A 114,176-nucleotide genomic window follows, 5' to 3' on the forward strand; every position below is an offset into this window, starting at 1 on the left:
CCAGGGAAGCCCTGAGTCAGCTATTTTTAATTGGTCTTCTATCATTCAGAGTTTGATCAGAAAAACAGAACCACTCTGAGTGATATAGCATATGGAATTTATTACAGGAATTAGACTTTATATAATTGTGGGAACCAATAGAGAAGTCTATGAAAAACTGCTTCTTCTTAGTTGTGCAGGGTTTGAAGTTGCTATAGGTCAGCTGAACCAGCAGTTGGGAATGGAATAGAAAACACTCCCGGGGAGCAAATCTAGGCCTTAACTAAGGAACATTCCCTGACCCCAAAGTAAAAGGAATTAGCAAATGCGCCTGGCAGGATTTCAGATTTGCCATGAACCAACAATTCCCATTGCTCCCCTTTTTGACTAGGAGTGTCCTTTGTGGTTATCCTGTCCCTGTCTCACCACTGCATATTGGGTGGGAGTACAGGGGTGATGTGGCAGATAACTTATTTCAGTTCACAAGTCTCTGAATCAAGAGAAGCCATAATAGAGGAGAACCTGAAAATCACACCCAAGGAGCCTCATCCTCACCTGAATATGATTTTGATGAGAAGCTCCTGTACTTCAAGCCAGAGCCTAATGCCATAATGGTAGGTGACTTTTGGGGGGAAAATTAAGTATACTCTGTATGTGGACAGAGTATAAATAATGTGGCCATACGGCTATGTGTATTGATTGAAACAGATGGCCATGGTATTTTTCTGCTCCTCTCAACGTGAGACGGACTCTGTTTCTTCACTTCTTGAATTTGGGCTCACCTTGTATCTTGCTCTGACCAATACAATGTGGCAGAAATGATATGTGAGTTCTGGGGCCTGCACCTCAAGAAGGCTTGCAGCTCCTGCCTTTGCCCTTGTAGAATGCTCCCTGAGACTGACATGCTGTGAAAATACTTGGAACCCAAACATCCCAGCTGTCTCAGCTGAGCTGCCCACCCCAACCCTGCTGACATATCACCAAAACTCAGTTATGTGAGTGAACCCAAGTAAGTCCAGAAGAAGGACCTCCCAATCAACCAAAAAACTGAAAAATGATAAATTGATGTTGTTTTAAGCCTGTGAGTTTTGGGCTGATGTGGCCAATTGTGTTTTCCAGTGATGGCCCCTCTGATATATCCCATCCCACACGCTCGTCTAACAAAGTGATATTGACACTCCCCCCATCTAGTAATGGAGTCTATGTCCCCTCCCCTTGAGCCTGGGTTTCAACCAACTGCGTTAAGCCGAAGTGATGCTACATGACTTCCTAGGCTGTCATAAAAGTATTCACTTCTGCCTTGTTCTCTTGGAACCAGCTGTCATGCTGTGAGAGGGTCCAGCCACATGGAGAGGCCAGGTATAGGGGTTGCAGGAGATGGTCCCATCTGAGGTCCCTGCAGACAGGTAGGATCAACAGCTAGAGGTGAATAAGTCTTCAGAGGATTCCAGCCTCCCCCTGACCCCCTGCCCTCAAACCCCCACAGAGGACACCACATGAGCCAAGATGAGCTGCCCTGCCAAGCCCTACCCAAACCCTTACAGATTTGTGAGCAAAAAGAAAAATAATGTTGCTGTTTGAAGCTCTTAAATTTGTGATGGCTTGTTATGCAGCAATTGATAACTGATATAAATTGTATCAGAGAGTGATATATATAAAGGCCTATACAAATGCTTCAAATCACAAGTACTAAGACTTCCTTAAACCTTTCACTTTCTCTCCACATCTACTACCAGCACTAGTATTTTCCACAGATAGGAAGACTGTGAGTTCATGAGAGTTGTTACCTAAATGAAGAACAATCAGGAACAACACCATACCACCCTGTGGAGTGACTATTGTAATTCATTTCCCAGCAAAGTTAGCAATTCCTATAAATCATGATCTCTCAAGGCCATTTAGAAATATTCTAATTACCAGAGGTCCAACATACGGGGCTTTGCAGTATAAAATACTTGTGTGTGATCCTCATGACTGCTCAATATTGAAACCCTGCAGTTAATTAACTTGTGAGAAGAAATGTCTAGCACGCACTTAACTTCCTCTACTCTTTTCTCCTCCAGGCCTCTTAATCTTGTTTCGTTGGTAGTTTGGGGAACTGAAGTAAGTGAATCTGGAATCTGGAAGTTGGTAACTGCTACTTAAAAGCAGAATAAATACCTCTTATGAGGTCGGTTCTTTTTCCTCCTTACCTGCAAGTTACCAGCGTCTCAAGTCTGCTGTGTCATCAGCACTGGGCTAGGGCGTGATTGTGAAATTGAACCCCAGAGAGCATGAATATTATTGTTTGCACCAGATGGGATGTGGAGCTGCACATTAAGGCCTAGAGTCCAGGAGGGCAAGTTAAAGAGGCATTGAAACTTCTCAGTTTAGCTTAACTTTCAGGGCTCATTTATTTCCAATCCTGGGCCGAAGGAATCTATTTTAATTCAGTGATTTCAGAAAGAAGACCCCTAATTTTGGAAAGGAGCTCAAAGGGATCTTCAAACCCCAGAAATGCAGTGAAATACTTTGAAAATGGAAGCCCAGCCTATCAATCATATCTCATTGAAATTAGCTAAGTCTAACCACTTGCTTTGTTTTTTAACATTCCTAATGTTGTCTCTATGACTATCCCCAATTAATTTTCCTTTTTTTTTTTTTTTTTTTTTGCGGTACGCGGGCCTCTCACTGCTGTGGCCTCTCCCGTTGCGGAGCACAGGCTCCGGACGCACAGGCTCAGCGGCCATGGCTCACAGGCCCAGCCGCTCCGCGGCATGTGGGATCTTCCCGGACCGGGGCACGAACCCGTGTCCCCTGCATTGGCAGGCGGACTCTCAACCACTGCGCCACCAGGGAAGCCCTAATTTTCCATTTTTGTTACACTTGACTTTTAGTAACATAGAATATGACATAAGGCACCTACCGATACAGAGTTCCCTTTTGTTTACAACTGCTGACAACAACTTGATGAGTATGATATCCATCCTCCTTCATGTGCAGGTGTGTGCATGCTCACACATATTATATGGGCATTTTTAATTGAGAAAAAAATTCACACACCATAAAAGGCATCATTTTATAATGTACAGTTCAGTGGTTATTAATATAGTCATCAATTGTGCAACCATCACCACTACCTAATTCCAGAACATTTTCATCAACCTGAAAAGAAACCCTGTACCAATTAGCATTCACTCCCCATTCCCCTCTACCTCCAACCCATGGCAACCACTAATCTACTTTCTGTCTCTGTGGATTTACCTGTCCTGGATATTTCATATAAATGGAATCATAATATATGGGCTTTTGTGTTTGGCTTCTTTTACATAGAATAAAGTTTTCACAGTCCTGTATGTTCTAGTATGTGTCAGCACAGATCTTCCTCGACTTACCATGGGGTTACATCCGGATAAACCCATCGTAATTTGAAAATATCATAAGTGGAAAATATATTCGATGCACTTAACCTACTGAAGATCACAGCTTAGCCTAGCCTGCCTTAAACATGCTCAGAACACTTATATTAGCCTACAATTGGGCAAAATCATCTAACACAAAACCTATTTTATAATAAAGTGTTGAGTATCTCATGTAATTTATTGACTACTGTACTGATGTAAGACTACAAGAGCTTCCAATCGAAGTTTACATTTCAGTTCCTTATTCCTTTATTAAACTATCTTTAAAATTACAAAAGTAATCTATGCTCACTATATCACAAAAAACACAAAATATGCAGATATATCATAAAAAAAAAGTAATTCCATCTCCCTAACCCACACAGTGACTATCAAAACAGACTAGTATCTATCTTTCCACACTTCCATTCACCATTCATCAATAAATGCTTGTTGACAACCTACAATGAAGCTTAGAGCAATGAACGAAACAAAGATTATTTCCCTTGTGGAACTTATATTACAGCAGAGGAGAAAGAAGCCATTTAAATATAATTGTTTAAAAAGATAGAATGGGGTCTCTCAGGTAAATATGAGTCACACGTTCAGGCTTTGAAGCCCTAAGGCCATGGAAAGGCAAAGGTTCAAGAATGAAAGGAATGAGAACTCTGATGAAAAACGCCAGGCCCCCTGGGGTCTGGACCAGTCACAGAACAGCAATAACAGGATGTAATAGTGTTTGAATGTTTGACATGTGGTAGCCCTTTACATGCTTTACCTAATCTAACCCTCACAAACACAAGTAGGTACTACTTTAATCCTTATTTTGCAGCTGAGAACATGGAGGTTGAGTAAAATGAATTTGCCCAAGAATACTCCAGACAGTGAGCAGCAAAAGTGGGCTCAAACCAAGACCTGCTAACATTGGAGTCTGCCATATTGGAAGGAAATATGCAATAAGGTTGAAAATAGTCTTAGTGAGAGCAAAACAGGGAACTAGCTAGATGGGATCTGGTCAGAAAGTGGTGCTGTGATTTTGAAAATGATGCACAGTTGAGACTGTAGGGTATGACCTGAGAAAGGCTTGTGTTTCTCCCAGACACATCTCTGAAGGGTGGCCACAGATGGTCGTGCATACTAGATTCTAGTGTCTGGTCCTCAGCTTTGCTGGATTGGAATTGAGAGTTTGGACACCAGCTATGATCAAATTCTAGGAGAAAAAAAATAACAAACTCAAAAAAGACTGGTGCATATAAAAGCAAGAAGTAAGGGACTTCCCTGGTGGCGCAGTGGTTAAGAATCCACCTGCCAAAGCAGGGGACACAGGTTCAGTCCCTGGTCCTGGAAGATCCCATATGCTGCAGGGAAACTAAGCCTGTGCACCACAACTACTGAGTCTGCGCTCTAGAGTCCGCGAGCCACAACTACTGAGCCCGTGTGCCACAACTACTGAAGCCTGAGTGCCTAGAGCCCGAACTCCGCAACGAGAAGCCACTGCAATGAGAAGCCTGTGCACCGCAACGAAGAGTAGCCCCTGCTCGCGGCAACTAGAGAAAGCCTACGTGCAACAGTGAAGACCCAACACAGCAAAAAATAAATTTTAAAAAAAGGAAGAAGTAATTTATTAATTTACAAAGAGAAGTAGAACCAGAAAGTATGAATACCTAGTTAGCGTGCTCTCATGAGAGTGGCTCATATAGGCTCATGAGAGCTGACTGTTAAATGTTCAGAAATTTTGGAAGGCAGTTGTTAAACACAGCCATTGTTAAAAATTAAATTACATAAACTCATCATTAAATAGATTATATTTTTAAAAGTAAGAAAGACTAAGAACTCATCACTTAAAACTTATTTTACTATATTATATTATTATCTATGCTCAGAGGTTATTTACATCTTTTATAGCTCTATGATGGAAATACTATATAATGTTGGAGCACATTTCTTCCCAACTCTGCATTCAGTGATGTCATATTGGTACCTTGAAGTTGGCCATGGTGGGAGTATTTACACTATAGAAAACAGCAAATGCTACAAATCAGGGCTTTGTTTAATGTTTTGTTGATTGTCTAGAGTTAATAAAGTGATGAAGAATGTTACTAACAATGCAAATTAAACTTAAAAGTCTTTCTTGACCTACATTAGAAATTGAGGAAATATTCTTCTAGTATTCAAAAATATTATTGGTTTCAGCATAGAAGATAACTTACAACCAATATATGTCTTTCTTGTTTCATTTTCATCTTAACTGTTAATATAAATGAAAATAATAACCACCTTTCATATCAAAACTACACTCATTCACCAGTTGCAACCATGGGTGGACCATGAACACAAGAGTATGGCAAAAATCAATGAATGCATACTGTGGGAATCAACTGGTTATATGGGATCTACAGTAAAGAATATTATACATGGACAAAGACTCTTACACAGAGAGGCAGTAGTCTCTAAATTCATTTGTTCAGATACTGTGTTGTGTTACAGGTGTTTTTCTCTGGGTTGAGTGTAGCTGAAGCATACAGTATATCAGGATATTTACAACTTGATGAGACCATGATGCCCCAATTTTTATCTCCTGTCTAGGCCTCTGCAGTGATTCTTCAAACCTTTATAGCCATCAGCCGACTTGATAGCTCCACTTGAACGTTTAACAGGTTCTGCAAACTTGTTGTTGTTTCACCATGCATCCAATTGCTAGAGACAAACCCAAGGCAGCAACCTTGATCCCTTACTTCACTTCCTCTTACCAGCTAATACCATTCATTCTATGTCTTAGTGGGCTTGCACTGCCCAAACAAAATACCATAGACTCAGGGGCTTAAACATCAGACATTTGTATCTTCACAATTCTAGTGAGAGCTCTCTTCCTGGCTTGCAGATGACTGCCTTCTCACCCTGTCCTCATGTGGCAGAGATCGAGAGAGAGCATGCTCTCCGGTGTCTCTTCTTATAAAGGCACTAATCCCATTATGAGGATAACACCCTCATAACCTCATCTAACCCTAACTATTTACCAAAGGCCCATCCCCAAAGGGGGTTAGGGCTTCAATACATGGATTAGGGTTTAGGACTTCAATATCTAGATTTGGTGGTGGTAGTTGGGGGGTGGAGTTGGGGGTACACAGTTCAGTCCATAGCCCTCTATTCCAAAGTATACTTCTGACTACTTAAGACCATCTCTATTCCTTGTCCTGTAGCGCAAGTCACTATTATTCCCCACATAGACTATTGCTAAAGTCTCCTAACCTGTCTCCTTGCTGCTCTTCTCTCTTCTTTTGATCCATTCTCCATATAATGGCCAGTGTGAGTTTTTAAAACTGTAGACTAGATTGTTACTCTCTTGCTTAGAATCCTCAGTGGTTTCCAAAAATGCCTTCCCATGACCCTCAAGCCCCAGCCTGTCTTAGTGGCGTCTTCGTAAACGCTCTCCCCTTTACTTACTACACTCCAGCCACACTGGCCCTCTTCCTGTTCCTTAAATACATCAAGCTAGTTCCTGCCTTGGGATGTTTTCCGTTGCTGTCTCTGTGCCATAGATCTTCACATAATTATCATTCAGTGTTAGATCACACATCACCTTTTCAAAGAGGCCATCTTTGGAGATCCATCTAAAATAACTCCCTTCCCTCTCCTGTCTTCCCCCTTACCCTATTACTCTCTATCATATTGGGGTGGCAATATTGCATAATGGTTAAGAAAATGAAATCTGTAGGCAAACTACTCTATGCCATTACCAGCTGTGTGACTTTGGTCAGCTTTCCGTGCATAAGTTTTCTCATGGGTAAAGTGGGATTTATGTACAGCTTAAATGAATTAACGCACAGTAAATACTCAACACGTGTTAGCTGCTATTATTACCTTGTTTTATTTTTTTCATGGAATTTGCCATTATCTAAATTTATCTTTATTCATTTATATATAGTCTATCTCCCCCCTTATGGCCTCCCCCACCCGCCACCTCCCCTCCAAGACGTGAGGTCTGTGAGGGCAGGAAATTTATCTTGTTTTGTTTGCTGTGATATTTCCCCAGTCTCTAGAGCAGAGGCTGGCATATAGTGAGCACTTCTAAAGTATATGCTGACTAACTAAATGAATAAGAAACAATTGTCAGAAAAGCCTCAGAGTAACCAGGGAAGTGTAGAGTCATTTAGCTCATACTCAGCTTCACACACAGTAGATTGAAACTTATTTGTTGGTGGTGACACAGGGCACTTCAAAAAATGAAAGTAACATTCCTAGCACTAAGCTACTAACACCTCCTCAATCACTTAAAAAGAAAAGTTTTATTTGGGCCCCTCAAAGAACCCACTTTTCTGAAATGACTGTTATCATTTTCCTCCTTCTTTTCTTAGTGGTCAGCACCGGGCATGGCTCAGAAAAGGTGTGTCAAATATCTGTGGAATAAACATAGTCTGTAACATAAGGTTGTAAGTTCTATAACATTTGTATAGTGTTTACAGTTTACAAAGCAGGCCAATATCCCTTACAACATGGGTATCATGATGTCTGTGGTCGACTTTAAATTTCTTCAGGACAGTGTAATATTCTGTGTGGGTCATTTGGTTGAAGCTATGCCCTAGAAGCTGCTGGCATTCTAGTATTAGGAATCCACACTCCAGGAGTAGTTAGCTAGCATCATACCAGAAAGGTCACATTCCAGAGATGGAGCTACAAATAGTTTAGTCACCTTGATCTCTGATGACACCAGATGTTTTGCTAATTATCAGAGTGAGTGCCAGAAATGACTGTTGATTGGCAAAAATAACAGCTTATTAATTATCATGATGAATACTAGAGATGAGCTCTCAAAAGAATGCTCTCCACTCCTGAATAAACAGGGTGAGCACTAAAAATCCGAGTCCTCAGCCTTTGGAGATGCCATCTGAGGCTTCATCGCTATTGGTCCTGGCTCTACCACAGGTCTGGAAGATTTCTTGTTGCCAGATGCTGGCAGTAACTATGATGACAACAGAATCCTGCCTCTGCAGCCCTGTACTTCTGTTTCCCAACTTTCTAGTGCAAGGTGGTGGTCAAACCATTTACAACAGCACCCTCCAATACTGTAATCTTTATCTACATGTGAATTTTGAGCATTGCCATATGGTCAGTTTAAATTGTAAAACATACATATCAGATTTTGAAGACAGTACAAAAAATGTAAAATATCTCATTAATAATTTTTTTATTTTGGGTATGTGTTTAACTGACAACCTTCTGGCTATGTGTTAAAATATAATACTAAAATTGACCCCACCTCATTCTTTTTACTGTTTGTTGTTGTTGTTGTCGTTTTTGTTTTTTTGGCTGTGCCAGGTGGCCTGCAGGATCTTAATTCCCCCACCAGGGATGGAAGCCATGCCCCCTTGCAGTGTGTGCTCAGAGCCTTAACCACTGGAACACCAGGGAAGCCCCTCTTTTTACTGTTTTAAATATGACTACCAGAAAATTTTAAATTACATTATGTGGCTCAAATTGTATTTCTATAGGAAAGTGCTGACCTAGGATGGAGAGCTCGACTTCCAACAAGCTAATAGGACAGATTAACTACTATTTGTGCCTGCTTTCTAATAAATATTCATTTCTGAATAAGGGACAAAATTGGGTTTGATATTTGCTTTCACTTAATCTAGTGAAGAAATTGTGGGATCCTTATCCATACTGTAACAGACCAGGAAGAATTTAAAACTTTTAGGTGATCAAATGATTTAGGTCAGCTGTGAACTGTGAGCTTGTAAAAGCATTAAATAGTAGCGATGACTACTACTAAGCTCATATACAAGATAACAGAGAAAATATACTGGGCTTGAGCCATGTAGTTTTAAAATTTTCACGTATATTCATTCTATTTGCACAACACCCTATTAAGTAGAAACCATCAACATTAATAATAAGTACTATTAATATTAATAGTCCCAATTTGAGTCTCCGCTGGTTTAAGCGTAACTTCAGATTCCCCATTTGAAAGGGGTTCAGCTGGAATCACTTCTACCTCTGCCAGCTTCAGCAGCGGATTCGTACGACTTCCGCCTATGCAGCGCAGCCAATCAGGGCTGCGGGGTGAGCGACGTCACGCTCCCAAAAGTCCTCGCCAATTCCCAGAGTACTCCTATTCTCCGTCCTGCCCCTTTTCTATTTGTCAGAGGCGACCGGCGGCCATTTTAGGTTCGGGCGGAAATCCAGTTAAGACCGTGCGGTTAAAAGCCTGAAAATTAAAATCAAGGCAAACTCGCACGTTCAACTCAGAGCCCAAGAAAAGAGATATCTTCACTGACCAACTAGGCGGCTGGGGACAGAGAGTGAACCGCTGGGCCGGCACCGCCGCCCATACTCAAGATGGCACCGGCCTGAGAATCACCGGCGAGGCCGCCCCATCTCAGTTCCGGGTTCTTTCGCCCCAGTGGTGGCGTTGTAGGGCTGAAGGCTGGCATCCTGTCCGGCTTCCGGACCCGTCTCTATGGTGCCGGAGAGACCGGACCTCAGAAGATTGTGGGTGTAGTGGCCAGAGTATCACTGGGGAGGCGAGGGTGGTTGGTGTCAACAGGGGGCGAAAAGGGGACCGAAGCTAAGCTCCTCGGCCGCCTCCCCCGCCGCCCTCCCGCAGGTAACAGAGAGCCCCGCGCTGCGTCCTCCGTCAGTGGGGGCCTGGGCCGGTGGGGAGGGGGCCGGGCCGGGAGCGAGGCGCCGGGGGGGCGCGGGTAGGGAACGCGCGCCCCGCTCGCGGGTCCGCGCTTGGGGCCCGCTCGGGGGCGAACTCGGCGTGGCGTCGCTGCCGGTTGAGCTCTGCTCCCCACCTCCGCGCAGTCTCCCTCAGCTTTTTGCGGGGCGCCCTGTTAACCTGTGCTTCGCGGGCGACCCCCGCTCGGGGCGGCGCTGGCGGCCGGAGCTGTCGAAGGAAGCCGCGGAGCCCGGCCTCGCGGGCAGGTGTGGAAGGTGAGGGGCTAGCTAAGCGGGAGCGCCGCCACCGCCCCTCAGAGACCCCAGGGAGTCGCGGTCGGACCCCCGCTGGCCCCCAACCCCCGCGCCCGGGCCGTCCTCCTCGCCGCGGGGAGGGCGAGTGTGTGCGGCGGGGCCGAGCCGCGGGGAGCCTGGGGTTGCGCCCGCGCTGGGCTGCTGCCTTCATTCTCGATCCGAGACCAGTGCCAGGCCCCCAGAGGCCCAGCTGGTTCCTGTCTTTGGGTAGTGCATTTTGTTTAGAATGAAGATGAAACAGTTCTGGGGAAATCGTATGTAGGAAGCCGTGTGAATACTCAGAGTTGGGTCCTGAATTTTGGAATCCCTGTTACTGCTCTTTTTAAGGACCCGTGTGCATACCCACATAAGATCCCATGTCTTAGCAGAAATCATACTTAGTTCTTTCGGTACGCAAACGCTTCATAATGTATTGCCAGACTGAGTTCAATATAGGGAATATATACGTGAAACAGATCAAACTAAAGGGCCCGAAGTCATGTTATCACTAGATAACGAAATACCAGTCAATACCGGGTGTCCTTTGAACTCACGGTGCAAGCCCTTATCGTCGGAACTTCCAAGCTGAGGGAGCTAGGATAATGATCATCTCGATTACTTGCTGGAAAAGAAGAGAGGAAGAGAGAGTTCCCCAGAGGACACTGATTTCTTAGTTTAGTGTATGAGTTGCCCAGTGACCTAGACGAGGGCTTTTAATCCCACAGGTGGCCCAGAAACTTGATGTGCTGCCCAAGGAAGCAAAAGGATGGAGGAAGATAGGTGAACAACATTTTAAAGACCATGATGCGTATTCAAGTCAGAAACTGTGTACCCCACATTTTATTATAGAGAGTGGAGATGGTAAATTCTGCAAAATACCCGTGCTAATATTAAAATATCCTTTTCTGCCTTTTTGTGACTTTTTAATTTCAAAGTTAAACGATTTGGTGTTTTCCCCTTTACTCCTTAAAACAAAAAAAGATAGTATTTTGGAAGTCCAGGTGTTACTGTTTATCAGTATTACATTTCAGTAAGTCCATTTAGCTGAATTATCATTTTTAAAGCACTGTTGATAGCAACTGTTTTTGTGCCTCTTAGGGTACAGTTTTGTGAAGTTAAGAATTACTGCTTTAAGACCATCAGATTGCAGTCAACAGCACATCTTTTTATTTCCCCCCTAATGAAGTTTGCACTGGACATAGGCTATAACCCAGCTACTCTGTAAGCGTTGCACGGATGGTATCAGTAGACTTCTGTCAACATTAATCATGCTTTCAAACCAATAAAATGTCGGTCTTTTGAGTTCTCACAAGGAAGGGGTTCATTCCTTTCAATTTTTAAGTGGCATTTCTTGGGGTCTTAGACCCAAATACATACTGCTAAGAAAAACTGCCAGTTTTAACCTCTTCCTAAAGCTTTTATAACCCTAATTTGTTAATGATCTTATAGTGGAATTCAGAATATTAAATGAAAGGTTAATAGGTGTTGTAAGGCCCAGTATTCCCACAAAAGGTATTTTGCTATTTGGAAGTGACTAAGTTCATTGAATGCCCATTGCTGTACCTCTGCTGACTGCCATTCATTCAGCCAGGGCCTGCCCCTGACTCTTGGGACCATTTTATCTCCTTTGGAGAGTAATATTAAAGCTAAGTGAATGGCATGATTTTCTGCCAATAAGATTATTTTCTTGCAGCAATTCCTTATGTGTGGATTTTGGAAAGCTGTATTTTGTGGCTAAGAGAGAAGGAAGTTAGACTAGCTTCAGATATACACTTTTCGAAGTAGCACTTCTCTAGCGCCTTCCTTTAGTCTGACTGGTTTTTCAGACAAGAGGAGTTAAAAAGAACTCCTGCTTGTGAAATGGCAGTTGGTTTCAAAGAACATGGACCCATTCAGGCTACCTCAGGTGTGCCTCTGGCTACCCATGATTGTAAGGATGGCAGTGAGGCAGTGGATTTGAAGCTGGGCTTCTTGTAGCCTGGAGGTGGAGTAGTAATGTGACGCTCTAAATCTAAGTTACTCTCCCAGTGTTTGCTTTTCCTTCTCCTGCTGCCAGCTGGCTTCCTCTGTACTTGCCAGGTTTCTGCTTTTACATGGCTTTGGCTTGCCATAGCCCTGACTCTACCTTATGGCATCCTTTTACCTTCAGCTGTGCTGCTAACAGACAAAAATATCTCACGTTCATTCAGATTCCTGGGGCAGACAGTGATTGTCCAGCTTAGCTCTTCATCCAGGTCATGGGTCCTAGAGATGACCAATGTGTGATTTGACTGCCCTTTGGCCCAGGGTAGGCACCTGACCCATAATGTGTGCCCAAGAAGAAGGCAGGTGGTAAACATGACCCTCCCGACTGGGGTGGGAGTGGGAGGTTGCTGCAAGCACCACACCATCTCCAGAATAGGGGAATTAATGGTAGTTGTTCTCCAAGATCCTACATAAATGCTAATTTTATTTGTAGTCCCAGTAGAAAGGTGAGTGTTACGTACACAGGTGACCCTTGAACGACATGGGTTTGAACCAAACACGTCCATTTATACGCAGATTTTTTTCAGTAAGTATGCACTGCAGTACTTCACGATCTGCATTTAGTTGAATCCCCTGCGTTGGTTGAATCCTTAGATGTGGAACTGCAGGTGTGGAGGATCAACTGTAAAGTTATACTCACATTTTTGACTGAGAGGGTGTTGGTGCCTTAACCCCTGCGTTTTTTAAGGGTCAACTGTAGTTGAGATACTTTTTAATACTGTTTTTCGTTTGTTTGGTTTTTTACTTCTATCATTCTTAAGAAAGAGAAATTGCTTGGTAGGTAGGAACTCAGTGAATTTGTTACAAATCCAGCTTAGTTCTTATCCTCAGAAACATTCTTGGGTTTAAAAAAAAAACACATCAATTTTAGGTAGTTTTAGCCCTTATACATGTTGTGTTCCTTATTCAGTGACTTTTTGTGACTTTTTAATTTCAAAGTTAAACGATTTGGTGTTTTCCCCTTTACTCCTTAAAACAAAAAAAAGATAGTATTTTGGAAGTCCAGGTGTTACTGTTTATCAGTATTACATTTCAGTAAGTCCATTTAGCTGAATTATCATTTTTAAAGCACTGTTGATAGCAACTGTTTTTGTGCCTCTTAGGGTACAGTTTTTTTTTGTGCCTCTTAGGGTACAGTATATGGGTCTGTAGGCCCTTGAAATTCTCTGTTTGGGGTATCTGTTTTGAGCAGCATTACATACTCCGGTAACCTAGTAAGCGTTGTATGGAACTTCACCAAAGTGGAAAAAAATCCAAATAGAAGGTCAGTATATAATGATTCTTGGGTTTATATTTACCCAAAGGATACAGATTTTAAACTGAATTTTTTAAAAGATCCACATAGAATTTTGGGCTGTTTTTTAGAACTAGCAACTTGTTTCCCACACTGCCAGAGTTGGTAAGAACTCTTTTTATCTTTTATTTTTTAAACAATGGTAAAGCCAGAACTGAAAACTGCCACGAACTTTTCAGATGTGTTGTCTGGCCTATACAGGTTTAAAAATATTTGAGCCAATGTTGGAAAATAGGAAATTTCCACATAACTATTCAGGCTCGTGGCTCTTTATGTTAAATGGTGTGACCTGCCAACTCTGAAATGGCAGTCCTGGTTGGAACCTTGTGATGGTGGCTCCCGTCAGAGTGCAAGCCCAGTCAGTAGGTGCCTGTGCACACAGTAGGCCTTTTGCTGTTCCACCAATACTGCTGCACTGCTGTGCATTGTCTTTTGTAATCATGTGAGTTTGTAACCCTGTTGTAAAGAAAGATATGCTCTTTTATGGAAGATTTGGGAGGTGCAGGCAAATGTATGTCTATGTTTGTGTATATATGTGAATCATCCATGATCTGATGCCCACAACAAACCTCTGTTAATACTTTACATATTTTTTCTAGTGTGTGTGTGTGTGTGTGTGTGTGTATGCATGTGTATGTATATATATAGATAGCTATAGCTATAGATCACTCATCACTATAATCATAATCCAAATACTGAATATATCCATTCTCCCCAAAGTTTCCTTATACTCCTTTGTAATCCTTTCCTCTCCTGTGGCCCCTCTAACTGCCCTCAACCCAGGCAACCACTGATCTATTTTCTGTCATTATATAGTAGTTTGCATTTTCTGGAATCTCATGTACGTGTGGGTTGTCTTTTTAACATTTGAGATTATGCAATTTTGCGTTTTCCCCTCTTTAGCCTAACTCTGAAGACAGTTAACGGGATTGTACTTTTTCTGATGTTTATTGTCATTTGCGTTCAATGAGTAGTCTGTTTCCTTTCCCATTAGTCCACAGGTGTTTTAGTGTTTTCTTGGTTTATATGCACTCTCCATTTGTTAACATGTTTTTCATCATTGTTAGAAATATTCTCCAGTTCGTATTGTTTTCCTTAGAATTGTAGGTTATTTTAGACATGCAGAAGCTCATCATCTTTGAGTGATCGAGTTTTGCAGCACTTTGCTCTGCGAGGCAGGACATGAGTGGCTTTACGGAGCAGGAGAGCTCTTACTCTGTATTTGATCGCGTTTCCACTGCGACGGTTCTGCGTGTGCGCAGTGGGGGGTTGGGAGCAGCGGCAACCGCGCGTGTCTGTTTGGTTAAGTGTATTTTCTCTAGAGCTGAAAGTTGTTAATTGACAAGCATTGCAGGTAACTTGCTGAACATTTACTGTTTCTGTTGTCAAACGGCCTACTTTATGAGGGTTGTAGGAACTAGTAGGTTTGAGTGCCTGGGTCTGGGTGCTCGGCTGTCTCTGCCTCATGTCTCAGATAGAGACTCAATGTTAGGAAATGTTTTCTTTCAGGTCTGCTTGGCTTTGAGGAGCTGCAGCACCCCTGCGTCACGGCCTAAGGGATGGGCTCAGAGAACAGCGCTTTGAAGAGCTATGCCCTGAAGGAACCACCGTTCACCTTACCCTCTGGACTTGCTGTTTACCCCGCTGTATTGCAGGATGGCAAACTGGCTTCGGTTTTTGTGTATAAGAGAGAAAACGAAGACAAGGTTAATAAAGCTGCCAAGGTACTGTAATAGGTGACTACCTAATAGTTAGTACTTTTTACTGTCGTCTTGTTTTCTATTAAAATATGAAATTAATAAACTTCAAAGGGGGTAGGTCATAAGGAATAATATTTTTATTCATGTCCTTTAAAAATATAGTTGCCCTTACTTCACGGGAATGTCTCCAACTTGCACGACAAAGTCAAGTACCATAGGTAAGCCAAAGGCTTTATGCAACTCAGCGTGATATCTCTTATCATCCTATTTTATTTTTTTTAGTGAGAAAGTTTGGGAGGTGATTTTACATGGCTCATAGAAGATAAAGGGACTTTAGCTTAGCAAAAATGCTCTTAAGTATGGATAACATATTAATTGGTGTATTGATGATGGACCTGGAAATGAAATATTTTAGGAACTGTAGCTACTGTTTTTTCTTTTCCTGAGGCATTGTGATGCTCCCAGAAAGAAGGTGAAACTGGAATGTGGGACTGGATGCCCCGGAAGGAATGTGACCTTGGCTAGAGCGTTAGCTTCTGGTGGCTTCAGTTTCCACCTGCCTCACACCTCCTAAGCGCTCCTCCCGGTAAAGGGTGCCAGTGCCATGCTGGCTGACCTGCTGTCAGGGGACCCTGGCCTCTTATTAGAAAAAGTGATTCCTCTTTGGAATATAATTCAAGAATACAGCCCTAGGTGTCTTTTCAAATTTAGTGAAAACAAAGGTATTAGGTGATATTTCCTTGGATAGCTAGCTGCTTCTTTGGGTATTCAGGCATTCAGATTATCTTCAGGAAGGTTCTAAAAAGGCACGCATTAATTAACTCTTCGTTGTTTACTATGGCAGGCATACTTTTCAGATTGATTTGGTATCTTTATTTTGTTAGAGTTATGATCTATATACCTTGAGTCACTTTGTACTATCAACAAGAATGAAACATTGATATCTATTTCATAGGTCTGTTTAAATGGTTTGTACCTTTTTTATGATTATAAAGGGCTATGTTATAATATGTAATATTAGTAATATAATTTTGGCATTTTGTTTGTCACACCGGTTCATTATTTGATGTCTCTGATGAGGCATGAAGTTAACCGTTGTAAGGTGGTTCCTGAGGAAAACGTTCCTCTCAGGATGCATTTTCCATTAATGGACTGTGATAAAAAGTGTAGCTGGCCGTTGTATTGCTAAGTAATTGTGCTTTTTGGTAAGACTACGTGTTTGTCTCTTTTCCATCCCAACTAGGAATTGTTAATAATTTTTTATTGTGATTTTGCAAAAGGTAAAATGCCTTGCCTCCCTGTCTTATTAACTGTATGTACAGTTAATATGTGACATACTTCCTGTTATTTTCATCTGATAAGATTGCACTTTTTTTAGTAATAATTTAGAGCAACTGTTACTCGTAAAGTACTAGTGATTTACAATTCTTAGGGTTTTTTTCATAAGACCATAAGATTATTGAAAATTACATTAATCTTTATGGTGCATGTACCAAGAAAGTAGAACAACACAGGTCAGAAAGGTTCTAAAGGAAAAAAACAAAGACCTGTGCTCAATGTTTGAGGACTTCCGTGCTGTAGGAATTGCAGAGCCTGAGAGGGAGGACTTTTTCCCCCTTGGTATCTGTGCATACTCTTCTGAGCCATGACTGAGCATTTTCAAGTAGTTCATACTTGTCTCTCATGTTCTTCAGGCCATTATGTGGCTTTGAATACCTGAGCCATGAATCTGAGAAATTTGAAATGGCAACAAAACGATAAGGAGTTTAGACGTAGGTTACAGTACTTGAGAAATGTATGGCGTTGCGTCAGGTTTTAGGAACTTGATTTCCGAGACACCTGAAGTATTAAGACACCATGGGTAGCTTGCCTCACTTTCTCTAGAGTTCAGGCTCCTAGTTCTACCACTGATAGTTCTAATGACCATTTCAAGCAGGTATGGCAGTGTTTTCCTTACCAAATATTGTTAGGTAGCGATTATAGTCTTCCTCCACTGTTGTAAATAAAAAATAACAATCACAGCACACTGTTCAACCTCTGAAAAAAGACGAAATGCAAGTATAACCTTTGGCCACAAAACAACATCAGAAATACTTCAAGTCCATCATATCTTCTCATCTTATCTTGAATTCATTCGCTACAATAGTATAACTTTCTCACTGGTGATTACGACTCATTTCTAACCAATAGCCTATAAGGAATGATAAATCCTGAGGCAGAACTTGGTTACTGTGGTTTGCTATAATATAATCTAAGTGCTTAGTTAGGGCTTCATGGTGGGTACAGGCTCAAAGAATGATTCCTGAGTGTCTTTATACCAAGCAGCCACATCGGAGTAGATATATGGATGCTATGTCAGGGCTCTGTTTAGTGCCGTAGGAGACATTATGCTCTTCTCCATGATGGGTTCAGGCTGCTTTGTGGAAAGGTTGGTCAACATATTTGAGAACCACATTGTGTGGGCACGAGAAAGAAATAGAAGGGATGAATGCTGTGCTTGCGTTCTGTTTGGAAAATGCTTTCCTGCTCTTCCTTAAGTTGACGTTTTCCTTCTGTTCCTCTCCCTCTCCAGCCCTTTTCTATGCTATTTACAACCCTCATTCCAGTAAATCAACTTCCCTACATCGTCAGCTTTTAAAAAAATGATTTCCTTCCCCTCATGATCAAAACCTGGTTCTCTTACAAGGCTTCTGAGCGTCAGCTGCTCAGAAGAACTTGGGAAGTATCCCTCCTCCCTCAGGTGTGATAGGGTCTCCAGGGGGAACTGGCCCTTTGCCAGCTCCCACCACAGTTTTCAGACTTCACAGTCTCATCCTTTTTTCTCTAAATATCTGTCAGAGCCTCTTGTCTGAACTCCAGATCTATATTTCCACCTGCCTATTGAATATCTCCACCTGGGTATTCCAGCAGCACCCAAATGCAGGCTTTCCCAACATAGAAATCTTTTTTTTTAACTTTTTATTTTATATCTAAGTATAGCCGATTATCAATGTTGCGATAATTTCAGGTGCACAGCAAAGGGACTCAGCCATACATATCCGTGTATCCATTCTCCCCCAAACTCCCCTCCCATCCAGGCTGCCACATAACACTGAGCAGAGTTCCCTGTGCTATACAGTAGGTCCTTGTTGGTTATTTATTTTAAATATAACAGTGTGTACATGTCATCCCAAACTCCCTAACTATCCCTTCCCACCACCCCGCCCCCGGTAACCATAAGTTCTCTTAAGTCTGTGAGTCTGTTGCTGTTTTGTAAATAAGTTCATTTGTATCATTTCTTTTCCGATTCCGCATATAAGGGATATCGTATTATATTTCTGTTTCTCTGTCTGACTTCACTCAGTATGACAATTTCTAGGTCCATCCATGTTGCTGCAAATGGCATTATTTCATTCTTTTTAATGGCTGAGTAATATTCCACTGTATATATGTACCACATCTTCTTTATCCATTCCTCTGTCGATGGACATTAAGGTTGCTTCCATGTCTTGGCTGTTGTAAACAGTGCTGCAATGAACATTGGGGTGCATGTATCCTTTTGGACCATGTTTTTCTCCAGATACATGTCCAGGAGTGGGATTGCAGGGCCATATGGTAGCTCTGTTTTTAGTTTTTTAAGGAACAACGTAGAATTCTTTATTCCTTTCCCTTTCTGCATTTTATTCCTAGTTTATGATCTAACCTACAGGCAGTGGGCATTTAAAGACAGAGCATACTTACCATCTTTATCTCAGATTTGCATCTTAGGGGTACAAGGAAGAATATTTCTCCCTGAAGATTCTTGCCCTCTAGTATAGGCATCTTGTTATTTTGTCATTATTTCTTTAATAGAGTAAAATTAAGGCTCTCTCCCTGTCTTAAAACTTGCAAGTGAATTTGAGCTATAGTTAAGAACTACTACTTTTTGTTGTTTTCAAAGTGAAGTAGCAAATTAGAGGTAGAATGGTGATGAAAAGTTAAGCCCCTAAGGCTTGAATTAGTTCTCTGGGTAGCTGAGTCATAACTGATTCCTGAAAAGTAGGGATAGTTTATTTTCAAGACTAGAGTCACACACTTAACATCTCTGTGTGGGCATAGATAAGTATACATATTGGCACATTATCTAGTACTACTCATATTTAATAATAAAAGTCCTTACTCAGAATCCTTTTTCAAAGACCAGCACCTAGTACAGTGAATGAGATGTGATAGGCATTCAGTAACTTTGGGACAAATGCTTTCAAGTCACTCTCATCTGACAACAGTCACCTTTCTCCACCAGAACAAGAGCCATTTATGTCTTTAATTGATGTTCATTGAGAAAATATCCTAGTTACAGTTAGCAAACACCTCTTGTTGTTCCCTCTGTTCTTTGGAGCAGCAGAAGCTTGGATCTGTTTGATTAGTAACTGCTAACCTTTCCTGTGAATCTGTGCATAATTTTTGCATAACATGGTGTGTGCCAAAGGGGAGTGACAAGTAAGGTTTTTGCTAAGTTAAGAGCTTTGTTCAGAATCATGCCAGAGTTATACCGTTCTTCATTCAACAAACAAAAAGTCACTTTGGATAAAGAATTTTGCTGGTCATGTAAGGTTAAAAGGATAAACAGAAGCAAAATGGAACATGTTATTTATTAATCAGGTGAACATTTATTGACTGTGTATTTTCATGCCAGCACTGAACCAGGTAGCATTCCTTCTGACTTACTAGTCTGCCCTGAGTATTAGAAGGAGAATAAAAGGTTTAAAACCAAAGGAGAATAATTAGTGCCCTAAGACACAAAAGCTGAATGAAGACTTTTTCCTGAACAGGCGAAAATGAAGTATTTCATGTTTGGCTTGCAAATTATTTGAAATGTTTCTTATAATGAAAATATGAAAGAGGCTGCATAATTTTACTTAGAAACCACAGCTCCAAAGATAGCTGTAGGAAGCTCTCTTCATTTAACACACATGCATTCAACCAACTTGCTAGCACAATTCTTGGCTTATCTGGACCTTTGCTGTATTTATATGGGTATGTATGGATTGTTTTAAAAGCTGATATACAAATTAATGGTTTATAATTGCTAGTTAAAAATTTTTTCTTAACTCTTTGTTGTTTATTAGAGTAAATCAGGGGAGGGTAACAGCTTCCTTCTTAAGAATAAACAAAAAATCCTATCGGGGCTATCCCCAGAGTTGGCAAAATTTGAGATAAGAAAATAAATTGGATGGGCTTCCCTGGTGGCGCAGTTGTTGAGAGTCCGCCTACCGATGCAGGGGACGTGGGTTCGTGCCCCAGTCTGGGAGGATCCCACATGCCGCAGAGCGGCTGGGCCCGTGAGCCATGGCCGCTGAGCCTGCGCGTCCGGAGCCTGTGCCCCGCGGCGGGAGAGGCCACAACAGTGAGAGGCCCGTGTAATGCGAAAAAAAAAAAAAAAAAAAGAAAATAAATTGGGCAAATCAATCCACTCAGAATATTCTCCTATGATCTTACCTGGGAGAAGTTTAATAGACAAGTGTGAGGTGACTGATATAAAACTTGTACCAGTGCTGGGTTATGGGCTCTTAAACTATCCTGTGTTCTTCTGAGAAGATGTTTTGGAACATTCCAAACTAAGTGCATATTTGTGAAAATGAAACCTGATATTATATTGGGGGCTGTTCTCCAAGTGAAATTTTCCATCAATCTACTCCCAATTTGATGATTGGTTTACAAGGCTTCCCCAACGTCCAGTGGATTGTACAGGGTAGAGCTCAGAGATTTAAAGTCATGTAATTTCTTTTAGAAAAACTGGGTGATTTGTAAGGAAAACCACCAATCCAGTATTTAAGTTTTGCTGTAAATACATGATAAGATTATTACCTGGGTTGGGAATTTTGGCTTATGGATGTCCTAAGTTACTCAGGTCAAATTTTAGGGGATAAACAGCATGGGTGGAGATTGGAAAAATCTGGATCTGGTAAGTCTGTTATAAAACCAACCAGGGAAGGAAAGCAACTCAACAGAATTAACCTCGTGTTCAGACACAAAATTGTTTTATATTTGTCATCCATCTGTGTATACTCTTTGCTAAGAAAATAAGACAAAGGAAAAAGATGTGTGTTTTGGGGGAGAATACTCCATATTAGGAGGTTCTAAAGTGGGTTATCCATACCCTAGGGATTGGGCAGTATGATTCATTGCCATTTGGGGAAAACATATCAAGAATGTCTATTTAAGTTTACCTTTAATCTTTTATTTTGGTACTTTATCTTTTTTTCCATTTATTTATTTTTGGCTGCGTTGGATCTTCGTTGCTGCACACGGGCTTTCTCTAGTTGCAGCAAGCAGGGGCTGCTCTTCGTTGCGGTGCGCAGGCTTCTCATTGTGGTGGCTTCTCTTTGTTGAGGAGCATGGGCTCTAGGTGTGCAGGCTTCAGTAGTTGTGGCATGAGGGCTCAGTAGTTGTGGCTTGCAGGCTCAGTAGTTGTGGCGCATGGGCTTAGTTGCTTTGTGGCATGTGGGATCTTCCCAGACCACGGCCTGAACCCGTGTCCCCTGCATTGGCAGGTGGATTCTCAACCACTGCGCCACCAGGGAAGTCCTGGTACTTTCTATTTTGTGGGTGTTTTATAGTAGTACATGTATTTTATATATATAACATATATACAAAATATATATTACACATTCATATAATATATATTATGCATAAGCTACATATTTCACCTTTTTACTGGTGTGAAGTGTGTGAACAAAAACCTTTGACGATCACTTTTCTAGGTGATAAAAAGATAGAAGTTTTAAAGATGGTTGAATATTTTAGTATTTTTTAGTATTCCATTTTAATTTATCTTGACTTGGGGTCTGTATTTCTTTGTTTTTTTTAAATGGTTGCACTAAGGACTTCAGTATACATAACTAACTTTTAATAGTCTACTCTTGGTCAGTATTGTACCACAGTCAAATAAAATGTAGAGGCCTTGGAATCATATAGGTGTCTCCAGCCCCCAGCCCTGCCGTTCTTTGGTTACATATATATCAACTGTATGTGCACACTAGCACACAGGCGTACATATACATCACACACATTGAAAACCTCACCAGGCAGTGTTACAGTATTTACGTAGGCATCTATATTTTAAATAAGAAGTAAAAAATAGCCTTCAAATTTATCCTGAGGTTTATTATTTCTGATTTCTGATGCTCTTCCTTCAATCCTAAAGATCTAAGTTTCCCTTTGATATTATTTCCTCTTAAGCTTGAAAGACTTTAACATTTTTGTAGAGCAAATCTTGTAGCAACAACTTTTCTATTTTCGATGATCAAAAATGCCTTTATTTTGCCTTCTTTCCTAAAGGATATTTTTGCTAGATACAGAATTCAGGGTTGATTTTTTTTTTCTTTCATTGCTTTAAAGATAGTTCCCCTTTGTCTTTTGGACTCTGTTTTCTTATGAGAAATTAGTATCATACAGTTCGTTATTTCTCTCCACCTGTGTTGTTTTTCTCTAGCTGCTTCCAACATTTTTTAATATATCTTTGATTTTCAGCAGTTTGATCATAATGTAGTTCTGTTTATCCTATTTGGTGTTCATTGAAGTTCTTAAATCTGTAAACTTAACTATTTGGCCAAATTTGGGAAGTTTTCAGCCATTATATTTTTTAGCCCCAATTCTCTCTTCTTTCTTTTTTGGAACTCCAATTATATGCATTAAATTTTTTGTTATTGTCACCCAGGTTTCTGAAGCTCTGATCTTTTTTTTTTTTTTAATACTTTTTCCTCTTTGTTCTTTAGATTGGTTAACATCTTCAGGTTTACTGACGCTTGCCTCTGTCATCATCATTCTGTTTTTCAGTCCATCCATTGAAGTTTTTATTTGTAATATTTTATTTTTATTTTCCAGAATTTCCATTTAGTTCTTTTATGTAACATTCATATCTCTTCTGAGAACTTCTATCTTACTACTTATCTCATAACTGTTTCCTTTACCTCCAATGGGAATTGTTATAGTAGCTGCTTCAAATTCTTTCTGATAATTCTCTCTCTGGTCTATCTGGTGGTCAATCTCGGGATTGATATTTGTTGGTTGTCTTTTCACATTTTCATGGTTCTTTGTCAGTTGAGTGACTTTGGATTGCATTCTGGACATGTTGAATGTCCTGTTGCATAGACCTTGGTTCTGCTGTAGTCCTCTGGAGAATATTGATGTTTTTTGTTTGCAGGCAGTCAATCCCCTTGGGTTCAAGCTTCTTCTTCTTCTTTTTTTTTTAACTACTCTCCTTCCACCCTTCCTGTGCATGGTAGTTCAAACCTTAGTTCATTTCTCAAAACTTTGCTGTGCTACTTTGGGTCTGTCCTATGCGTGTTTGGTTCAGGGGTTAGTCTGAGACCTGCGTAGGTATACAGATAACTAGGGCATCTCCTTTTCCCTCCCTTAGCTCTTTCTTCTCTGGGACAGCTTCCTCATACTCAGCCCTGCTTTGGTTCTCCTGGCCAGAAAGATGGCAAGGTTTCTCTCAGAGTTTTAGCCACCTTTGCTGCACTGCTCTGCACCTGGGGACTGCCTTCAGTGCACAGCTGTGAGAAGGGACATTCCCTGAACCAGGAAACTCCCCCCAATGGGTGACTCCCCTCCATAATCTACGTGTTTTTGTTTGCTTTTCAGAGTTCTTAGGTAGTTGTTTTTGGCACTTTGTTAAGAGTTTACAGCAGTAATCATTGGAGATCTAGGCTCTTGGGGGGCTTACCCTCCCATCATGGAACTGGAATTCTCTGTAGAGTAATGTAAATGTTAGTAAAGTGAATACTGTCAGAACAAGTCACGTACTCTTCTCTGCCTTTTTTGAAACTTGGTGGGTAGGTGGGAGCGGTAAGGAGCTGGAAAAGACCTTGAATGTAAGTATACATTTTCTGACTTGACTATGATGTTAATGAAACTATAGTTAATCTTGTTTTGAGTCATTAACTTCACCAACTCTTCTGTTTATATTTTTAAAGCACTTGAAGACACTTCGTCACCCGTGCTTGCTAAGATTTTTATCTTGCACCGTGGAAGCAGATGGTATTCATCTTGTCACTGAGCGAGTGCAGCCACTGGAAGTGGCTTTGGAAACATTGTCTTCTGCAGAGGTCTGTGCTGGGATCTATGATATATTGCTGGCTCTTATCTTCCTTCATGACAGAGTAAGTAACCTGGACACAGTCTGCCTCACAGGCTTTCATGTAGACCAGGGGTGGGGTGGTGGGAGGAGGCTGGTGTATGGGGTAGTGCTGGTGAATTACGGTATCTGTAGAAATTATAAGTTACTGTTCTTATCAGAAGGCTTCCTGAGGGAAAACAGCATATAAGATGCTACAGACAGACAAGTGGTTTGTGGAACAGGCAACAAGTTCTTTGTCCCTGGGCAGTTATTTATAGAACTTTATTTCAGTTTACTATAGTCTGTCTCTAGTTTTGGATAAGTCTTTACATAAAAATAGCTACAGCTGGTATTTGTTATTAAGTCAAGATAAAGGTTGAGTAACATCAGTGCTGCTGATGGACCAACGTTCCTATTTGTTTTCAGGAGTTGTTTTTTTTTTTTTTAGATTTTAAAGAAAGAAATGACCATTTCTTAGAAAGTGGCAGAGTTTTACACACCCCTTGCCATTCAAGTAGGTGGTACCAAAGAGAGATCGCCCCTAACACTGTGGCAGTGTTTGCTATGAAGGGGATAGAGTATTTTGTTTACTTCTTGTCTATTTCTTAACAGTATTATTGAGCTACTATTTGTTAATGGAATTTACATTCTGAAGTATTAAGGCCTTTGGCAGCCCCCCTCCCCCCCGAGGTTTAAAAACACCAGTTACAAGTTAGAAGCACTTGAATTTGACTCATCTTAATGTGCTTTTAAAACATTTTTCTGTTATTGGGAGACAGACTCTCCAGCTATCACCTTGGATTTATCATCTCTTGAAGTATGTCTAAGATTCACATAAGTAGAATTATTAATGCCCCACTGTGGAGGAATATTTTCTTTGTTGGAGAAATGCGTGAATGTGGTAAAAAGTTTGAATAGTATGAGAGTGCAGACAGGGAAAAACAAGTCCCTGCCTCATCCTTGAATCCAGCGCCCTACTTCTCTCCATCGACAACCATGATGATCTGTGTGTTAGTCCAGAGATATTCCTTGTGTGTATAAAGCAGACATCTCTGTGCTTATTCTCCTTCGCTTTTTCTCAAGCGGAAACACACCATGCATACTATTTTAAGCTTTCCTTTGAAAAATATATAACTTGGAGTGTTTTATATAAAAACGTGTACGTATTTGATCTGGTGGGTAGAATATTTAAAATGCACTTACCTACTGGAATAATTTCTGGTTTGGAGAAAAACATACTTCAACCCTGTTCTCGTTTTCTTCTTCCCTCTCACTTATTTGACTGTACTATTTTTATAGTTTTACATTTGGCTCTTCTGTGGTCTGTGGGATATTTCTGGTGGTCCTTATCATTCCATTTTCCTCTTCTTCAGGCAGAATTTTTTTAATGCCTACTGACAAGATTTCAGGTGAAGTGGATCTGGGTTCGTGATAGAATGTAGGTGAGAAAGAATTTAGAGGAGAAAATTAATACAATAACCTATGGGAGCAAAGATAAATTGTACCTTTCAAGGCATTTGAAGCATACAATGTAGGTTAAAAAGACTTGCAAATTTATGTTTAAGGACACTTGTATCTCCTGACTCCCATGGAGATGGGGTTGTGTAATATCTGTGCAGTGGCTTTTACGTCTTTATTAACCTGCCTCACCAGGCAGGGGGAGATAAGCCTTTCTACTGTGTTTTTTCCCTTTTTTCTAACCTCATAATGTTGAAGCAGCCTCATTCAATTTGTCATTCCTTGAAGTTGTAGTTCTGTTTATTATGCCACAAGTAGGAAGACTTGCCATAATTTTTTTTTTTTTTTGGTAATGAGTACTTAGTTTTTTAAAACTTGTACTCAGAAAATTGGAGTGGCAATCTTCTTCCTGTTCTTTTTTTCCAGGGACACCTCACACACAACAATGTCTGTTTATCGTCTGTGTTTGTGAGTGAAGATGGGCACTGGAAGCTGGGAGGAATGGAAACAGTCTGTAAAGTTCCTCAGGCCACACCAGAGGTAAGCCAGGTGACAGGCCCTCTTTGTTATTCAGAATTTGATAGCATTTTGGGGTGTGGTTCTCCCCTAGGGACTTTCCTTCAATGTTAGTGTGGTCTCAGATTCAGAGACTTGACTTTTTTGTCAATACTCATATCCATAGAATTGTGGGATTTTACTCTCCAGGGGGAGACTAGGAGTCATTTATTCTTTTCTCCTCATTCTATAGTTGAGGAATCAGACTGAAAGAGGTAGAGAGGCTTGGTCAAATTTTTAATTAAATGCCCGTCCTCTGTGTTCCTGTAGTAGCCTGTACTTAATTTTCCCACTGAATGTTTAATATTGGAATTACCTTCATGTGTCTGTCTTCTTTACCAGTGGTTGAGCTTCTTGAGGGTGATAGTCTCGTATACTTATCTTTATATATCCACCTAGAATAGTGCCTGGCACATATTAGGTACATTAGAAATGTTCACTGAACAGTCGTTCAAGTTGTCCAGAGTCATACGCTACGTCTTGAGAGCTGTGCATTGCAGCTGCTCCTAGTGGGCTGCGTTGTTGCTGCCTGTGGTACTTCTTGAACAGTAACTGTGTCTGACAGAGATCTACATATTTCCCTCCTGGGTTGAGCAGCCTTGCTATTCTCTGTTTTGTTTACTGTTTTCACCATCTTGCATGTTGCCACTAGACTTAACTCTTTTTAAAACAGAAAAACCACTCCCATCACAATTACCCTATTGACAGGGTGGCTCCCTGACTTACTGATGAGGTGGCCCTCTGACTTCCTGACTCGGCCTAATTTCCCTTGTTCCCTTGTGTGCAGCTTCCACATGGGGGCCTTGTTGCATGTGCACCTTCAGGGGCTCTAGCTCAATTCAAATGCTCCTTCCACCGCGAAGACATTCCTTTTTTATTTCTGCCCCTGTTGATCGCTTTCTTCTCAGAAGTCAGCTTACATCTAATTAGTATACCAGGACGTAATTCTTCCTGTGGGGTTCATCCCAGATTCTTTACCGTGGCATATAAGGCCCTTCACATTCTCCTCTCCAGCCTACCTTTAGCTCCGTATACCACTCAGTTATTGAGCTACACTCCGGTTGCATCCTGTTCCACGCAGCTCAGCTGTGTTCTCATGGGTGGTCCTCTTTCACCCTCTTCTTTGTGTGCCATTCTGTTGCTGGGATGCCTTTCTTCCCCTGGGTTCTCTGCAGGATGTAAGATCCGGCTGACGCCTAGCTGAAGTCTAGATCTGTCTAAGTCTCCTCTTTGTGAAGCCCTCCCCCAGGGGTTCCCTACCCAACAAGAGTTCGTTCCCTCCTAGGCTTCCATGGCACTCAGCCAGCACACATTATCAAAGTTCTTAGTTTATGTTCTAGGTTGTGAGCACCTGGCTGGGGACGGGGATTTATTGCATTCATTTTGTTTTCCTGGTGCCCTAAATGGCGCTTGGGACATATAAGCTCTTGAAAAATAGTCTTTGAATCAGTGAATGAATGTACTTGTTCTGTGGATGTTGGCTTTGTCTCTGTAGTTTATAAGATCCTCATATATCTCATGTGACAGCAAACTTTATGATTGACTTGACTCAGTGAGCAGATTAATGATAGATTTGTTCTCCGCTAGAGAAGCCTTTTATTTGTTAATATCTGTGCAGGATGAGAAAGAAGTATTTTTAATTTCCTTATAAGGAAATCAGTTACAGAGATGCCTCTGAACACCAGAGGGTTTCTGTTAAACCAGCTGAAGGGGAAAGGAAAGGGAACTGGTAACTTATTTTCCACTAAGCCTTGTGCCATGCCAGGCACCGTATCTACATTTTTTAGTTATCAGGATTTTAAATTTATGCATTTAATGTGTGGCATTGGTTTGAAGGTTTCATTGCTGCTGTTTCCATTGCTCTTTGCTTTTGTAACTTAATGTAAGAGATTGGTTCACCAAACATATGCTTGAATTACTTTCCTTAATTTATTTCTCTGTCTAGTTTCTGAGGAGTATTCGGTCAGTAAGAGACCCAGCATCTATCCCTCCTGAAGAGATGGTAAGAGGATACGCTTCAGATGTAATGAAGGCTTCTTTGTGTAACTGAGTATGAAACTTTAAAAACACCTTTCCTCTGCCCACCTCTTTCTTTGCTAAGTTTTAGATGCCTCATAATTCCTCTGGCCTTGAAGGCTTCTAAGACTTACTGTATCATCACAGCAGAAAGCCTTTTTTTTGACACTCAGCTTACATTTTTTGGTCTTATAGACACCCGTAATAGTGCTTAAAGATAAGAGGTACCTCAGTGTGAGCAGGGTTGGCGCTTCATAGCTATTTCATGGTAAGTCTTTGTACATTATTGGAAGCCATGAGAGCTGAGGAAGCAAGACCCTAGCCCTTTTCTGTGCTTCACCCAACCAGTCATCTGCCTATCTGGCCATTAGTTGGGATTCCAAGATGTAAGGAAGAGCAAGTATTAATATTATGGTGCTGGTAAAGAAAGAGTATATTTACCAGTAAATTCAAAAGCAGCTGCTCTCTCTAAATTTGTTCTTAACCACTATAGACAGTGACCCCCAAAGACATATTTAGTGTGCTTTACAGGAAATACAAACCCAACTATAAACTTAAGTATAAACCTAAGACTTGAAGTAACTCAGGTTTATTCAAATCAGTACTATGTATATATAGTAGTGTTTTTCAAACTGATGATTTGTGGGTTTTGAATCAATTTAGGGGTCCTGACCAGCATTTTAAGGGAGAAAAAGAAAGGAATAAAATAGAAAATGTCATTGCACATCTTGTGTAGTAAAGCTAAGTACTGTTTTATGAAACTTTTGTTTCTGATATGTATTTATACATGTATGTGCATATGTTGATAATGATAATTATTTTTTTTCTCTGGTTTGCAGTCAAAAATATTTTTGAAAGCCACAAATATATATTCTGACCTTTTTTTCTTTTTGCCCTTGTTTGATATTATTAGTATCTTTGATAAATTCTATTCACTAATAGTTTTAAGAGCCTATAAATTAGTGTGTGGTAATATGTAGTTAGCTTTGAGTATAATGAATGCAAAAATGGGGGAAAGTGCTTCAGAGAAAAGTAGAAATGGTTTGTAAAGCAGATCCTCTGGTTTTAATGGTCTTTACTGATTTTAGTTTCCAGAATTCACAACTCTGCCAGAGTCACACGGACATGCTCGGGATGCCTATTCTTTTGGGACATTGGTGGAAAGTTTGCTCACGATCTTAAGTGAACAGGGTGAGTTGGAGTTATGCTGCTGCATTCACAGAATAAGTAGGAAAATCATCCATGGCTTGTTCTGTGTGTATTCAGAGAACTGCAGTCTTTGATCGTGGTAAGGAGCTGTTGCTTACCAAGAAAGTTGTTTAGGGCAGATCCTAATAGCAGTGAGGGAAGAAGCACTATGGCTGTGAATATCATATGTTATTATCTTATTAATTGGTATTGGTATTTATGGTCTAAAGACGATTCTTTATCAAGCCAGCCAATAAGTAAGTGAATGCTGTTACTGATGTATATGTAATGATCTGAAGAATAGAGTAAGATTCAAAGTTTTTTCTTAACTTCTAAATCAAGATTAACATTTCTTTATCTTTATTTTTTCAAAGTCCTTTTTTTTTTTTTTTTGTGGTACACGGGCCTCTCACTGTTGTGGCCTCTCCCGTTGCGGAGCGCAGGCTCCGGATGCGCAGGCTCAATGGCCATGGCTCACGGGCCCAGCCGCTCCGCAGCATGTGGGATCTTCCCGGACCAGGGCATGAACCCATGTCCCCTGCATCGGCAGGCGGACTCTCAACCACTGCGCCACCAGGGAAGCCCTTCAAAGTCCTTTTGATTTTTTTCTTTGTGATTTCATTTACTCATTAGTTTTTTCTTTTGTTGGCCCTCAAAGCCCAGGCCACTGAACACATAGGTCTCTTCTGAGCTCTCTGGTGGCAGGCCTGGCAGCCTGCTTCACTCTCCTCCAGCCACTCCAGGCCTTCAGTTGTCCACCCTTTAAGTGTACTGGGGCCCATGTCCCCTTAGGCCCCTTACCGGCCTATGTCTCACATTGCTGCAGCTCTGATGCAATTTCTGCTTCCCGGCTCACGCAGTGCTGTGCAGTCACAAGCACCGTTCAGCTGTCGGCTCTGAGTTGTCCCAGCCTAAACACTTGAGAATTAAACCCTAAGGCATTCTTGGTGGATGATGAACTCAGTGTTCTTCACTGTGTCTAGAATGGTGGCAATTATGTACCACCGCCGAGAGAACTGAAAATATAGTCAGATAACTTCCTGTCTTCTGTGGGTGAGGAGACTTGGTTGAAAAGGCCCTCAAACCTGCCGCTTATTAAGCCTCCTCCTCTGGGCCTGAGCTGAGTTAAACTGACAGTCAGGAAATGAGAGGGCTTCCAAGGGGAGGCACGTGAGCTGGGGCTTGGATGTGTTGGTAGGACAATTCTCTACACCTGTCAAGGAGTTTGGCTTCAGGCAAGCAGGAAGCTGTTCAGCAACAGCCAGGGATTTGTTTGTTTGGGCTTTTACAGGTTGGTTTTTGCTCGCGTCAGTCTCCAGCTATAGAGGTCCTGAAAAGAGGGAGGCGGCATTGGAAACTAACTGTCGCTCTGGATTTCAGTTTCAGCGGATGTTCTCTCCAGCTTTCAGCAGACCTTGCACTCAGCTCTGCTGCATCCCATCCCACACCATCGGCCAGCGCTCTGCACCCTCCTGTCCCACGACTTCTTCAGGTGAGGGCGCCCGGTGTGACACGCTGGCCGCTCCCCGCTGGTGCCCGCCTGCCCTCTTGTGGGTTATGCTCCAGCGGTGGCTTTTGGAGGACCAGATGATGCGGTCCCTTTTGCTGCTGTGGTTGTCCTTCATTATTAGAAGAGAGTGAATCATGTCCACCTGGGAAAACGGAGGGAGACATTGGGTTGCCTCTCAGGTTCCTATCACAGATAGGAAGTTTTCGAACTCCTTAATTGTCATGGAGGCCTGGGTCTAGAAATTATAGCTGGATTACTTAGGGCTTCTGAATGTGAAGAAGCTAGGCTGTGTCCAGTGATTTACAGTTGGAAGTTAATTGAGGAACTCAATAAACATGGCCTCTCCTTTTTGCTGCCATTGTGATACAAGTCTGTTATTGTTGAATTTTACTTGGAGGGGGGACGTGGAAATGATCTTATTTTTCTTCAGGCAGAAGATTGTTTTCTTTGTTTAGCGATACGTGATGGAAGAGCAAAGGAGTCAATTTAGAGGGAGGGCACAGTGTAGCTGTTAATACTGTCGCTGGATTCAGAGATGTTTTTGAACCTCTCTTCCAGGTTAGTTTTAATTATGTGTCCTTTATTTTTTAATTTCCATGACTGCAGAACTTCTGCACAGGTTAACTCCACATTCATGACTTTTATTAGCAAAATCAATTTTATGTCAGTTGTGAAACTAAAAATCCTATATGTTTGCAGCCAGAAAGCCTGAGAGAAACCAGAGTGAAGGGAAAGCTAATATTATCCCTGGAGGGGGACAGTTACCTCTGATGATGGGGGTATATATTATTAAACAAGGCAGAGGGAGTATTTTCCTTGTAGTTACAAGGGTTTTGTCACTTATGCTCCAGGGAAACTGTTGAAACCTTTCCCATTATGAGCCTTTTAACCAAGGTATTTCCATGTCTTTTTGGATGATTCATAGTGATAACTTTATCTTAGTATAGAATCTCTACAAAGCAGAATCCTTTACAGTAAATAGATGCTCTCATTACTGTGTGTGATAAGAGTTCTTTAGTAAGAATTGTGTGTTTGTGAGATGGGAGAAGGAAGCCAAAACCACACATGGGCGCCCTCTCCCCCAAATCTGATTGTTACACGAGGGGAAAGCCCGGCCAGAGGCGGCGGCAGGAGGAGGAGGGCCGGCAGCTCCCGCTGAGGCAGCCAAGCCAACCTGATTGCACTTCAGTTAAGGCATTTGTGCTTTTTCTCTGCCGCTGAGCCAGAGGGAAACGGGTGTCAGTGTGAGGAGTGCAGACCCAGGAGGTCACCTGTCCTGGCGGGGGCTGCAGGCTGCCGCTGAAGCCTCCTTTCCAGGGGCGACGTTGGCTTGGAGCTGAGTGGCCGCGGGACTCTCTGGAGACCCTGCAGGAAACTGACCACTCCTCTCACCGTCTTCCCTGCCTGGCTGCAAAAGTGACCAGACAACTACAACGGGAGAGCCGAGAAGATCCCTATGACTTGTACCAGAAATTCCTCTTTCCCCAGCCCTCTTTAATAGTTTTCACCAAAGGAGACTTGAGAATCAGCAGCTATTTTGTAATGGTAATACCATTTCTCCCAGGATAGTTCATGTAACCACATCCTATTACAACAAAACATTTGGATGATTATGATGATGATTAAAACCACAGTGTTTGTTAGCATTTGTGTATGCACATGTGTGTGTGGTTAAGCGTGTATCCTCTTGACAGATCTCTTTGATATTCTTAAAATATTAAATTCCCTGTGGACTTGTTCCATAGTATTTGTCTTATAAGCTACTTAGTTATAATAGAATCTTCCAAGTGGCACAAGGGAATGTTTCTTTGTTGAATATTATTGTGGTGTGGTCTGTGGTTATGGCTTCAATATTTGACACGCCATCTTTAATCTGTTGTCCTGCATTTTTTTTTCCTTTGGCATTTAGGAATGATTTTCTAGAAGTTGTGAATTTCTTGAAAAGTTTAACATTGAAGAGTGAAGAGGAAAAAGCTGAATTTTTCAAGTAAGTTTAGGAAATTCAGGCATTAAAATTCAGTAACTTGGATTAAGTCCATGTAATCACTTCAGGTGTCCTAGAGAGGATGAGTCAGACATTTGTTTTCTTAAAGTTTAGTGACATTTCCTATACGTCAGGCTCTTTTCTAGGACCTGGGATGGATAATTCTGGTGAGGGAAACAGATACAGACTGATAACCCTTAAACAGTGATGGAGCTTGAGGGGGTCGTCCTGAAAACAACAGAGGACGGGGGAAAAGGAGGTTAGAGAAGAGGTATTCTAGGCAGAGGAGCAACATGAACCGGCGTACAGAGGCAAGACACAGTATGTCTTGCGCTTGGGTCCTGCTGGAGGGTAAGGGGTGGGCACCCTTGGACGTGGCAGTTAGGAGTATTGACACTATTGGTAAGCAGTGGACTTCAGGCCTTGAAACCATCAAAGGAGTGAAAACGGGCTGTGAGGTGGCTGTCTCCCCTTGGGTGGATCACACAGGTTTATTTCACATAAGACTTGGATCGGTTGGTAGACTGCAGTAGGCCAGGTAGTAGATGTGAGGCCTCATGTAAGGGCAGTGATGGTACAGTGAAGAAGACACAGATAAGAAATATTAAAACAGACCGACAAGCCTTAGTGATTATCACCAAAAGAGTTAGAGAATACTGGAGGAGAGAACCTCCATGCAGAGAAAATGAAGAATTTGGCATTCAGTGTGTTGGTTTGAAGTGTCTGTGGGACTTCAGGTAGAGATGTACGTGGGCATTTGGGCACATGGGTCAGAAGCTCAGGAGAGAGGTCTTAAGCTGATGAGCTAGAGGCGAATGTGAGGCTTCATCAGCCTGTAGTTGGTGACATTACCCCATAGAAAGTGGGTAGCATGAAAAGGACAGTGGCCCAAATGTAACCCTGGGGCACCCAACCTTGTAAGGGGGCCAGTGGGGAGGGAGTGGCTGATGAATGAGACAGAAGCAGTGGTTGGAGGAAATTGAGAGCCAGGAGGCTGGTATTCCAAAGGAGTAGAAAATTTCAGAAAGATAGGAGCAGTCAACAGATGCCTGTTCACTTAGCAGTCAGCAGAGCACTGATGACCTTGTCTTAGGGCCGTTTCAGCAGAGCGAATCAAACTGCAGTGAATTGAGAAGTGAGTGGAAGGTGAGAAAGTGGACTTTGGGTAAAATCTCCTGAAAAGCTCGGAGAAGAGGAACATAGAATTGCTAAAGAATTGCTAATGGAGTCAAGGAAGGATTTTTTTTTTCTTTTTAGGAAGGATGTTTTTAAGGCTGGAAGAGACGGGAGCATGTTTGTAGGCTGAGAGGATGGAGCTGGTGGGGGAGTGAGGGAGGAGTTGAAGATGCAGTTGTGTTGGGGGTTGTCGGTGCATGGCCCTGGGGGAGAAGGGGGTGTTGGGACAATGGCTCAGTGGGGGTGACCTTCAATAAGAGGAAGCCCTCGCATCCATGGAAACTGGAAAGGAGCTGAGAGTGAGTTTGGGTGTGGACCCGTTTGTCGATAGTGGCTGAGGGGCTTGCAGGAGATAAAGCATGGTGGGGCCTGTTTCCCAATTGAGGAGGAGGCAGGATTACCTGCTCAGGGTGATTGTATAGTGGCGTGTTACTACTGCCAACACCTGATAGCTGTGTATTTCCTAACTAAGTGCTTGTTTTAATAAGTTGAGTAACAAAAGCTAGTATTTTGTTTACCATGGAAACTCTAGAAAATGTAATATCCTTTTAAAAAGTCTTTTAAACTTGAGAAAGTACCTTTTATTGACCAGAAAGCCTCTGGCTTATTAGCGGGGAAAGAAGACACTCTTGCTATTAACGAGGGGCCATTTGTTGAAAAACTTTCCCTAGCTTGGATGGGAGGTTGTGTATGTACTGACTAGCTGGCCTTGCCTCACACCTTCTGTGTTTTTCTCAAATACCTGGGGACTGACCGAGCTACAGTGTCTCTAGCTACATTGCAGGTTCGTCACTTGGATGGAAGTGGAATAAAGCTGCATGTATCTAAACTGTACAAGTGAGTTGATACAGTGTCACAGCCAGTTTCCCAGGCTTTCCTTCTTTGCCCTCAGGTTCCTCCTGGACAGAGTCAGCTGCCTGTCAGAGGAATTAATAGCTTCACGGCTGGTGCCTCTTCTGCTTAATCAGTTGGTGTTTGCAGAGCCAGTAGCTGTTAAGAGTTTTCTTCCCTACCTCCTTGGCCCCAAAAAAGGTGAATTTTTTTTCAAAGTATTATGGGTAATTACGGAGTTTGGGAGTTACTAGTCCATATTTGAGCAGTGCAAGATTATTTCACGGTAATCGGAATCACCTGGGGAGCTTTTTAAAACATTTGCCTGTGCCTGATGCACTAGTTCTGGGACAGAGCAAGGACGGGTAAATATGTACTTTGAAAGGTCCCCAAAGGATTCTGACGCATGTCTCTGTTGAGTAACCTACCGTAACTACTAGGAAGGAGAGGACTGTCAGCACCAACGCTTGTTGTAGCATTTAACACACTTCCTGGCTTTGCGGATAAAATTGCAACAGTCATATCCGTTGAATCCAGTATATGAAATTCCTCATTGATTAGATGTAAATATATAAAGAGCTGTCGACTCAGGATTCTATTAGGACGTAAGGTTTCTGTGTAAATAGTACATTAAGTGTGATAAGAGTATTTCAGAAACACTTCTACAAGGTGGCGTACGATTAAGACAGTTAAGCCCTGAGGAATTTGGGGTCAAAAGAAGCACTTCCCTTTGGTTTGGGACGTAAGAATTTAGAAGAGCTCTTAGAACGTGTGTGAAGTTCTGGGCTCCGTTTCTGCCCTGGGCTTCGTGCTCCTTTCACCGAAGTGACGCGTTGTTCTTCCGTCTGACCTGGGGAGAAGACGGCGCGAGGGAAGGGGCCCCCCGCCTGCTCTCACCAGCCCTGTTCCAGGCGCGGGTGATCCCCGTGCTGCTGCGGCTGTTCGAGGTGCACGAGGAGCACGTGCGGACGGTGCTGCTGTCTCACCTGGAGGCCTACGTGGGGCACTTCACCCAGGAGCAGCTGAAGAACGTCATCCTGCCCCAGGTAGGGGCGGGGCGGGGGGCGGGGCCACGCTGTCCAGGGGAGGAGGCGGAGCCAGGGCCGGCCGCGGGTGTTGGGGGCCGGGGAGCTGGAAGGGAGGGGGTCTTTGGAGCGTCTGGAGAACAGCTGAGAAGGCCTGAGGCAGAACTTCAGTTTAAACGCCTCCTGGGATCCAAAGGGCGGGAATTAAAGTTGCATTTCCAGGCCAGTCACACAGGCAAATCAGTTAAGCTAACATTTGGTTTTCACCTGTTTATAACCTGAAAAACTGTAATTCTGTTTGCTAATTCTTTGGGGGAAAACTAACGAGATTCGTTTGTGGGATACTTTGTGAACATAAACTGCAAGTGTCATAATTAAGTTACTATAAAATAATTAAATTATAACTGAGAGGAACAGGAGCTGATTCCTGTCAGTGGTGTTCAGCCTGTCAGTCAGCCACCAGGGAGCCTGTTAGATTTGCCCATTCCAGGGCTCCAGGTTTGTATCGGTTTTCTGTAACTGATGTAATGAAATTACCACAAACTGCTTGGCTTAAAACAAGAGAAATCTATTCTCTCATGGTTCTGGAGGCCAGAAATCCAAAATGAGGGTGTCAGCAGGGCTCCCTCTGAAGGCCCTAGGGCAGAATCCTTCCTTGCCTTCTTCCCAGTTTCTGGGAGCCCTTTAGCGTTTCTTGGCTTGTAGCCGTGTCACTCCAATTTCTGCTTCTGTTGTCACATGGCCTTTTTATAAGGACACCAGTCATTGGATTTAACCCAGTATGATGCATTTCAAGGTCACATTCTGGGTGGACATGAATTTTTGGAAGACGCTATTCAACTCAGTCAGTACAAGGTTTTAAAAGATTTTATCAGTCACATGGTATTTTTCAAATAACTTGTTTTTCTATCAGATTAATTTATTTACAAATTATAAGACCTGGTTTTATGCCAGTTCTTGTGCTTAGGTACTGGGGCCCTAGAGGTATGTAACACACTTCCTGCTTTCAAGGAGAGAGTAGATCGGAAATAATAGATGTTTGTTGTCTGTGTAGCAAATCACCCCCAAACTTAGTGCCTTAAAATGACAATCATTTTATTAATTCTCACGATTCTTTGGATTGATTGGGCTCAGCTTGGGGGTCCTGTTGTTCCACATGATGTCAGTTGAAGCAGCAGTCATCTGGGGCCCCGTAACACATCCAGAATAGCTCCTTGGCACCTTGGAGGGGAAGGTTGAAAGGTGGGCTTACCTGGAACATCGGGACAGCCGGGGCTCCCTCTCCATAAAGCCTCAGGACATTTCAGGGCCCCCATTCCCCCGTGTGACATCTCCACATGATTTCCTTAGCAAGGTGTGTGGACTTCTTACATGGCTGCCCAAGGCTACCAGAAATGCCCAAGCAGCCTTCTTTTTTTTTTTTTTTTTTGCGGTATGTGGGCCTCTCATTGTTGTGGCCTCTCCCGTTGCGGAGCACAGGCTCCGGATGCGCAGGCCCAGCGGCCATGGCTCACAGGCCCAGCCGCTCCGCGGCATATGGGATCCTCCCAGACCGGGGCACGAACCCGTATCCCCTGCATCGGCAGGCGGACTCTTAACCACTGCGCCACCAGGGAGGCCCCCAAGCAGCCTTCTTAAGGCAGAGATTGGAAACTGACAACATCGCTTCTGTCACATTCTCTTGGTTGAAGTGAGTCACAGAAGTCAGGCCAGGTTCACCATGGGGTGGTTTTATACAAGGGCGTGGATACTGGGGGTGTGGTTCGCTGGGGGCTGGCTTTGGAGCCTAGCTACCACAATATAGCATTTTGTGTTTACATCTGCAGCAGTAGTTGTCACCCTACTTGTAGTTGTTTGTGTCTGAAAATTTAGAAGAGGAATGAAGCACTCTAACTCTGAAATAGAGATGCCATCACAGGTCTCAGAATTGGCACTGAGCTGAGGTCAAATAATAAGTAGATACTCAGCATATGAAAGGCAGTGAAAACTCTCAGTGGAGCTGCTTCCCCTGCAGGGGAATAACTTGCCTGATTTCAGTGTTCACTTTAGGAGCAGTGTCGAAGATGGACTAAGGGAGTTCAACTTGGAAGTTATTAGAATAGTCCTGCTAAGAGAAACAAGGACTGGGGAAAACATGGCGGCAGTGATTCAGGGTAGAAGGGGTAGGACTCAGTTTCTCACTAGATGGGAGAGTTTTGAGGATGACCCTTGGGTTTTTGGCTTTGGTGGTTTCTTATTTTATGATTACCATATTCAGTTGATAGAATTCTAACCATGATTTAGTTTACTTGTACAGCTTTGTTTCGAGAAAGTGCCTGGTTTGTTAGCATTGGACCTGTTAGTTATTTTATTGAGTCCTGTTGTAAACCTTCATCTTGGGTATATGAGGAAACTGGACCAGAATAATGAAGCGATTAATTGGCTGAGTCATATTGAGAACCCCTGGCAGAGCGAGGACCGGAGCCCAGGACTGCTGATAGCCTTGTGTCTGGCTGGTGCACATGCTTTGCCCGCCATCTTCCTTATATACGTGTTTGCCAATTCAGAGCAAAATCTCTCCTGATAGCTCCATGTGAATGTCTTAGTCAAGATTCTTCTGGCTGCAGGTAACTGAAAGCCACTTAAACAAGCTAAAGCGAAAAAAAAAAAAAAAAAGAGAGAGACTTTAATCAAAGGATATCATTCTGCCTTACATGGAAATCAAGTGCAGCTGGGACTCAGCCATATGGTCTTCATTGCGTTCCTTTCTCTTTTGACTTCTGAAGACCAGCTTTAATTATTTGGTGTACACATGGACAAACATGGTTGACCCATAGCTTCTAAGTTCACTCTCCTCATTTTAAGCAAACCTCAGAGATAACCAGTTTCTCTAAATTCCAGTTTTTGTTACTGGGAAAGAGATCATAATTGGCTCAGTTTGGGGCAGGTGTTATATGCATCAGATATAAAGAAGGTTTCAGGGTCCTATCCTTATGAGTGTATAAAACTGAGAAGAGGCCAAGGACTGGTAACATAGCTCTTAGTGACCTAGATGAGTGTTTCTAAGTGAGCTCTGCAGAATATTGCCAGTCCATGAACTGTTTGTTATGGTTCTGCAATGAGGTGAGTACAGATACGGAAAATTAACATTTAAACCCGCTTTTTTTTTAATTGAGGTAATTATTGATATATTCATTTCAGGTATACAGGAGAATGACTTGATATGTGTGTATATGTATATATATTGCAAATGATCACCACAGTAAGCCCAGTTACCATGTGTCACCATACAGAGTTACAAAATCTTTTTCTTGTGATGACTTTTAAGAATTACTCTGTTAGCAGCTTTGAAATATGCAATACAGTATTATTAACTATAGTCACCATGCTGTACATTATATCTCCATGACTTTTTTATTTTATAACAGGAAGTATGTACCTTTTGACCCTCTTCACCCATTTCATTTCCTCCCTCCCTCCTCACTTCCACCTCTGGCAACCACTGATCTGTTCTCTGTATCTGTGAGCTCGTTTTTCTGTTTGTCCTCTGCCCCACCACCACACACAAATAAGAGTATTCGTCTTTCTGTCTGACTTACTTCCCTTAGCATAGCATAATGTCCTCCAGGTCGATCCGTGTTGATGCAAATGGCAAGATTTTATTCTTTTTTTATGGCTGAATAGTTTTCCTGTGTGTGTACTACATTTTCTTTATCCATCAGTAGACACTTAAATTATTTCCATATCATGGCTATTGTAAATAATGCTGCAGTGAACATGGGAGTGCATATATCTTTTTGAGTTAGTAGTTTTTTCTTCAAAGAAATACCCAGAAGTAGAATCACTGGATGGTATGGTAGTTCTATTTTTAATTTTTTGAGGAACCTCTGTATTGTTTTCCATCATGGCTACACCAATATAAATTCCCACCAACAGCACACAAAGGTTCCTTTTTTGCTACATCCTCGCCATCACCTGTTGTTTCTTGTCTTTTTGATAATACCCATTCTAACAGGTGTGTGGTGATATCTCACCGTGGTTTTGATTTGCATTTTCCTGTTGTTTAATGATGTTGAGCATCTTTTCGCGTACCTGGTGACCATCTTTCTGTCATCTTTGGAAAAATGTCTATTCATATCTTCAACCTCTTTTTTAATCAAACTTTTTGCTTTTGAGTTGTATGAGTTTCTTGGTGTATTTTGGATATTAACCTCTTATCAGATGTACAATTTGCAAATATCTTCTCCCATTCAGTAGATTACCGTTTTACTTTGTTGATGGTTTCCTTTGCTGTGCAGAAGGTTTTTAGTTTGATGTAGTCCCACTTCTTTGTTTTTTGCTTTTGTAACCTTTGCTTTTGGTGTCAGATCAAAAAACTCATCACCGAGACTGGTGTCACAGAACTTGCTGCCCATGTTTTTTTCTAGGGGCTTTATGGTTTCAGGTCTTACATTTAAGTCATTAACCCATTTTTTTTTTTTTTTTTTTTTTTTTTTGCGGTATGCGGGCCTCTCACTGTTGTGGCCTCCCCCGTTGCGGAGCACAGGCTCCGGACGCGCAGGCTCAGCGGCCATGGCTCACGGGCCCAGCCGCTCCGCGGCATATGGGATCCTCCCAGACCGGGGCACGAACCCGTATCCCCTGCATCGGCAGGCGGACTCTCAACCACTTGCGCCACCAGGGAGGCCCCATTAACCCATTTTGAGTTAATTTTTGTATGTGGTATAAGATAGTGGTCCAGTTTCATTCTTTTGCATGTAACTGTCCAGTTTTCCCAACACTGTTTATTGAATGGACTATCCTTTCCGCATTGTATGTTCTTGGTTCTTTTTGTCATAAATTAATTGACCATATATGTATACGTTTATTTCTGGGCTCTTTTGTTCCATTGACCTATGTGACTGTTTTATGCCAGTACTATACTGTTTTGATTACTATAGCTTTGTAATATGGTTTGAAATCAGGGCGTGTGATGCTTCCAGCTTTGTTCTTCTTTCTGAAGATTGCTTTGGCTCTTCAGAGTCTTTTGAGGTTTCATACAAATTTTAGGATTGTTTGTTCTATTTCTGTGAAAAATGCCATTGGAATTTTGATAGGGCTTGCATTGGATCTGTAGATTGCCTAGGGTAGTATGAGCAGTTTATTAACAGTACTAATTCTTCCAATCCATGAGCACAGAATATCTTTCCATTTATTTATGTCTTCTTCAGTTTCTTTCATCAGTCTCCTATAGTTTTTAGTGTACAGGTCTTTCACTTCCTTGGTTAAATTTATTTCTAGGTATTTTATTCTTTGATGCAATTGTAAATGGGATTGTTTTCTTTCTCTTTCTGACAGTCCATTATTAGTGTACAGAAATGGTACAGATTTCTATATATTGATTGTGTATTCTGACTTTACTGAAATCATTATTAGTTCTAAAAGTTTTTTGTTGGAGTCTTTAAGGTTTTCTACATATAGTATTATATCATCTGCAAAAAGTGACCATTTTACTTCATACTTTCTGATTTAAATATCTTTTTTTTCTTGCCTAATTGCTGTGGCTAGGACTTCCAATACTGTGTTGGCAAGAGCGGGCATCCTTGGCTTGTTTCTAATCTCAGAGAGAAGGCTTTCAGCTTTTCAGTATAATGTTAGCTGTGGACTTGTCATATATGGCCTTTACTATGTTGAAGTATGTTTCCTCTATACCCAGTTTGTTGAGTTTTTTTTTTGTTTTGTTTTGTTTTTTTTTTTTTTGGCGGTACGCGGGCCTCTCACTGCTGTGGCCTCTCCCGTTGCGGAGCACAGGCTCTGGACGCACAGGCTCAGCGGCCATGGCTCACGGGCCCAGCTGCTCCGCGGCATGTGGGATCCTCCCGGACCAGGGCACAAACCCACGTCCCCTGCATCAGCAGGCGGACTGTCAACCACTGCGTCACCAGGGAAGCCCGAGAGTTTTTATCATGAATGGATGTTGAATTTTGTCAGATGCTTTTTCTGCATTTATTGAGATGATCATATGATTTTTATCCTTCATTTTGTTAATGTGGTGTATTACATTGATTAATTTGCGGATGTTCAACCATCCTGGCATCACTGGAATAAATCCCACTTGATCATGGTATATGATCCTTTTAATGTATCGTTGAATTTGTTTTCTAATTCTGTTGAGTATTTTGGCATCTATATTCATCAGGGATATTGGCCTGTAATTTTCTTTTCTTGTGGTTTCCTTCTCTAGTTTTGGTGTCAGGGTAATGCTGGCCTTTTAAAATGAGTTCCCTCCTCTTCTATTTTTTGGAAGGATTTGAGAAGGATTGGTATGAATTCTCTGAATGTTTGGTAGACTTCACCAGTGAAGCCATCTGTGTCTGGACTTTTGTTTGTTGGTTGGTTTTTGGTTACTGATTCAATCTCCTTACTTGACCTGTCCAGATTTTCTATTTCTTTATGATTCAGTCTTGATAGGTTCTATGTTTCTAGGAGTTTATCCATTTCTTCTGGTTTGTCAAATTTGTTGGCATATAATTAATTGTTCATAGTAATCTCTTGTGGTCCTTTGTGTGGTATCAGTTGTAGCGTCTCCTCTTTCATTTCTGATTTTATTTGAGTCCTCTCTCCTCTTGGTGAATCTCGCTAAAGGTTTGTCAATTTTATCTTTTGAATAAACTAGCTCTTAGTTTCATTGAATTTTTCTATTGTCTTTTTAGTCTCTATTTCATTTATTTCTGTTGTGATACTTCCTTCCTTCTGCTAACCGTGAGCTTCCTTTGTTCGTCTGTTTCTAGTTTCTTGAGGTATAGAATTAGTTGTTTATTTGGGATTTTTCTTGTTTCTTCAGGCAGGCATTTATCACTATGAACTTCCTTCTTAGAACTGCTTTTGGCTGCATCCTATAGATTTTGGTATGTTTTATTTCCATTTGTTGCAAGGTATTTTTTGATTTCTCCTTTGAATCATTGGTTGTTCAGTGGCATACTGTTTAACCTCCACATATTTGAATTTTCCAGTTTTCTTCCTGTAATTGATTTCTAGCTTTTTTATTGTCAGAAAAGATGCTTGATATGATTTCAGTCTTCTTAAATTTATCAATTCTTATTTTGTCACCTAACATATGATCTGTCCTGGAGAATGTTCCGTGTGCACTTGAGAAGAATGTGTGTTCTGTTGCTTTGGGATGAAATGTTCTTTGTATATCTGTTAAGTCCATCTAATCTTAATGTGTCATTCAAGCCAGTGTTTTCTTACTGACTTTGTCTGGATGATATATCCATTGATGTAAATGGGATATTAAAGTCCCCTACTATTACTGTATTGTTCTGTTTCTCCCTTTAGGGTCTGTTAATATTTGCTTTGTATATTTAGGTGCTCCTGTGTTTAGTGCATAAATATTTATAAATGTTATAAATGTTGGATTTGACCCCTTTATCATTATGTAATGCCTGCTTTGTTTCTTATTACAGTCTTTGTTTTAAAGTCAGTTTTGTCTGATACAAGTATAACTTACCTCAGCCTTCTTTCAGTTTTCATTTGCATGGAACATCTTTTTCCATTCCTTCACTGTCAGTCTATGTATGTACTTACACCTGAAGTGAGTCTCTTATGACATCATATAGATGAGTCTTGGTTTTTTAATCTATTCAGCAACTCCATCCTTCAGTTGAAGTGTTCAGATTCGCCAGGAATTTGGTTGGGGAATTGTCTACAGCCTTCCCACCCTGAATGCATCCATCTCATCTGATCTCAGATGCTAAGCAGGGTCAGGCCTGGTTAGTACTTGGATGGAAGACCACCTGGGAATACTCGGTGCTGTAGGCTTAAAAGTGCTGAGCTCTTGGGAGGACTCTGTGGCCTTGGTTTGGAGGCAAGAGTCAACAGGCATCATGGACAAATCTAAAACCTTTTATAGTTATTTAACAGTCATCTTATTCCTAATATATTTCTAATGTATTTGTCTACTTAATTTCATTTTTGTTTTAGTTTTGAAAAAGTATCAGGCTGTGATGGATTGGGAGCGGAAAATATTGGTCCTTGACCAGATAGGTTGCGAGCTACTGACCTAGAACACGTATCTAAGAAATGAAGTTCACTTGAGCAAGCACAATCTGATTGCAGCCCAACTACTTCTTTACCGGGGGAGAAAGAGACAGGCAATATGGCTGCGTACACTTATTACCCAATTCACTCCTAGGTATTACTGGGCCTGCGTGATACCAGCGATTCCATTGTGGCAATTACTCTTCACAGCCTGGCAGTGTTGGTCTCTCTACTTGGACCAGAGGTGGTTGTGGGAGGAGAAAGAACCAAGGTCTTCAAATGCACTGCTCCAAGTTTTACTAAAACTATGGACCTTTCCCCAGAAGGTAAGAATGATTAAACGGCCTAGTGTGTTGTTGTTTTAATTTATTAGATTTTAAACATTATACAGATAATGCAGATAGATTGTATTCAAATGATACATAAGGAAAAAGTTAATAATTTCCTTCCCCCAGCTCCTTCTGGGGCATCTAAGGTAACCAGTTTTAATGGCTTAGTGGGAATTCTTTCATCCTTTTTTCTAAGCCCACAAAGACACACAAATGTATGTTTACACACACACGTAGGATTTTTTAAAAAAAGAAAATATGCACAGTTCTACAACTTGATTTTTTTCATGTAGCAGCTTATCAGGGACCTGTCTCTAGGTCAGTACATAACTGCCTAATGGTTTTGTTTTGTTTTTTGACAGCTGCCTAATATTTCATTGAATATAATTCATTCAGTGATTTCCCTATTGATGGCTATTGCACTCATTTCTGGATTTCTGAGTCAGAGAATATATTGAATATTTAAAATTTTAATAGTGTCAGTTTCCAAAAAGGTTGTAAGCAGCTCTTAACACCACCAGATGTTTAAGTTCTTTTGATTTTAATGGCCTATTAGGTGACAAGCTCTTGATTTTTAGGTACTTCAAGAAATCAAGAGAAAAAAAATACCCTTATTTCTGGTATGTTCCCATTGGATGTTACATGGGAGTAGCAGTAATTTCTGATCTTTGTAGGCTATAAAAGTCAAGAATAAGAATTTTTTATCAACAATGTCATTGCATCTTTGCTCCTTGCATCTTTGCTCCTTTGTATAACCCTGAAGGATGACGATGTGTTATGAAGCTCTGGATCTCTACTCTGGTTCTCAGTCATAGTGAGTAGATAGCATGGAAACAGTTATTAGTAGAGAGGAACTGTCAGATAGACTGTTCTCTAATTTTGATGCCAAGAGAATTTTTAAAGCAACACTGACGTCCTGACGTTTTGAAGAGAGTTCAGTTCTTCCTTGGTGCTAATGAATCAGTGTCAGTGTGGCTCCAGGGAGCTTAAAGAGGGCGATGGAGAAGCTGTCGCCTCCTCTTCAGCCATGAAATGTCCACACCAAACTGAGTGAGGTGTGTTGTTACCAGTTTTTCTTTTAGCAGAGCATACAAAGAGCAGATGAAAGATTTATTTATATTTCATCCCAGAGGAATTTCTGGCAGGAGGAGAGGGTATGTATAATTTTGAGATAAGGCTTAGGGGTCAGTCTCTGGGGGCAGCTTTACATGTTGAATTAGCAAAAGTCCCCACTCTGAACATCTTTTTTATTTATTGGATGGAGTTTTCTGGTTCTAGACATTACAGCAGATAAGTTTTTACTAAAATAGATTTTCCTGAACACTTTGAAACTAATCCCACTGACTTGCCATGTTAGGCTTTTCATCCAAGATGGCTGGGAGCCCTGGTGGCAGCCTACATTCCAAGTTTATAGAAAAGAGAGGCCCTTCTTCTACAGGACATGGGGGACTGCTGGGAAAGGGGCGTGTGTAAAAGACGTACTCTTAGACTTTATCTTTTTGCTTCTCTTTTACAGTTTACCTGCATGGTCAGACTTAAGAATAAGGGCTAAGATGGAGGTTAGTGAAAAGTGTACCTAAGGGAAATAAGTCTGCATGAACAAGAGTTAGGGAGGACAATTTAGAGAAGGGGACATTTTGTAAGAAAAATTAGTAGGACTTCAGCAGGGAGGAGAGTGGCAGAAATAAGCAAGAGGGTGGAGGGTTTCTAGAGGTCAGACTGCGCTGAGGAGGGGGGCTGCAGCCTGTGATGAGTTAGCCCAGGCCATCCCCCTCACCCTCACTTTTCTAAGGCAGAGGAAGTATTCAGCCAGAAATTTTGCTAGAATCCTTTTGAGCAATACCCACTCTTGAGTATGAACTTTCTGATAAGCTGTTAAAGACAACATTTTCTTAAAACATTTTCCTTTTCCCAGTTGGGCACTAAATGTCTGTAACAAAGGTTTACCATTTTAAACATTTTAAGTGTACAATCTTGGGGCATTAAGTACATTCACATTGGTGAGTTTGTACTCTTTATTCTTAAAAGGAAAGTAAGTAGAATCAAGTATGATTTTAAATAACCACGAAGATGTTTTTAAAGGCTGTAAACTTTTATAACTAGGTATCCTAAAGGTTTTGTTTTCTGTCTATTTCAACTGCTTACCTATGCTTGAAACCTTTCTGTGCCATTACCACCATGTGGACACAGCCTGTTCTTAAATGCCTCTAGGACAGGCAGTCCCTTCCTTAGTAACTGTTTCTTCAAATATTTGGAGGTGCTCTCTTTCTGCAACTTATCTTTTATCTGTGTTAAATATACCCTTTTCCCCTAACCATTGCTCACCTAACATGTGATAGGAAAAGAAGCAATTTACTACCCCTTTCATTTTTTTGGAGTTTTTATTTATCTTCAGATTCTCCCACGCACGTCGTCTGCACCCAGCTCAGTCAGATCTCGCCCGTCTTGAAGAACCCCTCCTCTAGCATATTCCCTAAATGTTTTTCTGGCAACATGCCCATCACCAGCAAGAAGCACATACAGCGAGATTACTGCAGTACTCTTTTACAGACAGGTAGATTCATTACATTTATATAGTTGTTCCACTGCTTGGGTGAATGTTTTCCTGAGTAATAAGTTTAAATTTTGAACCTTAAGGGCACTTTGGGAATATTGAGACTGATTTTCTTATTATTTGTGATTATGTAGTCAGCTTGGGTCTGTCTTTTTTCCCTGGACTATAGGGTATATACCTGTCTTTTCTTCATAACTGGTGAAGACGTTGCTTGAATTCTTTTTTGCACCAGATACTTTACTTTGGGACTTCTTCCAAATTGTATTAAAGAATGATAGTTCTGGAAGATGTTAATAGGTGTGCTATGAAAGAGGAGTTCTGTGGTTAAATAAGTTTGGGGAATTGAGCACAGAATCAGACCACACTGCACAAGACTTCAGTGACTTGACTACACTTAAGAAAATCTGTTTAAAATGAGGATATGTTGGGCGAGGCAAACTTATTTGAGCGCACAACACTTTTTCAGGCTGTACGTAATTAACATCTCAAGGGTAAGGCTTAGAACATTTTTATCTTTGTTTATAGACAGTTATGCCAATAAACAGTATGTCTGAATATTTAGTAAAGGATTAGATGCTCCAGTTAGTTGTTGCTTGGGATGCTTCCATCAAATTACGATTTAAGTATTAGTTTAACTTACATCACATCTTTGTTGATTTATGTTCTGCTGGGATATCTCATACTTCAGTGTACATGGATATTTCCAAGGAATTGGATCTATACATTTCTGTAGTGTTAACTTTCTCCTAAATATATTGCTTGTTCTTAAAACCAACGTTTTATGAGAATAATTCTTGTACTTACCCCCACAGGCGATCAGTTTTCTCAGCCTATTAAATTTCCCATCAACGGAATCTCAGATGTGAAAATCACCTCAGGAGACAGTGAAAAGTTCCCGTCGAGTTCTAAAAAGTCTGAGGAGTGGCCTGACTGGAGCGAGCCTGAGGAGCCTGAGGAGAAACCTGTCGACACAGAGATTTGCCCTGCAGACCCCCATGCTGCTGCCAGGTCCCCACTCACCGACTTGAATGCAGAGGCGGCGGCTTGGGATGACTTTGAGCCCAGCAGCGTAGATACTGAAATAAACCCAGGAGGTGGAATCACGGCTGCAAGACCTGTTACCTCAGGGGAGCAAAAGGCCACTCCTACTTTGCGTCCACTCACTGAAGAGGCCAAGCCTTTGAAATCAAGCCCACCCCAAAAGACCAGTCTTGCACGAAGCAGGGATGACCCAGACCAAACCAAGCCACCAAAAGTGTCGTCACAAGAAAGGCGCCTTAAAGTTCCATCAGAACTTGGTTTAGGAGAGGAGTTTACCATACAGGTGAAAAAGAAGCCAGTAAAAGACCCAGAGTTGGATTGGTTTGCTGATATGATCCCAGAAATTAAGCCTTCAGCTGCTATTCTTATTTTACCTGAACTGAGGACAGAAGCAGTAGCTCCCAACAAGGATAATGTCTCATCAGTGATGCACTTTTCCTCAAAATTTGCTGCAGCAGAAATTACTGAGGTGAGGATTATTAAATTGTGCTACTAGTTTATGTGTTTCCCTCACAGGTAGCAGCTGCACTATCGTGCTGTTTTCCCAGTGAGAGAAATTTTGACTGATGTCCACAATTGGATAACATGATCAAGCATAAAATGAATAAGAGCAGTTCCTATAAATGGCATCTTTCGTTCCCTAGAAAAATGTAGCAGTGCTTGGGCTAATAAATGGGCCACTTATTACAATAATAATCTTTTTGTCTGGAAAAGGTATTAAACCAAGAATGTGCTGTCATCAAGCTGATTTTATTGGCTTATATGGTCCTTGGAACGTTATTTTCCAATACTGTGGTTTTGTAATTCTGGAACCAAAGTAATTCTACTTTTCAGCTTCCTGTTACAGTAAGTTATTTTACTTAGTACAAGGAAATGTATTCTGGCATCAAAAGACACGCATTGCACCCCTTTTAAATTCCTGATCTTTCAAATCTGAACATGATTTGTTTCAGCAGGTTGCCCTTGGCTTGCTTTCTCTTGTTGCAGGGAGAGTCTGCAGGCTGGGGAGAAGACGGCGATCTGAACTGGGAAGACAATAACTGGTGACAACGGGTGTGAGTTAATCTTTAGGAAAATGGATTCCTTTTTTAAAAAATCAAATACCTCAAAAGCAGGCTCTGCAGACAAGAAAACCCCAAAGCATCCTGTTTTTCTCGTACCAGGAGCTCTTTTTCCAGTCAGTGCCAATGGAAGTGTGAGACCTGGCGTGCTGGCGCGGAGGCCTGGGCGGTGCAGAGGTTCATAGCCCTTCTCAGAGGAAGAGGCTGTGTGTCTGACTGAGGCCAGTTTCTGTGAAGAGCAAGTGGCTGTGGAAAGGTTGACCTTACTGCTTTTTTCCAGAACAATTCTGGAAGTAAAGAAAATAACTATAAAAACTCAAGCTGATTAGCTTAATTTTGTGCTATTTCTTTGTCAGAAGAGTAAGCTCTATTATGAAATCAACTTACTGAAAAAACTTTAGCTATAAAGTATATAAATGATTTTAAATTGCTAAGGTTTCCTTAGGCAGCTTATTTGTTTGTTTACAGATGTACTGAGTGAGTTACCGACTGTTCCTGTATTATTACCCTGTACCAAAGCTCTTCATGAGATATATCCCCACCATCCTGTTCTCTAAATGTCCAATAAAGACTATTTTAACTAGAATCAACTTTAGAAAAGTTTTGTGTTAGAAAATGTACAGACATATAATTACATCAATATTTTCATCTGTAGGTGAAATGCACTGTAGGATGACAAAAAAAGCATCGAACTCTACCTAGTGATATGGTCCAGTCCATTCAGTTTTCACCCTAGAATACATGATGTTTTAGCTTATCAATCTTTTCTTGGAGTGTCTCCATTTTCGTCAGAAGCCAGTCTGGAGGAGGAGACTTTTGGAGTAATAACTCGATTGCCTCCAAGGCCGCTGTTGCTGCTTGCAGTGCCGACCTGTACTCTTCTTCCAAGGGGAGCTCGTGACGGGCTCTTTTTGCAGAAGGCTGGCAAATGAGAAAAACAAGTAGTGCCATGATACCCATCCCAAAATGGTAAAAATAAAGAACTTTCCTTTTGGACTAAAGTAAAGCTTATAAGGATAAATTCTAAACCTGTAAAGTTTTATATGAAAATTTTATTCTAGTTATTGGTTCACAAGGGCAGAAGGGCACCCTCCCCCTGCAAGCGTCTGGAGAGAGATGTGAAGGCATTTTTGGTTTGTCACAGGGATTCAGGCTGCTACTACCATTAATGCTCAAGGTTGAAGGAAACTAAGTGCTGCCTTGTCCAGTAACTTCCAGTAAGTATTCTTTAGCCATATAATCTGTCCTTACAAAAAAGCCCCAAATATGAATTTTCTAAATGCCTGCTGTTTTTCTTCTTAATGCTGAGCTTATAATGGTGCTTTCGGAGCCAGTTGAGTAAACTGCCAGGGTTTCTAACATCACCGCACCAGGAAGGGGAGGGAGGATTGGGGCCGAGACAGTTTTTATAATCCCTGTCTTCCTAAGGAAGGTCATAACGTGTAAATTCTTGAGGGCTTATTTATACTACTGATATATTTAACTTTACAGATGTAAGGCATAAAAGTTCACATGTCTTAAAAACAAGTTAGTTTTTTTTTAATGAGAACTGTAACTTAAATTTACCATTATGAATTACAGTTTCAAATATACTATTACTGCTCAAAACAATTTTGAATATCCTTAGAGGTATCAGATTTCTGCCTTTTAATAGGTAGATGTGATTTCTAGACAGCGCCAAAAACTCTTAGGCTGATTTGATGAATGAGGCAAAGGATCAAAGTAAACATTTTGGAAGGTAAGTTAATTGGTTTTCTTCTGTGGTTCAGAAACTACTGCATTTGTAGCGTCACTGGTAAGAAGACATAACTTTCCCAAAGGTTACTACAAATAATTGACAGTTATGTTAAAAGAGTATATTTTGTATGATGTTTAAAACTTTTTTTGTAGTCCCTCCTCTGTTCTATGTGTTGATAACCTTTCAGGAAGAAGAAATGTGATTTTTAAAAGAGTAGCTACCATAAAACAATTTTACATGTCCAGATCTATTTATTTTGATATTCAGTATGAGGCCAAGAACCATGCTAGTTTCTGTTTTACCAGTAAGCAATAAGGTAGAATTTCTTTTTTTTTTTTTTTTGCGGTACGTGGGCCTCTCACTGTTGTGGCCTCTCCTGTTGCGGAGCACAGGCCCCGGACACGCAGGCTCAGCGGCCATGGCTCACGGGCCCAGCCGCTCCGCGGCATGGGGCATCTTCCCGGACCGGGGCACAAACCCGTGTGCCCTGGATCGGCAGGCAGACTCTCAACCACTGCGCCACCAGGGAGGCCCAATGAGGTAGAATTTCTTATTAAAGCTTGATCCACACTGAAAAGCAGTCCATACCTGTACAGATGACTTCTTTGCTTCTTCTACAGTAACTTTAGCAAAGGGCTCCCAGAAGGTACCTTTTTCCTGTTTGACACGTTCCACTCTGGCAGCTGCAGTTTCGTCTACAAACCCCGTCTGCCAGAGACCATGAAAAACCAAGCAAACATCAACATTAGCATTCTCTGCTCAATATTAAAATGGTGTGATATTCAGAAGGTGAAAAGGCCTGCGTGTTTAAGTGCCGGATGTTAAACCATTCTGGTTTAGCCTGTGAACTAAGCAAATTTTAGAAGTTGGAGTCATCTGTAAATGTATCCTCAGTGTAATTTGGGTAAAATTATTCTACAGTGTTCTCCTTCCCTACAGAAAAATGACAGTCTGCTAGCCTTTACTGAATAGGGTGAGAAATTGTTAAAAGCAACATGTGCACACACTTACTTACCATCCAGCTTATATGTAATATATGCATATATAAAAATAATAAGAGACACAGCCCAGTTCAATAATGAGATTATATTAAAAAATTAAGTACTTAAGTATATTCACTTTCTCCTAGCATTCTAAATTTGTGGCTTAACTCTTCTATGAGTGCTTCAATTAACCTTTAACTTACACCCTACCACTATCTCCATATAAGTTTCAAAGCATGCACAAATATGGGAGCCATATGATTCAGCAGTTGGGTCACTATTTGGAAAAGCCATGACTAAATTACAGTAGTGAACATGATCCTCACAGGCCTACGGTTCTACATGTGAATCTAATTATGATGAGGAACGGGTGAGGGGTCCTCATTCTTCATCTCACTGCCTGAATGATCAATGCAACAGTATCCCAAACTACAGGCAGAGCGACTCCAAGGTGTTTTATTTCTGACTTGTAATGAGGTCCCAACTGCTTAATAATAATGTGGGTCACCACTGTGTTAAGCACTGTGAAAAACTGGAGCTAACAAAGATATTCAACTTGGTTATTAAAAAAAAAAGTAACATGATAAAGAAAAAAATATGTGCCGCTACTATTTTGATTCTATATAAATAAAATACCTTCTCCAGAAAAGATACAACTTTCTTCTTTGTTTCTTCAGAACTGAGACATTGTGGAACTATCTCTTCATGATTTGTTCCCTATTAAAAGATTTGACAAAACTAATTTCAATATATTTCAACAACTTGCAAAGACAAGTACATGAGTCTTAAGAGCTACCTTAATTAAAAATGCATTTTAAAAGAAAATACTCAGTGCCAGAGGATACTCAAAAGATAATAAGCTCATAGTTACTTCAGGATGCCTTAGGATAATTAATACAATATTCTGCACACGTGTGGAGCTGTAAGCTGTAATGACTTCTGCCCAGTCATCCCAACATCTCTGGGCCCCCTTATGGCCACAGGCACGCTGCACTACAGTGGGTAAAAGTAACCCAAGGGCAGGGTCACCTTCTGTACAGAACCAAGCTAACAGGTCTGTGTTCATCAAACTCTAGCTAGCCTCTGTGACAGGTGGAGACGAAATGTATTCTCAATCGACCCCAAAATAGTGTCTTAGTACACCTGGTCTGAATGCCTGTTCTGATTGTTACTACTCATAGGACCTTAGGAAAGTCACCTCACTTCTCTGGGCCTCATTTTTAGGTCCTGTAAAATAGATGACTGGTAATACATCCTCCAGCAGAAAATTCTATGACTGAGATACAAAAGCAGCTCAATAAATGTTTTTGGAATGTTTTGGAATATCTGAGATACTAAATTATTTTAGAGGTCACTGTGATACACTGGCCGTCTAATTACCTCAGCAAACTGAGTAAACGCCTCCAAGGAATGTTGTTCTAGTAGCCAATTCCTGTCAGCTAGCAGTAAGGCAAAAACAGAAGATAGGTGGGGCAGAAGTTTGTCCTAAAAAGAAAACCAAACCTTATTAAATAGAGGAAAACCTCAGCAGAGTACACTGATTATTCTAACGTCAAATTTCCATAATTCTGTCCCAGTGAACACATGTTAAGACAGGTTAAATCATGTCACTCTTTTGCTCACATCCTTCCAGTAGCTTCCCGTTTCCCTCAGAGTAAAAAACAAGGTCCTCACCGCAGCCCGCAAAGCCCTACTGCCTCTGCGTTAGCTCTCCTGTCAGGCGTGCTCCCACCTCGGGGACTTCCACTTCCTATGTCCCCTGCTCTGGAAATGCCTTCCCCAGATCCCGGCTTGGCTTGCTCTCTCAGCTTCAGGTTTTACCCACATGTCACCGTGGTGAGGACTCCAGTGATGAAGTTAGATTTAAGACTCTGGCCCCCCAACATACACATTCTTTCTTCCCCTTCCCTGCTTTATTTCTCTCCGTAGCACTCACCACCATTTAGTACACTACATATATCCCCACTTTATTAGTCTGTTGCCTCACAACAGGCTGAGAGTGAGTATTTATTAGTTTCATTCATTACTGAACCCCCAGTGATTAAAACAGTGCCTGACACATAGCAAGAACTCAGTTTTTTCTTGAATGAATAAATGAATCAATTTCATCATGTGGTTTCAAATGCCTCTCATATGCTGATGAATCCCCAAAATTTCTTCACACCTTAACTTCACTCCTGGGAATGTGTAAGGTAATGTCTGCTAATGAAACATTTGTTCCATAGGTTCTGGGCCCATTAGGGTCAGTAGTTACGCACTAATGAAGCAGCATTTTTGAATACATTCTTTTTATGCTAAAAAAAAAAGATAGCTCAAATCCAAGTATCTTTGAATACTTTTGTCCAGAGAGTTGAAAAGAAGCTGGCGAGTACACACTTATCTCATGAGACACCTTACGTGATGAAAACAAATGGTATGGTATTGTTTACCTGTGAACAAGAGAGCCCTTTAGAAACTAACCAGTTCAATTTTTGGTTTCAAAGGTTTTAATCAACATGTACTGAGATAATGTCCATCCATCATGTTTTTGCTCAAGTTAACGTAAGAAGTTCTCATCACTGAACTCTTTATAGTATAACATCTCCCGTGGAGGTGGGAAAAAAAGGTCAACTGTCTAGAATTGTTGTTTTGACCACAGACAGTAATAAGGAAGAAAAAACTCAATTTAGGAGGAAGACCTCCTTTTGCTGTGAAGCATGTCTTAAAGTTCAGTAGAAGTGTATTGCCAGGCCTTTACAGTTTTATAAATAAATATCCATTTGTCAACTCTATGTATACTTTGCAACATTTTCAAAAATATCGTCTTAAAAAACAAACAGGCTGCCTTTCAGGGATATAAAACCAAGAGAATAATGTTTATAAATCACCCCATTTCCTCATTATACACCATTCCCTAGAAGACATAAATATGTTTTCCTTCCTCAGGAACTTTGTGTGCTAGAGCCCGACTAGAATAAATCTCACACCATAGCCAACCCTATAAATTATTTGTATGTCAACATATATTTTTCTAAAAGTAAATAAAATGAGTTCTATTTTGACAGTCACCCTCTCTTCACAAAATATATTTTTCCCCCAATTTTCTTTGTCAACAATCCACAGAATTTCAGAAATTAAAGCCTGAAAATCCATCAGTAATTCTTAGAGATTTTGTTAACATGGGAACAAAAGAATTAAGAGAGTATTACCTGGATGGCTTGAGGTATAAAAAGTTTTCCCAGGGAAGACAGAAAATCAAGAACTGCCAAACGAACATGGTCAGGAGGCTCTGATTTGAGTAGTGAGGTCTGCAAAGTTATTACCTAAAGGCACAAAGACCAAAGAACAGTTATAAATGAAAACAAATGCTTTGTAGAGCCATGACTAAGATTTTGATGGGTATGTAGGAGGGGAAGCAAAACCAAACCCAGGACAGTCGAACATTCCACAAAGCCTACACTTCACAGGTGGAATTTGAATAAAACAAAATGACTGAGTCCGTCATTACCACATCAGTCCTACCAACCACTGTAAAAAAATGAAAAATCCATGTGTTTCTGAAAAATGATATACCAGTGCTCTTCTTTTAAATCTTCAAAAATTATTTTGTATTTTAAATTCTAGAGAGAGAAGTTCATTATTTAAAACATGGGTTGGCCAACTTTCTGTAAAGGGCCAGATGGTAAATATTTTAGGCTTTGCCGGCAACACATGTTGCCTGTTACATATGTATACATACACACACACACACACAATTTTTTTTAACCTTTAAAAATGTAAAAATCATCCTTAGCACTAGTGCTGAAAACAGAAGGGCAGAATCTAGCCAGGAGGCCACAGTTTGCCAACCCTTGGTTTAAAGGAGCACTGAGCTAGTCTATAAAGGAGGCAGTATCTAAATGAACAATTTACTTATGTTGAAATTTTAAAATGTTATTTGGAGTTTTTGAAGGTAGGCAAAATTATTTACATCAAAACAATCACTATTTAATTTTTCAAAAAAATATTAGAATCTTCAGAATCATCATAATTTGAGTCAACTCTTTTACTATATTCTCATTCTCTGTAATTACACGTAATGGTAATTTAAAATATACCTAATTAGTAAACATTTGTTAGTGCTAAGTTCTTCATGTGCACAACCAGAAACCAGAGCTACTAAAAGCGAAGTGTTGCTAGTCTCACTCTGCAACATGCTGTGACAGGGTATTACTACTTCTGTCATCCTCCTAAATAGGAAAGGTTAGCTTTACCTCGGGACAGTGTTTGTTTCTTAAGTGACTGTAAGCTGAAGCCACTCTTGAATTTGGGGATCAAGTCTGTCCAGTACGGACTCATTCCAAAGCCTCAAATCACTTCAGGTAAGATGAAGGCCTTCTCCGTTTTTCCCTCTCTCCGTCGCTTAGAACCTCCAAAACGAGGCATACCTGAGGTAACACCACATGGATCCCCCAGTGACCCCTGTTCTGCCACGCAAGCTGGGGGCCAGAGAGAAAATTTAGTAGTGCTCCTCCTCACTCATTTTATTTCTTCAAAGAAACAATGAGGATTATCCTTAACTCCAAGGTGGTTATATTCCACACTCCCACAGCTGCTGGCATGCCTTTGAAAATGCTATGAATGCAGGGTTCAAACGTAAACTATAACTCCTAACCTCAGGGGTTTTTCCTGAGCAGTTAACAGCAACAATGAAAAAGGTCTGACTACTCAGCATCAAGGAGATAGAGAAGAACAGATAACTTGCTCACTATTCTTACCTGACTTATCAGCTGAGGATCTAGAGTTTGAATGAAAAATCCCAGCAGTGGAAGTAAAAGGCAGAGTGTCTGTTGAACATAAGGTTGACCTGTTACCTTAAATAAGAAGCACAAAATAATTTTGGTGAAAATTTTCAATTACATGAGAATAGCAACCTTTGCATTTATTACATATGCTAAGCACTTTATTACCTTATAACTTATTCCTTATAACTGTGAGATAGGTATTATCACTTTAATAAGAAAAAGGAGCAGAAAGGTTAAATAATTTGCTCTAGATCACAGAGCTAGGAAAAAGCAGAGCCATGTTTCAAACCAAGATTTAACTCAGATGGGGATCTAACTGCTTTTATCCGTCACTGAAAAAGCTTGCTTATTCCTTAGTCTTCTTAAAATTCCATTTCTCCTCTCCATAATTGTTGTTTCTATCATGATACTGTAAGCTATATCACCAAGAGAGGTCCTCAGTGAATATTTATTGAATGATTTGTAAGGATCAGAGAAAAGTACTCATTGCAGTCAAAATGCTGCAGTAGTGAAATCTGACCTTATACATAAACTTTAATGATAAAACATCATCTGCAAAACCATTTCTATTATTTCCCAAGTGTGAATGTTGCCTTCAGCTTCCATTGACCGGGACAACCAGAGGTCACACATTTATTTCAACTTAAATGCCATATTTAGATATTTAACTAAATACGATTTCTAAACTACAATGATCTGTGGAACATACATCATTCTAACTCTAGCCTGGTCATCACTTGGCTTTCTGGCTTTTCTGGAAAAGAGTAATACAAATTAGCCACATCCATTTACTTGCCCCTTCCACCTTTAAGCCACATCACTCTCCATTGCCCAAAAGATTTTATAAAAAGACCCTGGAATAACAAACAAGCTCTACCAACCAAAGACAGAAGAATACAATAGAAGAGATTTTTTAAAAAAATAGGATCAAACTGGTCCTGAAAATAGTTAGCTAGAACATCACTTTCACTTCAGTAGGTTCTAGTTTTACTAATATAATTCTATCACACTTTTTTTTTTAATTAATTAATTTTTGTCTGTGTTGGGTCTTCGTTTCTGTGCGAGGGCTTTCTCCAGTTGCGGCAAGCGGGGGCCACTCCTCATCGCAGTACGCCGGCCTCTCACCGTTGTGGCCTCTCCCGTTCCGGAGCACAGGCTCCGGACGCGCAGGCTCAGTAGTTGTGGCTCACGGGCCTAGCCGCTCCGCGGCATGTGTGATCTCCCGGGACCGGGGCACGAACCCGTGTCCCCTGCATTGGCAGGCAGATTCTTAACCCCTGCGCCACCAGAGAAGCCCTATCACACTCTTAAATACAACCGGCTGAAAGAGTACAAGTAGGTATTTTAAGTTCTAATCGCAAGTTCTACCAAGAACCTAAAGAAATTACATACATTTTACTGTACAGGGAAATTTCAGTATTATTCCTTTTTCAATATTTTATTTGTTCTTCAGGGAAATGATTAGTTGTTTTCCTTACCAGTTTAATGTTTAAAAGAGCCCAAAGCTGACTCCCAACTTCCTTAACTGCAGTTTGCTGTCCCATATCCAGAGCTTCACTAGCAGAATTACATACAGCAAGCAGAGCAGAGAGCACTGTGTTCTAAAGGGGAGACAGGGAAAGAAAGGGCCTGAGTTTAGATACCAGTCTAAAGGAGCTGGAACCCAATTTACCTGGAGGTTTTGAGTTACTTACAACTCTTCATAAAAACCCATGTAGAATTATATTTCTAAGACCCAAAACTATCTCTTCAGCGATTCCTTTAATATATGTATATTTTGCTAAAACTAATTTTCCTTATACACAGAAACATTTGCTTCATTTTTCTAAATAAAGAAACTTTTTTTCCTTTTAGGTTGAAAATTTAACAAAATGGAAACACCATCATATTTTAATAGGTTTGATACAAATGGCCAGTATGGTCAAGCTAATTTATAATCTTCATCAACTAAAAATTTTATTTTTTTACATTATGTACTTAGCAGTCTTTTAAAGTTACCAGATTATTGTTGCTGCTGTTTTATAAACTTTAAAATTTTTCAGCAACACTGCATTCAATAAACAAATATAGTACTTAAGTACACTATCTAGAATTTGAAACTAAAGACAATTTTCCCTGGATTCGCTCTTATCTATATATCACATCTCTCTCTGACTGGCCAGGAATGGGGTTGGTTTGGGTGTGGTAACAATCAGTAACCTTGCCTTTCATCCATTATACGTCAACAACCACACTTAATTTTATGTAATTACCATACAGCTTTTATGATTTACTTATTTCCTCTTACAAATAAGCATGTTAAATGACCTGCTGAACTAAAGTTTTGGTCATAGAGCAAAGATCTGCTGAATTTTAGAAAATAGGTGCTTTTATTTTATCTAATACAAAAGACTTTTTGTCTTTACTATAGAAATCTGTGCACAATAACTGCAAAACCTGAACAAGTTCACCTACTCCTAACTAGGTAATTAATAGTTTTCCCAAAATAAAGGCACATAAAAATTTATATTTCCTTTCAATGTATGTAAATGTTTTCAATTATCTTGATGATTATGGTCAAGTGCCATTATGTAACAGAGTATCAGAACATTTACACTCAGTATAGAAATATAAGTCCTGAGAAAACCCTGAACTCATAATTTAAAACTGCAAATAGGTCCTCATCCCCTTGAATGCCCTGTATTCATCCTTGCTTGATTCTTCTCTACTTATCACAAACTGATATATATATATTATGAATATATATATTTATTACTTCTCTGTCCACAGCTAAGCTAGAATGTAAGTCCATGAAAGCAGGAATTTTTGTTTGTTTTGTTCCCTGATATATCTCCAATGCCTAAAACAGAGCTTGGCACATATGAGCATTCAAAATATGAATGAATGAATCAAAGAATGAGCAAATAAACACTTAACTCATGTACTATATTCAGTTTTTTAAATTGTATTTTTCTTTACTTACAGATGAATTTCTTTTTTATTCCATTATTTTAAGAGGGAGCATTCTAAACAGAAAGGTACATAAAAGCTCTGAAGATGTTTGCATAAAATGAGGGTTGTACATCAAATAGAAGAATCATGTCCACCTAATCCAGAGATATGTCAGCAAAAATACTACAAATAAAGTATTTCATAATGTGTTTCATGTTGTTCCAATGTGTGTTGAGCTACACTCTTCCCCCCTAACATTTACATCAATCAAGATAATAGTAGTTTCTCAAAGACTTTTACAATGTAGAAATCTGAACCTCTTGCTAGATTCTAACCTGAGGGCACAAACTGTCTGTCTTTTTAACAATACATCCCTAGTAACTGAGCTTAATAAACAGCTACTGAATGAACCAAGGCTATCAAAATTATCTTACCAGAGACTCAAGTTCTCCCAACGTGCGACTGCTGCTTAGCCACTTCCTGCACTGTGCAGTGCCTGATCTGCTGACCTCAAGTGCAGTTTGTTTCCTAAGCTCAGCAGGTAATGCCTGAAAGGAAATATATTGCCACAGAAGCAGATTTTCTGCTTCTTTTGGAGAAAATTTCTGGATAAACTCCACCTGAAACAAATTGTTAAAGAAACAAAAGTAACATAAAACAGTCTAGTGAATGGATACACCAAAGCTAAGTATTAGCTTCCATATTTAATATTTTTAAGAAGTTCTGAACTGAATAGCAGTATCACAGGTACCAGACCAAGGTAGCTTAAACGAACACACATTTTAGGGCTTCCCTGGTGGCGCAGTGGTTGAGAGTCCGCCTGCCGATGCAGGGGACGCGGGTTCGTGCCCCGGTCCGGGAAGATCCCACATGTCGCGGAGCGGCTGGGCCCATGAGCCATGGCTGCTGAGCCTGCGCGTCCAGAGCCTGTGCTCTGCAACGGGAGAGGCCACAGCAGTGAGAGGCCCGCGTACCGCAAAAAAAAAAAAAAAAAAAAAAAAGAACACACATTTTAGCCGTTACTCTTATTGTTGCTGCATTTGTTCCCAAAATGAAAAACACAGGTTAAGTGGAGCACGATATAAATGCATTAAGAAATGTTAAATAATGTATTTCATTATTAGTCACATCAGCTATTTTACATGCTCCTACCCAATAATTCTATTTTTTCCTAAGAATTTTTATGCTCATCACCTTGCACAGCTCAGTCAAAAGTAATATTCCAAAATATGCCAATGAGATTGATTTAGCCAACTTTTGTGGCTTACTACTCAGCTGATTATCATAGAGAACTTAAAGAAGCAAAGGTCATAGGTTCAGTTTTCCAATGGGCTAACCGCCAGCTCTGTTCTACTTTAGACAACATATGAAACTCATTCACAAGTGTTCAGGATAGTATGGTTGGCAAATCCATTCTACCACTGAAATAATTCAAAGTGCTTGCCAGGTTAATAGGAAAGCAGTACTGTTTTAAAACGTGTTGTCAACAGACTAGATAAAAATGGAAAACAAAAGTTCTAAAAAAAAAGTTAAATTTTATTCAATTAGTTTCTGGTGGAAAAACAGCAAAAACTGGTGCACTTACTAATTTAGGTATTCTCTAACTAGGAATATTAATGTAGTTTTTTAGAAGAATAATTCAATTTACAACCAAAATCTACTTGTTGAATGAAATTTTTCCTACATCAAAAATGAAAAAAAAACCCACTAGATTAAATTTGACCGAGAAACTCTTCTACGTTAAATATTATATTTATATTTGAATTTTATTTTGTCTAGAGAAAATATTTAGCTGTCAAAACAAGGGAAAAATCATGTGGCTATCTTTTGGGATAGCTGATAAAGCCAGAAAAATGGATCCCTTCATGAGCTATGTGTCTATTATAATAAGCAGCTTTATTCATGAAACCAAACTGCACCAGGAAAGCCAAGAGAATTGTGCCAACTAATAAACATCTATTCAAACAACACCTTTCTTTATAATAATGAAGTCCAGTGAGTGACTGAGTTCCCTTCCCAAAATAGAACTATAAATAATAACATCCTGGACAATATTAAAGGGTAGGTGTTGCCAAGATTTGTTACATACAAAGCCTGACTGATTGATTTACTATTCTGAGTTTGAAAACCTTGGCCTCAACACAATTTCCAAGATTTAAAACTGCGAGTGCTGACAGTTTACAAGGAATGAAGCATAAGGGGATGATGCGCAGAGCATTATGACTTCCCTCCTTAACACTAAGAGAAAAGATACACCAGTGGACTTAAAATGCAAATATATAAAGTAATCTTTCCTTTACATAAATATGGTAGAACAACTAGTGTGCTTAAATCAGGCATATTATATCCTTTCCCCTCAGGTAACCTCCTGGGACTTTTCCTTGTTTCTCTATAACAGGAATATTGTTAATTTTACACACTAAAAGAGCAATAGGATATGCAATTACTCCCCATATTGAAACAGTGGATTCATCTTAATCACCTTATATACTTGCATTCCACCCCCAAATTATTATCTATCACAGACACCATACTTTTTAAAGTAAAACACCACTATACTGAGATTAACTATTTTCATTTATGTTAATGCTGCATCATAGATCCAAAATCTGGGTTTTTATTTCACTATCTAAAAAGACACCATCATGTATGCAAAAGAATTGAATAATTATTTCCAGCTTCACTGCCTGCCCCTCCTTTTCCCCTAGCGTGTGCTCTCTCACGTTTGCTCTCTATTCCTGCCCACTCCCTCCCAGTTCACCCTTCCTTTAGCATGAATCTCAAATGCCACCATCTCCAACAGCTTCGCCATTCCTACCTGTTCCCACACCACACGTCCCCAATAAACACCCAACAAAACCTGATTTGCACCTCAGTCGTGACACTCATCACGTACTACCTTTTATTATGAATTTTTATAAATTTAATTTCTACTAGGTTATATGTTCCTTGAGATGTCATGATATAGTACAGTGGAGTCCAAGTTTTTTATTTTAAGCAACAAAACACTATTAAAAATTTGTGAGCAAGCTTTGTATGTCTAAATAAAAGCAGATTTCCTAGGGTAAAAGGGAGTAAGGAGGCAGAATCAACAGCCCACAAACAGAGGAGGCCCCTGAAGTAGCTGCAGGAAGACTGAAAAGAATACTGGAGCTGTGGAAAGAGCACAGATGTGCGAGCAAGACAGATCTGATCTGAATCCCAGCTCAGTCATTTATTATGTTTGAGTTTGGGGTAGTTCTTTAATTTCCCTGAGTTATTATTTCTTCATCTGTAAAATGGACATAATATCATCATCTATCCCACAAGGCTAATGTAAGGACTAAAAGAATTGAAGTGCCTAGTACAAAGCCTGGTCCATATTTCAGTCTCAAAAAATACAGGTTTCCTCCCTGCCTAATTTAAGAAGAGGGATCAAGTCTTAACAGAAAAGGAAAAAGAGCTGAGCATGACAGAAGAACTAACACTTGTTAAATGCTCACTTGATGTATAATATATATACATTCTCTATCTCCTCCAGTTTCACAACTGCCATCTGAGTAATAGTATTTCAATTTTAGGATTAACTAACTCTCCCAAGGACTCTCAGAACAGGGGTTCAAATTCAGGTTTGTCCCTTAATTTTTAGTACAGTAATGACCACAGCAGGAAAAATCAGTATTTGATAACTGAAGGAAAAGATTAAAAGTAACCCCTCATTTATCTATAACCTACATATCTGATAGCTGCAATTATTTGGAAAAATTGAGAAAACTGAGAAGTTTGTAAGAGATCTGTAAACATAGAGTTTATCTATAACAAAGCTTCTAGAACTCAGGGCTAATTCATTCTGAGTTGTATTATCCTAAAAATTAAAATTTCACAACCCTGGGAAAAGGATCTTATTCCCATTTTGTAAGTGAGAAAATTGAGGATCTCTTCCAGACCCCACTTCTTCAGGAAGGGCCTCCCAGTTAACAGGGCTTCTAGGAAGAACAGTGTACTGGAAACCAGGAGTAAGACATTTGATAGAGGAGAGAAAGATATTAAAATTCTAAGAGATCTGGAGCAGACAACTCTTGAGGAGTTCTGGAGGGAAGAACAGCAACCCTAACATGTTTTCTAGAGGGCTGTGAGGTGGGCCTGGTATGCTTTTTGCCTTGGAGACACCGGTAAGTAAGAGAGCTAGGAGGTCAGCGTGGTTCCTCTGGTGCCTGGCCAACCTCTCTCAGGCAGGAAAGCAGGCATGGGCTTGGGGTAAACACTCTAGTCAGAAATAACTCCCAGCATTTATTGAGCATCCTCTAAGCCTGGTACTATGCTAAGTGTTTTGTATATATTATCTCTAAAGTCCTTACAAAATATTTCAAAATGGTTACACATATCTGTCACTTTGTAGACAGGGAAACGGTTTCAGATAGGATGACTTGCCAAGGCACCAAGGCCTGTAACCTCCTTCATTAACCCAGTGTTTCCCCAGCTTGTATCCATGTCAGAATCATGTAGGAATTTAATAATAACAATAACAACAACAAGTTAATGAGCCTCACCTCACAGCCACTACTCTATACCCACTCCATTCACAGGTTTAGGTCCCGGAACCTGTATTTTTTAAAAAGCTCCCATAGGAGATCCAAACTGACTAGTCCAAGGGACTATGCAAGGCTACACAGGTTCCTGTAACTGTAGAATCTCCTCTGTCACAGCAGAGTTTGTCTTCCTCACAGTAGCAAACAACTAAGGCTCATCATACTTTGTTTTCCCCAAAAAGTTCAACTTATTTACTTAAAAAAAAAAAAAGGTATCATTATCATTAAGAGCATAATTAATATTCTAGTTCTTCAAAATAAGTTAAAAGGGGCAGAGGCTATAGAACCACTTCATTTCAAGTATCTTAAATTGATGAGAAACAAGGAGAAGGAGGACAGAATTACCAATAGAATGATTATCTGTAACTTGCAGCAAAGACATTAGTAAGGACTCTTTCCTTGACCAAACTTAAGTCAGGCTTTTCTTAGCCCTCCTCTCAAGTAGCCTTTGACCTCCAGCTTGTGTCCATCTTTTTTGGGCCTGCATCATCCAGTTTTAGCAAGAATCCTGCTAAGTCAATTTAGAAAAAATCCCTCACCCTTGGTATCTCATCATCCTGGTCTGTGTTCAGCAAGAATCCTGTCACCCCAACTCCTGATGCTTCTTCTTAGTAATTTTTATCCACTGACCCCCACCCTGCTCCTTGATTACAGATCCGCACTAGTTTATGCTGTATTCAGAAATAAGCCCAGTTCTACACTGAAGTCTCTTTGCTCCTATTGCAACAGCTCCGAATAAAATCTGTTTTTGTCACTTTAACTACTGTATAGCTCTGGCTTTTCTTTAACATCAAAATCTAAACACACCTAAAAGCAATAACCAAAGCAATGAAGACATTAAAAATTTATGTTCAGATCATGTCAGCATTTAAAGGTAGAACAAATGGGGGTCAAAAAGCCTTCCAAAGTATCTGGATCCAATTCTCCTCGGGTGCTCAAAGACAGTGACACAGATGGGATCCTTGCCTGCTGGGGTGGGGTCATGAAGAAGAAGAGGCGCCTCAATAGTACTGATAGGCTGGTGAGCTGATGACATTCTCCAGGGCAAGATTTTATCTGGGAAAGGCAGGAGAGAGAGGAGAGATTGACTGACTTAAAATCATAGCTTTTACAAGCTTTTATATGCCAAAATAGTAACAGCAGCTCTTTCTGGGAAATAACCTGGGTCATTTTAATTTTTAATTTGGAGCTTTTCTTTATTTAATTTTTTCCCTTCCATGAACCTAGATTACTTTTATAATGAGAAAACAATTTTGATATTACTTAAAAACAATACTTTGGAGTTTCTATTTCTAATTACCATTTTGATTATAACTTGATATGTTAATTCCCCTGCTCAAAGATAATTCATGGAATTTTTTTAGATCTAAGCACAGAAGTGCAGAGGTAAATCTCTATAAGATGGAAGCTTCATTAAAAGATTTTATAAATTCCTATCATAATGTACTAGGAGAGCTTTTATTTAAAGTAGATATAATACACAAAACATAAAAATCACTCTTTGTTTTGTGCAAGATGTGTTGAGGATTTAGTAAAGTAGGTAAGTGCTCCAGACCATTAGCCATGGAGATACAGATGTCAGGCTGTCTGGTTATCATACACCTCACTGGATTTAGTCTACAATATCCTTATAAGGTAAACCAAGAAATATATGACACAGTGACTCTACTAAAAGACAAAAGACACATGGACCCACATAAGATCTTTATCAAAGGCCAGGGACAAAAAAAACCAAAACAAATAGGTCATGACCATCTTATACGGAACATAAACATCTTGGAATTTAAAAGCAAAAAAAGACCAACATTGAAAAGATTAACATAAGTTGTCATTAAATAGTTTTCTCTTTGTATCCATTCACAAAGCATCACTTCTTTTTTTCTTTAAATTTTTACTGGAGTATAGTTGCTTTACATTGTTGTGTTAGTTTCTACTGTACAGCAAAGTGATTCAGCTATATGTATATCCTGTCTTTTTTGGATTTCCTTCCCATTTAGGTCACCGCAAAGCACTGAGTAGGGTTCCCTGTGCTATACAGTAGGTTCTCATTAGTTACCTATTTTAAACATAGTATCAAGTGTATATATATCAATCCCCATCTCCCAATTCATCCCCCCACCCCTTGGTATCCATACGTTTGTTCTCTACGTCTGTGTTTTTATTTCTGCACAAAGCATTACTTCTTTTTCCAAAAGGCATCGATCACTATCACATTTAGTCCCTCTCAGAAAGAGATGCAACAAAATCAAGAGTCAGATTTTCTAAGTTATTTCAGAGAGGGGGGTTGGGGGGGGGGAGAGAGAAAGGTGGGAGGAGACAGTAAGAAGAACTCTTGGTCATCAACATTAAAGCTAACTAACTCCTATTTTCTACTTTACATTCAATTTTAAATTTATCCTCAATCAACCTAGTCTTTCTTTCCCAGATCAGTGAAACTCCATAAAATTTTGAAAATATGAGACAATTTCCCCAGTGTTACACTCTTTCTCGTACATCTTTCTCAAAGCATCAGCATTAATGAAGGGCAAAGAAACTGTCAAAAGAATTTAGCTACCATGCTATTTCTCCTTTTGATATTCACTTTAAGATATCATATCCCCAAAGGAAGTGCAAGGAAAGTGGGTGCTTTAGGCCTTATAATTCTACTCACCAGATGAGCCACTATGGTGACATGGTGGGCACAGAGTTCAGCAGTCCCATATCTGTGATTTAAAGAGAAAGCAATCTTCATACAATTATTTATACAATTATTCAGAAAAGCAAGGAGATGACTTCCATAAAGCACTAAATATTCTAAACTGCAGTTATTGCATGGCCAAGGAATATCATAATATACAAAACTACCTAAGCAATAGGTTCTATTGACTTGAACCAAAGAAAGGAAAGAGGGAATTCAGTCTCTAATTTAGTGCTATGATATGAAATCAAACCATTTTGGGGGGCTGTTAAAGGATTATCAAGACAGAATTTTTCTATAAACTTACAAGTATGAAGTCATTTACTGTCAATCACTACTGTAAATCAATCCAAACCCTAAAAAAAGTAAGTACGTTGTACCGAGCAAGGAAGCTCCATGCGTCCATAGCTAGCAAAGAGGTGATCATGTTAGCACTAAGCACAGCATTCAACAGAGCAGTGTCCTAATGAAAAACAAAAAGCTACAATAAATTATCATTAATATTACATTTTTCAAAATAAAACAACAAAATACTATCACAATCCAAAAAACAACAGATCCTCAGTAGGAAAGCTCTACTTTCTAGTATCTGAAAGAAGCTATGTTGCCATTCCCTCAACATTTATTGAGCACTTACTACATGTTAAGCATTGTGCTGGGCTACAGAGATTCAAAAGTGGTTTTCAGTGTGGTACCTCAATCACAAGGCTCCACAGAAATTCTCTATGTAGGCTGAAATTTTGAAAACGATATATACAATACACACGCCTATACTTTCGTTTCTGCCTTAAACCATTCAAATACGATATTTAATATGTGCTGAATATTATTCATTGTATAATATCTTAAATGATACTGATCCTTAAGTAAATTCTAATAATGTTTTTCCTAAAATTTTATCAACATCTTTTCTAATCCAATTACACTAAAAAAAAAATCCACATTAAGCCTAGGATCTATCTATAGGAGACCTGGTACTACATACCATTTACTTCTTTTCTTTTTATGAAACTGAATTAGGTGAAATCCTACCCATTTTTCCTCTTCTCACACTGTCTTTCCATACCTTCCCACCCAAAATGTTTCCTCAAATATTTTAGCTAAATATTACATCTGAATACTATAGGACTCTAGGACTACCATTTCCTAGGAGCCAGCTGAATTAAAGGGTAACTAAAATGTGCAAGCTGAGGGAATGACATTCAAAAATAAATACACATTTACTACCCCACACTTTCTTCTATATCTGAATCACAATTTCAATGAAAAGAAAGCAAAAGTATAATCTCGGCTTAGCCCAGCAAGTAACAAACTTACCAGTTCAGGGAACAGTGAGGGATGAAGGGAAGCAATAAATGTACACAGATGAACACAAACATGCTGGTACAAGGTGACAGCAACCTCGGTGTGCCCTTTACTCTTTACTTCCTGTAAATGAACAGGCAGAGACAGTTCACCAGAACACTGCTCAAAACTGGAGAAAATGGCTTTGAGTAGAGACACCCTGCAGGGAAATTGAGAACATTGAACCCAAGATTATTAACATTTAACAATTAGCAGGTGTAATAATATGACACACAGAGGTTTATCTTAGTTAGCAAAGCCAAATGTCTCAAGATGTATATATCAACAGTTTCCAATATGTGTGAATATGTATCCGTAAAAATAAAATATAGTTAGGAAAATCCCTTAAAGGAGAAGAATTTTCATATATATCTTCTATCATTTACCAAGTGTTTAATCATAATACAGAACTATACAAAGTCTAAGACAAAATTCATCAAGGAACTTGAAACTTAAATAGCTAAGCTAGGTATCATATATAAAATAGAAACTAGGTATTATCATTCAGATAGGGAGGGGTTATTTTAGGATTTAAATGATTTAAGAATTCTTTATAGAGGATTTAAATAACAAATTAAAAATAGGCAAACTATAATAGGTAAATAAGACAAAGCCTGAGTATAAGGTAGACAGGAATCACCAGTCTGACAGGAGCAAGGTATATGTGTAGAAAATGAGTGACATGATAAGGAGCAAAAGTAGATGATGAAAACAGAATGGGTGGGTTTTAAATGCAAAGCTGGGGAGCTGGGATATTATGCTTTAGTTACTGAGCAGGAGAATAGGAAGCTCAGAGCTGGGGTGTAAGGAGACTAACTGGTAGTGGTACACAGGATGCCACTAAAGGATAGGACAAAAAACTAGAGTACAACAATAACCCAGGAGGTAAGAAACTAGAGCCTGGTGTTGGCAAGGAAGAGGAATACAAGTGAAATTTCCCAGGAAATAACTTATAGTGTCTAAGCACTCTATTTAACAGAGCTCATTTTTAAATGTTACTAACTACATCTAGTCTGCTACACTCAATGTTTATAACACTATTAGCAATACCTTCTAAAAGAGTGAACAAAATTAAATTATTTTCCGTGCCTATCATAGATTTATGTATTTTTTATTTTAATTAAGTAGCAATATGCATGAGGTCTACACAGTAACTATTAATTAGAATATGTGACATAACAAAGAACTTAATTTCAAGGTCATTGCAAACAAACAGGGCATTCTAAACCATCGTAATGTGATTGGATATCAACAACACGTTTACTACCTGGTTGTAGCTTCTGAGACCTGGGTCTCTGTGCACCACAGGGTCTGCACGTCCTCAGGCTGAGAGGGCAGCTCATCCATGATGACAACCAGCAGTAGACACTGTGGAAACTGTAGTTCACAGGGCAGCTCTTAAGGTGGTAAAATTAAGTTACAACAAATTAGTAAACACATACTCTACATACTTTCAGCAGAAATCTGATTGTAATATATAAAAAAATTAGAGGCATAATTTTTAAAAAGCAGAAATATGTTCCAAGAAAAAAAAGTAGAAGAAATTTTAAATAAAATTTTTAAAACTTAAAAAAAGGATGACTGGGACTTCCCTGGTGGTGCAGTGGTTAAGAATCCTCCTGCCAATGCAGGGGACACAGGTTTGAGCCCTGGTCCGGGAAGATCCCACATGCTGTAGAGCAACTAAGCCCGTGGACCACAACTACTGAGCCTGTGCACCACAACTACTGAGCCTGTGCTCTAGAGCTCGTGAGCCACAACTACTGAGCCCGTGTGCCACAACTACTGAAGCCTGTGCATCCTAGAACCCGTGAGAAACCTGCACACCACAATGAAGAGTAGACCCCGCTCAACGCAACTAGAGAAAGCCTGTGCACAGCAATGAAGACCCAACGCAGCCAAAAATAAAACAAATAAATAAAGAAACAGGATAACTGTATAAAAGAAAATTACCCTGTCTCTAACATGTAATAATTAATAAGAGATGATTTAACACTAAATCTGTTTTGAAATTTACCTAATTCACTGTCCAAAACCACTTCGACGAAAGGTTGGAATTTGAGAAGCTGACTGACAAGTGGATCCAGTGCAACCAGGAAAGCACCTGCTATTTCCTCCTGTTGTGCTTTAGAAATCCCAGCAGCATACAGGCTTGGAGGAAACTTACTGGGAAGGGAGGGAAAAAACTCATTCATTAATAACTATTTTCAAATTTTAGGTAGAGGTAAGTACTGATGTTCTTCCAGCAGTGAAAATATATTTAAAAATTAAGTAGCATGTGTTTTATAAAACAAAATTCAAAGTACTGAACTGATACCATAATTCTATGAAGAACCTCTGAACTAAATAACATGGCTATAATTCTATAAAATTAAAAGTTTATAATCTTAAAGAAAATGCTGGTATGGCTTTGATGCATTTTAATACATTGTTCACAATGATATTCTTAAAAAATACTATAAAAATATGAATCAAATAACTAGTAAAAGCATGTAAAAAAGATATTTCTGATAAATTCTGGGGTAATTACTTCTATTGAAAGTTATTTTAAAATAGGTAAAATGCTGAATTTACTAGAATAATAGTTTCTCAGAAGCAAGAGTTTTATAAGAACAAACTGTATACTAACACTGAGGGAGATGCAAAGAATTTCATGGAAAATGTCTCAGTAACTGAGGTTTAAACTAAACTTCGATCAAAACCTATGTGAAATAAGATATGTATTCAGTATTTTTGCCATGTTATTTTAACTGTGGCAAACTTGATAGTACATGAGAAAACCCTGTCTAGCAGGGGATGACAGCATTTAAAAGGAAGCACTTAATATAAACACTTGAGGCCTTTGTAGTGTGATGGAAGAAGCACCAGTCTGTCAATTACTAGTTATGTGACTTTGGTTCATTCATTCGACCTCCCTGAGCCTCACTTTCTTCACTTGTAACACTGATTCAGAGTTGTGAGGACTAAATTATAAGTGAAATTATAAGGTGAAAGACATATAAAATACAACAAAAGTAAGGAAACTCCACAGATTTGAACTATAGCTACTGAACATCAAAGCAAGTATGTGTTTTTCAATCAAATGATACATTTTAAAATTATTTGACAAATGTTTATAAAGTGCCTATGTATATGCCATGTACCTTTCTAGGAGTGTGTGATATAGTAGTAAACAGAATATACAAAGTTACTGCCTTTACGGAGTGTATACTCTAATGAAGGGGAGAAGTTAACAAGTAAGTAAGTAAATACACAATATAGTAGATGTTAGTAAGTGCTAAGGTGGACAGGAAATTCCATTGAATTTCTATGTAAAATTCTATTGAATTCTGTTTGAATGTGGGTCATTTGAGAGTTTGTGCAGAGAAGTCATATGATCTAATTTATGTTTTATCACTCACTTCGGCTACTGTATGGAGAACAGACCAGAGCAAGGCAAGGGTGGAAACACAGACAGTAGATAAGATGTTCTTTTGCAAAAATGCAGGCAAGAAAATAATAGTGGATGAGATTGAATGGTAGCCGTTTACGTGGTGAGAAGTGGCTGGATTCTCTTTATACACACTGCACATACATATTTATACTGAAGGTGATACTGACAGAATTTGCTACTGGACTAGATGAGGGGTATGAGAGTAAGACAAACATCAAAGATGACAGGAAGATTTTTTGGCCTGATCAATTTGAAGAACCAAATTACCACTTAAACCGAAATGAGGAAGCTACAAGAGGAGCAGATTTTGGGGGGTTGGGGAGTGGGGGATAGATGAAATGGGTTGGAATCAGGAGTTTGGTTTGCGTCAATTTAAGTACAGATGTCCTGATTGGCAGTTAGACATTAAAGGGGAGAGACATAAATTTAAAGTCTTGAGACTAAATGACCATAGAGGAGAGGAGAGGCCTGTAGACGGAGTGCTGGGGCACACCCAACTTAAAGTAGATGGAGAGATGGGGAGGAACCTGCTGAGGAGGGAGAGGTGTCTTGGAAGCCAACAGAAGAAAGAGTCCAAATGAAAGGGTTAAGTGCTGCTGACAGGTTACATAAGATGAAGCCTAAAACTGCCCACTAGATGTAGCAACATGGAGTCACTGATGACCTTGACAAGAGCTGTTTTGATGAAGTAGTGGAATAGAAAGCCTGACAGGAGGAGCTTCAAAAAAGAAAGTAGAGACAGTGGTAAAGACAACTCTTTCTAAACACATGCAGAAAAATGGGAAGGTGTTTATTTGGAGGAGGATGTAGAGTTGAGAGATTTTGTTTTATATTGTTCTTAAGATGGGAAAAATAACAGCATGTTGGTATACTCATGAGAATGACTGAGAAAGCAGGGAAGAATGATGATGCAAGAGGGAAAAGGAACAACTGCTAAAGTAAGGTCCTTGAGCATGTGAGAGAGGGTGAAATCCAATGAATGAATAGACGCTGGCCTTAGATAGGCACACAGACAGTTCACTCATGGGACAAGCAAATATATGGGCCTAGATACAGAGAGAATAGTTGATGTGTCAGAAGGAGAATATGGAAGCTCTCTTTCAATTGCTTCCACTTTTCTCAGTGACACACACAGTGAGGACATCGACAATGAGAAATGGGGAGGTGGTGCTGGAGATTTAGGATGTTTGAAGAGGGAGAGGTATGAAAAGTTGTCTGAGAGACTAAATGGATTAAGGAAGTATAAGAGGGTTGCTGACGAATGAGCTGACAGAGTCTTTTAGTGTCAAATCAAGGGCTCTTCTGAGGTTACTATCAATTTTAGATGTCATTTAGCCCTCATCTAAATTATGACACCCTTTCTGTAACTCACTTTTTTTCTGGGATGGAGTCAACTACTACTTGAACTAAATCTCATAGAAGTAAAATAAAAATTAAGAAAGATAAAAAACGGTATGCTGATACAAAATATGCACGTATATATAACCTCTTTTTTTTTTCCTTTGGTATTTATCATCATACCAATATTCATCACTTGGATATAAAGTACTAGTTAAGAATATAAAGATAAGTAAAACTCATATGCAACCTATTCCTTAAAAGCTTTCATGTCCATTAATTTTAAGCAAGCAGATAAAAACTCACTAAAACATTAAGAAAAAATTACTGTGATATTTTATTTTTAAATGATATACATTAATGTTTGCATGGCTCAAATGGCTCTATTACATTTTAATGGTCATACAGCAGTCTTCTTACCTGTGTACCTGAAGATAAAGCTGGTGCAATATACAGCAAGAATCAGACAGGAAAGGAAGAAATTCCTAAAAATAAAGCAACTCTATTCACTCTTTATACACAATGTGCTTTGCTAAAATAGATCCTCTCATCAAAGGCATGCAAAATAAAATAAAATCCCAGATGTGCTACATAGGGAAAAAAATTTTCTTGCATGAGGATAAAAAGGGGGATGAGGGGCTTCCCTGGTGGTGCAGTGGTTGAGAGTCCGCCTGCCGATGCAGGGGACAGGGGTTCGTGCCCCGGTCCGGGAAGATCCGACATGCCGCGGAGCGGCTGGGCCCGTGAGCCATGGCCGCTGAGCCTGCGCGTCCGGAGCCTGTGCTCCGCAACGGGAGAGGCCACGACAGTGAGAGGCCCGCGTACAGCAAAAAAAAAGGGGCGGGGGATGAGGCTAAAAGCACCTAAAATTCTTTACTGTTAAAGCTATCAACACAACCACAATTAGGAGCTATCATTTACTGAGTATCTCCAAGTGCTCAGTAGACATGTAGTGACTTTACATACATTATTTTAGTCCTCTCAAAAATATTATGACATATTACTGTCCCCATTTTATAGACTAGAAAGCTGAAGCTAAGGTATCAAGCAACCTGAGACACATAGCTAAAAACCAGTAGGGCTGGGATTCAAGTACAGTTGTGACTGCTCTATCCATTATGGTTATGCCATCTCTTAGAATGTCAGAGAAATAGTTTTAATTGTATTATATGATATAGAAAACAAGCTGATAGTTAATTATTTAAAACATTTACATTCCCCTGAAAGAAAAGAATTGATTTAAAAATGGAATAATTAGGCACAATTTTGCCTCCTAACAACTCCGGCAAATATCAGATGGGTAACTGCTCAACAAGCGCCGCTGGCGCCAGGACCCCCCACCCTGTACCTCTGCCCCTGAAACACACACCCTGCGAGCTGTAGGCAACCTGGTGTTAGAGCAGCCAACTACGGTAAGTGGCAGTGGCCCCGAAGGATGAACTCGGACAGCACACCCACAAGGATGGCAATGTGTCAGGAGCCAGTGAGCCTGCCATGGAATTCTGACTGATAAACAGTCATCAGAGAGCCTTATCTTTTCCTCAGAAAGGAGGAAGACAAGGTCAAAAACAAATTCGACATGGACAATAGTTTTGCTTTCTTCTTTTAGTTACGAACATTTATTACTATTGGTATCTCTTTCACTGGCTGCTATAAGTATTCTCTCCTCTTCTTTCCAAATAATCGGCCTTGACAGCTTATCTATTCTATTCATATATCTTCAACAATCACTATGCTATCCTGATGACTCCCAAATAGTCAGGTCTTCTTAAAATTATCATACAGTTTGAACATTTAAACTTTAACAACCTAATTTAGAAATATGGTAGAAATAATTTATGAACAGTATTTAAAGGCAAATTGAACTATCTTCCGAAAACTGATCTGTGCTTATAGAAATAATTTTGTTTATGCTTACAGAAATAAGTTTTTCAGAAAATTGAATAAAACTAGTAACAATATGGACTTCCCTGGTGGCGCAGTGGTTAAGAATCTGCCTGCCAATGCAGGGGACACAGGTTCAAGCCCTGGTCCAGAAAGATCCCACGTGCCGCAGAGCAACTAAGCCTGTGCGCCGCAACTACTGAGCCTGTGCTCTACAGCCCACAAGCCACAACTACTGAGCCCGTGAGCTACAACTACTGAGCCCACGTGCCACAACTACTAAAGCCTGTGCACCCTAGAGCCCACGTATCACAACTACTGAGCCCATGCACCGCAACTACTGAAGCCCGCGTGCTCTAGGGCCTGTGTGACGCAACTACTGAGCCTGCGTGCTGCAACTGCTGAAGCTGACGTGCCTAGAGCCTGTTTTCCACAACAAGAGAAGCCACCACAATGAGAAGCCCACGCACTGCAACAAAGAGTAGCCCCTGCTCACCGCAACTAGAGGAAGCCCATGCACAGCAATGAAGACCCAATGCAGCCAAAAATAATAAATAAATAAATCTTCAAAAAATATTTTAAAAAACAAATCTAGTAACAATATGATGGTAGCAACTTAAATGATATAACAGATGCTCAATATTTAACAATTAACAATATAAAACCAAAAACCCTACAAAATATACTCTTGACTAAATAACTTCAAAAGATTGTTTTTGGCAGGAATAATAAAAACAGGATAACTTACAATGTATTGTAGATTTCACACTCACGCATTATTAAAAAAAAATAAGCCTTACCTTAGTATAGTGCAAGAGGGAGTTGGCAAAGAAACGACACAATTTGAGTGTTTTCTGAAATAATCTGCAGTCAGTATTATCCTGTTCCAAAAAAAGGAAATAAGAAAGCATAATGAATAGGAAAAGAATATTAAATTAGCTAAACTTGTAAATGAGACAATATTTTCTAAAATGATCTCTTAATAAACAGTGTAAACATGTTCCATAAAAAAGTAATTCTTCTCTGAGTTGTTAGAAGCAATACAAACACACACCAAATGATAAAGATATGTCAAAAAATTAAACTCTACATCACTGAAAAGAAATCTTAATCTATAACAGCAAAAGAGGTGATCATTTTTGATTGATCTGAAAGTGAAAGAAACTTTTAATACCTTATTGTTCTTTGCTATATGGGAATCAGTAGATGGTCAAAAGAAAAGGTCTTACAAACAAATAAAAGAATCAGATATGAAAGAAAACAGGTAAGACATGAGAAGGCAGTTCACAGAAAATACAAATATCCAATAAACTAAAATTGAAAAACTAAATTACAACCTAATTACATATCTTTTGAAGGGGGAGGGGAGAAGACTATTTGATTAGCAAAGATTTAAGACTGATAATATCCCAGAGTTGAGGAAGTGTAGTAGTAAGCACTTTATTTTAACATTCATGGGAGCATAAAATAATACACTCTTTGCATTATTATTAAAAGCTAGAGTGTTATAAATTCCTTGACCCAGTAGCAATCCCACTTTTGGAAATAAATCCTATAGAAATACCAGCACAGGTATGCAATGCAATCTTTCTTATATAATGAAAATGGAAATAAATCCAGAATCCATCAACTGGAGAATGGTTAAATAAATTCAAGGTATAAAATTGGATGATGAATACATAGAGATTCATTATTTTAAAAAAAATTCAAGGTATATTCACAAAATGTAGTAGCATAGAGCTATTAAAAGGAATTGGGTAGATATACCTTCACGAATACAGAAAGCCCAAAGGCAGATTAAGTAAGAAATCATGCTGCAAAACAATATGTATAATATCATCCTATTATTATTTTTAAATGTGTTATGTATTAATATTTCCTCCCTAACCCTCCCAAAATAAATCGAAATCTTACCTGTGGTTCTTTGTAGCAGATGAAAGTAGGATTTCACCGTCCATGTTAGGTATTTGTGTAATGTGTGAGGGTTTTCTGAGCATGTGTTACATTTGTAAGTTGATAAAACACTGGGTAATGCCAAGATATCCATGTGTATACAGGGGATGTAGAGGACAGTGGAGTCACCCTACCTGGATTGAAATCCTGGCCTTACCACTACCTCTGCATGATCGTGGGAAAGTTACCAAGCCTCTCTATGAGGGTGCAATGTGGCTTACACTAAGGTTACTGTGAGGTTTAAACAGTGCCTGACACTTAGGCAACTTAGCTTAATAAATATTGGTTGTTATGTCATCCAAATGTGTAATACACACTATAATCCAAAGAGCTTTAAATCAGTACCTTAAAATTAAGTCAAACAGATACATTTTTAATTTGGAGAATAATTTCAAATGAAATAACTTTATTAACTGTGTATGTTCAATCTCTTTCCAAAAATATATCAAAACCTTAATTAAACCAATCAAAGTGGAATTGAATGATCCACTAATTGAGTATGACCCTTCATTTTTACCTTTTATAAAAATATTTGGAAATAGTCAATTTTCCTCAGCAAGAGTAAGTTAGATGAAAATTCACCTCTTTGATAATTATGAATATGAACTCTCTCATACACTGCTATGGAAATTTAAAAGGACAGAGATTAAAAATGAATCTAAGATACTTATAAGATACTCAATAAGAAATTTTTTTCAGCTTAGATGTCATATCATAAGAAACTGTTCTTGACTTCACGACTGGGTTCCTACCTTTACTCACATAGGCCAACCCGCAATTCTCCAAAGATCACACTAGTCTATAATTACCTGCTTATACTATCTCCCAACCTAGACTATAAGTTATTGGAGGCAGAAAGATGTGGCTGACTTAGTACCCAGCACATTTTCTGGCACACAGTAAGGACTCTGGAGATAGCTGGTAAATGAATTAAATGAATAAATGGTGACACGCAACTTATCATGTTCACCTACTTTAAATTTTTCTTTCTCATTCAAGAGGAAATTGTATAAGATTCGGTTGAAGACTCTAGTTTTACTTCATTACTAAATAGCATACCAATTAAATCTAGAGCTGATTTTCACATTTTCAAAAAGCAAGTGTACAACACAAATACTATCCCACCTTGATTTACTCAACTGTTTAAGTCAGAAAGTTTGCATCTCAATGCCAATAAAAAAGGCATGGGGATATAAACAAGGAAAACCATTTTTAATGTTTCAAAATATTGAGTATCCAGTCTTCCTTTCTTTAAATAAAACAAGAAAAATACCGATAAAATCTGAATGTAGTGAGCAATGAATCTAAGTGTAGGCAATAGATATAAATATATGAGTTTATTTTCTGAATATAACTTTCAGTAAGCATTCTATGAACAAAAGTAGGAATTACAGTGCAAATTAAGTTTATATCTAAGAGCGTTACAAATATATTCCCCTATCTTTATAGAAAAACTAAATTATTTGTGGCTAAAAAGCTCGTTACAAAGTCTAATACAACAGTCTCATTTTGAAACCATGTTCAAGACTTAAGAGAGAATAAATATCAATTTTAGGGGCTGTCATGGGTTGAACTGTGTCCCCTAAAAAGACAGGGTGAAGTCCTAACCCCTAGTACCTTTATTTGGAAGTAGGGACATTGCAGACACAATTAGTTCAGATGAGGTCATACTGGAGGAGGATGTGCCCTTAATCTAACATGACTGGTGTCCCTATTACGAAGATGATAAGAAGAGACAGGGAGAGGACACCACGTGATGATGGAGGCGGAGACTGAAGTTATACAGCTGCGAGCCAAGGAATGCCAGTGATAGCAGAAACTAAGAAAGGCATGGAGCAGACCCTCCCCTAGAGCCTGCAAGAGAACAGGGCCCTGCTGACACATTTCAGACTTCTACCCTCTAGAAGTGTGAGTGAACAAATTTGCCACCTGATTTGTGGTAATTTGTTATAGCAGCCTCAGGAACCTAATTTAGGGACTGATACATCTACATGCTTCCATAAATAGCATATTACCTATGACATCTAGAGGTTTTATTCTGATGTTTTTGAAAACAAGGTGAAAAAACTGCTTGGAAGAATTTAATGAAATAGTTTGATGCTTCAATAAATATCAACAGTGAACAGCAGAGGGCGATACTAATCAAAATTTAGAGTTAAGAATGGAGAAACTACACAGACCTTCTCAAAGCTCCATTTCAAGGCAATGGACAGTAAGTTGTGCTAGTTACGTTTATGAGTACCAAATAAGTAAAGAAAAACAAGTAAGGCAAAACATGAAAATTTGCTTGGACACTTAGGAAAGTTTACTATTTAAATTCTCTTTCATATACAAGCAGTTTACATACACTGAACTTATGTATTCAATACTTCATGTACAAATAGCCATCCTGGTAAGGTACTCTCGGGACTTCTCTTTCTTCTTCCATTACAGACTATACTGTGGCTTGGGCTTTCCCCATCTCACTCCTGTCCAGGAATCTCTGTCTAATTTTACTCTCCAAGTAACTCTAACTGGGGGATCTGTGGTGTCAAGATAAGCAAGATGGAAATTGGAAAAAGAGGAGGTTGAGGTTGAGGATATAGATGCATAGGATAAAGGTGGATAGGGGAACATCCTTCCTGCCATTGACACAGGATACCCAACAAAATGCCTTCTCCTTTCGGGAAGGTGAGGGGAATCAGAAAGGGTATATGAAGGAAGTGGGGACAGAAAAGAAAAGGAAAAAAGAAAGAAAGAATGTAAGGGAAGGATAGATAAAGAGAAAAAGAAGAGAAGCAAGAAGGAAAGGGGCCCCTTTTCAAACTTCCACCCTCCTCTCAGGTTTGGTCTTTCCAGATCATCCCTGCCCCATGAGCTATGACCAGTGTTTAGGAACTGGATGAATCCTTACATGTCCACCCCCACAGCTGCTGGGCAGGGAAGAGCACAGGTACAGAGGAATACCCTGTATCAGTGTGCAGGTCTAACAGGAAAGGATGTTACTGTTATTCTACAGAGAAATATTTAACTCATTTTCCCACTGAAATTATTGCTTATAACTGTTAGGTCCTGAGTACTATTATTCCTATAATTTAGGACTACTGCGAGTTAAACAAACTTTAAAGAGCTAGTCTGAGAACAGAAGGCACTATGTATAAACACTGTTATAGGAAAATATACTGTAATTCCCAATAAGCATATTACATATTATTTTTAGAATACAATCTGTTTTATAAAAGGGATGCCAATTCAACACTATAACTTTTTGAAATCAATATAAATGTAAGTATACACACAGCTGTATGCTGCATCTCTACAGGTTGTAATGGATTGGTGAAGAAAAGGTTGACTGTGGCTATATCATCAAGACGACCTTAAATAAATACAGGACTAAGGAATTAGATTTTTGCCCAAGGGTAGAAAAGATTCTGAGGAGAATGCCTTGACCAACCAGTCAGTATATAAAAAGGCAGGGACAGATAGACTATAGATGGAACGAAAGCAGATAGGGGTCTAATGCAATGCTCTGAGTGAAAAGTAATTATGGGCTGTAAATAATCCCACAGATTGAAAACAAAAACAAAACAAATTAAAACCCTTTTAGGTGAACTGATCCATAGACCTAAATGAGATTTAGTAACTCCAAAAGAAAAAGAGCTACAGCTCAGTGTTGTTAGACCATAGTTTTACCTGCGCATCTGACTGTATCATCTGCTCAGCTAACTGTAAACAAGAATGGAAGGAGAAAAGAATGTCTTCGCACAAGCTAGTAATTATATCTTTGTGTTTCAGCTGATTCTTTATAACCGACTGGTGCTTAAGGCTCTGCCTAAATGAATAAAAAGAAAAGAATATAATCACCACAAGTAACACATCAAGTAACTTAGGACCATAAAAATATGACTTGAAAGAACATGTAAAAAATCAAAATGGGGCTTCCCTGGTGGCGCAGTGGTTGAGAATCTGCCTGCTAATGCAGGGGACATGGGTTCGAGCCCTGGTATGGGAGGGCCCCGCGTGCCGCGGAGCGGCTGGGCCCGTGAGCCACGGCTACTGAGCCTGCGCGTCTGGAGCCTGTGCTCCACAACAGGAGGGGCCGCGATAGTGAGAGGCCCGCGCACCGCGATGAAGAGTGGCCCCCACTTGCCACAACTAGAGAAAGCCCTCACACAGAAATGAAGACCCAACACAGACAAGAATAAATAAATAATTTTTAAAAAAATCAAAATGCATCATATATATTAGACACGGCATAATTAAGATGTATTGACGTTACCTCTGAAGCTGTCATGTTAGTTTGAGTAAGTTGATAATTTTTTATTTCTCCTTATAAAATATTAATTGAACTCTTACTATATGCCAGGCACTCTGTGAAGCCCTCGAGATAGAGAGGTGAATGAAAAGACACAATCTCTGCCCTGTCTGCATGGAATTTGTGGTCTAGCACAAAAGAGAACATTAAATAATGTAAGAATAGTTAATTGATTACAGCTGTGATGAATGCTAAGATGGAAAAAAAGTCCAGGATGCTACAATAGAGAGATCTAATCTAACTGATTCTCAGGGTGAGGATGAAAAGAATGCTACCATGAAGATGTAACACTTAAACTGAGAACTGAATGATAGGCAGGAATTAGCAAGGTGTAGAGTACAAGAGAGAAGCATCTTGGGCAGAGGGAAAAGCTGTGAAAAGGCTCTGGGACAGGAGAGTTTGTTATGTTTAAGGAGCTGAGAGCAGTGAGAGCGCGCAATGGAGATGGGCTGGTGAAGAAGGCGGGAGCCAGAGAGGATTAGGTTGTTACTCTTAGTAAACTGGGATGGATTTTAAGCAGTAGAGTGACATGATCTGATTTACATTTTTAGAAGATCAGTATGAATGCTGGATAGAAAATGAATCAGAGCAGGGCAAGACTGGAAGATATTCAATGATGATGATGATGGTGATGGCGATGGCGATGGTGATGGCGATGGTGTGGTGTGGCTAATTCACTGAGCACTCACTATGTGACTTGCAGAGTTGCAAGCATTTCACACTGATAAACTCAATTCTCACTATAACCCCACAAAGAAGGTGCTATTGTTATAACTCCCACTTTCAGATGAGCAAACTAAGACTCAAGAGAAGTTAACCAAATTGCCTAAGAGTTCCAGAGTGGTAAGTGATTTCAGAATGGATTCAAGCATACGCGGTATGGCTCTGAGTTGACACTTTGAACCACGGCACTATTACTTGTTGGCAACGTAATGACCTGGTGGTGCAAGAAAAACACCTAAGACCTGAAAGTATTACACTACCTTTAATGTTTTATGTATATGTATAAAGTAGAGGTTCTTAACCATTTTTACATCTCAACTATATCTCCTCCCACCCCCAAGAATCTGATGAATGCTATGGACACTCTCCCTAGCAACCCTTCATAACGCTCTAGTTAAAATTATACATGGAATTAAAACTGAACAACTCAAAAGTATATAATGAGGAGATTATATTCAGCTCTAATTATAATTATTAATTTATTTAAGCCTGGAAGTAGGATACTTGATAGTCGGTTAAACAATAGTAGCAGTAGGCAAATGGTTAAGACCCATGGCCCATTGTTTCAGATGTACTAGCTAACTGAGTAGAACTTTTTTTGAATTTTAGAGAGAGCAGGATAAAGAAGTATGATTTAGTTTAGGAGCTACATGTACAACATGTGGATTATAAGAGAGCAGTGTCAGTAAACATTGTACGCACCCATACAAAATGTTTTAAATGCAATCAAGAAAACTTACAAATAATTAAGACTTTGGATATGGAAAATATATTACAAAAAGCAAAAACAAAACAAAACAGAAACTTACTTAATTATAAATTTCCAAGTATTGGCATGAAATGCGTGGTCCATACTGGAAATAACAGAGCAGATATCCAACAATGAATGAATAACTACAAAGAAAGATAACAGAACTCTTAGGACATTCAAATGTCATAGGGGGTGAGTTTCTTCTATATTTAAAAATATCTACTGAACAATTTTGACATTTGCTAAAATAGGCAATACAGTTTGAAAAAAATTATCTCAAAATAATTAGTGAAAGTAAGTGTCACGCTTCTGATTTAGGGTTTTTATAAATTATAGAAAATTAAGTTTGATGTTTACACCTACTCTATGACTTAAATAAAACTAAAAATGTTCAGTGGACTAAAAATTATGCCTATTGTAACTGAAATATTCTACAGATATTCGAATCAAAAATGACAAAATATACTGCTAAGAAAACCTAACAAGGAAGAAGCAAATGAATTTGTACTCATTAAGGCTTGTACTCTGCCTGAGGTAGAATATTTGTTAAAATGAGCACAATAAACCCCCTTTCTGTGTCCATGCTCTTAGTCAGTTTGCTTCCACAGACCCTGGGCTTCACGACATAACTTGCTGTGGTTAACAGGACAAAATAAACATAAACCAAACAGAGACTTTAAACGTGCCTGCACACTGGGGCCTGCCCTCTCTTGCTGCTCTTAGGACCCCTGAGGCCATCAGCAGGTAGCTGAGCCTGGGCTAACCTGCTGCATGATGGGCTACACGGGACTGGCTCAGGACATTATCTCTCCCTCTGCCGACAAACGACCATGAGTGAGGTCAGTGACCACAAACACACGAGTGAGCCAGTTACACCATGTGAAGCAGAGAAAGCTGTTCTACCTGAGCCCAGCCTAAAACACTAACTCAGAATCATGAATAAATGAAACAGTAGTTGCTTGATTTCTTTCTTCCTTCCTCTCTTCCTCCCTCTCTCCCTCTCCCTCTCTTTCCCTCCATCTCTGCTTCCTCCCTCCCTCCCTCCTTTCTTTCTTTTTTCCTTTCTTTCTTTCTTTCCTTCTTGCCATGCCACGCGGCTTGCGGGATCTTAGTTCCCTGACCAGGGATTGAACCCAGGCCCCAGCAGTGAAAGCACCGAGTCCTAACCACTGGGCGGCCTGGGAACTCCCTAGTAGTTACTTTAATGTAATAGATTTTTGGGTTGGTTTGTTACAGAGCAAAAGATACCTGATAATACTGCACAAAACCACCTTACTCTTTATGCTGAAGCTATGAATGCAATCTTTTCATTAGAGTACTGCTTTTCAAACTCTGGGCCATGATCCATTGGTAAGTGATGAAATTAATAAAGTAGCAATCAGCAATTCTTTAAAAATGAAATAGACTATAGTAGAATATGTTATTTCAAGTACAATAAATAAATGTAGTATATACATACACATTCACAAACATACATACAAGGGTGTAATTATATGTGTTCTGGGAAGAAATGCAAACTTCATTTCTTACTATGAAGTTATGGTTTAAAAACACTGAAAGCTACTGCTTCAGAATTTGGACTACTTTACAGGGTATAAAATTGCATAACTTTCTTTGTTAATCATTGTGGAGAAACAACCTACTTTGAACATTGACTAAATATATAAATCTATGTTAATGCATCAAATATCAATTTTACAAAACCTAAAATTTAAGAGATTAAAAGTTTATTGGGTAGGATTTAAATTTTTTTATACATAATATCATGAATCATTACAAACAACATTGGGTTCAATAATTTAACTGATATACAGTTTACAGTCAATATACATCATATACTAAGTAGTAAGTTTTTTTCACTCACCTTCCACCATATTCAAAATGTCATCATTCTCATCTATTAAAGGGTCCATGCAAACCATATCCAGCAGTTCCATTAGCTGCTTTTGAAGAGAATAGGCCTCCTTGAAAAGAGCCTGCAGAAGGTCTGAGACTAGGTGTAAACGCCCAGAATAAACAGATTCGCTATTCTGATCACAAAGAAATAAAAACGAGAGAAAAAGCAAATCATAAAAAACCCAAGAGCCAAATTTATTTTAATTCATTCTATCAGAGCTCATAAATGTAATGCTTTTAGAGAGTAGGTGGGTGGGGAGCATATGCAAAACATGGGGTGCAGAATAGCATCAGAATGTAAGTTGGTGCAGCCACTGCGGAGAACAGTACAGAGGTTCCTCATGAAACTAAAAATAGAATTACCATGATTCAGCAATCCCACTCCTGGGCATATATCCGGACAAAACTATAATTCAAAAAGATACACGGAGGAGGGGAAGATGGCGGAAGAGTAAGACACGGAGATCACCTTCCTCCCCACAGATACACCAGAAATTCATCTACACGTGGAACAACTCCTACAGAACACCTACTGAACGCTGGCAGAAGGCCTCAGACCTCCCAAAAGGCAAGAAACTCCCCCACGTACCTGGGTAGGGCAAAAGAAAAAATAATAAACACAGACAAAGACCGCACCAGTGGGAGGGAGCCGTGAAGGAGGAAAGGTTTCCACATACTAGAAGCCCCTTCGAGGGCGGAGACTGTGGGTGGTGGAGGGGGAAAGCTTCGGAGTCGTGGAGGAGAGCACAGCAACAGGGGTGCGGAGGGCAAACAGGAGAGATCCCCGCACAGAGGATCGGTGCCAACTGGCACTCACCAGCCCGAGAGGCTTCTCTGCTCACCCACCAGGGCGGGCGGGGCTGGGAGCTGAGGCTCAGGCTTCGGTCGGAGCGCAGGGAGAGGAATGGGGTTGGCGGCGTGAACACAGCCTGAAGGGGTTAGTTGTGCCACGGCTAGCCGGGAGGGAGTATGGGAAAAAGTCTGGACCTGCCGAAGAGGCAAGAGACTTTTTCTTCCCTCTCTGTTTCCTGGTGCGCTAGGAGAGGGGATTAAGAGCGCTGCTTGGAGGAGCTCCAGAGACAGGCGCGAGCCGCAGCTGAAAGCGCAGACCCCAGAGACGGGCGTGGGACACTGGGGCTGCTGCCGCCGCCGCGAGGCCTGTGTGCGAGCGCAGGTCACTGTCCACGCCCCACTTCCGGGGAGCCTGTGCAGCCTGTCACTGCCGGGGTCCCGGGATCCAGGGACAGCTTCCCTGGGAGAACGCACGGCGCACCTCAGGCTGGTGCAACGTCACGCCGGCCTCTGCCACCGCAGGCTCGCCCCGCACTCCCTACCCCTCCCTCCCCCGCGGCCTGAGTGAGCCAGAGTCCCCGAAGCGGCTGCTCCTTTAACCCCGTCCTGTCTGAGGGAAGAACAGATTCCCTCCGGCGATCTACACGCAGAGGCGGAGCCAAATCCAAAGCTGAGACCTGGGAGCTAGGAGAATAAAGAAGAGAAAGGGAAATCTCTCCCAGCAGCCTCAGAAGCAGCGGATTAAAGCTCCACAATCAACTTGATGTACCCTGCATCTGTGGAACACATGAATAGACAACAAATCATCCCAAATTGAGGAGGTGGACTTTGAGAACAAGATTTATGATTTTTTCCCCTTTTCCTCTTTTTGTGAGTGTGTATGTGTATGCTTCTGTGTGAGATTTTGTCTGTACAGCTTTGCTTCCACCATTTGCCCTAGGGTTCTATCCGTCCTTTTTTAAAAAATTTGTTTTCTTAATAATTCTTTTTTATTTTAATAACTTTATTACATTTTATCAGACTTTATTCTATTTTACTTTATCTTCTCTTTTTTTCCTACCTTCCCTCCTCCCTCCCTCCTTTCTTTCTTTCCTTTCTTTCTCTCTCTCTTCCTTCCTTCTTCCTCCTTCTTCCTTCCTTCCTTCATTCTACTAATTCTTTCTTTCTACTTTTTCTCCCTTTTATTCTGAGCCGTGTGGATGAAAGGCTCTTGGTGCTGCAGCCAGGAGTCAGGGCTGTGCCTCTGAGGTGGGAGAGCCAACTTCAGGACACTGGTCCACAAGAGACCTCCCAGCTCCACGGAATATCAAACGGCGAAAATCTCCCAGATATCTCCATCTCAACACCAACACCCAGCTTCACTCAACGACCAGCAAGCTACAGTGCTGGAAACCCTATGCCAAACAACAAGCAAGACAGGAACACAACCCCACCCATTAGCAGAGAGGCTGCCTAAAATCATAATAAGGCCACAGACACCCCAAAACACATCACCAGACATGGACCTCCCCACCAGAAAGACAAGATCCAGCCTCATCCACCAGAACACAGGCACTAGTCCCCCCCCACCAGGAAGCGTACACAACCCACTGAACCAACCTTAGCCACTGGTGACACACACCAAAAACAACGGAAACTACAAACCTGCAGCCTGCAAAAAGGAGACCCCAAACACAGTAAGAGAAGAAAAATGAGAAGACAGAAAAACACACAGCAGGTGAAGGAGCAAGGTAAAAACCCACCAGACCTAACAAATGAAGAGGAAATAGGCAGTCTACCTGAAAAACAATTCAGAATAATGATAGTAAAGATGATCCAAAATCTTGGAAATAGAATAGACAAAATGCAAGAAACATTTAACAAGGACCTAGAAGAACTAAAGATGAATCAAGCAACGATGAGCAACACAATAAATGAAATTAAAAATACTCTAGATGGGATCAATAGCAGAATAACTGAGGCAGAAGAACAGGTAAGTGACGTGGAAGATAAAATAGTGGAAATAACTGCTGCAGAGAAGAATAAAGAAAAAAGAATGAAAAGAACTGAGGACAGTCTCAGAGACCTCCGGGGCAACATTAAATGCACCAACATTCGAATTATAGGGGTTCCAGAAGAAGAAGAGAAAAAGAAAGGGACTGAGAAAATATTTGAGGAGATTATAGTTGAAAACTTCCCTAATAAGGGAAAGGAAATACTTAACCAAGTCCAGGAGGCACAGAGAGTCCCATACAAGATAAATCCAAGGAGAAATATGCCAAGACACATATTAATCAAACTGTCAAAAATTAAACACAAAGAAAACATATTAAAAGCAGCAAGGGAAAAACAACAAATAACACACAAGGGAATCCCCATAATGTTAACAGCTGACCTTTCAGCAGAAACTCTGCAAGCCAGAAGGGACTGGCAGGACATATTTAAAGTGATGAAAGATAAAAACCTGCAACCAAGATTACTCTACCCAGCAAGGAGCTCATTCAGATTTGATGGAGAAATTAAAACCTTCACAGACAAGCAAAAGCTGAGAGAGTTCAGCACCACCAAACCAGCTTTACAACAAATGCTAAAGGAACTTCTCTAGGTAAGAAACACAACAGAAGGAAAATACCTACAATAACTAACCCAAAACAATTAAGAAAATGGGAATAGGAACATACATATCGATAATTACCTTAAATGTAAATGGACTAAATGCTCCCACCAAAAGACACAGATTGGCTGAATGGATACAAAAACGAGACCCATATATATGCTGTCTACAAGAGACCCACTTCAGACCTAGAGACACATACAGACTGAAAGTGAGGGGATGGAAAAAGATATTCCATGCAAATGGAAATCAAAAGAAAGCTGGAGTAGCAGTTTTCATATCAGACCAAATAGACTTTAAAATAAAGACTATTACAAGAGACAAAGAAGGACACTACATACTGATCAAGGGATTGATGAAGAAGATATAACAATTGTAAATATTTATGCACCCAACATAGGAGCACCTCAATACATAAGGCAAATACTAACAGCCATAAAAGGGGAAATCGACAATAACACATTCATAGTAGGGGACTTTAACACCCCATTTCACCAATGGACAGATCATCCAAAATGAAAATAAATAAGGAAACACAAGCTTTAAATGATACATTAAACAAGATGGACTTAATTGATATTTATAGGACATTCCATCCAAAAACAACAGAATACACATTTTTCTCAAGTGCCCATGGAACATTCCCCAGGATAGATCATATCTTGGGTCACAAATCAAGCCTTGGTAAATTTAAGAAAATTTAAATTGTATCAAGTATCTTTTCTGACCACAATGCTATGAGACTAGATATCAATTACAGGAAAAGATCTGTAAAAAATACAAACACATGGAGGCTGAACAACACATGACTTAATAACGAAGTGATCACTGAAGAAATCAAAGAGGAAATTAAAAAATACCTAGAAACAAAATGACAATGGAGACACAATGACCCAAAACCTATGGGATGCAGCAAAAGCAGTTCTGAGAGGGAAGTTTATAGCAATACAATCCCACCTTAAGAAACAGGAAAAATCTCGAGTAAACAACCTGACCTTGCACCTAAAGCAATTAGAGAAAGAAACAAAAAACCCCAAAGTTAGCAGAAGGAAAGAAATCATAAAAATCAGATCAGAAATAAATGAAAAAGAAATGAAGGAAACGATAGCAAAGATCAATAAAATTAAAAGCTGGTTCTTTGAGAAGATAAACAAAATTGATAAACCATTAGCCAGACTCATCAAGAAAAAAAGGGAGAAGACTCAAATCAATAGAATTAGAAATGAAAAAGGAGAAGTAACAACTGACACTGCAGAAATACAAAAGACCATGAGAGATTACTACAAGCAACTCTATGCCAACAAAATGGACAACCTGGAAGAAATGGACAAATTCTTAGAAATGCACAACCTGCCAAGACTGAATCAGGAAGAAATAGAAAATATGAACAGACCAATCACAAGCACTGAAATTGAAACTGTGATTAAAAATCTTCCAACAAACAAAAGCCCAGGACCAGATGGCTTCACAGGAGAATTCTATCAAACATTTAGAGAAGAGCTAACACCCATCCTTCTCAAACTCTTCTAAAATATAGCAGAGGGAGGAACACTCCCAAACTCATTCTACGAGGCCGCCATCACCCTGATACCAAAACCAGACAAGGATGTCACAAAGAAAGAAAACTACAGGCCAATATCACTGATGAATATAGATGCAAAAATCCTCAACAAAATACTAGCAAACAGAATCCAACAGCACATTAAAAGGATCATACACCATGATCAAGTGGGGTTTATTCCAGGAATGCAAGGATTCTTCAATATATGCAAATCAATCAACGTGATACACCATATTAACAAATTGAAGGAGAAAAACCATATGATCAACTCAATAGATGCAGAGAAAGCTTTTGACAAAATTCAACACCCATTGATGATAAAAACTCTGCAGAAAGTAGGCATAGAGGGAACTTTCCTCAACATAATAAAGGCCATATATGACAAACCCACAGCCAACATCGTCCTCAATGGTGAAAAACTGAAACCATTTCCACTAAGATCAGGAACAAGACAAGGTTGCCCACTCTCACCACTCTTATTCAACATAGTTTTGGAAGTTTTAGCCACAGCAATCAGAGAAGAAAAGGAAATAAAAGGAATCCAAATTGGAAAAGAAGAAGTAAAGCTGTTATTGTTTGCAGATGACATGATACTATACATAGAGAATCCTAAAGATGCTACCAGGAAACTACTAGAGCTAATCAATGAATGTGGTAAAGTAGCAGGATACAAAATTAATGCACAGACACCTCTGGCATTCCTGTACACTAATGATGAAAAATCTGAAAGTGAAATCAAGAAAACACTCCCATTTACCATTGCAACAAAAAGAATAAAATACCTAGGAATAAACCTACCTAAGGAGACAAAAGACCTGTATGCAGAAAATTATAAGACACTGATGAAAGAAATTAAAGATGATACAAATAGATGGAGAGATATACCATGTTCCTGGATTGGAAGAATCAACATTGTAAAAATGACTCTACTACCCAAAGCAATCTACAGATTCAATGCAATCCCTATCAAACTACCACTGGCATTTTTCACAGAACTAGAACAAAAAATTTCACAATTTGTATGGAAACACAAAAGACCCCGAATAGCCAAAGCAATCTTGAGAACGAAAAACGGAGCTGGAGGAATCAGGCTCCCTGACTTCAGACTATACTACAAAGCTACAGTAATCAAGACAGTATGGTACTGGCACAAAAACAGAACGATAGATCAATGGAACAGGATAGAAAGCCCAGAGAGAAACCCACACACATATGGTCACCTTATCTTTGATAAAGGAGGCAGGAATTTACAGTGGAGAAAGGACAGCCTCTTCAATAAGCGGTGCTGGGAAAACTAGACAGGTACATGTAAAAGTATGAGATTAGATCACTCCCTAACACCATACACAAAAATAAGCTCAAAATGGATTAAAGACCTAAATGTAAGGCCAGAAACTATCAAACTCTTAGAGGAAAACATAGGCAGAACACTCTATGACATAAATCACAGCAAGATCCTTTTGGACCCACCTCCTAGAGAAATGGAAATACAAACAAAAATAAACAAATGGGACCTAATGAAACTTAAAAGCTTTTGCACAGCAAAGGAAACCGTAAACAAAACCAAAAGACAACCCTCAGAATGGGAGAAAATATTTGCAAATGAAGCAACTGACAAAGGATTCATCTCCAAAATTTATAAGCAGCTCATGCAGCTCAATAGCAAAAAAACAAACAACCCAATTGAAAAATGGGCAGAAGACCTAAAGAGACATTTCTCCAAAGAAGATATACAGACTGCCAACAAACACATGAAAGAATGCTCAACATCATTAATCATTAGAGAAATGCAAATCAAAACTACAATGAGATATCATCTCACACCAGTCAGAATGGCCATCATCAAAAAATCTAGAAAGAATAAATGCTGGAGAGGGTGTGGAGAAAAGGGAACACTCTTGCACTGCTGGTGGGAATGTGAATTGGTACAGCCACTATGGAGAACAGTATGGAGGTTCCTTAAAAAACTACAAATAGAACTACCATATGACCCAGCAATCCCACTACTGGGCATATACCCTGAGAAAAACATAATTCAAAAAGACTCATGTACCAAAATGTTCATTGCAGCTCTATTTACAATAGCCCGGAGCTGGAAACAACCTAAGTGTCCATCATCGGATGAATGGATAAAGAAGATGTGGCACATATATACAATGGAATATTACTCAGCCATAAAAAGAAACGAAACTGAGCTATTTGTAATGAGGTGGATAGACCTAGAGTCTGTCATACAGAGTGAAGTAAGTCAGAAAGAGCAAGACAAATACCGTATGCTAACACATATATATGGAATTTAAGAAAAAAAATGTCATGAAGAACCTAGGGGTAAAACAGGAATAAAGACACAGACCTACTTGAGAATGGACTTGAAGATATGGGGAGCGGGAAGGGTAAGCTGTGACAAAGCGAGGGAAAGGCATGGACATATATACACTACCAAATGTAAAATAGATAGCTAGTGGGAAGCAGCCACATAGCACAGGGAGATCAGCTCGGTGCTTTGTGACCGACTGGAGGGGTGGGATAGGGAGGGTGGGAGGGAGGGAGACGCAAGAGGGAAGGGATGTGGGAACAGATGTATATGTATAACTGATTCATTTTGTTATAAAGCAGAAACTAATACACCATTGTGAAGCAATTATACTCTAATAAAGTTGTTAAAAAAAAAAGATACATGCATGCCTATGTTCATAGCAGCACTATTCATAATAGCCAAGACATGGAAACAACCTAAATGTCCATCAACAGATGAATGGTTAAAGAAGATGTGGTACATATATACAATGGAATACTACTCAGGCATAAAAAAAGAAAGTAATGCCATTTGCAGCAACATGGATGCAACTAGAAATTATCAGACTAAGTGAAGTCAGAAAGAGAAAGACAAATACCATATGATATCACTTATATGTGGAATCTAAAATATGACACAGAGACTTCCCTGGTGGAGCAGTGGTTAAGAGTCCGCCTGCCAATGCAGGGGATATGGGTTCGATCCCTGGTCTGGGAAGATCCCACGTGCCGCAGAGCCACTAAGCCCATGTGCCACAACTACTGAGCCTGTGCTCTAGAGCCCGCAAGCCACAACTACTGAAGCTCGCGCACCTAGAGCCCGTGCTCTGAAACAGGAGAAGCCACTGCAATGAGAAGCTCACGCACCGCAATGAAGAGTGGTTCCCACTCGCAGCAACTAGATAGAGCCCACGCACAGCAACAAAGACCCAATGCAGCCAAAAATAAATAAATAAATTTAATTTTTAAAAATATATATATATGACACAAATGAACCTGTCTATGAAACAGAATCACAGAGAACAGACTGGTGGTTGCCAAGGGGGAGGGGGTTGGGGGAAGGATGGAGTGGGAGGTTTGGGTTAGCAGATGCAAGCTTTCATATATAGAATGGATAAATAACAAGGTCCTACTGTATAGCACAGAGAACTATATTCAATATCCTACGATAAATCATAATGGAAAAGAATATTAAAAAAGAGTAAGGTACATATATATATAAATGAATCACTTTGCTGTACAGCAGTAATTAACACAACACTGTAAATGAACTATACTTCAATTAGAGAAAAGAATTCTCACCAGCAAAAAAAAAAAAAAAAAAATTTAATGATTCTTAGTGAATGACATATTCATTCATTAAACAAATGTTTAGTGAACCTCCATTATATATAGTGTACTTTGAGAGATGCAGGTACGTATAAAATATGATTTCTGACTTCCAAGATCTTACAAATATAGAACTGAAAGGGAGCTAAATAACATTAGGTCCAGTGCATGACATTTCAGTACCCTGTCACCAAAGGGAAGCATTAGTTAACCAGCAATTTTCATTCACCCAACAAACAGCATTATCAAAACTTCCTGTGACCCACAAATCCTAGGCCAGCTTTTGTGGTTTAAAGCTGTCTCAGGACTAAATAAAGGTCAGTGTCCCCTTTATAGGCACCTAATTGTTAAGCAATTCATCTAAGCCACCAATGCCATGACAGAAATATTTGAGGATCCTTGTGACTTGACACAAATCTGTATCACTTCTTTCCTTATCAAGAGGAAATAGAATAAGACAACAACAACAACAAAACTGCAAGAGCCCCCTTTTTAAGATTTCTTTAAAACTACTTATTTTGAAACAAATATTTACATACATGCTCTTTGTTCTATGGAAAAATGCACTGCAATAATATAGGTTAAAATGTAAATTTATGAACAAATACTATAAGCACCACAAAGTCAGCCCCTTTGCCCATGGATTCTAGGCCATTTGAAGTGTACTTAGGGCTTCCCTGGTGGAACAGTGGTTAAGAATCCGCCTGCCCATGCAGGGGACTCGGGTTTGATCCCTGGTCCAAGAAGATCCCACATGCCACGGAGCAACTAAGCCCATGCGCCACAACTACTAAGCCTGCGCTCCAGAGCCCGCGAGCCACAACTCCTGAAGCCCAGGTGCCTAGTGCCCGTGCTCTGCAACGAGAGAAGCCACTGCAATGAGAAGCCCGCGCACCACAACGAAGAGTAGCCCCCACTCACCGCAACTAGAGAAAGCCCGCGCACAGCAACAAAGACCCAACGCAGCCAGAAAAAAATAATTTTTTTAAATGTTAAAAAAAATAATAATAAAGTGTACTTAGACCCATCACTCACCTTACAATGTACAAATGTACTTTTGATTACATGTAGGACCGAGGAGGGAAGACTGTGAATATTTTCTAGAATGATGGATTCATGAGTGGCACAGACATGCTGAACACATCCTGTAAGAGCTCCTAATAGCTGTACCATTGTCTGGAAATATGGAAAGAAGTTTCATTCAGAATATATTTTCTGTGTACCTAAAAGGTGTCAGACAATATGCTGAGTGCTAGGGATACAGCAGTGAGCAAAATGGACCCTCTATCTGTTCCTCTTTACACATAACTTCAGTCTGTCAGAACTATAAATATTAAAAGTGGCTAGAGACTTCCCTGGCAGTCCAGTGGTTAAGACTTCGCTTTCCAACACAGGGGGTACAGGTTCAATCCCTGGTTGGGGAGCTAAGATCTCACATGCCTCATAGCCAAAAAAACAAAAATTAAAAAACAGAAGCAATATTGTAACAAATTCAATAAAGACTTTAAAAATGGTCCACATCGAAAAAATCTTAGAAAAAAAAAACCAAAAAAAACTGGCTAGCCATTTGGTTAAAGAAAAAAAGAAGAAGTTGGAATCCTAACCCACAACATCAAAGTATATGGCAGGTGTTCTACACATACGCTTTAGAATTACAGGTAGGGCATGCTATCTCAATTACTTGTCTTCTTACATGAGTTTAGATATTTACTAAGCATGAAATTGTATAAGAAATTCAGAATTTATGTTTTTTGCAATATCTTTATATCTTTAGTTCTATAAATTTAATTCTAGCATTGGGGCATTATATAGAGAATACAAAGTTAATTAATATCTTACACTCTTTAAGCTCTCCCACCCTCCTTTCTAATATATTTGACATACCTGTAAAATATTTCTTAGAGTGGTCTGGATTTCTAAATTTTGGCTTGATAGTCCTCTGGCTTGACTGGTTAACTCATACATCATGTCATCAAATAATCTCACAGTCTGTGAAAACAAAGCAGGTCATAAACAGTAGTAACAGAAGTCACTAAAAAAGGAAAAGGCATATCTTTAAAGAAATAAATTAGATTTGATTTTGCATTATTAACAGCTACAGGATATTGTCTAGTGTAACAACTGCACCTAATAAAGTTAATAAAAAACATATTTTGTATAGTGTTTCTACAGTATTTCTATTTTTTGTATACTATTTTTCTACAATAGAATCTCCTTAAAAACAAACAAGCCTCCAATAAAAATTGATTTGTCTTCCATTTCTGTGATTTGAATCTACTTAATAACATCCATAAAAAAAGATCACTCAAAGTTCACTTTTTGGTGATGTAACAAAAGTGCTACTCTTACACTTAAATAAATAAAAGATGATGATCTTAACCAATCAACATCCATGTGAACATTTACAAGGATATTTTCTGGTAGTGGTAATGAATTTGTGCTGAATTACCTATTCACTTGTTTTCTAACCAGTTCCCCTTTCTGACCAACTCAAAATACTATTCCTGGGTTAGAGACATAGTACATGACCTCAGAAATAAGTGCTTTTGTCTGTGAAACATTAGCCAACCTAAGATCTTAATACTCTAAACAAGTTAAATGGCCTAAACACTACACTACAAGAATAACCATAGTCAGCAACACACTGTAACTAAAGAGGGTACTGCTTCCCATAAGCCTGTTAACACTCACCATCTCGTTTTCATCTATATACTAGCTGGACCTTTTTTTGGCGGTCAAGAACAAATTTTAAGAAACTTTTTAGATACAGAATTGAGTGAATATAAGTAAAAGCAGTTCTGATAATTGTTTCAAAGCTAAACTTAGAAATCCATTCCAGTAAGAGATAAGTTATCATAAAAAAAAATGTTTCATTTTGTCACCAAAGTATGTTTAGTTCCCACGATTAAAAAAAAAAGTTATGACTCTGCTTTTCAGAGAAAAGGTATACCACATATATCTAAAAGGTAACAATGCAGTTGGTGAATCTGATATTTTAAGTTACTTGATTTTACCAATATTCCAGCCATTTTTATTCTAAGACTTCTTTAATAAATTTTGGCTCCATTTTTCCAGACAATGAAATTTAACAATTACTAATAAATTCTACAGAGAAGATAAAGAAAGAGACTTAACTAACTTCATCATCCATCCCAATTTTCAATGAATAGCTTTAAAATACAAGAGTATTTAAAACCAACTACAAATAATGTAAATTCAATTAGTAAAGGATCCATACTCTCTGAAAATGTTTTTTTAATCACCTAATGATCATACTAACACCATCACATTCTCACATAAGATCTATTTTTAACTATTTTATTTGTATTTCAAATATGTGATACATTGGGAATCCCCTGGCAGTCCAGTGGTTAGGACTCGGCACTTTCACTGCTGTGGGCCTGGGTTCAATCTCTGGTCAGGGAACTACGATCCCACAAGCCTCGCGGTGCAGCCGAAAAAAAAAAAAAGTGATACATTAAGAAATTAAGAATAAATGGTCTAAAACCGAGGCCAGATCTTAACAGCCTTTATAACAAGTAAATTGATTAAGATAATAATAGTACTATACCTTTGGCAGCACTTGTGAAAAGAAAGTCTCTTCCAATGTCAGGTGGTTCATATGAGGTAAAAACATTTCTACAATAATTTTCAGAATTTCTATAAAGGAAAACAGTAACATATTTTGTAGCAATATTAAGTCATGTCAGCCAACAAAGGTCACTACCCTTTCCCAGATTCGAGAATATGTACATACTAGCAATCAAAAGCTTTGTACAGTTTCAAAATGCCATATTCTATGTAGAGAAACTATTAACAATTAAACAACTTGAAATAATAGAAAAATTAAAAAAAAAAACAAAAAACAATGTATGTGTCCAGCAACTGAAGATCAGTTAATGGATGTGGGTACATCTACTGAATAGGATCTGCTATCATTAAAATGATTGTTAGAGATTGTTTAAAACCATAATAAAATGCCCACAATACATTAAGCTAAAATGAAAAAACTTCCAAATAGTGTAATTCCAATCTTAATATATATAAACATGTATATACAAAGAATAACCGATAGGCTGGCAGGGCTATATAGAATCAAGATGAGAATGTCCTATGCCAAAATCTTAAACATTTCAGATTAATGATTGTTTTATTATCTTTTCTGTTTTTCTGCATGTTACAAATTTTCTATAATGAATATGTACAACTCTCATACACAGGATAAAAAGTAACTGTTCCTTAAAAAAATCAGACCCCACAGGCAGCACAGATTCAAGATTATAAACAAATATTCCACAACCAAGTGAAATGTAAATAGAAAACTCAAAATATATGAGTAAACTCTGTAGGATAGTCTTAACTCTCTACCTCTCCTCCTAACTAAATAAATAAATTACATCAAGTAAGATTAATGAAGACAGATGAAGAAAGTCAACTTTTCCAAATGACAAATTTCTCATACCTAAACAATCAGCCTTTTGTAATTAGAAAGTATTTTCTAATTGACACTAAACATGTTAAGAAGCTGAAAGTTATTAAGTAGACTGCAAATTATGTTTTATACTGGTCTAACCAGTTTAACAACTAACATTTAAAATTTACAATGTGCTTATACATAATCAAACAGAACACTTTTGGTATCTATCCAAAATGGAATTTAAAAATTTAAGTACTGTAATTTGAAGTAATTTGGTCATTTTAAGTAACTGAAGATTACAAAGGCTGTAACGCTACAATAGGAAGAATAAACTTAAAGGGAATACGAAACTATATTTAAATTTAAAGGGAATACAAAACTGGGATATGTGGGACTCAGGCCTTAAAGACATCAAAGTAATCGTACAATTAAGATAATTTTACTTACGAATATGCTCAATCCAACTGTCAGAATGCTGATACATAGAGTAAAAAAATTAAGGAAGATACTAGTATCAGTAAGATATTCACTACTGAGAACAGATTTTAAAAGGACCCTTCTTGAAGTTTAAGCAATGATCAGTAAGAGATTGAAATTAGACTCAAATTACTGGCTTAATTTTGCTGTAAAAAATGTAATGCCTCCTAGGTATAATGAAATATAATGAAAATACTTTAAGGAAATGTTTTCAAAGTTGCTCAGGGATAAACTTATCTTTTCAAACTATGTGTAGTTATGTCTTATTTCTGACAGATGAGAAACAGTCTGTAATAATCCATGGGTTTCTGGTTTCCGAAACAGAAATTTCTTCCTCCTCAGCACTTCTATAGTACTTTATTTGCACCTGTCTTAAGTCACTGATCAACTCCTATCTTCTTTTCATGTTACTAGCATATCTATCTTACCACTTTATCAGACAGAAACTCTTCTGCACATAGAAGCTTACAAATATGTCATAATAAATTATGCTATGTTCATTACAAACGTTAATGGTAATCACATTATAAACTATACACTTTTATACCGTTCAGAGTAATTGTTAGGAATGTTTTCCTGTAAAAATAATATATGAATTATTAAAGTATGTGTCAATAAGAAAAATGAATAAGAAAAATGAATAAGCCATAACTCCGTCACAGTAATACAGGAATTGATTCTTTTTCTGAAATCTTACTTTGCATACACATATCTTACAGCAGCAATCAAAATGAGATATAGTCATTAACTCATTTTAGTTCAGTAGGGTAGAATTTGCCTTGTGGATAAATTTCAGTAAAGGTCAAAAAAATTCTAACCTCTTCCAAAATTAAACATAAGTTATGATTATGCAGACATGCAGGTAAAGACTGGAAAATAAGGGACTTCCCTGGCGGTCCAATGGTTAAGACTCCGCACTTCCACTGCAGGGGGCACAAGTTTGATCCCTGGTCAGGGGACTAAGATCCTGCAGGCCGAGCGGCGCGGTCCCCCCCAAAAAGAGAAAGACTGGAAAATAACGTGTGAAATGCAAAACATGAAAATAATTATGTTTGGGTGATGGAGTTACTAAAAATTTCTTTCATTTGTAGAAAAAGTGTTGAAATAAAACCAAAAGCTGAAAAAATATTTTATCTAATGAGATTTTCAGTCAGTTTTAAAACTGTTTTAGCCCTTCACTGAATGCTTACTATGTGCCAGGCACTATTCTAGGTGCTGGAGAAAACAAAATTCCTGCCTTTATGAACTTTACAGTACAGTGAGGAAAAGTAAAAAGGAAACAAAGTAAACAAGATAATTTCCATTAAGGTTACTTCTGCTGTTTAGAAAACTGAGCAGGGCAATGAGATAAGTATTACAGACTGGGTTTGGGAGAACCACATAAGACTGAGGACGCTGAAAATGGCTTGCTGGCGTGACAGCTGAGACCTGAATAATGAGATGGACAAAAGGCTGAGAGAAGAACAAACTACGCTGAAGGATCAGCAAAAATGAAGATCCTGAGGTAGGTGAGCTTCATGTATTTGTGGACAGAGTGTAGTGAGCTAGGTAAGCGAGGAAAAGGCTTAGAACATGAGGAGCCTTTAAGGTAAAAATTTAGATTTTATTCCTAATTTATTAAGAAGCCACTGGGGTGGAGGGAGTGGTTTAAAAAGGAAATAACAATGTTTTCCACTTTTTTGTGAACTTTTTTTGGAGAATGGATTATAAGAGGACGTGAGTAGAAGCAAGGGAGCTATTAACAATAGTTCAGGTGAGACGTTATGGGGGTTTGAAAGAGTGGTAGCAACCAGGATGGAGATAAGCATTTGGATTCAAGATATAGTCTGAGGTCAGAAACAAAATGACTTGCTGATTGGATGTGAGCGAGAGAGGACTGAAGGTTTTGGCTTGTAAAATCATTAATTTAGATGAAGAAGACTGGGGGAAGAACAGGTTTGGGTTCTTTTGAATTTTAAGTTTGAGATGCAAAACCAGGTGGGAATGTTGATTTTTTTTTTTTTGATGTAAATAAACAAGCTTGGGAATTCCCTGGTGGTGCAGTGGTTAAGAATCCACCTGCCAATGCAGGGGTCACAGGTTCGAGCCCTGGTCCGGGAAGATCCCACACGCCACGGAGCAACTAAGCCCGTGTGCCACAACTAATGAGCCTGCGCTCTAGAGCCCCCGAGCCACAACTGATGAGCCCACGTGCCACAACTACTGAAGCCCACGCGCCTAGAGCCCGTGCTCCGCAACAGGAGAAGCCACCGCAATGAGAAGCCCGCGCACCGCAATGAAGAGCAGCCCCCACTTACCACAACTAGAGAAAGCCCGTGCGCAGCAACAAAGACCCAACACAGCCAAAAATAAATAAATTTATTTAAAAAAAAAAAGAGTAGCCCCTGCTCACGGCAACTAGAGAAAGCCCATGTGCAACGAAGACCAAACGCAGCCAAAAATAAATAAATAATAAAAAAATAAAAATAAACAAGCTTGACTTTCAATTATTGAAATCCCCTTATAAGCTTGAGAAGAAAAAGAGGAACCGCGTTTCTTATCTTTGTTCCCCCGAAGCCTAACACTGCCTGGTACATACAATATTCTGTACCTAGTAAAATTTTTTGAGGAGGAGGATGGCTATTTGTTACCGAAATCAAAAATCCTTGAGGACAGCAGTTCCATATCTACACGATAACTAAGAAAGCACTTTGGTACCTAAGTGGTACTTTGCCAATGCCCAGGTGAATGATTTCTATGTGACCGTAATATTTACATTTGGCTTTAGCTGTAAAAGATTATTTTTGCAGCGTTCAGACTCTCTCAAGTGAAGGTCTTTTTTTCTTTTGAGTGTAGTTTTATGTGCTCAAAGCTGTTAAAAAAAAATTACCCTTTAACATGAAGGGCTAGGACTCCAGGTACATTTACAACCAAAAAGGGATTCGACTACTAAATGGCCTGCATCTGGACAACGGAGACATTAAGTACCTCACACCCAGCAGATGAAAGCAATTAGCAAAGAAAGCAACTCCTTCTCACCAGCAATAAACCGAAAGAGATTCAAAAAGGGGAGGGGAAGAACATTTGTATTTACTGAACATCTTTTACAGACTTGGCACCATGTCAGAACTACGTCCTTTAGATTCTCAAAATAGTGAGGAAGGTATTCATTTTCACCACCCATTTTAGAGATGAGAGCTCAGAGTACCTCGCTCTCTCTACTTCATCCAGTCAGCTCACCTTACAGCTCAAGTCTGAGTCCTTGCCTCCCCCGGCTACCCCCGCCCCATGGAAAAGTATTCACGCCTAACTGCACGTACAGAGCAACTCAAAGGCCCAGAGGAATGGCAGAAAACGCCACATCCACTGCCAAAACCACTGGCAGAACACCTCTGCGAGCCCTTCGGATGCCAAAGCCAGGCATGCCTTCGCTCTCGGCACCCACGGCTCTCGCTCGCCCTTCCTTCCCTCGCTTACTCATCTCGCTCATCAACAGAGAAAGGAGAGGGTTGAAGCCGCAAGAACCCAACACGGCCCGGCAGCGGGTGTGATGAGACAGGAGAGAAGGTTGGAGACAGGCCCCACACCCCTCTCTAGGTGGAAGTGACAATGAAGGATATAAGGAGCCGAGGCAGGACAGATGGCAGTTCCCGGCGGCATAGCTCCTCCGGCCAGCTACTTAATTCTTCCAGGGGAACCGCGCTCGCCGGGACAGCGCGTTCCTGAGACATGCTTTCGCCCAAGACCAAAGCTTCGAAACGCTCCCGCCAGAGCCAAGACCGGAAACTCCCACCGTCCCGGCAGGCCTTGCGAGCCAAAACCATAGAGAGGAAGGGCGCCGCTCTCCTTAGTGAGCCCGGGCCCCACACGACTAGGAATAAAGCCGGGCTTGTCTGGCCCGCGGAGGACTCGACTCACTGGTGCGCGCTTGCAGTCGGGAGGGTCTGGCCGGAGTACTCTGGAGCTGGGAACCGCCGGGGAGCTAGCGTCCACAGGTCTGGATTGCTGTAACGTTGCTTTTGAGACGCTTTGGGGGAGGTGAGGGCCGGGAGTCCACAGATTTGCTACACCCCGTCCCTTGGGGCTTTGAGGTTGCACATCTGGTGTCGGGTTTGACCTGGGATTTACAGCCAGAAATGACTCCAAGCCCCGCGGTGAAGTGGGATAGAAACAGGCGCCTTCCTACCCATTTAATGTGTTGACCCTGCTCTGTACATCCTATGTAATGGGGATAAAGACCCACCTGCCAGAATTGTTGTGCAAATTGAAGTAGACGGTATATTTTAAGTGTCTAGCCCAGTAGATACAGAGAAGAGTCTTTATTAAGTTGCTTCCATTTTCTACGGACCTCCCCGCACAGTTCAGTGCCCTTATTCTGTGTCAAGCTAATCTTTACTAATTACTCCACAGTTACCTCACTCCCAGTACACTTAGGGCTGCTGGTCTCCGCGAAATGTTTGTAGTGAGGTCATCTGAATGAATTTACACACATCAGAGCATACCTGTTCCTGTTTTTAAAGGGATGCGTCTTTATCAAAATACAATCTTGAGGTCCTGTTACGTGAAACGGTAACAGACTGAAGAGATTCTGGCAGTTTAGGAGGTTAATATGTTTGGGCAGGGTCATGACAGATGAAACACACTAAATAGCTAGGCTTGTCATTTCCTGCCTGAGAATTTTGGACTTTACGTTATTTCTAGTTGTTGCTGCTGCTGTTATTTTGTTTGTTTTTACGGTTTATTCTCTTCTCTAGCTTTTGAAACCTGAAGGGTGTGTGTGTTTCCAAGTCTCTTTATCTCCCTGTCCCTCCACTGCTTTCATAGAAAAGGCAGCTGCTGGGGGTGGAGCGGGGGACTGTTTAATATTACATTTACATAAAATGTGTCATTTTGCTTTTTAATAACAATTTTCTTTTTTTTTCCTCCAGAGCTAAATTGAAAAAAGAGCAAAGACCTCTTAAAAGTCATTTGGAAATATCTCTGAATATTTGTAAGTGTTTATAAGCTGCTAAAGAGAAATGGACCTCCAGCAAAACTAACAGAATTGAAGCAGTGTGTGTCATCAGTTCTATCCAGAAGTTGAAGAATCTTCCTTTGAGTTTAACGATTGTGTGCATTTTATGAGAGAATGACTTTTCAGTTTAATTTCACTATAGAAGACCATCTGGAAGATGAATTAACATCCCTTGGAGATGGAGCTTTGGCCCTAGATTCCTCAAAAGAGTCTTCAGTCTCAGAAAGACAAAAAGGTACACACAGAGACAAAAAGTGTTCTACAGAACAGTTTGACCTGCTTCAGGATCATTTGTGGGAACATAAGTCAGCAGGAAATGCAGGTGCCCCTCAAGATACAGACAGCTCACTCAATGCAGCTAACAGTTCAAGTAGCTTGGAGCCACATGAAAAACAGCCCTGCTTTAGAGTTGCCAAAGAGCATGCTATGCCTAAAGATTTAAAGAAAGTGTTAGAAAATAAAGTCATAGAAACATTACCAGGTCTCCAGCATATGAACATATCAGTAGTGAAAACCATCTTGTTGAAAGAGAACTTCCCTGGAGAAAACATCATTTCAAAAAGCTTTTCTTCTCACTCTGATCTGATTACAGGTGTTTATGAAGGAGGCTTAAAAATCTGGGAATGTACCTTTGACCTCCTGGCATATTTTACAAAGGCCAAAGTGAAATTTGCTGGGAAAAAAGTGTTGGATCTTGGTTGTGGATCAGGGTTGCTGGGTATAATGGCATTCAAGGGAGGCGCCAAAGAAATTCATTTTCAAGATTATAACAGCGTGGTGATTGATGAAGTAACCTTACCTAATGTAGTGGCTAACTCCACTTCGGAAGATGAAGAAAATGATGTAAACAAACCAGATGTGAAAAGGTGCAGGAAATCAAAAGTAGCACAAGAACTATGTAAATTCCGGTTCTTTTCTGGGGAGTGGTCTGAGTTTTGTAAGCTTTTACTAAGCAGTGAAAAACTTTTTGAAAAATATGATCTCATTCTTACCTCAGAAACCATTTACAATCCAGATTATTATGGTCCTTTGCACCAAACATTCCTTAGCTTGTTAGATAAAAATGGACGGGTGCTTTTGGCCAGCAAAGCACATTATTTTGGTGTGGGTGGAGGTACTCATCTCTTTCAGAAGTTTGTTGAAGAAAGGAATGTATTTGAGATGAGAACACTCGAAATAATTGATGAAGGACTAAAGAGATTACTAATTGAGATGAATTTTAAGTACCCCAGTTAATGCCCACTGAGTGTCCTAAGTGAAATAAACAAAATAACCAAAACCTTATTTTGAATGTTTGATTTTTGCTTTGCTATTATTTTTTTCTGAAATTATGATGTTTGTTTAGTTTTGTTTATCCAAATAAGAGACCAACTATATTAGCGACACTGTACTTGCTAGGTGAGACTGAAAAAATAGTGTTCCTCAGCATTTGAAAAGATCTCCTAGGAAATCATTTTGTGGGAAAGTTTTCTGTTCTCCACTTTCATTCTATTTGACCTTTCTACCACCTTTGGCATATAAATTTGTTCCCAGGAAAATCTGCCATTTCTTACCTCAAGTTTGAATTTCTTCCCAGTCTTTGTCAGTTTCTGTTCACATGAAGTGCCTGATCGATCACCATGCTGTTAATTCTAAAGGCATACATATGCATCACTAAATGTTTCTGAATCTGAATATTAGATTGAAGGCCTTGGGTAACTAGGAAAAAGGTTTTGTTTTATTTTGTGTTTATATTCATTTATCTTGTATAATAAGAATTAGAATGCTGAGCAGTTGAATTCAACATTAAGATGGAGGGAATAAGGGGAATCATGATAGAGAATATAAAGGTAGTACAGAAAACTTACAGTGCTTGTAGCCCTTTTTAGCCAAGGAAGTAGGAGACCCTAGGGTCTTGGTAGGAGGAAAAAGAATAGGAAACAGAATTCCAGATTCTGGGGAGTAAAGACTTCACTAGTTAAGTAGGGCAAAGAAGGGGAGAAAAAGTATTTTGATTCTAATGCAAAAATGTTCACACAACATATCTAAAATTGGGGTCTACCTTACTGTCTAATAATTATTGTACAGCTGGCAGTATTTTTTTCCTTCTTGAAGGTACCTAAAATAATGGTACGACTTGGATTCAATGAAATGTGATATTTACTGGACATCCGTTAACTAGGCACTTTGTATATATCTTGCTTAATATTTATAACCTTATAAAGTATATATCATCTCCATTTTAATAATGATCATAATAGCTAACAGTTTTCAGCATTTACTATATGCAGGGTAGAAGAGATTTACATATACTAACATATAATATTCGTAACAGCCCTGAATTAGGTTATAATTACTATCTAGATTTTATAAAGAAATTGAGGGACTTCCCTGGTGGTGCAGTATTTAAAAATCCACCTGCCAACGCAGGGGACATGGGTTTGAGCCCTGGTCCAGGAAGATCCCACATGCCGTGGAGCAACTAAGCCCATGCGCCACAACTACTGAGCCTGTGCTCTAGAGCCCACGAGCCACAACTACAGAGCCCGTGCACCACAACTACTGAAGCCCACATGCCTAGAGCCCATGCTCTGCAACGAGAGAAGCCCCTGCTCACCACAACTAGACCACATACAGCAACAAAGACCCAATGCAGCTGAAAATAAATTAACAACAACAACAAAAAAAGAAATTGAGACTCAAGAAAGTAAGTAATTTGATCCCAATCACATTCCTCACATTCAGAATCAGAATCTGAACTGAAATCTTTTTAAAAGCTTCACTCTTCACCACCCCAGTAGTCTTACAATGTCTATTTTTCATCACATATATTTCTTAGCACCCTTTTATTATTCCAAAATGAAAGTCATTGTTAAAGAAACGTATTTACACACATAATTAAAAATTATTTGTATTATACATAAATCCCTAATGCATATATATCATATATGTGTGTGTGTGTGTGTGTGTGTGTGTGTGTGTGTGTGTGTGTGTATATATATATATAACTATAATATGAAGAAAGTCATTTATAATCAAATAATTTGTATTCCATCAGGTAAATGTACAGGTGTAGCTATTGAGAGGACATGTAGTAGTCAGAGGCTTTTACCCAGGATACTGTTACTGCAAGTATCACAGCTACAATTCCAGACCCACCTGCTAGATAAGGTAGAATAGGCCCTGACAGCAGGTTTAGCTAATTGAGGTACAAAACATTAGATAGAGTCCCATAACAATAGTCAGCATCAATAATTTTGAGAGAAATAGGTATCTCTCAGTTCTCCATGACAAATTAGATACCCAAAGAGGTGTCATCTAGGAGGCCTCTCCAGGAGTAGGAGAGACACAGGCCCTGAACAGGAGGCGGGTCCAGTGAAAACAGCAGGAGTCAAAGCAGAAGCCCAGTCCTAAGAACTAGATAATCCTGGATGTTAAAGATAATTCTGGAGGTGACAGCCGAACAGGGACACATCTACCCAAGATAGCTGGCAGCAAAAGAGACTTGAGATAAAATTATGGATATAAATCCAGGAGAAGGATGCATAGTGCACTTTCTCGTGTAAATAGCTTAATCATTTAAAGAGGCATATATGTTAAGACAATGAGCTTTGGAGTCCAATACTTGGGTTAAAATTCAGTTTCCCCAACTGCAAAATGGGGTTTATAGTAATATCTCCCTAACAGAATTCTTCTTTTTTTTCTTTGCCGTACGCGGGCCTCTCACTGTTGTGGCCTCTCCCGTTGCGGAGCACAGGCTCCGGACGCGCAGGCCCAGCGGCCATGGCTCACGGGCCCAGCCGCTCCGCGGCATATGGGATCCTCCCAGACCGGGGCACGAACCCGTATCCCCTGCATCGGCAGGCGGACTCTCAACCACTGCGCCACCAGGGAGGCCCGTATCATAAGCTTTTGCAGTAGAATCAGATGTACTCATTGTCACAGAACCCCCAGTGCCTCGGCCATGATGCTGCTGGACTGTGGTGGCTTGGTGCAAAGAAAAAGACACTGCCCTCCAGGCAGACACAGCTTCAGGTTAGAGAACAGGATGGGGCAGGTAGAACAGGGCTGTTTTCAGCTCCATTTGCCCCCTCAGCACTTCTTAGTAGCCCTGTGCCTTAGCCTTACAAACTTCCACAACTTTCTGACTGATAAAATATTGGAAAATGGGCAATAAACTGATGAACACCAGAGGATCATGTAACATCCACTAAATCCAGGAAGTGGAGGCTGTCAGAGACGGTGCTTTTCTTTTCTCTTCTCACGGTGACTTACAGTCTCTCTGTCAGGAGGAACCAGCACAATTCTATGGAGTAAGGTCTTAGGGATTTTATTTTACAGCAGGTGAACTCAGAAGGAATGTTTGAACTGGGGTATTAGCTACAGAAACAAGAATTCCCACGTAACCTCTCCCTGCACACTGGACACTGCCGCGGAGGTTATCAACATGAGCACTGGAAGCAGATGGCTACTGAGACCTGTCCCTAGCACCCCATCCAGGAGTCTCAGGGGCCTTTGGCTGTCCTAGCTGCACAGTAGCAGCTGCACAGTTCTGAAAGCCTCCTAACATATCCAGTTAGCCCCATAGCACGAGGGTAGCTCTAGCAATTTTCTCAACTTACTCTGAAATTCAACAGGTCAGTGAGGTTCAACTCCTGGTCCCAATGTAATGAACAACAATCATTCAACCAGCCCAGTCATCTTTCAGATCTGAGGCGACAGAGAACTCATTGCATCAGAACCTGTCGACAACAAACCCACCCACCCTAAGAAAATTATTTAGTCAAGAGGTAAACAGAAAAATTTATCATCCTCATTCTATTCATGGAAATCTGAAGTAGGAAAGGTCAAAACTTGACCACATTCTTTATGTGTGTCTATAATGTCCTACAACTCAAAATTCTTCTAGATCTTTGCTGTTCTGGGCTAAATTATTTCTGGTGAATTTTTATAAACTTGACTCTGAACTTGTTTTAGATAGCATGAAAAAGAGTGTTTGGGGTGCATTTTTTAGAGGAGACTTTGTGTAAAAGGGTAGAATAAAGCCCTAGAAAAACACACCAGTCAGTCACTGGCACACCATATTCTCATTAACTTACCTCTACGCCAGCTTTTTTATTGTCATTGCTTTCCTACCTTCTGTGTTTAAAGAATCTTCAGAGGGAGCTACATTTTCAGTGATTTGCTTTTCTTCTCTGAGCTTTCCACAAATTGAATTGTTTCCTGTTTGCTTTGCTGTTTTCAAGCTTCTCCAAGATTTTTACAATAAGAACCAAAAAGATTCTCTCTTCTAAGGAAAATACCTCAGAGAAACATTTTCTCGGAAGAGTGGCCCACGTGTTTCTAATGTGGAGACATTTTAGTACCTTTAACAGGAAATGTGTTCCGGCCTTTATTTTAAACATTAAATGTTTTAATGTTTAATTTATTTTAAATAGTTTTCATTTTCTCAGAGTAGGAAAAATATCTTATTCTGTAATTAATATCTAATTCTCTTCCCAAAACACTTCAGAAACTCTTCTGTCCTGTCTCCTATAATCTTACAATTCAGCATAAAGAGAAATAACTTTAGAGTCAAAATCATTAGATATTTTTATGTCTCTGATAATTTTAGTGTCCTAACCTCTATTACTATCATATTGACATTTTACCCAATTCCTTAATAATAAAGGACAAAGCCAGATGTCAGAGGCTGAATGTAAATTGCTCTACCCATAATTGGTCTAAAGAGGCATCTTAGTTAAATTTATTCCTAGATATGTTATTTTGATGCAACTGTGAGTGGGATTGTTTTCTTAATTTCTCTTTCTGATAGTTCATTGTTAATCTAAAAAAGACAAACAAATAAACAAAACAAAACTCATAGATACAGAGAACAAATTGCCAGAGGGGAAGGGGGTTGGGGTGAAGTGGGTGAAGAGGATCAAGAGGTACAAACTTCCAGTTATAAAATAAATAAGTCATGGGGAGGTAATGTACAGCATGGTGACTATAGTCAATAATATTGCATTTCAAATTTGAAAGTTGCTAAGGAAATAAATCTTATAAGTTCTCATCACAAGAAAAAACTTTTGTAACCTTGTATGGTGACAGATAGTAGCTAAACTTATTGTGGTGATCATTTCAAAATATATACAAATATCGAGTCATTATGTTTTACATCTGAAAGTAATATAATGTTGTATGTCAGTTATATTTCAATTTAAAAAAAAGACATCTTGTATGGTCCCACTGTCTGGTCACACATAAACATGCACGTGAAGTTTTTACCTCTCAGGAGTATTGTAGTAAGAGGAAGAATTGAGCCCCCTGCTAGGAGCCACTTCCTAGGTGCCAGTCCATTCATTTTTTTTTTTTTTTTTTTTTTTTTTCTTTTTGCGGTATGCGGGCCTCTCACTGTTGTGGCCTCTCCCGTTGCGGAGCACAGGCTCCGGATGCGCAGGCCCAGCGGCCATGGCTCACGGGCCCAGCCGCTCCGCGGCATATGGGATCCTCCCAGACCGGGGCACGAACCCGTATCCCCTGCATCGGCAGGCGGACTCTTAACCACTGCGCCACCAGGGAGGCCCCCATTCATGTTTAATCTTGTCCAATACTTAACAAATCAAACAGAATCCTGTTCTATTCTAAAGCCCAAATGCATTCTCTTGACAACAAGAATTCATCAAGTACTTATTTTATGTAGGAAAGACTATTTCCAACTTTAATAATTTCTCTCAAAGACACGTAAAACTTCTAAGAAAAGTTTACTCTTGGGTTCTTTGGTAACCAAACACACTTCCAGTTACCCGCTCCCCGCCTTTTCTCCTGGATCTTTATAGAAATGGTGTGATGAATAAACAAGTCCCCAATTATATTTGACTTCTGTGTGCCCCCTTTACTGTGACTTGTGCATTTCCTTTGTTAATCAAGAGACTTTGTCAAATTTAATTTATGAAGGGTCAGAGATTAACTAATGGGAAACAGAACAATAGGTAACTGATAGGATTCAAGCCTCAGAAGAAGAGAGATGTATGAAAGCAAAACAAACAAAGCTGGGAAGGTAAGAGGGAAAGGAGAGAAATGAAGAATGATAGAGAGACATATATGGAATTATATCAATTAAAATTTAGAGCACTAGAAAGAGTCTGGGGAAAGGTAAGATGTTGGAGCCCAAGGAAAAGGACCAATCAGGGAGTCAAGAGATTTCCTGGAATTTGCACAAGAGTTGAACCTTTAAACAAGTGACTAGAAGTGGAACTGCTGGTGACTCACAGTGGAGAAGACACTGAAGGAACAGGGTCATGTGACCAAGGTAAGAGGCCAAGCAGAAGCATTTTATGGCAGCCCAAGTGACCTGGCTGTACCCCTAGCATTTCATCCCAGGTGGAGATTTGGTTTATGGGGCAACACTGCTGAGCTTCAAACCTAGAATAACCATACATCCTAGTTTACCTGAGACAGTCCCAGGTCCATATCTGTTGTCCCAGTGTCCCATCTGGTTTAACATTCTAGCATTCTCAAAAGTCTGCTGATTTGGATGATAATTGTATGGTTAGCCATTTATACCAATTCGGTAGCACTATCCTTAACCTTATAATTTTGTGGAATAAGTCACAATCGAAAAAAAATCACTCAGTAAATCAGTATTAACTTCCAAGTTCAGTCTTTAAAAAAACCTACACCCAAGAATGAAGAAAAATGCCCCTCTTTCTATCATATGTCAGACACTGAGCTTGACAACGAGATGTAAAGATAAAATGATACATTCTGTGGTTTTAGGGAGCTTCCAATCTGCAGTAGAAATAGTAACACAACTAGGGAACCTCTTGTGCGAATGTCACACGTACTGTGCGGGTTTCTGACAGGGTTGTCCTTTCAATCTTCTAGATTAAGACCACATGCCTGTAATGGGGTGTATAAGGGAGAAAGTGGATGGGGAAGGGGATAGGTGGATATTTCCTAGTGTCAATCATCTGATGGTGACTTAGTAGATTTTCAGATAGAAACAGAAGTTGAAAGATTGGTCACAGAGCTAGGAAATTCTGCCTTTCTTTTTTTTAATCTTACCTTCAAAAATTGAGACAGTCCTGCATGGACCGATAGCCTTTTCCAAGTGGAGGCAAGAAAAGGGGGACCTTGGGGCTTCCCTGGTGGCGCAGTGGTTGAGAGTCCGCCTGCCGATGCAGGGGACACGGGTTCGTGCCCCGGTCCGGGAGGATCCCACATGCCGCGGAGCGGCTGGGCCCGTGAGCCATGGCCGCTGAGCCTGAGAGTCCAGAGCCTGTGCTCCGCAATGGGAGAGGCCACAGCAGTGAGAGGCCCGCGTACCGCAAAAAAAAAAAAGAAAGAAAGAAAGAAAGAAAGGGGGGACCATAGGCTGAAGATGAGTAACCTAGATCTCATAAGGGGAATGTGGGGTGAGTACTACCTCCCTTCCTAATTAAGAGTTTCCCCATTGCCAATCCTAAAGGATAGGGGTTTTACTTCATTAGAGGAAGTTACTAGTTTCCTTACATAAACATGCAAACAAACAATTAACATGCAAGAGGAGAATAGCAATACTGGCAGTCACCCTTGAGCCAGGGCTAACACACAGGAGAAATTCCTTTGGGCCTGTGAGGGAAGACTTCTCAGAAGATATAACACTTGATCTCAGACTCAAATGTAAGTAGATTTTTATCAGATGCCTAGAGGAGTGGAGTTGGGAGGGCAGAAGGACTGGTCTGTGAAAAAGCACTGAACGCTGAGAATATGTTAATTCTTCGACTCATTGAATATTTACTGAGCACCTACTATCTGGCAAGCACATTTCTAGGTGCTGCGGGAGGTGGGTGGGGGGAGATTCTGGATTTCTAACAAGCTCAGTCGCTGCTGCTGCTAGACTATGGCCGGCACCATAGGAAGCAAAGCTCCAAATCATGGAGCTACATGACCTCAGTCTGATGTGAAGCTGACTCATGGTAACAGGTAAAAGCTTCTTCTTGTTTTGTTTTTAATTAATTGATTTTTGGCTGCGTCGGGTCTTCATTGCTGCGCACGGGCTTTCTGTAGTTGCAGCGAGCAGGGGCTACTCTTCGTTACGGTGTGCGGGCTTCTCATTGTGGTGGCTTCTCTTGTTGTGGACCACAGGCTCTAGGGGCGCAGGCTTCAGTAGTTGTGGCACACGGGCTCAGTAGTTGTGGCTCTCAGGCTCTAGATCACAGGCTCAGTAGTTGTGGCACACAGGCTTAGTTGCTCTGCGGCATGTGGGATCTTCCTGGACCAGGGCTCGAACTGGTGTTCCCTGCACTGGCAGGCGGATTCTTAACCACTGCACCACCAGGGAAGCCCCAGGTAAAAGCTTTTAAATTCAATGCTTTTCCTGTTAAAGTTTGCCATCAATTATATTTCTTCAAAACTTCATTTTACCAATCTAAATTACATGTTCTATGGGCACATTACAAATTGGCATTCTTTTAAAATAAGCTAATACAGTTTAGTACTTTAGTTTTAAATTGTGTTGAGAAAAGAATATTTTAGAGAGTGGGTTTTTTTAAAAAAAACCTACACCCAAGATTCAAGGAAAATGTTGCCCTTCCTATCTGTTAAGCCTGTAATAGACCTCTGAGCATAAGTCCTTGGATTTTATTTACCACACATAATGATCAATCTGTGAAGATGTGTTTATTTCGTTTGTACATCCATAAAATTCTCAGGGAAAGCAATAGAAATTTTACAGGCCTGAATATTTCTTGGGGGCATCTTCACCAGAGTGTTGTGACTTTCTGTTGTTTCTTAATCACTAAGCACATCTCAGAGCCAGGAGCACACAGCAAAGACACACATCCAAGGAAGCAGCAGGTAGCATGGTGTTGTGGGAAGGCCACTGGAATAGAAGTCAGACAGACCTGAGTCCTGGACCTGACCCTTGCCCTGAGTAACTGTGAGCATGCCCTTCAGCAAATGACCAAGATCTCTCTAATATCTCCTCTTCAGTAAAATGTTGGGTATTTGTTCTGTTTATCCCCACTGAGCTCTGAGTTTCAAATGTAATATTGTACACTAAAGTTTCCTGTAAACATGTGACATTAGTCTTATTTGAAACCACTGTTCTTGATTCATGTTTCATTTTCATACCCGTATTTGGCTAAAACAAACTTTCTAAAGCTGCCACTGCCATTATTTAGTTAATTGCTTCCTTGGTTTTTCTCTCTCTAATCAAGGATTTCCCCCATTCACCCAATGCTAATTTGACCAATCCTAATCCATTCAACCCATACCACCAGATAATAGTTTTCATAGCACACCTGATTAAAATCTTCTTGTCTCTCCCCTCATTAAAATCTTTAATAGGTTCCCATTTTCAAAGACTGTGGTCTCCAAAGTGGGTATATAAGACCCCTCATTGTAAGGAGAAAGGAAGAAAATATTAGGTCATACATTTGCGTTCATTTTTTTAACATCTAAAACATAAGAAAGAAATTAATTCTTGATTTATGGCCTATGGGATAAAACACACCAGGAGTTCACCATAATCTCGTAATACTCTGTCAACATAACTGTTTCTGTCTTTATTTACATTACCTCAGAACCATAAGGACCATGTGTATGGAAAAGAGGACTCAGGATGTCTTCATAAAGAAGTGGTAAAATTGGGGTCACCATAGAAGACTTTCTGGGGGAAATTTTGAGAACTTACTTTGGTAGCCCTGATTATTCCAAGGGCAACCTCCCCCTACCAGACTTCTGGAGAAAGGCCTAAGTGCCTGAGAAATGGGTCAGTATTTTATTACATCACTCCTTTACTCAAAAACTTTCAGTAACTCTTTATTATCTCAAGGGTGAAGTTCAAATCTCTTAGTCTACATTCAAGACTCTCCTTAGTTTAGCCAAAACTACCATTTGCATCGTGTCTCTAGAACACTGCTATAACTATTCCTCCTAAAGCAATCTTTCATTATCAAAGGTTACTTACCCCATTATGACTACCTGGGCTTCCTTCTCTCTCTCTCTCTATAAAAATTTTATTTCTTCTTTCAGTTTCATTGAGATATAATTAACATACAGCACAGTATAAGTTTAATGTGTACAGCATAATGACTTGACTTACATACTTTTGGAAATGATTACCACAAGTTTAGTAACATCCATCATCTCATATAAATATGAAAAAAAGGAAAGAAAAAAGCATTTTTTCCTTGTGGTGAGAACTTTTAGGATTTGCTCTCTTAGCAACTTTTCAATATCCCATAGAGCAGAGTTAACTATAAACATTATGTCATATGTTACATCCCCAGTACTTATTTATCTTATCTTCCAGGTAGGTATAACCTGGAAGTTTGTAACTTTTGACCACCTTCATTCAA

The 114,176-nt window shown here is 39.8% G+C and overlaps 3 protein-coding genes and 1 pseudogene across 5 annotated transcripts; 3 read left to right on the top strand and 1 right to left on the bottom strand.

The window, feature by feature from the left end:
* The first annotated feature begins 9,514 nt into the window (after nucleotides 1-9,514).
* On the top strand, nucleotides 9,515-49,723 carry SCYL3 (SCY1 like pseudokinase 3). Of its 2 annotated transcripts, XM_060091291.1 has the most exons (14): nucleotides 9,515-9,963; nucleotides 15,139-15,353; nucleotides 24,269-24,454; nucleotides 26,296-26,409; nucleotides 28,370-28,426; nucleotides 29,529-29,631; nucleotides 31,009-31,120; nucleotides 33,048-33,125; nucleotides 35,191-35,330; nucleotides 35,991-36,175; nucleotides 44,307-44,478; nucleotides 46,877-47,035; nucleotides 47,848-48,545; nucleotides 49,064-49,723. In XM_060091291.1, the coding sequence occupies exons 2-14, from the start codon at nucleotides 15,189-15,191 to the stop codon at nucleotides 49,121-49,123; spliced, it is 2,229 nt and encodes a 742-aa protein (XP_059947274.1). In that variant the 5' UTR covers nucleotides 9,515-9,963; nucleotides 15,139-15,188; the 3' UTR covers nucleotides 49,124-49,723. The 2 variants fall into 2 exon arrangements, with proteins under 2 accessions (XP_059947274.1, XP_059947275.1); XM_060091292.1 differs by lacking the exon at nucleotides 46,877-47,035.
* On the top strand, nucleotides 43,816-43,933 carry LOC132484797 (5S ribosomal RNA; annotated as a pseudogene).
* FIRRM (FIGNL1 interacting regulator of recombination and mitosis) lies at nucleotides 48,808-101,645 on the bottom strand. Of its 2 annotated transcripts, XM_060091288.1 has the most exons (24): nucleotides 101,477-101,645; nucleotides 97,848-97,887; nucleotides 96,555-96,643; nucleotides 94,868-94,972; nucleotides 94,019-94,159; nucleotides 84,382-84,547; nucleotides 82,576-82,660; nucleotides 80,422-80,560; nucleotides 75,597-75,677; nucleotides 73,333-73,397; nucleotides 70,159-70,307; nucleotides 69,409-69,538; nucleotides 68,115-68,301; nucleotides 67,178-67,260; nucleotides 66,771-66,822; nucleotides 65,087-65,176; nucleotides 59,987-60,172; nucleotides 58,100-58,222; nucleotides 56,595-56,690; nucleotides 55,047-55,160; nucleotides 53,239-53,343; nucleotides 52,495-52,575; nucleotides 51,464-51,583; nucleotides 48,808-50,058 (listed from the first exon to the last, which is right to left on the bottom strand). In XM_060091288.1, exons 1-24 carry the CDS (start codon nucleotides 101,585-101,587, stop codon nucleotides 49,870-49,872), a joined length of 2,727 nt encoding a protein of 908 aa, XP_059947271.1. In that variant the 5' UTR covers nucleotides 101,588-101,645; the 3' UTR covers nucleotides 48,808-49,869. The 2 variants fall into 2 exon arrangements, with proteins under 2 accessions (XP_059947271.1, XP_059947272.1); XM_060091289.1 differs by lacking the exons at nucleotides 48,808-50,058; nucleotides 51,464-51,583; nucleotides 52,495-52,575; ... (13 more) ...; nucleotides 80,422-80,560; nucleotides 82,576-82,660 and having other exon boundaries at nucleotides 84,388-84,510.
* Nucleotides 101,646-101,694: 49 nt separating this feature from the next.
* METTL18 (methyltransferase 18, RPL3 N3(tau)-histidine) lies at nucleotides 101,695-104,138 on the top strand. The gene is made up of 2 exons (XM_060091293.1): nucleotides 101,695-101,851; nucleotides 102,785-104,138. Exon 2 carries the CDS (start codon nucleotides 102,985-102,987, stop codon nucleotides 104,104-104,106), a length of 1,122 nt encoding a protein of 373 aa, XP_059947276.1. The 5' UTR covers nucleotides 101,695-101,851; nucleotides 102,785-102,984; the 3' UTR covers nucleotides 104,107-104,138.
* Nucleotides 104,139-114,176: the final 10,038 nt, after the last annotated feature.

The sequence above is a fragment of the Mesoplodon densirostris genome, chromosome 2 (genome assembly GCF_025265405.1).
Source record: "Mesoplodon densirostris isolate mMesDen1 chromosome 2, mMesDen1 primary haplotype, whole genome shotgun sequence".
Lineage (NCBI taxonomy): Eukaryota > Metazoa > Chordata > Mammalia > Artiodactyla > Ziphiidae > Mesoplodon > Mesoplodon densirostris.

Bases quoted from the DNA above. Each gene is read 5' to 3' on its own strand.
- SCYL3 (XM_060091291.1), top strand. From the start codon at position 15,189: ATGGGCTCAGAGAACAGCGCTTTGAAGAGCTATGCCCTGAAGGAACCA. The intron at 33,126-35,190 runs GTAAGTTTAGGA...CTTTGCCCTCAG, and splicing joins GAAAAAGCTGAATTTTTCAA to GTTCCTCCTGGACAGAGTCA. The intron at 44,479-46,876 runs GTAAGAATGATT...ATTTATCTTCAG, and splicing joins TATGGACCTTTCCCCAGAAG to ATTCTCCCACGCACGTCGTC.
- FIRRM (XM_060091288.1), bottom strand. From the start codon at position 101,587: ATGTCTCAGGAACGCGCTGTCCCGGCGAGCGCGGTTCCCCTGGAAGAA. The intron at 55,161-56,594 runs GTAAGAATAGTG...TTGTGCCTTTAG, and splicing joins ATCCTCAGCTGATAAGTCAG to GTAATAACTTTGCAGACCTC. The intron at 52,576-53,238 runs GTAATTAGACGG...ATCTTTTAATAG, and splicing joins CGTTTACTCAGTTTGCTGAG to GGAACAAATCATGAAGAGAT.
- METTL18 (XM_060091293.1), top strand. From the start codon at position 102,985: ATGACTTTTCAGTTTAATTTCACTATAGAAGACCATCTGGAAGATGAA.